Here is a 138,966-nt window from a genome sequence, read left to right as displayed (position 1 = left end):
CTGTTCTGTCAAAACCCCCAACCATCAGCTAAACAATATCTAGCTCTTCAGGTGACATGGGATAACAAGATGTAGAGCTGGATGCACACAGCAGGCCAAGATGCATCAGAGGAGCAGGAAGGCTGATGTTTCGGGCCTAGACCCTTCTTCAGAAAAGGGGCATTATGATACTCTGCCCCTTCAGTGTAACCTAACAATTGCCTTAGACATGGCATTCACATTAACATTACTCCTTCATAGTAAGTAAAGTATGTTAATATTTAGAATTAATTATTATTCTTTTTCTGAAGAAGTGTCTAGGCCCGAAACGTCAGCTTTCCTGCTCCCCTGATGCTGCCTGGCCTGCTGTGTTCATCCAGCTCTACACCTTGTTATCTCAGATTCTCCAGCATCTGCAGTTCCTGCTATCCCTTCAGGTGACATCCTGTGTCACTACATTTCCTCCAAAATAGCTTGACAGCAATCTTCTTTCAAAGGCTAGTCTGCTGTCACAGCACTTGACAGAGCGACACAGGATATTTAAATACATCTAATATTTAGAGGCACCCTCAGAAGGAAACAATCGCTGAGTATCTTTGTTTCATGGAACAGGTGGCCCTTCAACTTCCAGGCCACTGGATAAGGAACAACCAGACTATATTGTGCCAAAATAATCCAGCTCTGACGGATATGTGACTCCTGTCCAACAGCAAGTTAGTGAACAATCGAAATTGATGGAAAAGCTCAGCAGGTCTGCCAGCATCTGTGGAGAGAGTTAACGTTTCGGGTCCAGTGACCCTTCCTTAGAAAGCTACTGAACATATTTTTACATCGAGCGTGTTACGACACATACCTGGTGAAAATAGGATTTGCAGTTGCTTAAAAGGTTAAGTTTCCGTTCCGCCACGAAAACTCTCCACAACATGCTGGGTTCTTCGTTGTTCAATTACAGACGTTTGAGAAAATACAGTCCAGGTGTGTAACAGTCCAGCCAGTGATACCCATCCTCACACCCCTGTCACATTTGCAACATACCTCAGTGCTGCATGGTTCCAAAAATGAACAGCATCCATTTGCCAGATACATCTCACCAAACCGTCATGCGTGGAAACTGGGGAACACGTAGGGCAACGTTGGGCAACGCTGCTTTATTACAAGTTTTAAAAATCCACCAACTATGAAGTATAAAATTGAGCAACAATTACGATGTTTGATTAGGCGGTAAGGAGTCGTGTAACTTTTTTTGTGTTTGGAGCTTATTTAAATTGTCAAGAAAGCTGTGAAAATTTCAAACAGAAATATATTCCCGTTTGAACGCTAATTTTGCTCGCGAGCCGCGGTTTCCTCGGGTTCGGAGCGAAACTCCTGCAATTCTGGTGTCTCAGGTTCGATCCCTGGAAGTTTGACTGTATACTATGACATGGGGAGCGCAGGCAGTATGCCCCGGTGCCCCGGCTCGCCTGTAAAGACAGGTAAAGCTTATCCACACTGCCCTCCAACCCCACCACACCCGGCACCTTCCCCTGCAACCGCAGGAAATGCTACACTTGCCCCCACACCTCCTCCCTCACCCCTATCCCAGGCCCCAAGATGACTTTCCATGTTAAGCAGAGGTTCACCTGCACATCTGCCAATGTGGTATACTGTATCCATTGTACCCGGCGTGGCTTCCTCTACATTGGGGAAACCAAGCGGAGGCTTGGGGACCGCTTTGCAGAACACCTCTGCTCGGTTCGCAATAAACTGCACCTCCCAGTCGCGAACCAGCCCAGCTCTTCCCCTCCCCCCACTGCATCCCAAAACCAGTCCACCCTGTCTCTGCCTCCCTAACCTGTTCTTCCTCTCACCCATCCCTTCCTCCCACCCCAAGCCGCAGCTCCCTATCTCCTACCTACTAACCTCATCCCACCTCCTTGACCTGTCCATCTTCCCTGGACTGACCTATCCCATCCCTACCTCCCCACCTACACACTCCTCTCCACCTATCTTCTTTTCTCTCCATCTTCGGTCCGCCTCCCCCTCTCTCCCTATTTATTCCAGAACCCTCACCCCATCCCCCTCTCTGATGAAGGGTCTAGGCCTGAAACGTCAGCTTTTGTGCTCCTGAGATGCTGCTGGGCCTGCTGTGTTCATCCAGCCTCACATTTTATTAACTTGGATTCTCCAGCATCTGCAGTTCCCATTATCACTAAAGCTTATCTTCCGCGATTACTCATTGACGTGAGTTTTGTCTGGAGTATTCAAACTGTGACCGTCAGCAAAGGTGCTGTTAGCAAAGATGTTAGTTGGAGTTCGGAATGGGACTCGAGAGTGGGACATTTGGATGTCTCCAGCTTGAAGCAAGTGAAATATCAAATTGGCCAGGAAGCAGGAGGAAATATTGTGGATGGAAAGGACGCTGTTGCTCTTCATGAAATGGAGCAGCTCCGCTCCCCAGTATCAACCAAATTACGGGATCTGAGTTGTATTTATCGAGACAAGAGGGACTCTGTACAGAGGCTGAGCACTAATCTCTCCCCTCCTGACTCACCGGATTTCGCACACAAGTCGAATATTCTCATTTAGTGAGACATTTTCTGAGCACCCGTGACTCCTAATACAATCTATTTGGCTAAAATAACAAAGTGTGGGGCTGGATGAACACAGCAGGCCAAGCAGCGTCTTAGGAGCACAAAAGCTGACGTTTCGGGCAGGGAGAGAGGGGGAGGCGATCAAAGAGAAGATAGGTGGAGAGGAGACAGACCAGTTACAGGGGCGGGGATGGAGCAGGCAGAGGAGAGTATAGTTGGGGAGGTAGGGAGGGGATAGGTCAGTCCGGGGAGGACGGACAGGTCAAGGGGGCGGGATGAGGTTAGTAGGTAGGAAATGGAGGTCCGGCTTGAGGTGGGAGGAAGGGATGGGTGAGAGGAAGAACAGGTTAGGGAGGCGGGGACGAGCTGGGCTGGTTTTGTGATGCGGTTGGGGGAGGGGAAGAACTGGGCTGGTTTTGGGGTGCATGGGGGGAAGGGGAGATTTTGAAGCTGGTGAAATCCACATTGATATCATTGGGCTGCAGGGTTCCCAAACGGAATATGAGTTGCTGTTCCTGCAACCTTCGGGTGGCATCGTTGTGGCAATGCAGGAGGCCCAGGATGGACACGTCGTCTAAGGAATGCGAGGGGGAGTTGAAATGGTTCATGAGTGGGAGGTGCAGTTGTTTTTTGCGAGCCGAACGGAGGTGTTCTGCAAAGTGGTCCACAAGCTTCCGCTTGGTTTCTCCAACGTAGGGGAAGCCACAACGGGTACAGCGGATGCAGTGTACCACATTGGCAGATGTGCAGGTGAACATCTGCTTGATGTGGAAAGTCATCTTGGGACCTGGGATGGGGGTGAAGGAGGAGGTGTGGGGGCAAGTGTAGCACTTCCTGCGGTTGCAGGGGAAAGTGCCGGGTGCTTTGGGGTTGGAGCGGAGTGGGGGGCAGACAAAGGAGTCCCAGAGAGTGTGGTCTCTCTGGAAGGCAGACAAGGGTGTAGAAGGAAAAATGTCTTTGGTGGTGGGGTCGGATTGTAGATGGCGGAAGTGTCGGAGGATGATGTGTTGCATCCGGACGTTGGTGGGGTGGTATGTGAGGAAGACGGGGATTCCCTTTTGGCGGTTATTGCAGGGACCGGGTGTGAGGGATGACTTGCGGGAAATGAGGGAGACATGGTTGAGGGCATTCTCGACCACTGCAGGGGGCAAGTTGCGGCCCTTGAAAAATAAGGACATCTGAGATGTATGGGAGTGGAATGCCTCACCCTGGGAGTAGATGCGGCAGAGGGGAAGGAATTGGGAATTGGGATGGAATTTTTGCAGGAAGGTGGGTGGGAGGAGGTGTATTCTCCCAGGCCCCAAGATGACTTTCCACATCAAGCAGATGTTCACCTGCACATCTGCTAATGTGGTATGCCGCATCCGCTGTACCCATTGTGGCTTCCTCTACATTGGAGAAACCAAGCAGAGGCGTGGGGATCACTTTGCAGAACACCTACGCTCGGTTCACAATAAACAACTGCACCTCCCAGTTGCGAACCATTTCAACTCCCCCTCGCATTTCTCAGATGACATGTCCATCCTGGGCCTCCTGCAGTGCCACAACGTTGCCACCCGAAGGTTGCAGGAACAGCAACTCATATTCAGCTTGGAAACCCTGCAGCCCAATGGTATCAATGTGGATTTCACAAGCTTCAAAATCTCCCCTCCCCACACTGCATCCCAAAACCAGCCCAGCTCGTCCCCGCCTCCCTAACCTGTTCTTCTTCTCACCTATCCTCTCTTCCCACCTCAAGCTGCATCTCCATTTCCTACCTACAAATCTCATCCCGCCCCCTTGACCTTGTCCTCCCTGGACTGACCTATCCCCTCCCTACCTCCCCACCCCTTTAACTTGTCTGTCTCCTCTCCACCTATCTTCTCCTCTATCCATCTTTGATCTGCCTCCCCCTTTCTCCCTATTTCTTTCAGAACCCTCTCCCCATCCCCCTTTTCTGATGAAGGGTCTCAGCCCAATACGTCAGCTTTTATGCTCCTAAGATGCTGCTTGGCCTTCAGTGTTCATTCAGCTCCACATTTTGTTATCTCGGATTCTCCATCATCTGCAGTTCCCATTATCTCTGATACAATATATTTGGCTGTCGGAGTTTGACTCCTGAATCATATTTATGGTATTGGTGATATCCAGTGAATAATAACCTTGAAAGTTAGGCATTGCCTGTCGACAGCTGACTTAAATGGTGGTGAAGATCAATAAGCATTGGGTGAGAGGAGTTAGATTTCAGATCATAAATTAACTTGGAGAATGTTAACATGTGCACACTAGAGGAAATGTTGGTAGTAAGGCAGGAGGTGGGAGACATGTTTAAAATGAACCCCACTCAATCACCGAATTGTTAAGGTGTAAAAGGAAGCCATTCAGACCGCACCGGCTCTCTTTGAATTGACTTTATGACTTAATGCCATTCTCCTGCCCTTGCCATATAACCTTGAATAATGCTTCCATTCAAGTAATAATTGAATGCCAGATTGAGTACCTAATTTGAACCTGCCCCTACCACACTTTTAGGCAGTGTGTTCTCAACCCTATATATCCTCTGTGTGGAATAAAAACTTATCTCACAGTTGCTTCTTTTGCAAATTACCTTTTATCTATGCCGATCCTTTTATAAGTATGATGTGGAAGTGCTGGTGTTGGACTGGGGTGGACAAGGTCAGAAATCACATGACACCAGGTTATACAATAAACCTCAGAGATAATGGGAACTGCAGATGCTGGAGATTCCAAGATAATAAAATGTGAGGCTGGATGAACACAGCAGGCCAAGCAGCATCTCAGGAGCACAAAAGCTGACGTTTCGGGCCTAGACCCTTCATCTCTGATGAAGGGTCTAGGCCCGAAACGTCAGCTTTTGTGCTCCTGAGATGCTGCTTGGCCTGCTGTGTTCATCCAGCCTCACATTCTATACAATAAACCTGTTGGTCTATAACCTGGTGTCGTGATTTCTGACCTTTGAAAAGCAGGAAGTTTCTCCCTATTTACTCTCTCCCGTCTCCAAGTGATTTTGAAAATTTCTGTCAAATATCTTCTAGTCTACGGACGCTGTAAATTAGGATCAAAAACAAAAAAATTGCTGGCAAAGCTCAGCAGGCCTGGCAGGCATGAGTAAAGAAAAATCAGAGTTAACGTTTCGGGTCCAGTGAAATCTGATTTTTCTTCACAGATGCTGTTAGATCTGCTGAACTTTTCCAGCAACATTTTTTTTTGTGTTTGTATCTTCATAGTCTTCCCTTTTCCAAGAAAACATTTTCAACTGAGATTCATGGAGTTTTAGAACACGGTATATCATCATCAGTCATCTAGCACCTATCTACTTAAGCCCTATTTTCCAGCACTTGATCTGTAGCCTTGTCTGCTATGATGCTTCTAATGATCATCTGAACACTTCTTAAATGTTGTGATGGGTTCCCATCTCTACACCCTTCCAGGCGTTGAGTTCCAGAAACCAACCACCTCTGGCTGAAAAGAATTCTTCCTTGAATCCCCTTTAAAGCTTCTGCCCTTTACCTTAAGTCTGTGCTCCTGGTTAATGAGCCCTCTACTAAGAAGAAGATATTTCTTTCGATTGATGTCCCTCATAAAATCTTATGCCTCAATTAGGAGTCCCCTCAGCTTAAAGCAAAACAACTCCAGCGTATCTAATATCTCTTTGTAGCTAAAATACTCAAGCTTAGACAAAATCCAGCCAAATCTATTCTTTACCCTGTCAATACAATCACATCTTTCCAATAGCATGGCGACCAGAACAGCACAAAGTACTCCAGCTGTAGATTAACATCTTATACAGCTCCATCATTACATTCCTCAGCAACTCAACTAATCAAGACAATTATCCCATATGCCTTCGTAATCACCTTACACACCTGTTCTGCTGTCTTCAAGGATCTGTGCACGTACATACCAAGATCCCTCAGGTCCTCTGCACTTCCTGTGGTTCATCATGTACTTCTTGCCTTGTTAGTCCTCCCAAAACGTATTCCCTCAAACTTTTCAGGATAAAATTACATTTGTGTTATTCTGCCGATCTGACTGGCTGACATTTATTATCCTATGCTCCGAGCTTTCCGCTTCACTCTTTAATAAATCACCAGTTTTTATGTCATCTATAAACTCAATAATCAAACCTCTTTCATTCATGTCAAGATCATTAGTATACATTACAAACAGCAAGGGACCCAATACCAAACAGTATAGTATGTCATTGGACACAGCTTCCCATCATAAAAACAACCTGCAAGTGTCACCCTTTGTCTCCTACTATTAAGCCAACTTTGGATCCAATTTACAAAATTGTCCTAGCACCCATGAGCTCTTACCTCGTCAACCAGTCTCCCATGTGAGACATTGTCAAAAGCACTGCTGAAGTATAGGTACAACATATCTATTTTACTACTCTCATTTGTACATCTGGTCACCTCCTCGAAAAACTTAAATCAGACCTACAGGCATGATCTCTCCTGACAAAAGTATGCTAATTATCCTTGACTCTCCAAGTGGAGACTAATCCTGTCCCTTAACATTATTTTCCCTCAATAATTTCATCTTGTGCAATGGAACCTGTACATGAGTCACTGAAAGTAAGTTGTAGAAGCAGGGATAGCTTGCTGCGATTCTTGAGACTACATATGGAGTATTGTGTGCAGTTTTGGTCTCCTTATCATCAAATCCCTGCAGTGTGGAAACAGACCCTTCAGCCCAACCAATCCTAGAAGGGTCGAGGCCTGAAACGTCAGCTTTTGTGCTCCTGAGATGTTGCTTGGCCTGCTGTGTTCATCCAGCTTCACACTTTGTTATCTTGGATTCTCCAGCATCTGCAGCTCCCACTATCACCAATCATCAGGGCATCCCACCCAGACCCACCCACCTCAAACTCACCTAATCTAGGAATCCCTGAACACTAGGGCAATTGAGCGTGGCCAATCCACCTGACCTACACATCTTTGGACTGTGGAAGGAAACCGGAGCACCCAGGCCTATGGAGAATGTGCAAACTCCACACAGACAGTCGCCCGAGGGTGGAATTGAGCCCGGGTCTCTGATGTTGTGAGGCAGCAGTGCTAACCACTGAGCCACCATGATGCCCTAATCTGAGGAAGGATGTTCTGGCTATGAAGGGAGTGCAAAAAAGGTTTACCAGGCTGATTCCCGAAACAGTAGAACTGATGTACGAAGAGAGACTGGATCAGTCAGGATTGTATTCAGTTGGATTTAAAAGAATGAAGGGGAAATCTCAGAAACCTATGAAACTCTAATAGGATTAAACAGGGTAAGTGTAGGAAGTAAGTTTACGATGATTGGGGAGTCCAAAGCAAAGGTCACAATCTAAGGATATATGGGTAAGCCACTCAGGAGATAAGGAAAAGTTCCTTCACCCAGAGAGGTCAGCCTGTGGAATTCTCTGCCACAGAAAGCAGTTGAGGCCAATTCATTATAACAAGGTGTGGAGCTGCATGAACAGAGCAGGCTAAGCAGCATCTTAGGAGTAGGAAAGCTGACGTTTCGGGCCTAGATTTCTGATGAAGGGTCGAGGCCTGAAACGTCAGCCTTCCTGCTCCTGAGATGCTGCTTGGCCTGCTGTGTTCATTCAGCTCCACACCTTGTTATCTTGGATTCTCCAGCATCTGCAGTTCCTATTATCTCTGAAACCAATTCATTGAATATTTTCAAGAAAGAGTTAGATATAGTTCTTAGGGCTAAAGGGATCAAAGGAAATGGGGAGAAAACAGAAGCAGTGTACTGAGTTGGATGATCAACAATGATCATATTGAATAATGGGGTAGACTGAATGGTGTATTCCCACTCCTCTTTTCTATGTTTCCCTACTACTGATGTTAGACTCACTGGTCTATTGTCCCCTGATCTTACTCTACCATCTTTCTTGAATACTGATAGCAAATTAGCTGTTCCCAGTCTCCTATGTCCAGACAAGATTTGAAAAATAATGTCAGAGCCTCAGAAATCTCCTCCCTTATCTCCTCCAGCAGCCATCTAAATTTACCTTTATAACTGAAGTTTGTCATCCATGGAACAACTTTCATAAATCTCTCAATGTGTTCACATCCATCCTGAAATCCGACACACAGAACTGGCACAATATTCGAGCTGAGGTCTAATTCACGTCTTGCACAAATTTAGCATAACCTCCTTTCTCTTATACTCTGTATACCTATTTTAAAGCCAAAGATGCTGTATGATTTATTCTCTGCTAACTTTTCATATTCATCCAAGTCTCTTTGATACTGCACACTTTTCATTGTAGCATCCTGTATTTTATGTTGTATCTCCAGGATTTTTCTCCCAAAACCAGAACTGGCAAAGAAAAGACCACTAGACCTGAAACATTAACTCTGCTTTATCTCCATAGATACTGCCAGACCTGCTGATTTTTACAGCAATTTTTATTTTTGTTTCTGACTTCCAGCATCTGCAGATCTTTGGATTTTTTTTTTGCATGGATTATTAATATTTTAAGAAAAGCAAGAATCCCAGGCTAACCCATAGGCAACTCCACGACAACGTTTCCTCAATCACAAAAATATTAATTAATCATTGCTCTTTCTTTTGCCTATCTCTCAGTGTATTTTGTATCCATGTTGCTGCTGGCCCATGTATTCCATGAGCTGTAACGTTTTTTCACAAGTCTGCTGTGTGGCACCATATCTCCATTTGAAGATATTTTTCAACAACTGCAGTACGTTGCTGTGGCATTTCACTGGATGATTTGTCTCATTTCTCTGAAGAGGAAAGAGGAAAGAGAGACTGAAGTTTATATAGTGCTTCTCACCACCACCAGGCATCTCTAAGTGTCTACAGTTGAATTATTTATGACATTTTTGAAGCTGTTGTAAAGTAGGAAATCCTGGGGAAGCTAATATTCCTCATGGTAAATGCAATTTTACAACTTGTGTAAAATTTTACCGTTCACCTACAGGATTCAGGGCAGCTGATGTACTAATTTGAACAACGAGAACTTCAAATCTTTTTCTAGTTGGGGCATTTGGTTGCTACATTGCAAGAGCACACAATACAATGTAAGTACTATCGATTGTTTCCTGCTTCTCCACTAATGCACTCAAAAACAGGAATTCCCAGTAAAGAAATCTAGATTGCTGTCTGGTAATGCATGGTACAAGGTGGTGTGGGGTGCTTGTGGGAATCTAAAATGTGCCAGTGAAGGAGTTTCCAAAGCAAAAATTAGAAAATCTGAATCATGTCAGCAAAACTGAAAAACAGACAAAATGTTCCACACTGCAAGAAACTTTAAATGCATAATTCCCACTAAATGGTTAACCCCTCAAGAAAGCTACTGAAATAACTCCACAAAAGCCAGCATCCAATCACCAAGTCATCCTTTACTGACACATGCATAGTACTTGACATTGGTCTGGCTTCCTCAGAGCCAGCTCTGAGCGAACGGGACCTCTGATAGTCCTGTTTATATCTATTATCCAGGTCTCCCTGATTGGACCAGGCTCACTACCCAGGTTTACCTGTCTGACATCATTCCGAACACTACATCTCCATGGCCCCCTCCAACTTCAGAGGCATAGGCCTCTTCTTTTCTTTGCAGCCTCTCCTGGGTATTTTCACACTGGGTCCGGTTCCTCCAACTCAGCCTCGGAAACAGGTGGCATGTATTGGATTGTAGCCCACCTCTTGCACCCGGAGCACCTTGGAAAAAATCCATCCTGTTCTTTAGGCTGTAAAAGCATTAAGCTGCAACATCTGCTGTGTCCATCCCAGATTCTGGGGCTTCGTTGATGCTTGATAGAGGGGGAGAACTCACAGGTTCCAACAGTCTTCTGACTATTCTGAGTGACTGGGTATGTTTTGTTCCTGCCTTGTTTGCAAGTTTGCAGCTTTCATGTGGTCCACACACTTGTTCAGGACTGCCTATCCTACTTGAACTTTGTACATCATGGGACCTGACCTCACGTCAACCCTGCCTCTTCCCCATGCACAGCCATTTCCACAGTTTTGGCACCAAACTTTGTTCCCTGAAGTAAACCGCCTCTCTCACTCACTTAGAGGAGTCTTGTGTCAGGCATTGGTATTCCTGATGCCATTTCACCTTCCCCCCAAGGTGCAGGAAGATCAGATTTAACCTGGTGCAGATTCTTCTCCCCAGTGCCAACTCTGCTGGAGCTATCCCTGTGGTGGCCTGAGGGGTGGTCCAAAAATCAAATGGTAACTGGGGCAGTTTGGTTTCAAGTGAAGCTGTAGGCTGTTTCTTTGCTTTCCAAAGTTTGGACTGCCCTTTCCACCACACCATTGGATGATGGATGGTGTGGAGCTGTCCTTGTATGCCAAATGCCATTTAACTTCGGGAAATACTCAAATTCCCTGCTGGAAAATAATGACCCATTGTCTGTGACTGACACTTCTGGGAGCCCATATTTTGCAAACAATGCTTGTAGCTACTCTATTGTCGTCCCTGTGTTTGAAAGTTAAATTCTAAGCATGTCCAACCACTTTGAGTGGACATCCACAATGACTAAGAACATTAAGCCTATGCTGGAACCTGCACAATCAATATCTGGCTGTGTTCAGGTCAGTCCCATGAATGTGGTGGAGATGCCGGTAGTTATTTTTGTCTTTGTTGGCATCCTGGACACTGCCCCAACAACGTGAGTATCTCTGTCCACAGTCTGATATTATCAGCGGTGACCAGAGGGTGTCCAGAAAGTTTAAAACCAGAACAGACTCTTCCAGTGGTGGTGATAAATCTGCCAACAAGAGGCGGCTCAAGGTATCCACATTTGCTACTTGGTCTCCTGGACAGTGTTCCAATTTGTAATTGTATGCACTTAGAATGACAGCCGCTGCTGAATTAGACCTGAAGCTATGAATGGCACACCCTTGTTCTCCAAGTAGCCCTAGCAGGGATTTGTGATCTATTACTGTTACAAATTTCCATCAAAATAATTCACCAATCCAAGGAAAGACCTAAGCTCTGGTACAGAGGTGGGTGCCAGGGCACCTTTAATTGCATTCACTTTATCTTCCAACAGTGCAACCCAGTCTTGCTGACTCTGTTTGCCCAAGTAGGTTGCTTGGAGTACCTGGTACATCCCGTCTAAAGCATAGACCACCTTGGAGACATGTCTAAGAACTCTGTCCAAGTTCTCAAAGTGCTCTTTATTGGTCTTCCCTATTATTAGCATGTCATCCAGTTAAATGGCAACCTGGGGCAGACTTCATAAAATGTTCTCCAATGTGCGCTGAAAAATGATACAGGCTGATGATACCTCAAATGGCAGTCTCAGATATCAGTACAACCGTTATTGGTATTAATTGTAGAATACTTCAGGGAACACTCAATATCATTGCAGGTACGCACAGCTCATGTCCAGTTTCATGAAGGACAGCACCCATTTCATCTACCCCTAGCTTTCTGTGTAAATCCGCTATGTGAGGGACTGGGTATTTATCCAGCTGCAAAAAGTGCATTTGTTTAAAATCCCACCAAGGCAAACCTACCCATGAGGCTTCTCAATCAGTATGACCAGTGCTGCTCATTCTGCAAACTAGACTGCTTTGGTGATTCCTTTGCTTTCCAGCCTCTGATTTATGTCTCTACTTTTGCACATTAGTCAAATGGCACTGGTTGAACCTTGCAGAATCATGGAATTACTTCCTGATCAGCAGATAAGGTGGCATTGGCTCCTTTGACAGTCCGTAGCTCTTACTGAAAATCATCCAGGTATTTAATTATGACTTCGTTCAGGGCAGCCATTTTCTCATCAATAAATGTTGAGCTGATCAAGGTGAATCTTTTTCAACCAATTTCACCCCATCAGACTTGGGCCCAAGCCTTTCACGACAATCTGAAGCAGTTGCTTCGCGTAAGAGACCGCAGACGAGGCTGTACCCTCAATCTGTAAAAGTTCCCCAGTTTAAGTTGTCAGTCTAACCAAAGTCTTACACAAACTTAAGGATTGGAATCCCGAGTGAATTTTGCGGAAGACTGGTTCTGCAATCATTGATACAACTGCACTGGTATCAACCACCATTACAGCCTGGTGACCATTTAACCAGACATTTATTTTAATTGAGAGATAGTAGGAACTGCAGATGCTGGAGAGTCTGAGATAACAAGGTGTAGAGCTGGATGAACACAGCAGGCCAACCAGCATCAGAGGAGCAGGAAAGCTGACGTTTCGGAGCCGGACCCTTCTTCAGAAAATTTTGTTTGGATCTGATTTGGATGTTGCTATGCAATTTAACTGTTCCAAGTCAAATGCTGGTGGCCCTTCCAGGGTTTGCACTGCTTTAGAATAAGATCCTGAGGAAAATGTTAACTATTTGGCCAAGGCTTGACTCTGTTTTGAGATTTTGCTGTGGGATCACCTAGACTCCCCCTGTTTGGGATATGTCCTGAGTGAGGCTATGTAATTGCCTTTGTTCAAGTGGTGTCCCTCACATTCAGTCGGCCTGGCGTGGGTATCCACTTCCATTGGCATACCCTGTAATTCATATGCTCCACTTGCCACATTTTCTATTGAAAGCCAATTTTAGTGCCTGTTTGAAGTCCAGTTGGGCTTCAAGCTGGTAGGAGCTTTTGCATGGTTACATCATTAACCCCACATACAAAAAGGTCTCTCAGCATTGTGTGAAGGGTCAAACCAAAGTCACATGCCTCTGCCAGTCATCTTAACCTCATCAAAAATCCCAACATGGTTTTCCTGGTTCTCAAACTGTCAAGTAAAACCGAAACTGTTTCAGAATTAGAGTAGGTTGGGGTCCTAATATTCCTTGGCTGAATGCATGAACTCTTGAAAGGTTTTAGCATCTAGTGATATAGGGAATGATAGGCTCCTCATAACTGAAAAAGCTGCAGGCTCACAAACTGGCAGGAAAATTCCTCATTGCTTTTCATCTGCCCCAATGTACTTTCTCTACAAAAGGTAACACATTCTTTCCACATACTGGGCCTCGTCTTCGATGGCAGAATTGAACCAGTCAAGCTTCCCAAGTAACTGCATAATGCTGGAAATGCTTATCCCAACTTGAAAACAACAGTTGCATGCTTCAGAAGCATATTTTTTCCCCTTGTCGCCACTGAAATAACTCCACAGCGGCCGGTATCCCATCGCCAAGTCACCTTTTGTTTACATGTGCATCGTACTTGACACTGATCCGGCATCGTTAGAACCAGCTGTCAGAGTGGACAGAACCTCTGATGCTCCTGTTTATATCTGTCAGCCAGGTCTTTCTGATTGGACTTGGTTAACTGCCCCACTCAGAGAACTCATATTCTATGAGGTCTACCTGGTTGACCTCATTACAATCACCACAGTTATGACTTATTTATGTAATTTATATTGATGGAAGTTATGACTAATGGCAGTGAGAAATTCTGAAGCTTTAAATGATGCACTGCGACAACAGCTAACAAGTATTACAGCCATAACGTAGATAAATGGTCACGTTATCAGACAAAATGATTCCCGTTTAAAGGAACACTGACAAAACACTTGGTTAAGAAAGTGGATTGTAAAAGCAGGAGCACTGGAGGGGTTTAGAAAGCAAAGTCTGAGCAGTGTACTGGAAGGCAAAAGGCACAACGAACAATAGGGAAAAACAATGGGCACTAGAGGAATAGAGATTTCAAGCAGTGAGGGAAAGGTGAAAGACTGGAGGATTTTGCAGAAATTTGGTGGGAGAAATCCCTAAAAGATTTGATATAAGATACAGATAATTTAAAATAAAACAAAAGGTTCTGAAATAGTCCTCAGATCTGGTAGCATCTGTAGAAGACAGACACATGGTTAACATTCCAAGTCAAATCTTGGTTTAAATTATCTGCAATTTCCCCTATCCCTCCATACCTACTTTAACTACTCTCTCTTATCGATCCAAATAAGCCCCTGCTGTTTGCTTTTATATTTCTTGTCAGTTTACATTCATAATCAATTTTCTCCTTCTTTATCAGATTTTTAGTCACCCACTGCTGGCTCCTAAAATAAAAATCCCATCCATCCTCTGGCCTACCAATACTTTTCACCACTTTGAATGACTTAGTTTTTGATCGGATATTGGATATTCTCCTTGACAACATTTGTTGGCCACGGGTGGTTCACTGTTTTCATTGAGTCCTTCTTTTTGACCAGAATAAACTTTTGTTGATCATTTTGAAATATCAGCTTAAATCATAGAATCCTTACAGGATGGAAACAGGCCAATTGGCCCAACATGTCCCTACCGACTCTCTGAAGAGCATCCCACCCAGACTCACCTCACACCACACACCCAACCTATCCCTGTAACCCTGCATTTCCTATGGCTGATCTACCTAACCTATACACGCCTGAAAAAGATGGGCAATTTTGCATGGCCGATCCACCTAACCCACACATCTTTGGACTGTGGGAGGAAACCGGAGCACCTGGAGGGATACCTTTGCAGACAAGGGGAGAATGAGCAAACTCCACACAGACAGTTGCCCGAGCCTTGAATTGAACCTAAGTCTCTGACACTGAGGTAGCAATGCTAACCATTGAGTCACCCTGCTGCCCTGCCATGGATACTGCCATTGTTCATCCACTGACTTGATCTATTTTCCCAACTCACTTTAGCGAACACTTACTTCATATCTCAGTCATTGCCTTTATTTAAGTTGAAGTCACTGGCTTGAGTTTGGAGTTGCTTGCCCTCAAACTGAATTTGAAATTCAACTACATTGTGATTGTTACCACCTCGAGGATATTTTATGAGATATTTTATTAATCTTACTTTATCACACATTACTAGACCTAAACAGTCTGTTCTTGGATAGGCTCTGTAACGTATTGTTCTATGATGCAATGCCTATGGATGATGCCCATCTATGACATCTTTCTCTTACCTACATCACTACTCACCAGTGCACTGATACTTCCCTTTATTAACAAAGATACCACACATCCTTTTCCTTCTCATCTAATATTCTGAATGCCAACACATTTGAATATTGAGTTTCCAGTCTTGGTCCATTATAATCATGCCTCTGTAATAGCTATCAAGTCAGATTCATTTATTCATATTTGTGCCATCAACTGATCTATCGTGCATTATGTGCATTCAGTTAAGTAGCCTTAAGCTTTGATGTTTTACCATTATTACTCTCTCTGGTTCCACTTTCTGCTGTAGTCTTTTGTGTGTCTTTTCTTTTCCTTCTATCAGACTTTAATTATTGTTTTTCACTTCACTATCCTGCGTCTCTGCTCTCGTGTTCCTTTTTGAATTTTTAAAGTCTCCTTCAGTTGATATCCTCCCACCATCCACAGCCCCTACTAATTAGTTTGAAATCGTATCTACAACCTTAGTTGTACAATTTGCCAGGATTCTGGTCTCAGCATGGTTCAAATGAAACCTGTCCCAACGGAACATCTTGCTCTTTCCTCAGTACTGGTGCCAGCGCCGAATGAATCAGAATCCATTTCAGCCACACCAATCTATGAGCCACACATTTACCTCTCTAGTCCTAGTTATCATGGTGAGTTTGCATGTGGCGCTAAGGTCGTAATTGGAGATTATTACCTTTGTAATTCTGCCTTTGAACTTAGCTTTCCTTGAACTATCAATGTCACTGGTACCTACATGGACCATGACAACTGGATCCTTCCCCTCCCATTCAAACTTACCCTCCAGTCAGAAGATATACTGAATTTCAGGACTCATTGTCTTTACTATACGACCAATATCTATTCCCCTAACTATCCTGTCCCTCTGATGACTACCTTTCTCTTTACACCCCCACTTGAATGGTGTTCTGAACTATGGTGCTCTGGTCAGTTCATTCATTCTCCTTGCAGTCTGTGCCCTCAGTCCACACTGGAAACAAGAATGTCATACCTATTGGACAAGGACACTGGCTGATATGCTTCCAAATCTAAATTCTGGATCCCCACACTGCTTCACTCACAGTCACACTCTCCTGACTTTGACATTGACCACATGCTGAGTTAATATAAGGGATGTGACTGCCTCCTGAAACAAAGTGTCTAGGTACCTCTCCTCTTCCCCGATGTGTCACAGAGTCCACAGTGCAGACTCCAGATCATCAAGTCCGAAACTAAAAGGCCTTAAACAGCCAATGCTTGCTGCAGATCATTGTGGATTGGACCAGCATCTACCAGTGTCCACATACTACAGCTGTAAAATATCAGCTTACTAACCATCATTAATCTACTCAATTAATTAACGTGGATGTTAAATAATTCAAACATGAATTTCTCAAGTGTACTCTTCAATTGTAATAATAGGATTGACTGTTACAGCTGGTACTGAAGGCAACAGCCATTGGAGATCATTTTGGAGGCAGAGACCAAGGCAGATTGGAAATTTTTATCAAGTTGAGATTATTAGGCCCCATGTGAGAGAGTTCTTGGGCTGGGTTTGAAAGTTTGTGGGAAAGGTAAATGGGGACGCATGATCTCATGGGGGAGGGCTGCCTTAAATGGGCACAGGAAACTCTCGACCCTTGTTCAACACTAGCCATACAGCCCAGGACTCCTGCCGTCATGTGTGAAATAGCACCAGGGATAGAATGAAGTTTTTAGTGGCTATTTAAGGACCTCAATAGACCCAGGGCAGACCAAATGCCTTACACCTTCATTTTCCTCTGTAAAATTTGAGAGACATGGGTGAATAGTGATGGGCCATAGGGTCATATTTACAAACCTTTGTTTGCAGTTTTAAGCCTGCCATGAGGAGTGTAAAATATAGCTCCATGTGTGTGTGCTAGAAGGAGGAAATTTAATGGCTCCCAGATGGAATCACAGCGGGGCATTTGGTAAAATTAAGGGCATTATGGTGGAATCAGCTCCCTTATGTATTTTCACAATGCGGGCATTTTACCAATGTTAACTCTGGTTTCTGACAAGCTCCTTGCCTTAAGGAGGCAGGAAGCAGATGTAAACATTAATGGACACTTTAACAGGTTATCACCTGGATTCATAACTTGCTGTGAAGGGAAAGAAATCAACATGAATGCAGGGAATCTCAACAGTGACAGTTTATGGGGAGGAAAGAAACAATAAAAATTGTAAAAACTTGAAGTGTTCTAGACTCTTATCACTTAATTTGGAGTTCCAGTTCAGATCAATAGCATCATTTTAAAATTTGAAGGGTTTCTACTCATTTTTCCACTAGGGGATGGGGTGGTAGAGGGAAACTATTTCTTCACTCAAAGAGGGTACTGCAGAAAGAGAACATAAGCACCCTGTATCCCCATTGGTTTGGCCAAAGGTGTTTCCATCCACTGATATCTTGTTCACATTTTAAAAATGCCAGCCTACCTTGTGTAGGGTCCAGGGCCTTGGTTACTGTTCCAAATGGCACCGTTGAGCTGCTGGTCCCCTGGAAAAACAGTTTTAGGGGGTGGGCAGTCATCCTGTATAGAACAGCAAACACGATGAGGGGTTCATTCAAGCACTGCCACCAGGAAAATTGAGAAAAATTCAAAGCTGCTGCACATGCTTGAGACCCCGTTTTACAACTGACATGAGATCCCTGACTTGAAACATAAAATTCAGCCACATATTTATAATGGAATGCACTCATCGGTGCTTTCATTTACTGAATCATCACACTGCCTTTTAATATTTTTGATGTTCATTTTTGATTGCACATATATTAAATGCTCATGATAGTTACACTAAAAACTTTCCATAACCACAATTATAGTCATCATTTTGTGTTCATTAAACAACATTTATTGCAGTGAGAAACTTTACTATAACACCATCACATATACTGTAATGATTGTTTCAGTTTTGACTGAGATTAATACATAACTGCAGCCTTTCATGCAGATGAAATGAAATCAATATCTCAATTTACTTTAATATCCAGCTACGTCTTTCATCAAAATATTAACTCACAACAAAGTAAGAGTTGCTGCTTTTATAATGGAAAAAACAGTTTCCTTTATTCAGTTAACAGCCAATTTCCAGTTTAAGTCAAAATAAGTTGCTTGCTCTATTGTGTTGAGATCCCATATGTTCAAGGACAATAGAAGCTACTACTTCATTGTAGATCTGGTTCTGGTCCCACAAAGGAAAATTTTAACATAACCTCAAAGCTTTCTTCTGTTTTTAGACCAGTTGCAAAACTACGATTGCTTTGTGTCAAGTAATCAAAAAATGTTTGGACCACGTCCAGTTTCCATCAAGTAGATCTATCCCGGGTTTCCACACCAGTTGAGAATAAATCAGAGGTGTATGTATAGAGGAGATATAGATCTGCACATATAAAAGAAGAAAGAGAAACTGTGGATGACATATTGCCGATAAATTTTTGTTAGAATGAGGCATTTTGTGGAGAATAGCATGAATTGCATTTTCAATTACCCTTCAGTCCAATCAATTTTGGGCTGCAAATTGCTGGAAGTACAAATTGATAATGGTGCAGTGAGATCAAGGCAGCAATAGAAATACTGGTCAATTTATCTCCTTAACTAATAAACTGTAAGGGTTTGCATGATTTTCAAAGTTCTGTTTTATCAATTTAAGTAGCTGGATTACTGAAACAGGGTTAATTAGAATATAGTGAACTCACCAATAATCAAATTCTATTAACACAAAACTGTGGTTGTGGCAAAGTTGTCAGATGTTCCCACTGCCAGAATAGGAAGTCCAGGAGAAGGATGCCCTGGAGGAGCCAAAGTTCCAGAGTGGTAACTGTAGATTAGCTGATCCAGTGAATGCTTGTGCAGGTCAACCAACTGCCGTTCAATTAGACCACACTACAGCACAAATTTGCAAGACGCAAAATCTGCATCTCCTTGTGCAAGACAATGTATGCCACAAATACAGCCACTAGGTGGCGTGCAGATTGCATACACACGAAGAAGCACTTCTTCTGAAAGCAGCAGCTTTTGGGCCACCCTCAAAGAAATTCTGAGGAAGTAGTTTCAGCTGGAGTGTTATCTTGGCCTTGTGAGGACACAGATAATCACTCCATTGTTCCTACCCCATTACATTGGATGTTAAAATCCCTGTTGTTCTCTGAACAGTTTGAATCCTGAAACTTTACACAGAACATAGAACATTACAAGTGCAGTGCAGGCCCTTCGGCCCTCGATGTTGCACCGATCTGTGAAACCAATCTAAAGCCCATCTAACCTGCACTCTTCCATTATCACCCTTAAGTTTATCCAATGACCATTTAAATGCCCTTAAAGTTGGCGAGTCTACCACTGTTGCACGCAAGGCATTCCACGCCCTTACTACTCTCCGAGTAAAGAACCTACCTCTGACATCTGTACGGTATCTATCACCCCTCAATTTAAAGCTATGTCCCCTCGTGCTAGCCATCGCCATCGGTGGAAAAAGATTCTCACTGTCCACCCTATCTAATCTGTTGATCATCTTGTATGTCTCGATTAAGTCACCTCTTAACCTTCTTCTCTCGAGAAAACAGCCTCAAGTCCCTCAGCCTTTCCTCTTCAGACCTTCCCTCCATACCAGGCAACATCCTGGTAAATCTCCTCTGCATCCTTTCCAAAGCTTCCACATCTTCCCTATAATGCAGCGATCAGAACTGTACACAATACTCCAAGTGTGGCCGCACCAGAGTTTTGTACAGCTGCAACATGACCTCATGGCTCTGAAACTCAATCCCTCTCCCTATAAAATCTAACACACCATACGCCTTCTTAACAACCCTATAAACCCGGGTGGCAACTTTCAGGGATCTATGCACATGGACACCGAGATCTCTCTGCTCGTCCACACTACCAAGAATCTTATCATTAGCCCAGTACTCTGTATTCCTGTTACTCCTTCCAAAGTGAATCACCTGGTCACTTTTCAATTACAATTTTAATTTATAGTGTTGCTAGAACATACAATGCAACAAAATAGCCTCCTGTACCAACAGAAAAAATGCCTTATTTTCATGTTTTATATGGAATGTGTTATGCAGACATTTAAGTGCTTCAAAGGAAACACAATTTGCAGTGATCATTTGTGGAGATAGAGGCTGGAGCTGAGATGTGGAATTTCAATTAATCAGCAGAATCTCTTCACTTTTGCTGTTTTGAGTGTTGACTCCTCCTTGCCATCCAGGAGAGCTGTGTTCCTGAGCTGGGGGCTGTGCTCGGCGGCAGGGAGACTGCTGCTGCACCTGATTCAACCCCACCTCCCAGAACCAGCTGTCACCCCTCACCACCATCATGTCCAAGTTTAAGGCAGGCAGCAGTTGCCCTGGTCCTTGGGCACGGCTTCCTGGCTCTATGAAAGGACTCTCCCTGTGTAGTGAAGCACGATAGCGGTATGCATCAACTTCACTAGGTCCGTGTACACATGCACTGGCGCTGATGCCAGAATGTACAGCACATGGTCAGATATATCCTATTAAGGAAAGACCATTTGGTCTACATGCAGAAGATTGCTGCGGCTTTGTGCTGCCAGCTGACATCACACACTGTGTCTGCGAATGTGTGGGATCATTCTGACTGTTAGTGCATGCCTAGGTGCCATTTTGACATTATGGATAATCACTCCAAAATGAAGTTGAATGCAATGGGAGGTAGTATGTTCCTCCACCAAGGGACACAATGATCAACCTTTGCTCAGCCATGAGGAGGCTCTGTGCCTTCTGACTGGCATGTCAAATCACTGGCTATAGCTCGCAAAAGCTGCTGCTGCACAAAGAACTTAGAAGTCTGTGCAGCAGAAAATCTAACTGCGGTGAATGCTGTCAATGGCTTAACCCCACCCTCACAAGCCTGTTTCCGTCGTTGAACTCAAAAAGGTTGTAGACACGTTTCAATACCTCACACTACAGCACAAAAATATGAAAAACATGTTTGACTGTATTGACGACAAGACAGAACTCTTAGGTTTGGGAGTAGATCTGTAGCTCGGGTTGTGGGTACTGAGTTGGTTGGCTCACCGGGCTGGTTTGGTGTTCCGCAGACGTTTCATTACCCTGCTGGGTAACATCATCAGTGCAGCCTCCAATGAAGTGTCGGTGTGTTTTCCCGTCTGGTTTTTAAACTCTGGGGTCCGTTGAACTGGATTGCCTCAGTTCCGGTTTTCAGAGTGGGACACAAGCTCACATCAACCCTATGACAACTGCTCCCCAGGACTAAAGACCCACTCCCCGCAATGGATTGGACCAGTGTCACCTATAAGATCCCCTGCAGAGACTGTGAGAAACACGTCATCGGACAAATAGGAAGGAAACTAACAACAAGAGTATATAAACACCAATTGGCTACAAAAATCCACGACCAACACTCACTCATCTCAAGCCACATGGATAAGGAGAACCACCAACTTGACTGGGACAGCACCAAAATCCTCGGACAAGCTAAGCAGAGACAGGAACGCGAATTCCTAGAACCCTGGTACTCCATGAAGAAAGCCATCAATAAACACATAGAACTCAACCCCATATACACTCCACTACGAAGGAAAACCAGAAGGGAGGCAATCCAGGTCAACGGGCTCCAGAGTTTAAAAACCAGGCAGAAAAACACACCGACACCTCTTCGGAGGCTGCACTGATGAGGTTACCCAGCAGGGTAATGAAACGTCTGCGGAACAACGAACCAGCTCGGTGAACCAACCAACCTCAACCGAACTCTAAAGTAGGAAAAGATTATTGAGTAGTTTCAGTGTTAATTTCGAGTGCTTAGCAATGCCTTTTCAGATACCAAGTCTGCCCATTGTAAGGTGTGAAGTTGAAAAAGAGAAAGTTTTCACACATTTCCTGAATCATTGTGTTTGCAGACAAATCAGGTTGCATAAAAATTGCCATAGGAACATGACACATAGGAGCAGAAGTAGGCCATTCTGTCCATTGAGTCTACTTTGCCTTTCAATGAAATCATGATTAATATGATAATCCTCAATTGCACTTTTCTGCCTTTTTCCCATAATAGAACATAGAACATAGAACATAGAACAGTACAGCACAGAACAGGCCCTTCAGCCCACAATGTTGTGCCGACCATTGATCCTCATGGATGCACCCTCAAATTTCTGTGACCATATGCATGTCCAGCAGTCTCTTAAATGACCCCAATGACCTTGCTTCCACAACTGCTGCTGGCAACGCATTCCATGCTCTCACAACTCTCTGCGTAAAGAACCTGCCTCTGACATCCCCTCTATACTTTCCACCAACCAGCTTAAAACTATGACCCCTCGTGCTAGCCATTTCTGCCCTGGGAAATAGTCTCTGGCTATCGACTCTATCTATGCCTCTCATTATCTTGTATACCTCAATTAGGTCCCCTCTCCTCCTCCTTTTCTCCAATGAAAAGAGACCGAGCTCAGTCAACCTCTCTTCATAAGATAAGCCCTCCAGTCCAGGCAGCATCCTGGTAAACCTCCTCTGAACCCTCTCCAAAGCATCCACATCTTTCCTATAATAGGGCGCCCAGAACTGGACGCAGTATTCCAAGTGCGGTCTAACCAAAGTTTTATAGAGCTGCAACAAGATCTCACGACTCTTAAACTCAATCCCCCTGTTAATGAAAGCCAAAACACCATATGCTTTCTTAACAACCCTGTCCACTTGGGTGGCCATTTTAAGGGATCTATGTATCTGCACACCAAGATCCCTCTGTTCCTCCACGCTGCCAAGAATCCTATCCTTAATCCTGTACTCAGCTTTCAAATTCGACCTTCCAAAATGCATCACCCTTAATAATCCTTGATTCCTTCCTTTACGCAAAATCTGTCAATCTCAGACGTGAATATACTTAATGACCCAGCTTTGACAGGCCTCTGAAAGAATTCCACTGATTCACAATCGCAGAAAAGAAATTCATCCTCATCTCTGTCTTAAATAATCTTAAAAATTTCATCTTCTGGTCCTAGATTCCCTGACAAGGGGAAAAAAGGCCCTTTTGCACCTACCCAATCAAGTCCCTTCAGAATCTTGTGTGTTTCAGTAAGGCCATCTCTCATTCTTCGAAATTCCAATGAGTCCAGGCCCAGCTATGCAACCTCTTAAGACAGTCCCACCATACCCAGTATCAGCTGAGTGAATATTCTCTGAATCTCTGATGCTTTCCTTAGATAAAAGGCCCAAAACTGTTCACAGTATTCCATTTGTGAACTGACTGGTGCCTCATATGTTTTCAGCAAAATCTCTCTATTTAGAGTCATTGAGTTGTACAGCATGGAAACAGACCCTTCAACTCGTCCATGCCAACCAGCTATCCTAAAATAATTTAGTCTCATTTGCCAGTATTTGGTCTATATCCCTCTAAAACCCTTCCTATTCAGGTACCCATCCAGATGCCTTTTAAAAGGTGTCATTGTCCCAGCCTCCACTACTTCCTCTGGCAGCTCATTCCATACATGTTCCACACGCCGTGTGCAAAAGTTGCTTCTTAGGTCCCTTTTATATCTTTTTCTCCTCGCCTTAAACCTATGCCCTCTAGTTTTGGAATCCTCCACCCTGGGGAAAAGACCTTGTCTATTCACCCTATCCATGCCCCTCGCCCCTCATGATTTTATTAACCTCTATAAGGTCACCCCTCAGCCTCCGATGCTCCAGATTCAGCCCCTCCCTATAGCTCAAACCCTCCAACCCTGGCAACAGCCTCAAAAATCTTTTCTGAATCCTTTCAGGTTTGACAGCATCCTTCCCATAGCAGGGAGACCAGAATTGAACACACTATTCCAAAAATGGCCTAACCAATGTCCTATACAGCTGCAACATGACCTCTGAACTCCTATACTCAAAGCACTGACCAATAAAGGCAAGCATGCCAAATGCCTTCTTCACTACCTGTGGCTCCACTTTCAAGGCACTATGAACCTGCACTCCAAGATCTCTTTGTTCAGCAACACTCCCCAGGACTTTACCATTAAGTGTATAAGTGCTGCTCTAATGTGCCTTTCCAAAAAGCAACATCTCGGATTTTATCTAAATTAAACTCCATTTGCCACTCCTCAGCCCACTTGCCCATCTGATTAAAATCCCATTGTACCCTGAGGTACTTTTCCTTGCGGTCCACTACACCACCAATTTTGGTGCATCTGCAAACTTACTAACCAAACCTCCTATGTTTGCATCCAAATAATTTCTATAAAAGATGAAAAGCAGTGGATGCAGCACTGATTCTTGTGGCACACCACAGGTCTCCAGTCTGAAAAATGACTCTCCAACACCACCTTCTGTCTTCAACTGTCAAGCCAGGTCTGTATCCAAATAGCTCGTTCTCTTTGCATTCCATGTGATCTAACCTTACTAACCGGTCTACCATGAGGACCATTGTCGAATGCCTGACTGAAGTCTATATAGATCACATCCACCACTCTGCCCACATCAATCTGCTTCATTACTTCTTCAAAAAACCCAATCAGGTTAGTGAGACATGATTCCCCATGTACAAAGCCATGTTGACTATTCCTAACCAGTCATTGTATTTGGATATCCAAATACATGTAAATCCTGTCCCTCCAGATTCCCTCCAACAACTGGCCCACCACTGATATCAGGGTCATTGGTCTGTGGTGCCCTGGCTTTTCCTTACCACTTTTCTTAAATAGAGGCAGCACATGAGCAAACCTCCAGTCTCTTGGCACCTCACCTGTGGCTACTGATGATAAAAATATCTCAGAAAGGGGCCCAGCAATCACTTCCCTAGCTTCCCACAGAGTTCTAGGGTACACATGATCAAATCCTGGGGATTTACCCATCTTGATGCATTTTAAGACATCCAGCACCTCCTTCTCTGTAATATGGACATTTTTTCAAGATGTTGCAATTTATCACCCCGTTTATTATTATCTTTCATATGCTTCTCCACAGTAAATGCAGATGCAAAATACTCATTTAGTATTTCCTCCTTCTCCTGCGGTTCCCCACATTGCCGGCCTTGCTGATCTTTAAGGGACCTTATTCCTTTTGTCCTTATTGTATTTGTGTATCTCAAGTCCCCTTTCTGCCCTCCTGATTTCATCCTTAAGTATACTCCGACTGCCTTAATTCTCTTCTAGGAATTTGCTCAATGCCTGCTGTCTATACCTGACATATGTTTCCTTCTTATTCTTGTCCAAAACTTCAATTTCTCTAGTTGTTCAGCATTCCGTATACCTACCTACCAGTCTTGCCCTTCATTCTAACAGGAACATATCGTCTCTAGATGCTCATAATTTCACTTCGACGGCTTCCCATTTTCCAGCTGTCCATTTATCCAGCAAACATCCCGCTCCAATCAACAGTTGTAAGTTCTTGCCTAATATTGTCAAAATTGGCCTTCCTCCAATTTAGAACTTTAACTTTCAGATGCAGTCTATCCTTTTCCATCACTATTTAAGAACTATTAGTATTATGGTCACTGGCCTTAAAGTGGTCTCCCACTGACAACGCAGTCATCTGCTCTGCCTTATTTCCCAAGAAGAGATTCAGTTTTTCCCCTTCTCTAGTACGTACATTCACATACTGAATCAGAAAATTTTCTTGTACACAGTTAACAAATCTGTCTCCACCCAAGCCCTTAACACGATGACAGTCCCTGTTGATGTTTGGAAAGTTAGTCCCCTACCATAACTGCCCCATTATTCTTATAGATAACGGAGATCTCCTTGCAAATTTGTTTCTCAATTTCCCCTTCCAATTCTGGTGCAATCTGTCCTTTTTATACAGGTCACTGCTACCCGAGAAGAGATTCCAATGATCCAAAAAAGTGAAACCTTCTTCATTCATTAGCTCCTCACCCACACATTCATCTGCTCTATCCTCCTATTCCTAACTAGCCTGTGGCATTGGGAATTAATCGACATATTACTATCTCTATGAACCTTGCCCATTGAAGAAAAAGTCAAGATACTATTTGCCTTCCCTATCACCTGCTGAACTTAGATGCTAGCTTTTTGTGATTCATTGTCAAGGTCTCCCAAATCCCTCTGTTCTGTAGCTTTCTGAAGTGTTTCTTCAATTAAATAATTTTCAGTTCCACTCTTTTTCTGCCAAAGTGCATAACCTCACAATTTTTCACATAATATTCCATTTGCCAAGTTTTGGCCCACTCAACTAACCTGTCTAAATCCTTCTGCAGTCTCTTGATCATCTTCACCACTTGCCATTTCACCTACTTCAGTGTCATTCACTAACTTGGCTGTAGTACACACTTTTCTCATCTAAGTAATTCATATACATTGTAAATAATCATGGCCCCAGCACTAATCTCTGTGGCACTCCACTATCTACAAGTTACCATCCTGAAAATGCTCCCCTTATGCCAACTCTGTCTTTTGAAAGTTAGTCAATCCCCAATCCATAGGCTCTTATGTAGTGAAGTAGCCTAACGTATCTTATCAATGCTTTCTCAAAATCTAAATATATTACATCTTGTGCTTCTCATTATCTGTATTGCTATCTACCTCCTTCATGAATTCTAGCACATTTGTCAGGCATGATTTCCCCTTCATGAAGCCATACTGACTCTACTTAATCATATTAAAACAATAAGGTTACTATGGTCTATAAACCTGCCAACTAGTAGAAAGGATAAGGAGGATGTATATATCTGCAGGGAAGTCACAGAGAAATGCCATTATAGAATAGTAATAATGGGAGACTTCAATTACCCAAATATAGACATGGATACTGTAATGCAGGGAGTAGCAAGGGGCAAGTGTTCCTAAATTGCGTTCAGGAGAGTTTCCTACAGCAGTATGTGACCAGTTCAGAAAAAAATGCATTGTTGGACCTGGTTCTTGGAAATGAGGTAGGCCAAGTGGATCATGTGTCAGTGGGAGAACATTTAGGAGACACCTTCTCCTCTACCACTATTTAGTTTAAAGCCGTACCAACATACCTTGTTCTGTGATTTACCAGGACTCTGGCCCAGCATCATTCAAGTGGACCCTATTCCAAATGAAACTCTCCTTCTTACCCAGTATTGGTGCCAATGTTACAAAAATTCAAAAATGAAACCAGAAAGTGCTGGAAAAACTCAGCATGTCAGGCAGCATCTGTGGAGAAATAGCAGTGTTAACTTTTTGAGTGCAGTGACCTTTCTTCAGAATTCTGCTTTCTCTCCATCAATGCTGCCTGACCTGCTGAGGTTTTCCAGTAAGTTCTGATTTTGTGTCTGATTTCCAACACCTGCAGTTATTTTTAAAAAAAATTTGTGTAGTGTTTTACAAGAATTCAAACCTGTTTCTTCCCACACCAATCTCTGAGTCATTCATTCGTCTAATTGATCCTACATCAATTAATTCATGGCTCAGGTAGTAATCCAGAGATGATTACCTTTGTGATTCTGCCTTTTAAATCAACAGCTAGTTGCTCATATTCCTGCAGCAGAACCTCCTTCTTCATTCTACCTACATTGTTGAGACATGACAACTGAACCTGTTCCCTCGCACACCATGTTCATCTGCAGTCCAGGTGAGATATCCTTAACCTTGTCACTAGGTTCACAACACAGCATTTCGGGACTCCTGATCTTGGTTATACAGAACAGTGTCTATTCCCCTAAGTATACTGTCCCTAGTTATAGCTATATTTCTCCTTTCTTCCTGACTCGATTGGCTCCCTGTAGCATAGGGCTATGGACATTTTGCTCATCCTCCCTACTGTCCTCACTCTTATGCATACAAGGAATAAGAATCTTGAATCTGTTGGATAAGGACAGGGGCTGAGGCTCTTGCACTACTAGCTCCTGCATCTCTAACTGCCTTACTCGTAGTTAAACCCTCTAGTCCTTCACTATTGACCAAAGCAGAGATAATTAATTTCAGGGACATGACTGGTACAGTGCCATTCAGAAGTGTACACAATATTCCAAACGTGGCCTTACTAAAGTTCTGTACAGCTACAACATGACTTGTCAATTTCTATACTCTACGCCTCACCCGATGAAGCCAAGCATGCAATACTCCTTCTTGACCACCTTGTCCATTTGTGTTATCACTTTCAGAGAACTGTGGACCTGTATGCCTAAGTTCCTCTCAGTGTCAATGCTTCCAAGGGATCCGTCATTTACAGTGTACTTCTCTCCTGCATTAGGCCTTCCAAAATGCATCACCTTACCTTTGTTAGGATTAATTCCATCTGCTATTTCTCTGACTAAGTCTCCACCTTTTCCATATCCTGCTGTATCCTCTGACAATCCTCCTCACTATCTGTAGCTCCACTGAACTTTGTGCTATCTTCAAACGTACTTGTCAGACCACCTACGTTCTCTTCCAATTCATTTAGGTATGTTACAAAGAATGGGGTCCCAGTGCTGATCCCTGCAGTACACGACTGGCCATAGATCTCCAGTCAGAAAAACATCCTTCTACTACAACTCTGTCTTCTCTGACCAAACTAGGTCTGCATCCATCTTACCAGCTCACCATGGATCCCATATGATTTTATCTTTCATATCAGCTTTCTATGAGGGACCTTGTCAAAGCCTTGCTAAAGTCCACATAGACATCATCCACTGCTGAGCCCTCATCAAACATCTTTTCACTTTATCAGAAAACTCGAAATGTTTGAGAGACAGAACCTCACCTGCATGAAGCCAATAATGCCTGTCCCTCCCAATGTGAATAAATCCTATCCCTAAGAATCTTCTCCAATAATTTTCCCACCACTGACATAAGGCTTGCTGGCCTGTAATTTCCCAGATTACCCCTGTTGCTCTTCTTAAACAAAAGGAACAATATTGACTATTCTCCACTCTTCTGAGACCTTGCCTGTGACTGAAGAACATACAAAAATATTGCACAAGACCCCAGCAATTTCCACCCTCACCTCCCTCAGTATTCTGGGATAGATCCCATCATGTCCTGGGTACTTATCCATCTTAATACTTTTCAAAATACCCAACACCACCTTCTTTGTTCATTACAACATGCTCCAGGCTCACCACGTCCTTCTCCTTTATAAATACTGATGCAAAGTATTCATTAAGGACCCCACACATCCTCTGGCTTCATTGCATTCCCTTCTTTGTCCTTATATACATATAAGAGCCTTGGGATTTTCCTTAATCCTGTTTGCCAAGGCCATTTCATGTCTCCTTTTATCTCTCCTGACACTTTGTTTAAATTCTTAGTCATTAGCTTTCCTCAATTTAGTACTTGTACCCAAGGATTATGCTTATCCTTATCCAGGAGTAAATTTAAACTTATGGAATTATAGTCACTGTTTCTGAAATGCTCCCTACTGAAACTTCGATCACCTGGCTGGGCTCTTTCTCCAATTTCACATTTAACATAGTCCCCTCCCTAATTGGACAGTTTATATATTGCTTCAAAATCCCTCCTGAATGCACTTAACAAATTCACCTCCATCCAAGCTCCTGGTGCTAAGGGAGTCCCAGTCAATATATTGGGAAGTAAAAATCTCCCATCACAACAACCTGCCGATTTCACATTTTTCCATGATCTGTCCACATAGCTATCTATCTCCCACTAGTTTTTTAGAGGCCTGTTGAACCCCATCAAAATGATTACACCCTTCCTATTCCTAAGTTGTACCCATATGGCCTCACTGCATGAGGCTTCCAAGGTACAGGTGTGATATTTGCCCGAGTCAGTAGCACAACTCTCCCACCTCTTTTATATCCCTCTCTATCTCACCTGAAACATCTAAATCCTGGAAAATTAAGCTGCCAGGCTTGTTCTACTCAAAACCAAGTCTCTATAATAGCTACAATATCATTGTATCTAGGTAGCTCTCCCCCTCCCTGATGTGTCATGGTATCCAAAGTTAGGGCTCCGGCTCATTGACTCTGAGCCCATGTTCCTTGAGCAATTAGGATTAGTCCCAGTGCTGTCAAAATGAACCACAATAGAGTCCACCAGCTCCCACATACTGCAGCAACAGCACATTGCCTAGATTTGCATCTCAATTTTATTTAATTAGATTTTCAATTGAAAAGAAAATTCACAATAGATTGTTAGTTTCCAAATCAGTAAATGTTACTCCTAATTAGATTTTCACCTGAAAACAAGTCATAACAGGTAAAACAGAGAAATACTCAAATGCCAATTACTTACCTGTGATGTCACACTGTCTGAACTCCCAGTTCTCAGGCTGTAGTTTGTTCTTGCACCCACCAATCTGTGGAAGTAGTTAAGAAAATAACACACAGCAATACCTCCTTCCCCACTTCACAGAACTCCCAACTTTACCAAACCCTAAAGTTTTTAGAGCTTGAACTCCATGCTGATTACACTCAAAGCCTTGTTTTTATGAGGTTCATGGTGCAGCAGTTAATGGTGATTCCCAATTCACAGAAAAATAGAAACACAGAAAATAGTAGAAGGAGAAATCTTTTCCTCATGTCAGTCCTAAATGGCCTGTATCCAACTATTGTGATCTCTGGTTTTGGACTTTCCAGTCATTGGAAACTTCCATTTACCCTGTCGAGTTCTGTCAGACTTTCATACGATTCTACGAGATTCCCTCCCCATCATTGTTCCAAATGCCAGTGAATATTGTCCTAACCAATCCAAACTCTTTGCATATCAGCCTTGCCATTCCAGGAATCAGTCTGTGAGCCTTTGTTGATATAATATTCTTTCTCAGGTAAGAATAAAACTTTACACAATACGACAGTTGTGGTCTCACCAAGGTGCTGAATCCCAAGACACACCTGCTCCTGTACTTGAATCCTTTTGCTATGAAGATCAACATACCACTTGCCTTCTTCACTGCTGCATCTCTGCACTGACTTCCAGTGACAGATGCACAAGGACATCCAGCTCAGTTGCATCTACCATTTTCCAATTTGTTGTCATTTAGATAAAAATGTGGCCTTTCTGTTTTTGCTATCAAAGTGGATAACCTTGGATTTAGCCATATTATACTTCATCTGCCATGCATTTGCCCACTCACTCAACTTGTCCAAATCACATTGAAGCATCTCTGCATTCTGTTTACAGTTCAACCTCTCACCCTGCTTTGTGCTTTCTGCAAATTTGGAAATATCACATTTAGCTCCCTCATCTAAATCATTAACAATGCTGGAGTTCAAGCACTGATTCCTGTGGTATCCTGATAGTTATTCTTTGTGACATGGAAAAAGACCGGTTTATTCTTACGTTTTGGGTCGAGACCCTCCTTTAGAAAATTTCTGAAGAAGGGTCTCGACCCAAAATGTCAACTTTCCTGCTCCTCTGATGATGCTTGGCCTGCTGTGTTCATCCAGTTTCACACCGTGTTATCTCAGATTCTCCAGCATCGGCATTTCCTACCATCTCTGTTTATTCTTACTTTTTGCTTCCTGTCTGCCAACCAGTTCTCTATCCATGTCTGTTAATAGCCCCAACAGCCTTCTGAAGGTCTAAATTAAACCACATACATTGGCTGCCCCTTATCAACTATACTTGTTACATCCTCAAAAAAATCAAGTATATTTGTCAAGCATGATTTCCCTTTCATAAATTCATACTGAATTCATCTAATCCTCATTATTTTCCAAGTGCTCTGTGATTCAATCTTTTACAATAGATTCTTGCATTTTCCCTACTTCTGAATTCGAGCTAACTGGTTTACAACTTGCTGTTTTATCTCTGCCTTCCTTCTTAAGTAGTAGGACTACATTATCAATCTCCAATTCATAGGAATTTTTCTAGAATCACGAAAGATGGCCACCAACACATCCCATATTTCTGGTGCCACTTCTTAAGTACTCTACAGATGATCAGGTCCCAGGGATTTATTGGCCTTTAATCCCATCAATTACCCATAACACTGATTCCCTTCGGTTCCTCCCTAATTTCCCTTGTGAGCCATTGTCAGGCCACTGGCCTGTTTTGTTTTGATGGTCAACTGGAATGAACAATTTGTGGCAGTTCCTCTGTGTATTCTTTAAATATTTGTCACCATCATCCATTTAAATAATGTTCCCCCATGTATCATACAATAATTCAAGCCATATCTCTTTTCTGCCACAAATTGTGGTTTTCTTCTCCATTAATAAATATCTGTACAGTGAACTCAGTTACATTTGCAACAGCTTCTGTATATCATGTTAAAAAAAAAGGCACAGAGAAGACAACCTATTTGGAATGTACAGAAAATTGGAAACCAATAGATAGTGAGAGAAAGAACCTACATTTATTCAATGTCTTTCTTGCAGTATTTAGATCCAAGACCCAGTATCAGAGTTAACTATAATGAATTTTTTTTTGTATTATGGCACCTTTTCCTAAAGGGCCTCATGTAGCCAGATTGCCAATTATTGCTTTCTGATTATACGGTACCCTGTATAGCATAGGTTTCTATGAGATCAGAAAACAAGCTATCAAATTCTTACACTACTAGACAGGACAAAGTGCAGGAAGAAGTTCCTGATGACCAGGGAGTCCAGAACCAGTGCACACAGTTTAAAGATACGGGCATGCCTTTTAGAACTGAGATGAGGAGAAACGTTTTCACCCAGAGACTTGTGAGCCAGTGAAATTTTCTGCCACAGAAAGCAGTTGAGGCCAAAACATTGAATATTTTCATGAAGGTATTAAATATATTTCTAAGGGCTAAAGGGATCAAAGGACATAGGGAAAATGTAGGAATGCAAGGAACTGAGATGGATGATCAGCCGTGATCATATTGAATGTGGACCAGGTTAAAACAGCCAAATTGCCTACTCCTATTTTCTACTTTTCTACATCTCTACATTGCTTGGACATTTCAAAGCATTTCACAGCAAATAAATTTTATTTTGATTTGCAGTTACAATGAAGCCTAGCAGTTAATTTGCAAAGAACAGTTACCCATTGACCAAACTTAGAAAAATAGTAATTTATTCTGTTATTGGTGACATTGGTTGAACGGTAATTTGGATATCAGGGCAACAATGAATTGAAAAAATTCCGACAAACTCTGAGTACTTCATTCACCTGTCAGCCAGACTATACCATCTAATGGAATAAAATGTTATTACTCAACTTTGATTAAGAATTGTACATTCTCCTACTAGGCCATGTTTGCACTTTAGGAGGAGATAATTAAATACTTTCAAAAGAGGAAAGAGAAAGATCATTGGTGAAAGAAGCTGAAACATAGGATCAGCTTATCTCAGGGTGCCTGCGCCTCAAGTTGGCAGTTAGTCTGGCTTCTTTTCCTGTCACAGCCAACTCAAATGTTGCTCTGGCCACAAAACAGTTTCCTTTTAAACAGGAGGAGCTTGCAACTGCCGGATATTAAAATCTAGTGGTGCTGCAGTATGACACTCCCTAAATCATAATTAGAAAGAGGAGCCATTACTAAAATAGGAAGATGCTTTCTGGAAAAATAATTGAAGCTTGCAGTTGCTATTTCAGGACATACTAATACTTCCCTCAGGCCTTACTCGGATCTTTGCTTTGTTTGATAAGATTGTCAAAAATACAGATAGTTCGAATCCCTGCAGGCGAAAGGGTGATTCTGCAATGCAATAAGAAGAATATCAAGAACTTAAGAACTAGGAGCAGGAGTAGGCTGTTTGGCCCTTCGAGCCTGCTCTGCCATTCAATAAGATCATGGCTGATCCTTTCATGGTCTCAGATCCACTTACCCATGTTCTCACTATATCCCTTAATTCCTTTATTGTTCAAACAAAACCTACCTTAGCTTTAAAAACGTTTACTGAAGTAGTGTCAACTATTTCACTGGGCAAGGAATTCCATAGATTAACAACCCTCTGAGTGAAGAAGTTACTTCTCAATTCAGTCCCAAATCTGCTCCCTCTAATCTTGAGGCTATGCCCTCTTGTCCTAGCTTCACCTGCCAGTGGGAACATCCTCTCTACCTCTATCTTTTCTATTGCCTTCATAATTTTATATGTTTCTATAAGATCACCTCTCAATCTTCTGAATTCCAATGAATATAATCCCAATCTACTCAGTCTCTCCTCATAAGCCAGACCCCTCAACTCCGGAATCAACTGAGTGAACCTCCTCTGCACTCTCTCCCATGCCATTACATCCTTCCTCAAGTAAGGAGATCAAAACTGCACACAGTACTCCAGGTGTGGCCTCATCAGCACCTTGTACAGCTGCAACATAACCTCTCTGCTTTTAAACTCAATCCCTTTAGCAATGAAGGACAAAATTCCATTTGCCTTCCTAATTACTTGTACCTGCAGACCAACCGTCTGTGATTCATGGACAAGGACACCCAGGTCCCTCTGCATTGTAGCATGCTGCAACTTTTTACCATTTAAGTAATAATCCCTTTTACTACTATTCCTACCAAAATGTATGACTTCACATTTATTTACATTGTATTCCATCTGCCTGACCTTTGCCCACTCACTCAATGTATCTATGTTCCTCTGCAAAGTTTCACAGTCCTCAGCACACTTTGCTCTGCCACTCACCTTAGTGTCATCTGTAAACTTTGACACCTTACACGTGATCCCCAACTCCAAATCATCTATATAAATTATAAATAATTGCAGTCCCAACACCGATCCCTGAGACACACTACTAGCCGCTGATTGCCAACCAAAATAGCACTCATTTATCCCGACTCCTTGTTTCCTGTTAGTCAACCAATCCTCTATCCATGCTAATACTTTACCCCGAACGCCATGCATCCTTATCTTATGCAGCAGCCTCTTGTGCGGCACCTTGTCAAAGGCCTTTTGGAAATCTAGGTACACCATATCCACTGGGTCCCCATTGTCCACCCTTCTCATAATGTCTTCATAGAATTCCAAAAGATTTGTCAAGCATGACCTGTCCTTCATGAACCCATGCTACGTCTGCCCATTGGGACAATTTCTATCGAGTTGCCTTGCTATTTCTTCCTTGATAATAGACTCAAGCATCTTCCTCACTACAGAGGTTAAGCTAAACAGTCTTTAATTCCCTACCTTTTGTCTACCTCCCTTTTTAAACAGTGGCATCACATTTGCTGCTTTTCAATCTGCTGGGACTGCCCCAGAGTCCAGTGAATTTTGGAAAATTACTGCCAGTTCTTTTTCTTCCACCATCTCTTTTAGTATCCTGGGATGCATTCCATCAGGGCCAGGAGACTTATCAATCCTTAGCTCCATTAGCTTGCCCAAACTATCTCTTACTTAATAATGATTGTTTCCACGTCCTCACCTACCTTCATCTCTTTGTCAGTTACCGGCATGTTATTAATGTCCTCCACTGTGAAGACCGATACAAAATGTCTGTTCAACGCCTCGGCCATTTCATCATATCCCATAACTAAATTCCCCTTCTCATCCTCTAAAGGGCCAATGTTTACTTTAGCCACTCTTTTTCATTTTATATATTTACAGAAACCTTTGCTATCTGTCTTTATATTCTGAGCTAGTTTTTTCTCATGTTCTATCTTGCTTTTCTCTATAGCTCTTTTTGTGGCTTTCTGTTGACCTTTAGAGTTTTCGCAATCTTCTAGTTTCATGCTGTTTTTGGCCACTCCTTCCAAGAGGATCCCTAACTGTGAGGTCATTAATTATTCCTGTCTCATTACACAGGACCGGATCTAGGATAGCTTGCTCCCTTGTTGGTTCCATTTCTTACTGTTCCAGAAAACTATCACGGATACACTCAACAAACTCCTCCTCTAGGCTACCCTGACCGAGCTGGTTCGAACAATCTACATGTAGATTAAAGTTGCCCATTATAATTGCCATACCATTTTTACAGGCATTAGTTATTCCTTTGTTAATTGCCTGCCCCAATGTGATGTTATTATTTGGTGGCCTATAGACTACGCCTATCAGTGATTTTTTTCCTCTTAGAATTTCTAATTTCCACCCAAATGGATTCAACCTCATTCTCCATAGAACCTATATCATCTCTCAGCACCGCCCCGATGTTGTCCTTGAATATCAGAGCTACACCACCTCCCTTATTTTCCTGTCTGCCCTTCTGAATAGCCTGGTACCCCTGGATATTTAACTCACAGTTGTGAACATCCTGTAACCATGTCTCCATAATAGCTTCCAAATCATATTCATTTGCGATGACTTGTGCCGTTAACTCACCAGCCTTGTTATGAATGCTACGAGTTAAAGTGCCTTTATGCTAGCTTTCTTACCTTCATGATTTCTGACATCTCTAATAATATCACCTGAGTTATCCTCCCTTTTTGCTTCATTCATAGTCTGCCTTAATGCTTTGATATAAAGCACTTAATATCTTTTCCACTATGATACTACCCAAATTCAGGTGGTACAGCTAAGGAAAGTTATCCTGTAGGGATGACAACTGTAATATGTAAGGAATACAAACAGAACAAAATAGCATTGCAGAAGACAATTCAATTGGCAAACAAAAGAAATGAGAAATGGGAATGTCAGCTATATGTGAGAAACATTTCTTCCAACTTTTCAACTGTTTTACAAGATATTAAAGTTACATAGCATAATGCTAACACTATGAAACATATATTACCACACACTGTCAAAGAAAACAATCAATTGGTTACAAATGTCTTAAATACAAAATTATAAAAGGACAAATGAAAGATGGGAAGCCAAGGCAAGTAGAAATAAATGATTTTATTATTTTAATTTTTTAAAAAATGTTTACTTATGGAGACAAGGATTAATAACACTGTAATAAAGTTAATCCTGGGATTTCAACAGCCATTGTTTTTGTGTTGCACAGTGTATACTGAAAACTTAAAAACAACGCTGAGTCGGAAAGACTGGAGCAAGGAGCTGCCTGCAGGTTAAGGGCTAAATGTAAAGTGGGCTACAGACACCTGGGGTGAAGTTTCCCCTTTAAGAGTGAATTGGTTTTTCTCCATAGTTAACAATCAGAACTAAAATTGTGGGAATACAAAATTGTTTGGAAACACGTGATTTCTGAGAATGTGAGTTCGATAAAGGAAAGACTTGCATTTTTGGAGCATCTTTCTTACCATAGGACATCCCGAAGTGCTTTAAACCTAATGAAGTATGATTGAAAAGTAGTTGATGCTGTAATAAAGGAATCAAGGATTTCACACATTAAGATTCCACAAATAGCAGTGCTGAAGATAATTTGATCTGCTTCAGTGATTTTAGTTTAGACATGAATATTGGTTAGGACATCAGAGCGAACTATCCTGTTTCTCTTCACAATAGTAGCATGGTATCTCCTATTTCCATTTGAAAAGGCAGATATGATTTCAATTTAAAATCTCATCTGAAAGACAGCAGCAGTGATAGTGCATGCTTTCTGGATACCACACAGGAGTTATCAGTTCAGATTTTGTACTCAAGTCTCTGGACACCTTAATATAACTGACACCCCTGACTCAAAGGCAAGAATGGTATCACTGGTGCCATGGCTAATTGATAACAGGTCATTAATTAAGGAGAAAAAGCAGTCTACTCTTTTTTGTTAAAAGAGGAATTTCACCCTCCAGCTAAATCTCTGTATTGGGCACTAGCATCATCAATAATGTGCACGTACAATATCTCAGTTTGGCCATGTTTTGACAAAATAGAAACATTAGTAAGCATTTTATTTTTTTACATCTGAGAGAAACCTGAAAGTAATAAATTATTTTATATTTTGTCTTCACTGTTATTGATAAAGGCTAAGAGTAATACGAGTCTCTACAATCACTCCCTCAATACGACTTAGCTTCAGTGATTCATATTTTGTGACCTACCACTTCTATACTTAGTCCTTGGATTCATTTTCAGGCTCAGAAAGTCGATAAATGACTGCACCACTTTTACTATGTCTTGGGAAGACAAGTTTTTGCTCTTTCACAAAAGAATTTTCACTGGAGTCATCCTCTACAGTGTGAACAGGATCAAAATCAGTTGGCCTCTTTGGAATGAAAACAAAAGTATTGCAGTTGTCTTGTAAAGAAATATTATTTAAAGCACAATATGTTGATTCTTCAGCACATGAACAAGAGCTGTCTGACGACTGACTACTTGTATCATATTCATATTTGAACATTTCACACTGTGGTATGTCTTGGGAAGATGTTTCAGAGCAGCATTCATTTATGAAGTCACTCCGAGTTTGTATGTCACCTGTATTGACATTTTCTCCATGGGCTGTGGATTTAAGTTTGTCAATGCTCACTAAATAATAGTGCTTTTTGTCTAGTAAGTCTTCATTTGCCATAGGGCGCGGTGTCTCCCATCCTTTGGCAGATAAATTGCATTCAGTGGCATTTTCAAAATCATCTCCTTTTAAACTTGGAAGTTTTGTTGCATCAGACTGGGAATATGGTGGTAAATTTTTATTTAGAATGCTATTGCTTTCAGTTGATGGCATACTGTCATCAAAAGGTTTACATTGACAAACACAGCGAACATCAGCTTGATTGTTCTCCAAGTTACAGCTTTCAGATACAGATGGAATCGTGTCTTTACTTGGTTCTTGACTTGTACAACCACATCTGTTGGCCTCGGAGGGTTTAGTTTCATCAGCTAAACCAAAAAAAAATTCAATTTAGTCTGAAGAAAACAAGGGGTTGCATTGTTTTACTGGAATCAAATGCTTGCACTTTTTTTTGGACAGGAAGAGTCCTATTTTAACTGAGTAATTAATGATTTTGAGTAGGGTCAAATTGTGTCCTTAGACCTGGACTTCCACGCCTTTCAGGAGGGTTGTGGCAGGCATCCCTCTTGAAAATGTGTGTGTGTGTGTGTGTGTGTGTGTGTGTGTGTCCGTGTCCAGCCCGACATACGAATTGGTGGCTGTCCAATGCAATAGTAGCCTGTTTTAAAGGGCTGCCTCAGTTCTCTGGCACTTCATCCCAGGGATTTCATTAAACAGTATTGCCAAATTTGTGCTACTTCATGAACTCATACCCATTCCAGTGAACTCATATGCCAATAATCTCAATTTAGTACAAAATTTCTCAACTCAAGAACCCCCACCACCATACATCCCTATGTCACCTCACCCAATATTCACCACAGGGCAATCTCAGGAGCCATACTGATATGAAACAAAGTTCTAATCATCTATCAGAGACTTAACCTTAAAAGCATATTCAATATATTTAAAGATAATAAAATGTGAGGCTGGATGAACACAGCAGGCCAAGCAGCATCTCAGGAGCTCCTGAGATGCTGCTTGGCCTGCTGTGTTCATCCAGCCTCACATTTTATTATCTTGGAATCTCCAGCATCTGCAGTTCCCATTATCTCTCATCTTCAATATATTTAAATCTCCTTAACCACATATTTGCTTACAAAAATAAACAGTGTATTCATGATCCCAAAGCAACCTCCTTATGTTTTTAATCAATCTGCAAACATATGATTCCCCATAAACCCAGTGATACATTCATAAAGTTCTATGATCCACTATATGTAAAAAAACAGCTATTGAAAATGCTCGAACAGATTCTTTCCAACTCTCAACCACAGTATGGCAGATCTTCTCAATTTTTAAATGGCCAGGGTTAAAATAATTTGATAGTCTGGCATATCTTATCCATCTTCCAAGAGCACTTACATCTATTCTAAAAATCCACAACTCACACACTCGTGCTTGTTTCAAGCAATCCTGCTAAATTCTAGTTTCCCTCATTTGTGAATTATGTCCCATTCCTGTATCACCCCTCCTAACCAGCAAAAATTATATCTACCAGATATGGGGATGACACTTCCAGAGTTAGGATCTATGTGATAACTCAATGACTCATTGAAAATCCAGACCTGGCATCAGCATGAAGTAGGTACACTGAGAAAGCGGGTGCAATACTGCAGAGGTGTATGCAGTAAAGTTGCTTAGTTACAGTCATGTTCATTCTTCCAGAGTTGAGATAAAATCTCAGGACCAGAAACCTACCAGAGGCCATGGGGAGTGATTACTTTACAATGTAGCATCCAATTCTCATCTCTTGGTTCAATCACCCCTTATAGCCCTATATCCTTTCATGCTTCAGAGTTTAAATTTAGCTTAAATTTAGCAATGGTATTTGCCTGTGGCCAAGTGTTCTGGTAATCCACTGCATAAAGGATTTCTTATCACCATTTTTCTCACTCCTAGTGATACATATAATTGATGATTCCCTCATTTCTCACTCTAACTAAAGGAAATGTTCTTTATCTGGTAATTCTACTCAAACCCTTCATAATTTCAGAAATTGCAATTAAATCTCTTAACCTTCCTTCCTTCTAAGATATCAGTACCTGTATATCAAGTCTAACTCTGAGTTAAAAATTCTCAATTTAAGTGCAATCAAATTTCCAGGCCAATATATTAGAATCAGTGACTCCCTTTATCCAACATTCAGCATCATTCCACTGTGAACACACTTCTACTCATTTCTTTCCAAATGACATTGCCTCACATATATCCACAAATAGATTCTTCTGATTGCTTTCCCACTCTGCTCACATGCTTAGATTTCACTAAGGCTGGTACCTTACAGAGTTGACTTTACCGAAGTCAGAGAGATTGAAGCAGTGGCATTTAGTTTATACATTTTACTCCATGCTGAATAAGTACTACACTACTTTGAGCACATTTCTGAACTTAGCCAGCCCCACTCAACTGCAGATCCATGTGGGGTCACGGGCATGACAGATGATCCCAAGTGTTAGCATTAGAGGCTCTGGAATAAATCTTAGAGTGGGATTATGTCACGTCATTGACATATGCACATTTCAAATGGCAGAGTGATGCAACAAAATTGTTTGTCAATTTGTTTCTCAACTGAGCCTGAGGATACTAATACCAGTGGTGATGTGCTCTATCGGCACCATGTCAACTTACACAGAGAGATAAAATCTAATCAATAATCTTTTTGACATGTATGAAAAAGGGTGCTACACGTTTTTTATCCTACACATCTTTTTAGAAATATTAATTCTTTCCCCTTGCTTGATGGCCCTCACAATGCAATTTGCCCACTCAAAATGCAAATACATGAGACGTTACATGGCATCCCAATGGCAGTTTGAAACTCATCCACAAAACATCAAAAAATGAGTTTTAGTGACTGTCACTGTGATTTATTTTCCTTTCCACTGGGAAAACATCTGGATTGTATAGGCCTTCTGGAATAGTAGGGCTGATATCTGCTGCGTGGAGGTTCATGGGTGTGAAACTGTGACCCAGATTTTTATCAAGATGGAGAACAGGTTTTTGGGTAAGGATATTTTACAGAAGCAGCTGGCCATTGAAATTACCAGCTACCTCTACTGAACACTATTTTTGGCAAACCTGTAGTATGGGACCTGGAGTGTGCCCAATAGATCTCCCAAGAGGAGGTCTAAACTTTGTGGATTAGTTTCAAAAGCGAGGATATGGCAAGATAAGGAAATAAGGTACCACTTTGGATATGGCCCAAGGACACTTGGGGAGGTAATGTGGGAGGTAATGTTCCTTTGACAGTGGTAGAGAGGAGTTGTAAGGTATACATTGGAACTGTTGAAAGTACTGAGAAAGTACACAAACCCATTAGAATTATCAAAGAACTGTCAATATTGGCAAGTGATTTAGCTCTCCTGTGCTCTAAATTGACAAAGAAAGTCTGTGGATTTAAAAAAGAATCAGCTATTGCTATTTCCTCTGTTTGTTGACATGGGCCATTAAAGGATTTGTGCTGAACAACTGATTTTACTACCTAACATTACCTTAGTGGGGTGCCTATTAAGGGAATAGGTTGATTGACAATTTCAGTTAGTTACAGAATACAAATATCTCTTTTCATGAGTTTAAGCAGACATGAAATATTTGTTTTTATACCAGATTAGTTGAAGAAATTTCAATGTATTAAAATATTTTAAAATTAATGACATATTTATTTTTAAAGAGTGACATCATCAAAAGACACAAAGTTATTTCAACATGGCTCCTGATGTTTAATTGTTGTAAATACTAGCCAGGGGTATAGGAGGGAAAAGGAGGTTAGTGGGGACTATAAGTTGGCATATTGGCACAAAGGGTTATAAAAAGGGCTGTTGGAATGAGGGAGAGCATGAGTTATCAAGGACAGTACTGGAGATTATTGGGGTCAGTACATTGCCATAGATTGGCAAGGAGGGTGCAGGAAGCCATGGTTGGTGTGCACAAGGCATTAGGTGGTTAAGCATTGGCATTGAAGGGGCACAGGGGCAGTATGAGGCTTCCAGTGGGGTGAGGAGTAAGGGCTGGAGGGATGTTTCCTGTGATAACCTTTATTTTTACACTTTGGACACAGTCCTGGAACTTCAAGGCAGCTGTGTACCCATCCCACCACCACATTAGGCATTCATCCTTCAGTCTGCCCACCCTGACCTCCAATCCAGCTGCTGCACTGAAAATGAAATGTCCAAGCAGTCATTTTTTCAAAGATTGGTCAACAGAGCTCGGGGTTCTACCTGTCTTTGCACACTCAACCAGCAATGAAAACTGGGGCCTGTGTCTTGGCTAGCTATCAGAAATAGATTACTATACTATAATAAATATTTTGCTGCATCAACAATCTCGGTGATGGATTGCTGTACCACCTTCAAATACATCTTGTTTTACATATAAAACATACCATTCCAACCTAAGCATTTTTATTTTCATTTGTTACCAGTTATTAAGGTTGAAGACGTAAGGTTATGATTTTGCTTACTCAAAGGGTACTTTTCTAATGGCCCAATTCCTCCGGCAGATGGGTCTCTGCCCTGTTGGGAATCCAGATTCTCAATGTCATATTGCATTGGTTCAACTTGAAATCTAACGTTTTTTTCTATTGTTGTCTTCTCAGCAGCAGTGTCTTCCTGATCATCCTGCCAAGAAAATTCGATAACTTAAAACATTTATAAGTGCTAACACATACATGAGTACTTATCAACTGTAACTTTCATTCCAGAGAGGACTGTCTTCTCTGCTGCTCAGTTACATTTGATTCTTTAAGCTACCAGTGCATTGATTTTGAGAAATTCAATTATTTTCCAGCTAGCTAGAAAAATCAAGAACAATTTAGTGAATTGTGGTCCCACAAGAACAATTTAGTGAATCATGTGGGATCAAAAGCCTGAACCAATTTTCCAAAATCTTCCATCACTTTATCCATACTGAGCTGATTTGTAGATCCTCATTAGTATTGCTGAACCTTAGAGAACTTGTAAGAGAGCACAACTATGTCAGAATGAACAAAGTGTAGAATTTGATTCTGTCGTTCGTGGCATGAATGACGACAGGGTAGCATTCAATCAGACAGGAAGGTGGTGTGTGGAGACTCTTTTGGAGGACAGATACATCATAGGATGTTTAATAGACATTTTCTAACATTATCAGGAACTTTGATAAATTGAATTGGGAAAAACAGTTTCCTTAGCGAGAGAATCAAGGGCTCAATTTTAATTCTGTGCAAATGGAAACGCTTTGAAGTGGTTAAAATTAAGCTGTTAGTTAAAAGAGCTCAACAACTAAGATCTATTATGACAGATTTGATTTGATTTAATTTATTGTAGGTACAGTAAAAAAAATGTTTTGTGTGAATTTCAGGTAGATCACACTATACAAAGTGCATTAGGGTAATAAAACAGAGCTAAGAATATTTTGTGACGGCTGCAGAGAAGGTGCACAAAGAGCGAGATCAGCATTAAATTAAAACTTTTAGAGATCCAGTCAGAAGTCTAATAACAGCAGGGAACAAGCTGTTCTTGAATCTGTTGGTATGTGCGTTTACGGTTTTGTATCTTCTTCTCAACAGAAAAGGTTGGAAGAAAACATAACTAGGCCAGGAGGGGTCTTTGATTATGTTCAAAAACAGAAGTTGCTGGAAAAGCTCAGCAAGTCTGGCAGCATCTGTGAAGAAAAATCAGAGTTAATATTTTGGTTCCGGTCATGTTAACTCTGATTTCTCTTCACAGATGCTGCTAGTTCTGCTGAGCTTTTTCAGCAACTTCTGTTTTTCTTTCAGATTTACAGTTCTTTACATTTTTCTTTGATTATGTTGGCTGCCTTCCTAAGGCAGCGAGAAGTAGGATGGAATCAATGGATGGAATCAATGGATGGAAAGTTGGCTTGTGTGATGGACTGGGCTGTGTTCATGACTGTGTAGTTTCCTACAGTCCTGGCCAGAGTAACTGCCATACCAAGTCATGATGCATCTGGATAGAATGCTTTCAATGTTGCATCTGCAAAAATTCGTAAGAATCTTTATGGTCAAGCCAAATTTCCTGAACATTCGAGGAAGAAGAGGTGTTGTTTTGTTTGCCCGACTGCTGCATCAACGTGGGTGGACCAGGGCAGATTGTTTGTGATCATCACTCCTAGGAACTTGACCATCTCCATCTCCGCACCATTGATGTAGATAGTGGCATGCCGTCCAGCTTGTTCCCTGAAGTCAATGACCAGCTCTTTCAATTTGTTGATGTTGAGGGAGAGTTTGTTATCTTTACACTGTGCCACAAAGCACAAAAACACTTTCCTGTATTTTGTCTCATCATTATTTGAGATCTGGCCTACAACGGAGCAGCTGTAGTTAGAAGAGGATGAAATTTGGTCACACTGTCATGGGTGTCTAGGGAGTATAGTAAGGGGCTGAGCATGCAGAGAGAAATTAGGAACATTTTAGTTAGTCACAACATCGTTGAGGAATGAAATGTCTTGCTGCAATAACTGTTCATGGCAGACGTTATTGCTTATTACTGAACAAATATTTGTGGTGGCACTGAACTATGGGAGACACAGGCAGTGGGATTAGTTTGGGTGGCTTCTATCTGTGTTATATAAACAGTCCCAAATAGCCACTATGAGACTAGGATTTTAGGTGTGTGAATGATGGTGGGGGTTACCATGGAGCTGGTGACTTACCCTGAAATCTGTAGCCCTTAAAGTAATTGATCTTCCTCTCACAGAACACCAATCGAAAGAATTTTCTCCGGATTAATTCCAGGGATTTTATCCCCCATTGCACCTACAGCACTGTTGGGTTTTCTCTAACATCCAGGTCACTGCATTGTAGGGAGGTAATAGCTAAGGAACTTCTAATGAGCCAAATCATACTGTCAAGGCAATCTTTTCTAACATCTCTTGCTCGTGTTTGTGTCCCATTACATAATTAGATCCAGAGTAGAGTCAATAAATTTGAGGTGATGCTCAATTTTTCTCCTGCAATGCCAATCTTGCCACTGGGAAATATGGGATTGGACTATCACTTGATTCTAAAGCTTGGGTCCTGAAGTTGATGGTAAAATTTAACCTTTGATCTAAATAAACATATAGTAAAAGCCAAACTTGATTTCACATTCTGGGAGGAACACTGCTTTTTGGAAGTAAGAAATTATGATATTATGTCATGAACATCTATCTCATTTTACCCTTATAAATGGAGGTGCGCAAATGTTTCTAAAGTAGTTGGAAATAAGTCTTAGTCTCAAGTTAACAATGCAAATAGAAAAGAAAGCAGAATTTAAGAGTTGCAATAGCACTTGCAGTTCTATTTAATTTCAGCTGTGGTTCACAAAAATTATAACAATTACCGTGCATTGCAAACATCAAGATAATGATTGCTGTGTAATGTTGTGTATTTATGTCTTAATGCGCTTTGCTTGGAACTAAATCTGTTGCGTAAAGTTAAAACCTGAATTTTTGAAATGGTTAGATGTGCAGGCTCAAGTACATTGGAGTGGAAGTCCATGATGCAAGTACACCGGTCAGGGTTAGGCCACCTTATTTAAATTCCAAAAGCAGTCACCAATGTCACTTAGTGGGTGCCAGAGAAGGAGGGCAGCACATTGCTGACTCGCTGCTTCTTTAACTGGTACTTAATAGATGAAAACTTTGCTGCTATCAACATATTTGATGCAATCACAACCTGTGCACACGTCATTGAAGGCGGCAGGACATGTGGAGAGAGCTTAAAATAAGTGTACTGTACACGGTATTTACAGGGACATAGAGTACAAGAGCAAGGAGGTAAATGTTGAACTTGTAAACGACATTTGTTAGACCTCAGTTGGAGTATTGTGTACATTGTGGATACATTATAGAAACATAGAAATGTAGAAGATAGGAGCAGGAGGAGGCCATTTAGCCCTTTGAGTCTGCTTTGCCATTCATCATGATTGTGGCTGATCATCTAATTTAATAGCCTAACCCTGCTTTTTCCCCCATAATCTTTGATTCCATTTGCCCCAAGTGCTACATCAAGCCACCTTTTGAATACATTCAATGTTTTGGCAGATGTGAACACATTGGAGAGAGTGCAGAAATGATCTACAAGAAGTGGTTCCAGGAATGAGAAACTTCAAAAATGACTGTTCTCCTTTGAGTTCAATAAACAGATAACTGACAGAGGTTTTTAAAATCAAGACTGGCCGGATGGAGTAGATCAGGAGAAGCTCTTATTGCTCATGAAAGGGACAAGAATGAGAAGCCATTGATTGAAAGTGATGTGCAAAAGAAGAAAGGATGGTATAGCATATTTTTTCACTCAGTGAGTAGTTAGGGTATGGAATGCAGTGACCAGAAATGTAGTGGAGGCTGGTTAAATTGAGGCAATTAACAGGACCTTGGATGATTATTTGGATAGAAAAAATGTGCAAGGGTATGAGGCAAAAGCAGGAGATTACCACGAGGTAGTAATACGTTTTCAAAGAGATAGTGCAGGCATGATGGTCCGAATGGCCTCCAACTGCATCTTGATAACAAAGTGTGGAGCTGAATGAACACAGCAGGCCATGCAGCATCTTAGGAGCACAAAAGCTGATGTTTCGGGCCTAGACCCATCTTCAGAAATGTCCGAAACATCAGCCTTCCTGCACCTGAGATGCTGCTTGGCCTGCTGTGTTCATTCAGCTTCACACCTTGTTATCTCAGATTCTCCAGCATCTGCAGTTCCCACTATCTTCAAATGCACCTTAACAATTTTGTGGTTCTGTGATAGCTCTGGCCTTTGAGATGGGCTCAACCTTCATTTTCAGGCGTGAGTTCACCACAATATCCAGATTGCTTTGTGTTAGCGAGGTCACAAGCTAGTTTTATCATTTCTGAAATGACAGTTCAAATTTAGGGTAGTTTCAAGCAAATATGGGGTTATTGACTGACTTTCCACCACTGCAGCTGCACCTCTGGTTGAAGTATTGCAATGAGGTGCTGCATCCATACATGTTCAGGAATATAACTATTTTGCAGCTACACATAGTTTGAAAAGGATGAGCAGCAGAATCTTACAGGGGCTTGAATGATGTGAGCAATAGTGAAATTTGTGGCAGAACTGTGCAAGACATCCAGTGAGGCCTTTTTCTACTTTGGTATCAACCTGTGGCATCTTATACATATCTAACGGGTGGTGTGGTAAGTTTCTTGCTAAGCAGTGCCAATTAAGGGCATTATTACTTGTTAAACATCTTATCAATGGCACAACTCACCAAATTAATATCCAGTGTCCTATCTTACCAAACAAAGTAGACATTGAGAATCTTGACATGGAAGTCAGAATGCCTACCTGGCAACTTCAACTCACTTCTTACTCCAAAGGACATCTGGTTTAACACAGGGCACCAACATCTCCGTTAACACTCCATGATACTGGCCAACCCACATCCATGTACATTACGTGAGTGTTGGCCTCCAGCAATACACATGGCACATAACCAATCCACTCACAGGATGTTTCTGCACTTCAATGCTGCACTGTGGGACGCACCAGCTGCCACAAGGCCTGTGCATGATCAGGGACATGCCTACAGCTCATGAACTGGCCCAGCTGCACTTTTGGCCTGTTTGCTTGCTGTGATGACACTCACTCATCCTGGGCTTACCTGGATACTCACAACATCTCTGCCTTGTATTGGCTTGTCTTTTTGTGCCAGAGATTCCAGGCTTGCCATATTACTGCAGTACAGACACAAAGCTAGGAATTTTGTCATGGTTGTCAGTATTCATCAGTCAAGTCAGGGAAGATAGCCTTTCCACAAAGTGTCCAGACATTGTTCTTCAAGGGCAACTTCCAATACCAGCCCAGGGGCTTGGGCGTGGTCAGCCATTTGAGGCAGTGAGAGTCAGGATGCTTTCCATAAAATTTATGAGGAGCTGAAGTTGAGCAGCCCACCACCTGCCTTGACTTTAACTGTCCTAACGTGGCTGTTTTTATCCGAGAATGAAAGGAAGAGGCGGGTACTAATATATGAGAGGTCCGTTCATAAGTTTGATCACAGCAGGGATGAAGTGGTTCTTGAATCAGTTGGTAATTGCTATTGGTTTCTTCAATCTGCTGGTCTTTCGGAAAGAGGAGGACCCACTTGTGCATCTTACTGTCCACCAGACCATCCAGGGTGCTAAATTTCCCTTGTCTGCCATGTGCAGGACAGAAGCCTTGCAGGACTGCTTGGGATCCACAGTGCTTGTTTGAGTGCACAACAGCCTTCATAAAGGATGGCACCAGCAATATCAGTCAACTCCGAGATATCCTGGCAATGGCATGTTGTTCCCGGAGTGGCACATATTAAGAATAATGTGAGGGGATACTTCTGGGTGGGATAGATGATTAATCAGGCAAGTTTGACATGAAGCAGCAAGAAAACTAGCTAGGCCTCATGGTGAAAACCCCTTCAAGGCTCTTAATGAAACAGACATTAGCCAAAAAACTATAATATTCAACCTGAAGTCTGAAACAGAGTAAAATGTAACAACACTTCTACAGAATGAAATGTACTTTGTTTTCACCAGAATTAAGAGCCTTTAAATATACTTGTCAAAATGGAACACACTAGTTTCAATTACAGAAACATTTCTTTCACACTGATACCAGTCAGAGAGCACTTTGGATCCAGTATCGTAACTCCCTTAGCTTTAATATTGTTATGGATAAAGATAGGATGAGTCCACAGGTTAAGGTGCTGAACTGGAGCAGGGCCAATTCTGGCCCTGTTAGGCAGGACTTAGCAGAAGTCAATTGGGTGAGTCTGTTTGAAGGAAAAGGAACGACTGGCAAATGAGAGGCTTTTAAAAGCGTGATATCAAGAGTCCAGGGACAGTACGTTAGGGTGAAGCAAAAAGCTGGCAGGTTTAGGGATCCCTGGCTGACAAAGGATATTGAGGCTTTGGTCAGGAAAAAGAAGGCAGCATACATTGTGTTTAAGCCGTCAGGCTCAAGTGAATCCCTCAATGACTATAAAAAAATGTAGGAGCACACTTACGAGGGACATCAAAAGAACAAAAAAGTATGAGATGGATCTGGCAGATAAAGTTAAAGATAATCCCAAGAGATTTTACAGATATATTAAGAGTAAAAAGGGGCGAGGGAGAGAACAGGTCCCCTTAAAGATCAACATGGCCATCAGTGTCTGGAGCCACAGGAGATGGGGGAGATTTTTAATGAATGTTTGTTGAGGAGAGAGTCACGGATGTTAAGGAAATAAAGGAAACAGTTGAGCATGTTTTGGACTGTGTACATATTACCAGAGAGGGTGTATTTGCAGCCTTAAAGTGCACCAAGGTGGATAAATCCTCTGGCCTGATCAAGTCCATCCTCAGATGTTTTGGGCGGCCATGGAAGATATTGCAGACCCCTTGCAAAGATTTTTGCTTTATCTTTAACGACTGGTGAAGTTCTGGAATATTGAAGGGTGGTTAATGTTGTTCCATTGTTTAAGAAAGGTCGCAAAGACAAGCCAGGGAACTACAGGCTAGTGAGCCTGACATTCATGGCAGGCAAGTTATTGGAGAGGATACTGAGGGACAGGATCAACTAACATTTGGACAGTCAAGGTCTGATTAGTGATAGTCAGTATGGATTTGTGTATGGGAAGTCATGTCTGACAAATCTTTAGAGCTTTTCGAAGAGGTAACCAAGAGGACAGATGAGGATAGGGCAGTGGATGTTGCCGATATGGGCTTTAGAAAGGCCTTTGGATAGGTCCCGCATGGCAGACTAGTCATTAAGGTTAGGTCATTTGGAATCCAGGGACTGCTGGCTAATTGGATTCAAAATTGGCTCGATGGTAGGAAACAGACAGTGATGGTTGAAGATTGCTTCTCAGACTGGAGGACTGTGACCAATGGTGTGTGACAGGGGTGAGTACTGGGACCTCTGTCATTTGATATTTACATAAATGATCTGGATGTGAACGTTAAGGCATGACTAGCAGACTTCTGGATGATACAAAATTAGGCGGTATCATTGAAAGTGATGAAGATTATCAAAAATTACAGAGGGATCTGGATCAGATAGGGAAATAGGCTGAGGATTGGCAAATGCAATTCAATACAGTTAAGTTTGAGGTGTTGCATTTTGGAAATTCAAAACCAAGGTAGGGCTTTACATAGTAAATGATAAGGACCTGATGAGTGCTACAGAACAGCGGGACCTGAGGAGTGCAAGCACGTAGTTCACTGAAAGTGGCAACACAGGTAGACAGGGTGGTGAAGAAGGCATTTAGCATGATGCCTTTCATCGATTGAGGCATTGAGTATAGGATTTGGGAGCTTATGTTACAGTTGTAGAAGTCATTGATGAGGCTGCACTTAAAATAGTGTGTATAGTTTTGATCACCCTGTTAGTTAAATTGAAAAGTGTGCAAAGAAGATTTACGAGGATGTTGCCAGGACTCGTAAGTCTGAGGTATAGGGGGAAGAGGCTGGACAGGACATTCCTTGGAATGTAGGAGGATGAGAGGTGACCTTATTGAGGTGTATAAAATCATGAGGGGCATAAATATGATGAATGCATATAGTCTTTTTCCCTGGGATAGGGAATTGAAAACTAGAGGGCATAGGTTCAAGGTGAGAGGGGAAAGATTTTAAGAAGGATCTGAGGGGCAACTTCTTCACACAGGTGTGTATATGGAATGGCTGTCAGAGAAGTGGCTGAGGCAGGTACAATAGCAACACGTCAAAAACATTTGGGATAGGTACACAGATGGAAGGGGTTCAGAGGGATATGAACCAAATGCAGGCAATTGGAACTAGCTGAGTGGGTATCATGGACCAAAGGGCCTGTTTCCATGTTGTATTATTTTATGACTCTATATTCAAAGCTTGGTGCTGTAAGTAGGATTTCAAGACTGTCTCGAATCATGAGGGTATTTAATTCATAATAAATTGAGGTATAAATTAAAATATTGCTTAAACAAACTGTGTTCATACAGTATTTTACCAGCAATATTTTGGAAAATATGGCTTCGGTGTTGGTACTGTCAGTGCAGTTCACACACAAGCTAGGATTTTTCATACGAGTTACACCAATGTTTTAGTGAAGTATGAACAGTAAGGACAAAAAATAGAATGTACATTCTTTGCAGTTTTCCAACACTTCCAGAGTTTTCCATTGGAAAGGACAAAATATCAAAATAATAAGAATAGGTCATACAAAGTTGTCCTGTTTTTTGCATCAGAGAGTGCCAAGACTTTTAGTGTAAAAGTTGCTACTGGAAGAAACAGAGGTTTAAAATTTAAAGGTGCATATTATTTGGTGTAATCCCCTGTATGGTAATTGGGAGTTTGGGTCAAGGTGAAATATTTTAAAATTGTTTCTTGCTAGTCCCAACAAAAGCCACTGTCCAAAATAGGCTTCAGTGAATTTCTAAGATATGAAAAACCTCCTCAACTGGTCAGCTCTTTGATACAGATATTAATTAGGTTGCAAGTTTGAAAGAATATTTCAAATATACCTGGAACTGTTTGGGCAAGGATTGCAGAATTGGATACATACAAAGCTCATCCTGTGAAGTTCATTCTGGGATCACTCAAGTTCATAAAATCCTGACTGTGATATAACTTGGGAAGAGACTTCCTGATTTAGAATCTTAAATTTATGGCTACTCCTTGAACTTTGCTGCAGATTTCATTTAAGTCCTCAAAACAGATAACGAACAAAAGAGAACAGCCTTTTGGTAATGCATGTGGTACTAATTTAATGCCAAGGTTAACTTCCTGACGGCATGGTCATGAAGCACCCATGGAACATTTAAGAATGGATTCCATGAAGTGGAACATGGAAATTTGGGATCATTTTTGGGTCCCAATCTTACTTCCATGGTCTACAAAAATGGGAGGAGTTCAGCAAAGCAAGCAAAGTGACAGAAAGTTGAAGCAGATGCTGACCATTAAAATTATTCTGTTATGCTGTGTGGAATAGACAGAATGATACTTGCAACTAAAGTGAGTGGATTGGTGATAGAACATAGAACGTAGAACAGTACAGCACAGAACAGGCCCTTCAGCCCACAATGTTGTGCCGACCATTGATCCATGTATGCACCCTCAAATTTCTGTGACCATATGCATGTCCAGCAGTCTCTTAAATGACCCCAATGACCTTGCTTCCACAACTGCTGCTGGCAACGCATTCCATGCTCTCACAACTCTCTGTGTAAAGAACCCGCCTCTGACATCCCCTCTATACTTTCCTCCAACCAGCTTAAAACTATGACCCCTCGTGCTAGCCATTTCTACCCCGGGAAATAGTCTCTGGCTATCAACTCTATCTATGCCTCTCATTATCTTGTATACCTCAATTAGGTCCCCTCTCCTCCTCCTTTTCTCCAATGAAAAGAGGCCGGGCTCAGTCAACCTCTCTTCATAAGATAAACCCTCCAGTCCAGGCAGCATCCTGGTATAAACCTCCTCTGAACCCTCTCCAAAGCATCCACATCTTTCCTATAATACGGCGACCAGAATTCCAAGTGCGGTCTAACCAAAGTTTTATAGAGCTGCAACAAGATCTCACAACTCTTAAACTCAATACCCCTGTTAATGAAAGCCAAAACACCATACGCTTTCTTAACAACCCTGTCCACTTGGGTGGCCATTTTAAGGGATCTATGTATCTGCACACCAAGGTCCCTCTGTTCCTCCACACTGCCAAGAATCCTATCCTTAATCCTGTACTCAGCTTTCAAATTCGACCTTCCAAAATGCATCACCTGGCATTTATCCAGGTTGAACTCCATCTGCCACCTCTCAGCCCATCTCTGCATCCTGTCAATGTCCCGCTGCAGCCTACAACAGCCCTCTATACTGTCAACGACACCTCTGACCTTCAGGTCGTCTGCAAACTTGCTGACCCATCCTTCAATCCCCTCATCCAAGTCATTAATAAAAATTACAAACAGTGGAGGCCCAAGGACAGAGCCCTGTGGAACCCCACTCACCACTGACTTCCAGGCAGAATATTTTCCTTCTACTACCACTTGCTGCCTTCTGTTGGCCAGCCAATTCTGTATCCAAGCAGCTAAGTTCCCCTGTATCCCATTCCTCCTGACCTTCTGAATGAGCCTACCATGGGGAACCTTATCAAATGCCTTACGGAAGTCCATATACACCACATCCACAGCTCGACCCTCATCAACTTTTCTAGTCACATCCTCAAAAAACTCGATAAGGTTTGTGAGGCATGACCTACCCCTCACAAAGCCGTGTTGACTGATCAAGCCATGCTCTTTCAGATGGTCATAAATCCTATCCCTCAGAATCCTTTCTAACACCTTGCAGACGAATAGTGCAGGGAATTCCATGAAGCGTGAAGAAACAATCAATGTAGGGAGGTGATGGCCTAGTAATATTATTAGCATTATTCCAAAGACCAAGTGATGCTCTGGGTTCAAATCACATCATGGCAGTTGCTGGAATTTGAATTCAATTAAAAAATCTGGAATCAAGATCCAATGATAGTCATGAAACCAATGTTGGGGAAAAACCATTTTGTTCACTAATGTACCTTCGGGAAGGAAACTGCTGTCCTTACCTGGTCTTGCCGACATGTGGCACTAGGCCCACAACAATGTGATTTTGGCCTAGCAAGCTACTCAGGTGCAATTAAGGGCAACTAGGGATGGGCAATAAATGCTGGCCCAGCAAACAAAGCCCACATCCCATGAGTAAGAAAAAGTCCTGGACCAAATGTGGCTCAAGGATTCTTTATTGGACCGAGAGGTTGTCCTCTGTACCATCTTGCCAATACAAAAATAAACAAGTAAAATAAGTCATTTGTTCTGCCTCTAGTCTTTACTCTAATGTTTCTATCAGTTATAGATAAATGTTAGTAAATAAAGTAGCATTAGCAATGTGTCGAGACTGTGACATTTGGTGCTTTGCCAATAACATGAATGTTCCAGATTAGTACATCTTCACTGAACATTTTGAGACACTTTCAGAGTGCTTCATCTGCTGGAATGCTGATTTTGAGCACTTTGACACACAAAAGAAATTAAGCTGAGGTAATAAAATGTGAGGCTGGATGAACACAGCAGGCCCAGCAGCATCTCTGGAGCACAAAAGCTGACGTTTCGGGCCTTGACCCTTCATCAGAGAGGGGGATGGGGTGAGGGTTCTGGAATAAATAAGGAGACGCGGGGAGGCAGACCGAAGATGGAGAGAAAAGAAGATAGGTGGAGAGGAGAGTATAGGTGGGGAGGTAGGGAGGGGATAGGTCAGTCCAGGGAAGACGGACAGGTCAAGGAGGTGGGATGAGGTTAGTAGGTAGGAGATGGAGGTGCGGCTTGGGGTGGGAGGAAGGGATGGGTGAGAGGAAGAACAGGTTAGGGAGGCAGAGACAGGTTGGACTGGTTTTGGGATGCAGTGGGTGGAGGGGAAGAGCTGGGCTGGTTGTGTGGTGCAGTGGCGGGAGGGGACGAACTGGGCTGGCTTTGGGGTGCGGTGGGGGAAGGGGAGATTTTGAAGCTGGTGAAGTCCACATTGATACCGTATGGCTGCAGGGTTCCCAAGCAGAATATGAGTTGCTGTTCCTGCAACCTTCGGGTGGCATCATTGTGGCACTGCAGGAGGCTCATGATGGACATGTCATCTAAAGAATGGGAGGGGGAGTGGAAATAGTTTGCGACTGGGAGGTGTAGTTGTTTATTGCGAACCGAGCGGAGGTGTTCTGCAAAGCGGTCCCCAAGCCTCCGCTTGGTTTCCCAAATGTAGAGGAAGCCACACCGGGTACAATGGTTGCAGTATACCACATTGACAGACGTGCAGGTGAACCTCTGCTTAATATGGAAAGTCATCTTGGGGCCTGGGATAGGGGTGAGGGAGGAGGTGTGGGGGCAAGTGTAGCATTTCCTGTGGTTGCAGGTGAAGGTGCCGGGTGTGGTGGGGTTGGAGGGCAGTGTGGAGTGAACAAGGGAATCACGGAGAGAGTGGTCTCTCCGGTAAGCAGACAAGGGTGGGGATGGAAAAACGTCTTGGGTGGTGGGGTCGGATTGTAGATGGCGGAAGTGTCGGAGGATGATGCGTTGTATCCGGAGGTTGGTGGGGTGGTATGTGAGAACGAGGGGGATCCTCTTTGGGAGGTTGTGGCGGGGGCGGGGTGTGAGGGATGTGTTGCGGGAAATGCGGGACATGCGATCAAGGGCGTTCTCGACCACTGTGGGGGTAAAGTTGCGGTCCTTGAAGTACTTGGACATCTGGGATGTGTGGGAGTGGAATGCCGCATCCTGGGAGCTGATGCGGCGGAGGCGGAGGAATAAAGTTAGGTTTCACCACAGTGTTGTCATACTTTGGAGGGAAGGTCAGGTGTAGGAAATGTGACTTGCATCAAAGAAAGGCAAACAAAGGGGCGATATAGAAAAAGGTGCTACACGTAATGGTCCTGTAAACAGATACAGTCCACTTGCTGTTTGTGAGGATAAACATGCATGGTATGGGATAATTAGTTGGAATGCTAAGCATGGCACTGTAGGCAAGAAAATGGCTAAGAGACTTGGGGGTGGGTGGTTGGGTGGTGCAACAGTATCAAGATCAGAATAGAAAGGTTGTCAAAGAGGATTTGATAATTCAGGAAGTCAACAGCATTATTTGCAGTTATGGATTACTGTTATCAGTATACTGGAGTACTGAAGAGGAAGAGCAAGCACTTAGTATATGGGGAAGTTGTCTGGGAAGAAAGGTTGGCAGCCATCCAGAGAGATTTGGGAATGGCTGTTTGCGAGAAGAATTCTCCTGGTAGCTTTAAGAAAGGTCATGCAGGATAGAGTGAGGAAACTGGATGATAAAAAACAGGTTAATCACTACAAGCTGATAGAGCATATCAGAGGTGATTGTGCTCAAATCAATGGGATGCTGGGTTAATCAAAAGTAACCAAAGACACAGCAAGAGGAAGAAAGGGAAGGCTGAGGATTACAGTTGGTGGATGGTGACAGAACAAGGCGAAGAGGGCTGGGGTGGGGGCGGTCTTGTGGATAGCATGCTGATGATGACAGGGGCTGCCCAGGATGACAACCAGTGATCTAGGGTGTTATCAAGGGTGATGCTGGGTCAGATAGTGGGTGGATCGAGAGTTACAAGTAGAATGGTAGAGTGAAGATCACAGGTGACTCATGTCAGAACAGGAGTGTCCAGGGACATAGCTGCAACAGATTGATGAGGCACCTGGAGAGATAGTAACTGGGCAGGTGCAGTTGGGGTGGTAGCCAGGGTATAGTCAACATACAGCATTCAGCCATACTTGTGCAGACTGTTCACCAATGCCATATTCAGAAGAGATGTTGATTTTGAGTGATCCACCACATACAGCTAGGCAGCCAAAACTGTTGCGTTCACTCCACAGTTGGATTTTCCTAACTGCAAGGGCAACTGACTACTTACGTAGGGGATGAAAATGTCCTGGGAAGAACCAGCAGCTTTAGTAAATTAAAAGGGATTTAATTCTAGTGACCTACAGCTGTTTTTTGAGCAGCAAAATGCAATCTAAAAAATGTGTGCACGCTTCACATACAGCTCTTCAAGAGGCAGTGCACCACCATCTTTTCAAAGGCTACTAACAAAGGGGAATAAATGCCAGCCTAGCAGTGCCTATATCCCACGGGCGAATAAAACAAAAATCACTCTCGTGTGCCACAGCAGTTTACTCCTTTTGCACAACTCTAGAGTTGGCTCCTGGGTGACACATAGATCCTCAGTTCATGATACCTGTGTGGAATCCACATCCAGTACAAGTGTTAGCAGGACAACACAACACAACACATCACCAGCTGCTGAAGACGCGTTTCTGCTGCCTGCACCTCTCTAGCAGAGTGCTGTATAATGTGTCCCACAGAGTTTCTCAGATCACTGGGGTCTGTTGTGCCCTATATAGTTTACCGCAGCAAAATGTTAAGGAGTTTCTTGTTGGGAAGACCATAACGTGATGCCCAGTGCTGATACAGCTGAAGATGCCAGGGTGATGATGCGATTGACCAGACAAAAGTCTCATCACATCCTGATTTCAGCCTATGTGAGACCCCTGCAGGATTGGTCGATCATCACCTTAAGTAATGTCAATGTGGAAGTGCTACCACATCCAGCACATTCCTTCTACAGCAAAGTTCTCTAACCTATGGCTCATGGACCACACACAGCCGACTGGAACATTTCATACGACCTGCCAAATCAGGGATGGCTGGACTTGGAGTTCTGCCCCCTGAAGCAGCTCGGGGCCGGAAATGGTATCATGCTGAGAGATGGGGCTGTGCCATTCCCCCCTGAACTGATGGAAGGATCACCTCCAGTGCTGTTGTGTTGCGACAGAAAGTAATTGGAGGTCATTACAAATGTTATAGCTGTTGGTTGAACTTTGAGCTGACTGTGTCAGTGCTCGCTGATATGATGCTTTCCTGTGAATATTGGCCCAAATTGAAAAGGCCCTCAATAAACACACTGCTTTAGATATTTTCCTAATCAATCTGTTTAGAGGTGTTATTTCATCCCTCTGAAGCAGGTGTGGCATCTTCAGCTGTATCAGCACTGGGCACCACCTCACAGTCTTCCCAACATGAAACTCCTCAACATTTTGATGTCGTAAACTATGTAGGGCACAGCCTTCTCTTGGTCCAGAAGCAGGGACACTACCACTGCACTACAGTGCTTTAAAAAGTGCTTTCAAATCAACCTGTTCAAACATATTATGACACATGTCCATGGCAGGTGAGACGTGAACCTGGACTGTCTAGTCCAGACACTGGGACACTACCATTATATTGTTACATCCACTCCTCAGACAACATCAGATGTTTCTCTAACTCAGGAAGTGCAATACTATTAATCAGTGAGAATTTTTCTCCTGATGTAAAAATACATTGTGAGACACTAGAAGCCCTGAAACAATCAAATTATTTTAAAGAGATGATCATGGTCATAGGGAAAATGGAAATTTAATAATATGTTAAACATAAACGAAACAGACTTCAAAACTGAATAACATTAAAAACTAATAAATATCTTTCCACCTTTTACAACTATATGAAAATTTCCAAATGATCATTGTGGGTCTTGAATCAACCTGTTCAAACATGTCATTGCACCACCAGGGTAAGAGGGATTTGAACTGCCTGGCCCAAAGGCCAAACACCATTACTGTGCCAGAAAGTCTTGTTGTGAACCTTAATGTTTTGTTTTGGTTGATGTAGCCCATCAGTGATCTCCAAATGAGTGGTACAACATATAGCCATTCTCTTCTCTTTTCTCTATAACTATGTATTTTTTTTACTATTCCAATAATAACCTAACATTCTCCTGAACACTTCAAAGGAACTTGCATCTACTACAATTCCAGGCAGTGCATTCCAGACTCCAGAAAAAGTTTCTTCTCATGTTTCATTTGCTTCTTTATCAAATAATTTTAAAACTATGCCTTATCATTCTCAATGCTTTTATGATGGGGAAGAGTTTCTCTCTATCTGCCCTATTCAGAACCCTCATGGCCCTCTTCACCTTCTCCACTCCAAGGAAAACAATTCCCACCACCAATTTATCTTCATAACTGAAATTTCTCATCCCTAGAACCAATCTCATAAGTAGCGTTTGTACTCTTCCCAAAGAGTTCACATCCTCTTGAAGTGTGGCACTTCATACTCCAGCTGAGGTCCAACTGCAAGTTCAGCATAACTTCCTATCTTTTTTATTCCCTGTCCCTATTAAGAAAGCTCAGGATACTGTATACTTTATTACTGTTCTCTCCACTTGTCCTGCCAGTTTAAGTGACTAATCAACAGATACATCTAAGTCTTTGTTTCTGAACACTTTTTAGAGTCATCTACTGTTTCTCCACATTTATTCTTCCAAATGTAATACCTCACACTTCTCCACATTGAACTTCACTTGCCACCTATCTGCCCATTTCCATCAACCTGTCAATTTCCTTTGAAGTACTACACTGTCTTCCGTAGAGTTTACACTGCTTCTAAGTTTTGCATTGTCTACAGACATTGAAACTGTCCCCCTACACCAAGATCTAGATCATTAATACATATCAGAAAAAGCAAGGGTTCCATATCAATTCCTGGATACAAACCTTCCTCAAGCCCAGAAAAAATCCATTTCCCATTACAATCCGTGTTAAGCCCTTAACAGTCTCCATCTTGCTTTAGAAGTCTCATCTACAAAGCCATACAACTCACATGAATAAAGTGCTCATAACCATATATCTACATGTAAACTTACAATGTCATAGATTGTACACCCCTGCCACATTTATGTCATTAGAAGGCTTTATGCATTTATCTTGGGTGTTTAGGTGGGGGCTGCCTCTGCACGCTCAGTCACATTGCCCGAAATGACCTTGGTAAATGCTCTCTGAGCCCTCAGACCATTAACATCTGTGATCTCTGAGAGCTTCTACACGGGGACAGACGTATCCTTCCTGGCCTCACCTACTGGAGCCGCTGGGGCCGGTGCAGTGAGAAGGGCCTTGGAGTTTCCAGAGATGACACCTTCAAGCCAGTTTGCTGACAGTCCCTCCCACCAATGGTCCCTAACTTCAGGAGGAGGTGAATCTGGAGTGAGGTTGAGGTGCCTTTTCCCCATCTCACCTGGCCGAATGCTGGAGCAATAGAATGCAAATCTGAGTGCAAATTGGGCTGGCACAGTTGAGACTTGTCACCCTATGATGGTTGTCAGCTTCTCCATAGAACCGCACTCATATACTGGAACTATGACAAAATCCAAGACTTGATCGGGCTCAATCACAATTTACTAAAGGCTGTGTATAGCCCCAGTTGCTCCAGTAGGCGAGACCAGGAAGGGTACATCAGAGCGTGTAGAGGCAGCCTCCATCTCAGCACCCAAGACAAATGCATAAAGCCTTCTCATGACATAAATGTGCATTGCCTCTGACAGCCCCATCAGACTTTCTCCTGCCTGCATTTCTTGTGGGTATTCTGAGGCTTGTCATCAGCGTGAGGCTCGAAATGGGGCTCGTGTCCAGCAGTCCTCCGATTGTCAGGGACCTCAGGCTGTAACATCCTTCATCAGTTCCATGAACATATTTGTAATCACCAAATTATGGTCCCGAGCTTAATCATGAATAAATGCCAATAAAATCAGTTGTGCTGGTAGATGGGGCAGGGTAATGGTGCTTCCTCATTTGAAGCAGACTATAGAAGACATGTTTCCTGACTGCAAGGTCCTGGAACAGAGAACACAGGGAATTAGCTTGATGTAATGCACAATCCCAAATCCTAATGCAGTTTTTAAACTTTGTTCATATGATATAGATGTCGTTGCTGACTTAGCTAACATTATTCTATCCTTATGTTCCATCTGGGTGCTGAGGCCCAGAATCTAAACTCCTGCCTGGCAGACCTCAGCACTCATACACTTATACTTTTTTATTCCACCATGAGTGCCACTTTGCTGTGAGTACATCGTGCCACTTGTGTTTGTGGTGTGCAGGAGGTCAATGGCCCTTTTGAGCCATATAACCTAATTTCACTGGACTGAACAACTGCTCACCTCTGCTTCAATCTAGGTAAAGTGGGACTGTCTTCTGCCACCATTGCTGGGAAACAGGGCATCCTTGATGGCCTGGAGGAGAATCTGCAGAGAGGTATCACTAAACTGTAGGATCATTTGTTCTATGTACTGAGATATTTCTCAAAAAAAAAGCAAATGGTTTCAGACAATCACAGGGGTCAGATCAACAACTTGCAGCAACAGTTACATTTTCAAAATGTTCACTGATACAACTGGACTGAGGATGCAAGATTGATTGTTGGGGCATAGCGTGATTGACCAGGCCCATGGACTTTGAATATACAATTGATGTGACCAGGCAGTCACCTCTGAATGGAAGTCCCACACACTGTCAAATCTGCCACTGGGAGCCTTAACACAGCTACAAGATTCTGTCCAATTAAAGGCAAAACTGAAACAAAAAGGAGAAAAAGGTACATTAGTTCATAGGGAGAGGGTGACAAAAGATTTTGTTCTTTGCCCTAACCTTGGTCTGACATACAGTATTATGACTTCAACCATGGGTGGGCCATGGAGGCAGGTCTTCAATCTACTCCAGCTGGATTGGGAATCAAATACTGTGCAATAATCTGATTATCACTGGCTGTCCAGTCAACTGACACAAGACAATGGAATTAATACTAAAAGAATAAATCAAGAAAAATGAAGAAATATACAAGACAGAAAAAAAGATCATTACTACACTTATCAAATTTAAAATAAAATGCTTGGTCCAAAGAAATTTCAATTACATTAAATAAGAGGAAGTGGAAGAGTAGGAGTACACTATATACTAAAAAAATTGAAAAAAAGACTTAATGGCAGATGACTTGTGAACAATCTCAATTGGATTTGTATAGAGATGTAGGAAATTATAGATCAATTAGCTTATTGTCAGTGGGAGGAACAATAACGGAATTGCAAATAAACCATTTTTATTTTTATTTTGGATATGGATCAAGAACCAAGAACTGTGCAAAGAGATGCTGCATTTTAAAAAATATTACTGAAACTCTTTGTGAGTTGTACTGACACTATTGTTTTGTACAGGTGTTTGAGACTCAGCAGCACTGTGGGCATGCATTCAGGGTAAGTTTTGCTGACAGGCTGACTACTGATTGGTCCTAACTGAAAAAAAGCAGTTGTGTGAGACTGAAGTCATCTGCATCACAACTGCTCTGATTGGGTCCTGGGTAGGTGGACAGCCTATGTACAAACAATAAAAGGAACAGGAAGTCTCCACACTGCAGAAGAGACAGGATTTCTCTTTCTCTCTGCAGTGATGTAACCAAGAACTGAAAGATAGCTATGTATTCTCTCCTAGCACTTGTTTTAAGCTGTTCTCTCTAATCATTGAATATTTAGTGTTCCAACTATCCTGTGTCCTGAGCAAAGAACTGAACTGACCTGGGAATACGTAGATCAGAGATCAGGAGGACATGAAGAGGGAACAGGGATATCTCACTGAATCCTGTGGACTGCAGCTCTTAAACTGTTTCCCTAATAATTGTTTCCTCCATCCATAAGATTCATTTTTGGTTGTTTGTTTTTTCTGAGACCATGGTGTTAAGAAGGGGTTAGAATTTCACTTAGGAGAATGGTATGTTGATAGTGCATACTTTTACTTGCCTCTGATTAGAATGGATTTATTTGTAATGAAGAATAGAAGTTTGTTTTTATGTACAGAAACCTGGCATGTTTTCTGTTAAAATAAAAACTGAGAACTGTGGATGCTGTAAATCAGGAACAAAAACAAAGTTGCTGGAAAAGCTCAGCAGGTCTGGCAGCATCTGTGAAGAAAAAAATCAGAGTTAATATTTTGGGTTGTAACCGTTTTTGTTCCATGTTCCCTGTTAACCTGAGTTCATCAGGCAGGAAAACTGGTTCTCTGAACAACTTGATTAAATTTTTAACTTTTGTGATGAGACCAGGATGGTAGTAGGCTCTAGTGTCAGTGCACTTACAAAAGTAGATTTTGACAGAATTTTTACTCAAATAAAGGAATATAAAAATATCTAGAAGTTAAAAATTTAATAACAAAGTCAGCACGATATTCCAAAACAAAACTCAAACTTGACCAAACTTATTGAATGCTTTGAAGAACATAAATTATAGATTGGGGTAATGTGGTAGACAGCATACATTTATATTTCTGAAAGACCTTTGATCAAATACATAGAAGACTCACTACTCAGGTCAGAACTTGTGCAGTCAGGCAACTAGAGTCTCAGTTGCTTGCAAGCTGGCTACAAATCAACAAGTGGACAGGAGAGGTTAAATGTAATTGCTCAGGTAGGCAATGGTAGGAAGTTTAAAGAGTGATTAGATATTATTTGTTATCACAAAGAATGGATGACACTAGTGCAGGTGCTTTTAAGCAAAACTAAATTGATGAGAGGGAAAAAAGATCAAAGGATATGCTGGTTGGGTAAGATAAAGGGTCAAAGGAGGCTTGGGTGAAGACAAATTGAAAGTTTTTACAGCAAAGGAACAAAACAATGTGATAATGTGTTCTGAAGTTAATCAGCAAATTCCAACAGTAGCCCTTGCTTTTTTGTTGTTTATGAGGATATTGCTGGTTGAGCCTATAAGTATTGTTCATGCCTAACCATGTGGTGAGTTGTTTTCTTTAACCAACGCTGTGCATAGAAACATGACAGCACAGAAAGAGGCCATTCATACCATTATGTCTGTACCACCTGAATAAACTAACTATACATTCTAATCCCACTTATTAGCATCTAGTCTGTTGTCTTGCAGGTTACAGCACTTTAGATACAGAACTAGATTCCTTTTAAATGAACTAAGGGATTCCACCTCAACCATCAAACTGGGTACTGGATTTCAGCCATCTGCCACCCTTTGGGTGAAAAAGGTTTTCCTCATGCCCCCTCTAATCCTTCTACCAATCACTTTAGATCTGAGTCCCTTGATAACTGACCTTTCTGTTTCGGGAAACAATCTTAGCTGGCAACTCCATTCAAGCCGCTCATTATTATTTTGTATACCCTGATCAAGTCACCCCTCAACCTCCTTTTTTCAAAGGAAAAGAATCCTGGTTTATTCAATATTTCCTCATAGCTGTAATTTAAGGTCTGGCAACAATCTTGTGAATTCCTCTGCAATCTCTCCAGAACAATTCCTACAAAATACTGAATAGAATTGTACACAAAACTCCGGATGAGGTCTGACCAGTGTCTTATGCAGTTCCAGCGCTGTATCCCCGATCTTGCATACAATACCTCACCCAATGAAATAAAACATCCCATTTACTTCCTTTACCACCTAGACTCTCTCTCCTGTCAAGTTGAGGGAGCTGTGAGCATGCATCCCAAAGTGTCTCTTATGTCTGCTACCCTTCTCAATACCCTCCTGTTCATTATATCATTCCTTGCTTGATTTGTCCCCCCAAATGCATAAATGTGCACTTGTCTGGATCGAATTCTATTTGCTACTTTTCTGTCTACCCAATCAAAACCAACTGATATATTCTGGCAGCTGATTACCATCTTCTTCACAATCAACTACCCAGCCAATTTTGGTTGTCTGCACATTTTCCAATCTTGTATTTCATGTTTGTTCAAATTATTAACATATACCATAAAGCAGAAGACCCAAAATAAGTCCTGTGGAACACGACTGGCAAGTGCTTTCCACTCACAAAAACATCCATTGCCCATTACCCTTTATTTCTTAACAGTGATCCAATTTTGAATCCAACTCAACACATTCCTTTCTATCCCACTGGTTTTAATTTTTCTTAATAGTTAGTCATGTGGGACCTTGTTAAATGTGTTACTAAAAATTACATTGATATCATCTACTGTGCTACCCACATCAATCTTCCTTGTTACTGCTACAAAAGAAAATACATTATGTTAGCAAGAGAAGACCTTCCCTTCATAAAACCATGCTATCCGTGATTAATCTGTGTCTCTACAAGTAACAGTGAAACCTTTCCCTCAATATTTGAGATGGTCATAGGTTTTATTTTTCTGCTATATCTTACCCTGCATGCATTTGCAAAATCAGGGGACTCAACATCTGGCAGTACAATCCTTCACAGTAAGGGTATGTCTATATCTTGCCTGTAGAATTATGCTTTTGAATGCCTCCCATTGATTTGCCACTGACTTTTGCTAAGTAACTGTGTCCAGTCCACTTTTGCCAGATCAGCTTTGAAAAGTTTGACCCTTCCCCACTCTAGAACTTTTACTCCTGTTCCTAAAACTATTATAATCACTATCTCCAAAATGGTCAGTCCATGCTTCTTCATCCACCTGCCTATTTCATTTCTTAAGCTTACATCTAGAACTGTGCTCTCTATTGTTGGGCTGGTTGCATTGTGGCTAAAAATATTCTCTTTAAGATAGTTAAGATTTTGTGTCCTCTGTGCCGTTCACACTATTTGCATCCCAGTTGATATTTGGGCTGCTGCAGTTTCCCAACTATTATTGCTGTATTGTTTTTGGCACTCAGAAATTTGTCGCATTTTGGTTCCTCTTACTCTTTCACTATTTCATACCCACCCAGCACAGTAGGGTGCCCCTGTTTTGTTTCAGAATTCAACAAATGGACCTCATTTGGCACTTGATCAAGGTTATCATCCCGGTGCACATCTGTGATTGATGTTTTAACCAATAATGCTCTAGCTCATCTTCTTTTCATCTCATTCTCTATCTGACCTAAGAACTTTCTATCTAGGGATAATGAGCTGCCATCCTGGTCCCTCTTTAAGTCAAGTTTCTATTAAAACTATTATATTTTGCAGCCACGAGTCTATCTATAACCTCAACTCATCTTTATTCCTTGATCCATGGGGTATAGGTACATTCATATTGCTACAGAAGAAAGTTACTGCCAGAGTTAAGAATGGCAATGTAGTTCCAAGTCAGATTAGTACGTGGCTTGGAGGAGAGCATGTATCTGGCAGATGGTTAGACTCCCTGTTGTTGGAAGTAGTCATTGTCTGGCACTGGTGAGACACAAATTTTGCTTTCCAATTGCTAGTCCAAGCCTGGATGTTGTCAGTTAGAGCTGCTCTTTGCTGAAGAAACATAAAATGGCTGAAAGTGCCATTAAATCTCTGAGGAAGAGTTTTAGCTGAAACAGCAGCTTCCATAGACTGATGTTTGGCATTAAATTATAAGCAAGAGTAAATGTAACCTTCATAAAAAGACTACATCCAAGCAAACAAGATTAAAACAACACCCTAAGGGTCTTATGAAATACATACACAACAGCCTACTTGAATAAAGCGAAAAATGTAGCTGCTGCTTGTACATGGACAGTTTGATCAGGAACATTCTTGAGAAATGCTAATAGAAACTGTTGTACTGGGCTGGTCCAAAGTCCAGTATCAATCATGGGATAGAAGGGGAGGGTCCAATTCATATCGGTCAAGACCCTCAGGCAACCATAACTACACACACACACATTGCTGTTATGGTAGGGCGTACTGAATAACTGGCACAGGAGCTAAAGCCTGGAACTTGGATGAATAAGATTGATCATGAAACTGCAAGGTTAAGTCATAAGGAGGTCTGGTATCGTCACAAGATCATGGATGACCTCAAGCTGGCATTGATAAATCACATTGTGCTTAATTAACCTGATTGGATGCATTTGGAATCAACTAAAAACACAATTGCTTTGTAATGGCTAAAGGAAAGCTGAAAGTAAATGCATACAAAGTGTTTGTTTTCATTTGTTCAGTGGACAAGTCCTTGGACTGCCCAGAAGCTTTCGCCCCACTGGTGTAAAACAAACTCTTTGCTGGAAGTGGACTTGAATGTTGAGTGACTGATTCAGCCATTCCAGTCCAAGTGTTGTTGCACATGAACGTGGAGTGTTTCAGTACAAAGGTTTGCAAGTGGTTCTGAATATTGCCCAACCATCACTGAATATCTGCACTTCTGACCGCATGATGAAAGGAAGGTCATTGTTGAAACAGTTGATGATGGTTGGGCCTTGGACTAACCTGCAAAACTCCTGTAGTCATGTCCTAGGGCTGAGGCGATTAGCTCCAAAAAGAAATGACAGTACTTTTACTTTGTGACTTCATTGGAGCTCTTTTCCCCCATTCCCAATTACTTCCGGTTTACTTCACTCTGTCAATTGCTGTCTCAACATCAAAGTCAGCCAACCTCACTTCACATCTGGAGTTCAGCTCTATTGTGTTGGGTCAGGTGTTCCTATTGGCTGCAATTTTAAATTTTAATTTGCAGTCAGACTGAAGTTGAAAAGAAGTGGCATGTCTTCCTCAAAAATGCAATTGCTCTGGTTATAGTAAATAGCACCACTTTTGTTGCTGCTTCCCTTCTGAAGCAATTTTGTCAGGTATTGGCAGACGGGCTGATATGTCCAAACAACTGACAACAATTGAGTGCTGATAGTTACAAACAAATCTTATCCTTCCCAAAAAATACAACTGGAGTGCAACATTCCTGCTTTGCTTTTCTTTATTGTATCATTGAAAAACCTTGCAAAAGTCTCAGAAGGGGAGTATCAAAGCAAAACACAGAAATTTTCAGGGCCATTTCACCAAACTTCCTTTAAAATTCAAGCAATATTTACTCCACAAACTCCGAATACTTCACCTAAGAGTTATGCCACGTTATTTGAGACATTATAGTCGTCACCGGGGAAAAGAAATGCTGGTATGGAGATGTTGCTTGGGACCCCACTGGTTTTGATGAGTAAAATAGGTAAGAGGAAGACATGAGATTTGGCAGAACAGCTTTAATTGATGCAGTAGAGGGGGCCAGGAGGGCAAGGTGGTTACCATCACTATCCAACCATCCCTTTGACCTTCCCCTCGCTATGTAGTGTGGTCCTTTACCTTTGAATTTCCTCCACCTGGCTCTGCAGTAACAGGCCCTAGAACCTGAGCCATCCTGTAACATGTGCTAGCCACAGTGGGTGGAGAGAACCAATACAGTTGACACTCCAAAATAGCATCTAGTGTTCAACTATAACTGATTTAGCATCTCCAGGTAAATTGAAATAATGGCAATAAAGGAATTAGAATCAGAGTGTGTGACGAAACCCAGATTATCAAAATAGGTGTTTCCCATTTAACACCTAACATCATCCTTTGTTCAAAATAGCACCTTACAAATCTCACCTTGCTGCTGGTGAATGTCCTATTTAGTCTGTAAATTAAAGTTACTTGCATCCCAAATCCTATTGATAGGGCCATTCATGACTCCACAGTAAGTAATAGAGGGTCATCTTTATCTCAATAAAACCGTTTTGAAAACTAGCAGTCTATGACATGCAGGTTTCTTCCATAGACAAGGTGATGTACTTGCAAGAGTGCAATTGTACAACAGATATAGACAATCCCAGTTACAGCATCTAGTTTGTGTCTGCCCTAGGTTTTTCAGTTGTTATGCGTAGGGCCACAGGTCACCTATGCTATTTCATGATACAAGCCACATTCCAACATATTTTTCAGGGTGTTTTAGGAATGTTCTAGGTATTCCAATAAGATATTGCAGTTAAAAGTTGGAATAAAGCAAGCTTCAGCAAGTTCACAGAGATAAGTAGTAATTTTCAAAATCCTACTTACATTTTGACGATATTCATTGTTATCTTTTTGCCAATGTAGGTTTCTAAGACATTAAACCATTGTTTCTTACTTTGGATTGGATACTTAGTTGTTCTGAGTAGTTTTAATTTTTCCATTTACTGCCAGATACTTCTACTTGAGATATTTTTCCCTTTGGATGTGAGCTAATTTCTGCCTTACATCAACAAAAAAGGAGATAAAAAGCCTATTTGCAAATATTATTGTCAACAGGGAGTACAGGTGTCAATTTAAGAAGTAGCACCAGCAAAAGTACGCTGTTCTCCATGAACTCTAAGCTGTATCCTCCAAACGCATTATGTAAATTATGCTTGGGACATACAAATTGCATTTAAGTGAAATGCAAGATGAAACCCAGTAAAATATCCCAAGGATCATCAGTGTAAAATGTGTCAGGCAAATTGAATTTGCATTGTCCATACGTACAAATTAAAATTACAACCCACTAAGACATGTTTTGGTATCATCATGAGCGTCATATCAAGCAGATGAAGCAGCACTTCTGAATGCCGGCAAAGTAGCTCTCTTCGATGGATACCCAGCTCTCAGCTATAGTTCTAAGCAGACTTTAGAAACTCGGAGCATTAGTAGGCCATTTGGCACTCCAATTCTGCTCTGCCATTCAACAAGCTGATCTTTTATCTCAATGTCGTGTTCCCCCTTTCTCCAAATTCCATTGATGCTTTTAAAAAATAGAAATTTTCTGCCTCTTTCTTGACTATAAATCAGTGAGGTGACCTCCAGAGCCTTCTGTGGTAGTGTGTTCCACTGGGTCACCACCCTCTGAGTGAAGTAAACTATTTCCTCATCTTCGTTCTAAATCGTCTATTCTGTTGCTATGGACTGTATCCTGTGCTTCTAAACACTCCAAACAAGGAACATATCCTTCCTGCATCTAGTCTGTCCAGCCTGGCAAAGTTTTATACGTTTCAGTCAGATCCCCTTTGCATATTCTAATCTCTCGTAAATGTCGGCCTAGTCAAACAAGTCTCTCCTCATCGCTCATCCTGCCATCCCAGTATCCGCCGAATGAACCTCAGCTGACTCCCTCTATGACAGGTAGGGAGCCAAAACTGAATGCAATACTCTGGGTGCGGTCTCACCAAGGCCCTGTATAACTGCAGCAAGATATCCCTATTTCTGAACTCAAATTCTTTTGCATTGAACATCAATAAACCATTTGCCTTCCTAACGTCTTGCCAAATTTGTCTGTCTATTTTCATTAACTATAGTACAAAAGGCATCCAGATGCTTTTGTACATTTACACTTTCCAACATATTGCCATTTAAATAACAGTTCCTTTCCGTCTTCCACAACTAAGTGTATAACTTCACATTTAGCCATATTGTACTGCATGTACCACGTGTATGCCCACTGATGCAAACTGTTTAAGTGATGTTGAAGGCTTTCTTGCCCCCTCCTGAGCAAACCTGGTCACTTTTGCGTGGTGGTAGATGCTCTGAGAAGCAACATTTGCTTGCAGGTTAACCTAGGTGAGGGTAACCTATGACTGTGAATGCAGGTGACAGAGATACTCATTTGAGGGGTACAGCTCAACACTTGTGGTGCTTTAGGCAGATATGTTTTTATGGTTATGGAGAAATAATCACAACGCTTTTTTGATAAGGTCAAGTGTTTGGTGTGGATACATCAGAAATTTTAACCTCCCATCTCCAGATATCTCAACTGACCTGACACCAGTCAGAGATATAAAATAGGAGGAGAGGGCATTCAGTTGTTTGAGCTTGCTCCATTCCTCAATGTGATCATGGCTGATCATCCAACTCAATACTCTCCCCATAATCTTTGATCTTTTTAGCCATAAGAGCTATAATTAACTCCTTCTTGAAAACAATCAATGTTTTGATCTCAAATATTTTTGATCTCAAATATTTTCCGTGGCAAAGAATTCCACAGGCTCACCACTCTGGGTGGAGATTCTCTGCACCTCCTTCCAAAATGGCCTACCCTTCGACTATAATCCCTAGTTTTGATCTCCCCAGTCAGTCATCAGGAATATATGCTTCCCATGTTTACCCTGTTTAGTCCTGGTAGAATTTCAAATGTTTCTGTGAGATTCACCCCTCATGCTTCTAAACTCCAGTGAGCATAATGCTCATCAATTCAGTCTCTCTTCGTAAGTCAGTCCTGCCATCCCTGGGAATCAGTCTGGTGAACCTTTGCATTCTTTATATAGCCATAATATCTTTCCTCTGTTAAGGAAACCAACACTCCATTCAAATAATCTGCCTTCCTGATTTTTCTACCCAAGTCAATAACCTCACATGAATCCACATTACACTTCATCTGCAATGCACTTGCTCACTCAGTCAACTTGTCCAAATCATGCTGAAGCATCTCGACATCCTGTTCAGTTCACCCTGTCACTCAGATTTCTGCTGTCTGCAAACCTGGAGATATTCCATTATTTCTCTCATCTAAATCATTCATATATATTGTGAAACGCTGGGGTCCAAGCACTGAGCCCTGCAGTACCCACTCGTCACTTGCTGCCACTCTCTAAATGACTTGCTCATTCTAGCTGTTTCTTGCTAACTACGTCACTATCTGTGTCAAAGCACTATCCCTAATTCCATGTGTTTTAACTCCAAAAAGTAGAGTTTATAAGCTAGTATATTATTGGGTTTACACAAACCCTAATCCTACGCTCATCTATTTCATCACTAGCTGTTCAACTACAGTAACCTTTCTAGAGATCAAAAACAGCAAAACTCACCTTGCAGTAGTTAGCCAACTCTGGAAACTAAAATTCACTTTGCCTTTTTCTGGAAAAGCCACTATTTGCCTGCTATCAAATTCAATGTCCTTGTGTCAGTATTTATTTATCTGTATAAATTAACATGAGGTTTCCAAAGTGCCAGCACTAGAACAAGTATTCGAACATAATTCTCCTAAAATGTGCACTTGAGCATGATGCAGGACTTTTTTTGGGGAAGTTTTGTACGAAGGATTTTCTGAGGTTTTGCAGGTCACAAAACCTTTCACTTGGTGACTTCATAATTAAATCCTCAGTTGTATATGTTCTCTTTACAAGTGACAAATTCTTGCAAAGAAAATGGCAACTCTACTGGTATTTGTAGACCTCATTTTTGCTGCATAATGATAAAACTTAGGTTCCTTATCCCAATTCTGAACTATAGGAAATGAGTCACCTAAGCAGTGCTACTTGCCTGTTTTAAGACAGGCTGACTTGGAATTAAGACATCTGGCTTGTTCAAAGACATATTTTTGCCTAGAAATTTCTCCAGGCTTTTTTTTTTGGTGCATGTAATTGCATTATGCAAAGTAATAAGAATAGGTATTCCTCGCGCATTTCCAAACCTTCTGGATACTTCAGATGAAAGATTAATGATATACCACTAGATACAGGCACAAATTGAACTTTACAGTATAAGCCTATCCAAAATGTGCTTAAACATGGTATAGTACAGATCATATCTGTTCCAAGAGCTGTGCAAATCATATCTCGGATAGAGATGGCATTTCCTGCAGAAATGATGTGCGATGCAGCATGAAGCCTGCGTGTTATTAGTTCATTCTGAAACATCCCAGATTATGTGCCATACACAGTTTTTTTCCACAATATATATTACATTAATTACTGTGCGATACTGGGGTTGCTTTCAGTCCATTGACTATTGGCTCTCCTAATAGTGTCCTCAATTATCTAGCATTCTGACTTCTGCTAATGATTTTGCTCACTGAATTTGATCAGTTATTTATAAATAGAATTGTCAGCATATGCCTGATTTCCAAATGGAAACCTCAATGCATTGTCTGAATACAAGTCTTAAATTAATAAATAGCTAATTAGAGAATATAATCCTTAATTTTCTATGAAATAGGTCTTAGAAAATCACATTTTCTGTGAATTTCAATACTTCATAAAATATTTGAGTTTTTTCAAATGGTTTCCAAACATTACTGATTGAAATATAAAACATTCTTTTTGTTTTTCTCCTGCCAATATTAGTTTGAGAGAAAATATCTGCATGTGAATAGAGTAAGACTTTATCCGAAAGGGAGTCAATGTTCACTTATCTCCGAATTAAGTGTGTCTAATTGCTTAACAAGTACAAATAAAAATATGTGTGTCTATAGAATAGTAGCTAAGCTTAAGAAAGTTTATTCAGAATGAGATGCATCTGACATTTACCGTAGCTACAATTCCTTAAATACTGGAATATTTTGCAGCTTTCATAGTGCATTACCTTTCTTGGTCCACATGCAGAGCTGCTTCTTTCCTGGAAATATTTAAAAGTTATAGTTATTGCAATATTCAGCAATTTGAGACATAAAAACATGTTCTCAAATCCCAATACTTACTTAAAACGAATTCTCCAGGTTTCTCCTAATTGTGCTTGCCTGACCAATGATTTTACTTTGTCCACCCTTGACACCTCTCTGCACCCACTGAAGTTCACACCGTTGGCTCTCAGAGCAGTGCCTCATTTTCTTTATTTCTAAATTAGAATGTTTCCTGGTTCCATAAAAATGGAAAATTTCTGAGTGAAGGCATTTTACTCGTCCTTACAGCTAGAAGAAAACATTCACAGCATACCTACAGTGTGGAAACAGGCCATTCAGCCTTACCAATACATCCACACTAACTCTCTAAAGCATCCCACCCCGACTCATCCCTTACCCTAGCCCTGTAACCTTGCATTTCCCATGATTAGTCCACCTAACGTAAACATCCCTCACGCACCTTAAAGCACTCTACCAGTATCGTACTTCTGGTACGTTAGTAAAACGAGAGTCTGACAGAAGGTGAATATTGAAAGAGTGATGCGAATAAAGTAGTACCGATAAATGTAGTCAGGTATTTTGTTAACATTGATGTTTACATTTATGGCTCATTGAATAGACCACTATGGCCAAATTTATTGATAAAGTTTGTGCTGAGCACTTCGCTCTATTTTTCTTACTCACCAATACACTCAAAAGAAACTTAATGCAAAGGGCTTGGCATTCCACATAATATTCAACTGAAGAAAGTTCTTGCAAGATTAAGGAAAAACACCAAGTGCCCTTAAATTTTGTTAATTTTACAAATATACTTAATAGATAGTTAATATAATTGTTTCTGTACATTTTCTGTAGGAAATTCAGTATCATCATAACTGGAATCTGAAGGCTGTGAAGATTTGGGCTTAGGACCTTTGGCTGATGACTTTGAACGCGGCTTTCGACTCCTTGTTGGTTTTTCTGTGGTATTATGCTTCCTAAAATGAAGAAAAAGATATTTTCACGGTTCATGCTTCCTGAGAAATGGTTTTAAAAGAATGAAGTTAAGTTGTAAAGAAACTTTTTTTTTACCTTCCCCTGAAAAAATGCAAGTAGATAAGGAAACCTATAACAATTAGGAGAAACAGTACTACAAGGCATCCAGAAGTTAGAAATGAAGATGTAGGAGCATTTGTGTCTACAGAAAGAAACAAAAATGTTAATTTAGGAATGATTTTCCTTTACCAAAATGCAAAGAAGAATAAGTAATATCAAGAACTCAGTAGGAACACAGTATTGTTTGCATCTGAAAAGAAATTACATTGACAACTTCTAATGAAATTCTTACCAGTGGAATATTGACAGTTCTCTCCAGAATATCCTGACAAGCAAATGCATATGTATCTTCGTGTACTCTCTGGTTCTACAATACATTTTCCATTGTTCATGCATGGATGAGTATCACAGCCATTTTGGTCATTGAAAGCTGAAAAATAAAGTTCAAACAAGAATGGAATTCAATTTTATGACAGATTGATTTTAATTTTTTTCCTTGTTTACTATACACACAAAATAGGACGAGTACATGAAACTCGAAATTCCAGATTTTAAGTGGCAAAAACAGTGCGGCTTGAGCAGAGAAACAAAGATTATGAACGGACCTATTTCAATTAGATTTCTATCCCTTTCATGTCTCATTGATAAAATTCAGATAAATGTACACTTGATCTGTACAGTCCCTGTACAAATGCAAAAAGACCTAGATGACATCCAGGCTCGAGTTGACAAGTATGGGATGATGTTTACTTGCCACAAGTACCACGCAATTACCATCTTCAACAAGAGGAAATTTAACCATTGTCTCTTGATATTCAATGGCATTACCATTACTGAATTGCCCACTATCAACATCCTAGGTGTTACCATTGATAAGAAACTCTAATCAACTAGCCATATTAATACTACGCTACAATGTGCTGGGAATCCTGCAGCAGTAACTCTTTAACCCATTGTGACACTGGTTCAAGATATCAAGTCAAGAATTCCTGGAAAGCTTACGTAACAGCCATGCATCCTGTGCAATACGTATGTTCTAAAACGGAAAAAAGCAGCAGTCTGTGTTGCGCATTTTTAATTGCCCTCATATATTTAAGAGAGGAAGGAGGGAGAATAAAAAGCTTAGCCTCTAGTTACTTCATCTTCTTTGAATCAAACTTTAAGTGATATGTGCTTAAAATCTGTTTGGTGGCATATCTGCAGTAATTCTAAACTCCAAATAGGAGGTAAGAGTCATAGCTCTTGACATCAGGACTGCATTTGACCGAGGAATCAAGGAATCCTAGTAGGATAAGATCAATGGGAATCAGGGGAAGAAAGCTATGCTGGTTGGAGTCATATCTAGCAAAAAAGGAAGCTTGTTCTGGCTGCTGAAGATCATTCATCTCTACAACATCTCTGCAGTAGTTTCTCAGGGCAGCGTCCTAGGTACAACCATCATCAGCTGTCTAAATTACCTTTCCATCATCAAAAGGCCAGAAGTTTGGATGTTTGCTGATGAACGTTCAGCACAATTCCAACTCCTCAGACTGAAGCAGTCCCTGTACAAATGCAAAAAGACCTAGATGACATCCAGGCTCGGGTTGACAAGTATGGGATGATGTTTACTTGCCACAAGTACCACGCAGTTACCATCTTCGACAAGAGGAAATTTAACCATTGTCCCTTGATATTCAATGGCATTACCATTACTGAATTGCCCACTATCAACATCCTAGGTGTTACCATTGATAAGAAACTCCAATCAACTAGCCATATTACTACGACGGCTACAATGTGCTGGGAATCCTGCAGCAGTAACTATAACCCTTGACTCCAAGGCCTGTCCAGCACCTCCAAGGCACAAGTCAGAATTCTGTTGGAATATTCTCCACTTGCCTTCATACAACTCCAACAACGGCCAAAACCCATGACCATATAGAATGGTATTAAAATCTTCTGCAAGTTCTTCTCCAAGTCACATATCTATACAGGGAATTGGCCCCCACATTTGTGAGAATGGCTGGATAAACACTGGACTCTGTTAGATATAGACCATGCCAGTCCTTTCATGGGTGTAATGTTCTTGGTCATTATGGATGCCCATTCAAAGTGGTCAGACATGCATGGAGTTCATTTGACAAACTCATGGATGACAAAGGGGAAGTTGTGAGTATGACTTGTGATAGCAGGGGTCCTGGAAGTATTAATCGTGGGTTGTCATTTCCCAGCAGGAAACTAGAGTATTTCCAAACATCGACTGGCATTCAGCATGTTTCGATAGCTCCATACCATCCAAAGCTCTGATGGAAAGTGGCCCAAATGTTAGTGGTAGTCTTAAAGAAATAGTCTACAGCTTCACTTGATATCAAACTATCCTGGTTCCTGTTTGATTGTAGGACCACCCCTCTCCTACATGGATAGTCCTAGCAGAGTTGCTGATCGGAGGGTAAAGACACTGCAGCAGGATTCTTATTTGGCAGTGGTGATTTGCAAATTAACAGGGATTAATACTTGTTAAATACTTTCTCAACCACGCATTTCACCTTTATTAATATTTAGGTTCCTATCTTACCAGACTCACCAGTCAAGCTAGATTTGATTTATTATTGCTACTGTATCAAGATATTGAAAAATATGTTTTGCATGTTATCAAGGCAAATCATACCTTAGTACATCTAAGATGCTGGGAAAACTTGATGACAAATCCAAAACATCTATCTATTAAATTCTGCTCATCACTTGCTTTTCACAAACTTCATGTTTAAAACTGAGCACCAGCGTCTCAGAGAATCTCTGTTGGCACTGGCTACGTGCACTTCATGTCCACAGATTTTGGTATCCAACATGTACCAACCTCTAAGAATTCTCATGGCACATCTCTGATCCTCTTAAGTAAAGCTTCTGCACTTCAATGGTGCACCTCAGTCTGCACTATCCTTGTTATGCTACAGCAAGAACATTACACATAGGGAATTGCATCAGACCATCCTGTGTCTCTGCTTGCTCTCATAGCGCTCACTAGTTTGAGCTGCCTGAATGTTCAGAGCCTTGCCTTTTTGCAACTTGGCCCCTCAGTCAGATACCAGGATGATATTAGTGTTGTTCTGCAGTATTGTTCAGTGCAGCCGCAAAGCTAAAAGCTGGTAATAGTTGTTGACAAGTTGTAGTCAAAGGGGATAACCTTTGGTGTAGGGATCCCCAGAATAGCAAGTCAACAGCAGCCTCTGATTCCACTTCGGGTTCTGCTCCATGCAGTGAAACAACTCTAAGTATTTAGAACCCTTCGCTGGTAGAACTGAAGGAAATGAACCAGCACTGCAGAAAAACCTTTTTGTGTAGAATCTTTAGAGAGATCTGAGTGATGTGGGCTCTGGTCAGATGTCTTTCTGACCTATTGTGGGCTGTTTCCTCAGCGTGAGAAAGACAGACCCGCTACGGATGAAAGTGGGTTGTTCAGCTTTTACTGGTGGTATAGCTCAGGGGGTGTGACAGCACAGACACGCAGGGTTAAGTATTGGAGTTTGGTGTTGGTGAGGCTAAATGGAGAATGTGTTGCAGGTCCTACAGAGTGGTAAAACATGAGCCTTAGTAATGAGTGGGCACAGTGACAAATAGTGAGTATGAGTTATTGAGGACATGGATTTTAGTACTTGGAGTAGCAAAGGTCATTGACCTTCTTCCTGACATGTTGGGTATTCCTCCAGATGGCTGAGACTGGAAGAAGACCTGCAGAAAATGGTCTGAAAAGAATTCTTAAATCAAGAAATAAAGTCTAGGCCCAACTGACCAGCTACCAAATTGAGCATTGCCAAGGTTGAAAACAATGTAATGTTATTGTCAAAATCTTAAAGTTCAGAGGGACTTTTTCATTCTACCTTTTGTAGTTTGTATTCTCAATCAACAGAAATTGTTCCTTTTACCTGCCTTTCCATCCATGATACTTCTGAAAACTGTTTTATCTGTCTTCATACAAATGAAAGTGTGTTGGAATTTAAAGGGAGTATGGTTTACATTTGCAGATTAATAATCTATTTTACTACTTGTCAGGGCTAAGCTGTTCATCATTTTTTTCATCTTGAAAATTGATGAAACCTGGTGAATTTCTTTCATCTCAAATCTGATTTTTTTCTACCATGTGGAAAGAGGCCATTCAGTCCATTGAGTCTACACTGGCCTCAAGAGCATCATATCCAGATCGAGTTCCCTACCTTAGCCATGGTTACAGGGATTACCTGTAGGTTACCTGTCCTGCACATCCCTGGATACTATGGAGAAAATTAGTATGGCCAATCCACCTAACCTGCACATTTTTGGACCGTGGGAGGAATTCTAAGCAGCCAGCACAAAACCACACACCTCGGAAAGAAAGTGTAAACTCCACACTGACAGTCACCCAAGGCTGAAACCAAACCCAGGTCCCTAAGGTAGCAGTGCTAACATGGGGCTTGATTTTTCAGTGATCAGTGTTTTTTTCACACTGTAAAATAAGATGCCATTGGAATCAACTAAACCTATCCTGCAAATGAAGGAGGCATCCTGAACCACTGTGCTAAAGCTATTGAATTGGCAAAGCAGCTCACGGCAGAATGCCCTGCAAAAGCTAGGATGGCAAAGATAATTACAATAAGCTCTACATTTGGAATTTGTGGAAATACAAGAAACAGCAAGTATTCCAAATGGTGAGTCAAGGAGGTAGTAATGCTTGTTTTATAGTTAAAGAAGCTTGAACATAATGTGGCAGCTTGAGAAAAGGAGAAGAAAGTTAAATTTGAAAAGCATGGAAATGGAAGTGAGAAGACTTGAATGAGGACACGGCAGAATGCCCTGCAAAAGCTAGGATGGCAAAGATAATTACAATAAGCTCTACATTTGGAATTTGTGGAAATACAAGAAACAGCAAGTATTCCAAATGGTGAGTCAAGGAGGTAGTAATGCTTGTTTTATAGTTAAAGAAGCTTGAACATAATGTGGCAGCTTGAGAAAAGGAGAAGAAAATTAAATTTGAAAAGCATGGAAATGGAAGTGAGAAGACTTGAATGAGGAAAAATCTATGTTGGTCCTGCTTTGCACACATCCTGTGCAGCCATTGCCTTATACGCCTCATTCGAAGTGCCCCATGAACTGTATATCCCTGTTTAATATGATCTGCCTATACTGCTTGCAAAACAAAACTTTTTAGGGTACTTAGATACATGACTACAATATTTCAAGTCAAAGGAGAAACAGAAAGGGGAGGGTGAACCCAGAGATTCAAAAGAGAAAATGACAAAGGGGAAGGAATTGAACAGAACACTGGCACAAAAGGCAGCATGTAAAAAGGCTTCAGATGCAAAGTAAGGCACTGGTGAGGAAAACCCGCACTATAACCTTAAGTCCAGGATGAAATGCAGGGCCCATCAAAAATTGAGGAAAAAGGACATGGAATTACTACTTACCATTTGAAAAGGTAGAAAAACAAATGAGATGGACAAAAGGAAAACTGGGCACGACCCATGCAGAATAAGTTAACAAAGCACAGAAGATTTAAGCATCGCTGTCAGGAGAGGTTCCTGTGGATTGAACTGCTGCAAATAATTATATTCTGGGTGAGTGAGTCAGTTGCCAAAGTACACAGGTAAGTTTTGAAATTCCAGGAAACAACCTGGATAAACTTACTTTGAATTTGAAGGAGTAAAGCAATTCTGCTTGGTGCTTCCAGAGTAAATCGCACACATGAGACTCGCAGACAGATATTCCTAAGAACTGAAATATTCAAGACCTTTTAGTAAATGGAACCCATGTTCTCAATTGGAGGGTTACAACTGAGACAGGTCGCATAAATGGCTCACGATTGAGCTGATCCATACAACTAAACCTTTCCCCCCCTCAGCCTTCTAAAGCAAAGATAGGTGGGAGAGTGAAAGGAGGGGTCAAGCTTGAGGAACAATACTTCATCTTCTGCTTAGGCATTTTTACAACTGCTAGGATTTGATATTGAAGTCCACAACTTCAGAGCCTAATCTTGTAACATCTATTCTCCAAATTTCTTAGTTTCCACAACCCCTATCCTTGCTTCTTCTTTACTTTGCTCTCAGCTGAGAAGATCCATTTTCTCTCTTCCAAACCTTAATTTACACACACGTTACATTCTTTTCTCTTTTAGCACAATTACTTTGTCTTTTGCATGTAACCTCAACAATGTCTGTTCTTGTTTCTCCATCTGTCAAGTTCAAAACCCACCATTGTTTTTGACCCCAAGCAATTCTGAAGCATCATGTCAGACTGGAAACATTCACTCCACTTTTCTCTCTCCACAGATGCTGCCAGATTCGGGGTCGGAGTTGGGGGGGAGTGGGTGGGTAGAGGTGCTTAAACTCAGATTTCCAGCATCTGCAGTATTTTGCTTTTCCTTTAATGCTTTGTTTAGCACTGGCATTACAATCGCTAAATCAACATCCTATGGGTTGCTGCTGACCAGAAACTGAACTAGATTAGCTACATGGATATAATAGCTCCAAGCTGTAGGATCTCTAGTCTCTGAACTGCTCAAGTAACTCACCTCATGACTCCCCAAAACCTAGCCACCATCTACAAGGCATTAGAGAGGCATGTGATGAATATTTTCAATTATCTGGATGACTGCAACTGCAACAATATTCTAAGATTGACACCAACCAGGACAAAGCAGCCTGCTTGACTAGCACCACATCCACTCCCTGCACCACTGTTCAATCACAGCAGTATATACAATCTACAAAATGCATTGCAGAAATTCACCAAGTCCTTGCAGCACCATCCAAACCAGCAACCGCTTCCAGAAATGAAATTTGAGCAGATACATGGGAATATTACCACTCACAAGTTCTCCTCCAGCCACTAACCATCCTGACTTGGAAATGGTGATACTGAAGGAGGAGGAATGATTCATAATTCTGGAATTCCTACCTGAATGACAATGTAGACATATCTATGGCAGGTGGGCACCAGCTCACCACCATCTTCAAGGGCAACTAGGGATGGGCAATAAATGCTGGCCCTGTGCTGACTCACACATCCTAAAAGTGACTTAAAGTGTGGCGCCTCAGAGGCTAGGAATGGGCTTTCCCCTGGAATGAATTACTCCCAGGTTGCACCTGCCCTGGAAGCTGTTGCTGGTACAACCTCTGATGAAGGGTCTAGGCCCGAAACGTCAGCTTTTGTGCTCCTGAGATGCTGCTGGGCCTGCTGAGTTCATCCAGCCTCACATTTTATTGGCTGATACAACACCCACTTGAAATCTCAGGTCAAGGAGGGACACAAGCACAGATTTGTAATGGTAGGAAGGGTGCAGTAGGTTGTCGGAAGCTCAGGGAAAGGGGCAGTGGGTATCAGGAGCTAGGCATGGGGATGATTTTTCAGAACCCACCAATAAATACTCTGCCTTGAGTTCAGAGACCCTAAGTATTGCTCGATGACTGATTGAACCCGCAGCTAAAGGAGGCGTTAGACAGACTGAACAAAGAATAAGAGACAGAACAGTGTCATCCCTGCCATCGACGGAAAAGATGTCAGGAAGAATTTCATATTTAATCAGTGGTGCGTGTTCAGAATATGGGACTTCACTGAATTTGGAATTGAGAATTGGATGTGAACATTGCTCACATCTTGCCTTATAGAAACATAGCCTTAAACGTGAACTGCTTCTATTTTGTTTCTTTCTTTGTATAAAGACTCACAGTGTAGATGGTTAGCTCACTTGTTAGTGAAAGGCAAGGAACAAGGGTTCAGGTCATAAGGTAAATATTTTCTCAAATTTTCAGATTGTTTGTTTGGTAAAATACTATTAAATTATTTTTCCAAAAGTAAATATTACAGTCAGTTCATGTGTCCATTTGATGTTGGGGATTTCACTTACTAGAAGTACTGATTTTTATGTGCAATCACTTGAAGAATTTTCAGAAGCATGTTTTCCAGAAGGGGCAGTTGACAGATGCTAGGTAGACTAGATACAAGAACTAGTATTTGACCTCAATGGGTAAATAACTATGTCCTTAAAATTTGACCTGTGAAATTTCATCTCAATCAAGATAAAGCAAACGAAATATCCACTTTTTAACATGTTGCTTTGTAATCCTTGTATGACAACACTGGCTCATGGGGATGAATTGTAATGAGTATGTGCATACTGCTTTGAGGCTAAGTGGCTGGCTAAAACTAGCAGCACATCAGGAAACCAGCTCCACAATGCTGTTTTCCACATCTCACTGTTATGTGTGAGTTGGTAAGTAAGCAACCATTTAAAAAGGTAGATCGAGGTATTATGGCATAATTAGCAATTAGAAGACAGATTTTCAATTTGAACTTCAGATCCATGGGTTTCTTGTGCTTCCTCAGAATTGCCAGTGAAACCAGGTGAGGATGCAACAATTGAGGATACTGAAACCACAAGCAGAAAATAAAATCAAATATTCAACATGGTCAACCCATTTCTTGTGGGTAAAGTGTTCAGAACTACTTGAATTAAGAAGCTAAATTTTACAGGTTCTTTGGCCATTCTGAAGGTGTCATCTACACCTCAGTAATTTGGAGGTCTGAATATCAGGTTAACATGTGTAATTATGAAATAATTTAAGATAAGTGTCATTGGAAGGCCTCTAGTTGTTGCCCATCCCTTATCACTCTTTACAAGGTGATGTTGCATAGACTTGACTAAAAGATGAGAATCGGTGACTGCAAGCAGCATCAGGTATGAACATTAATAGCCTGTTATTCATAGGCCTGTCTCCCCACAGAAAGATCAGAAGAAAGATACAAGGCACAGACAGCCACCTGGCACACGGTTGACAGAGGCAGCAGAAAAAGTTCCTCCTACGTTGAAACATTCATTTCTTAGCAGGCTCAATGTTGTTTCAAGTGGTAGGATGCTTTTTGCAACTTGCTGAAGCAAGTCCGAGTGTCAGCTTTCAATCTGCAGTAGCTTACCTTCTGAAACATTTTAATGTCTGAAACCAATTTTATTGGAAAATCTTGGAGACCAGGGATAGCCTTTGGTTGACGATAACTACTCAAATCTAAGCCAGGAGTGACAGGACATTCATTACACGACCAAAGATTTCTCTAACATGTCATTGACATATCAGATGTGCTGGCAGGTGCCTGGACAGGTCTAGAGGAGCCCATCAGAATGCACTAGAGTTTCCAGAAACGGTCATGGTGCTCTACATCTGTCTAACACAGTAACAAGATCTGGAGGCCTGCAGGAGAACCAAGCTGCAGAATGTACAGCTTCAGGTGATGAAAGGTGGATGAGGTAGAAGATGACAAGGTGATGGTGGAAGAAACTGGGGAGGGAATCCAGGTAGTACCCCACCAACAATACACATGGTTTTCCAGGATGGCCAAATTATTGCAAAGTTCACTGCTGTTCCAATACCGCACCTACCTAAGAACCAAATACAAAAGCTACTTTACCTTCCAAACAACCTAGCATGCCTTTCATATGTTCCCATTTTCTCAATCCATTGGTACCTCTTCATTCATCAACAATCAACCAAAACATATTTTTCCATCCGAAGTAAAATCCACTTCTTCGGCAAAATGTAAGTCATCAAGTATGATGCAGTGATCCTCACGGTGAGGCCATAGGAGTTTTCTTGCAATGCCTTGCCAAACTTGTCACGTTAACTTGCATTCCTGCCACTAGCACCATATTTAAAAAGCCATAGTGCATGTGGACAAGCACTGTCAGTCTGGAGCTGCCCTGCACGTTTCCTGATATTTGCTTTGGATATGGCAGACGGGGGGAGAAAAAAACAAACAAAAAAAAAACGGCATCCTGCTTTGCAAGCATAGTGCAGGAGCCTCTGCTAGATGGGCTGGTGCATGTGCTAGAATTTCCTCTTCCCCAGCGCAAGTGGTGGAGACCATGACACCAAACCTTGCTACTCATACTGAAGCAATCTTTGCTGTCTGGAAGAGTGCCCACCTCTGCAGGAAGATGGTAGGTGGCTTTTTCTACTTACGAGTGTAAATGCCAGCATTCCCCTCATCTATCTATCTCTGTGCTATCATACACATTTCCCAACAAGTTATGGACAAGTATGGCACAAAGTCTACTTCATGCCTCTAAAATGTAACATCACAATGGATGAGTGAAGGGGAAGAAACTCAGCAAAAAAAGATTCAGACCAAAATATTTTCCCTTACCCAAATCAGACATTTTCTACAATAAAATTGGCATTGCAATTCTAGATTCATGTGTTTATGACAGACATAAATGATGGTTTTGAAATAGTTGCTTGCACTTTTAGGTGTTATTATCACACCTTGCAAACTCTGTGTCCTACCTGCAGGATCAAATCCTCGATACTCAAGAGGTTCAATATTAACAGTCTTAATAAATTTTCTTGAGCCATCAAGTTTTTGTAGAATGACTTCAATATAATTATAAGGAGCTCCAGGCACATTGCACCATAGTTTATCCCTATGAATCAGGAAAAATAATGCTAATTATAGTTACATTCTTTCCTCCATGTTCCAAATTTGTTACACTCGCCTTGAGTGCTTAACATTTACCCCCTTTATCTCTATGCAGTATAAAATAAATTAGAACAGTAAAAACTAGTTAGTCCGTGAAGTCCCATATAGCTATCAATTATGTAAAAGATATATACAATTTTTCAACAGATTTTCAAACATGAGGAAATTTGTTCTGTCTTGGTTACCAGATATGAAATCAAATAGAGCACAGATTGTTTACCCAATTGTGTGATATTTATATTTCATGAGTTTTCTTCTATTCCATCAACCTTACTTCAGCCTTGCAGCATCACTTTTCTCTTGGGTACTCATCTAATTTCTCTCCTGAAAGCATTTAAATGACTTAGCTCAACAACTTCTCAAGAGCAACCAATTCTACATTCTAGCCACACTCTCTGGTAAAGAAGTTTCTCCTTAATTTTGTATGAGGTTTATTTGTAACTTCAGATTACTTAACATCCTGTAATTTTGGTTTCACCCATACGTGGAGGCATTTGCACATGTATTATGCCCAACACATTCAGAATAGTAAGGATCTCCAACAAACCTCCACTAATTCTCTTTTCTAAGAGAATCAGTCCAAACTTGCTCAATTTTTCCCAATAGCTGTAATTTCTCAGTTTTTGTACCATTCTTAAAAATAGCTTTTGCACTTCATCTTTGATTATTATTTTAAAAGTATGAGATAGAACTGCATAAGGTACTCAAGCACAACATGAATAGTGCTTTACATAAATCTAAACTTCACTAATCTTGAATTAACCCTGATGTTCTGTAAACATTATTGTTGCTTTCTAGGCGTATGATACTGCTTTAAATGATCTGTTTTCCCAGAACCGTATGCGATTTAGTTTCCAAATTTCTGCAGTTTCCAGCCTTTCTTATGCAAGTACATCACCTCACATTTATTGAGGTGAAAGTTAATTTTGCCACTTCATTGCTCTGATCTCCAAGTTTTCTAATTTTTTTGGGAGAATATGGAATCCTCCCTTGGAGTTAGCAATACCTCAGTATTCTTTGCCATTTTTGATATTTTAATCACTCATTCCACTGTCCAAATCATGTAATTTAAAATTACAAATACTAGTCATCCCAACATTGATCTGCTTAGAACATTGGATGAAAGTAGAAAGCAATCTACCATTTGTCCCAGTCTCGACCTTCTTTAGTGGCTGCATTTGGCTTATACCCAAGAACATGCACGAGCAGTGATATCTCTCAAATATAGCTTAACAGAGTGACAAATAATGATAAATAAAATTTTAATGAAAATAGTACATTGGTTATGAAATAAAGTGTTAAACAAAGTAGAACTTCTCTTAATTTTTCAAAAAAATGCTTAATATTGCTTGCATCAATAAATTGGTATGAACATGCACAGTCACCAATAGTCAGAGTTCTGGTGTCAGAAAATATATTCTTTATTTTTAAGCTACATGCTATCTATTCAGTTTTTTGTCCCAATTCCATTTGCCCTAACCATTGTCATAAGCCTACCACCTGGTATCTTTATAATGCCTTTTTCAAAAGCCAAGCACATGATGATATCTACTGCATAGGCCTTATCCATTTTTTCTGTTTGTTTTTCAAAGAGTCCTCTGTTTGGTAAAGTATGACTGAACCTTTTAAAGTTTATGTCTTTTATTAAATTATATTTTCTATCTCAAGATACCTTTAACATTTCCTTTAGTGTAGATTCCAGTACCTTTTCAATCAATAAAATTATACTTTTTGATCTACAGTTCCTCGATTTTCTTTCTTTTTGTATTTCTGAACAACATTAGCTGCTTATCCCTCTTCTATACAACTTTTGCACACATAAGCTAATACATTTGCACTTCTGTAATATCCTTGAGCATGCATTCAATTTCGGTTTTACTTGTTTTTCAATAATTTTCTTCCGTTATATCCTAATTCCAGAAACATAATTTCTAAAATTACTTCCTGTTGGAGGGTCTAATTTGTGAGAATAATTGATAAAAGCTAAAGCAAAACAGTTATTCAATACACACGCCATTTCTCTGTCATTGTCTGCAAGTTACTCATTTTTGTCCTTTAGTGGCCATATACCAACTAGTAAAGTTTATTTTTTAAAATTACATATTAATCTGAATTGCTGAACAAAACCATGATGTGACACAGCCTACATGCTGTAGGATTTGTGTAAATGTTAGTTGATTAAATTTCTTGTATATTTTGGGCATCTAGTTATCATGCATGATGGAATGCATTATCTTTTGCAAGCTTGCAAATCAGAATCATTGGTACCCAGTTTGATGACTTTCAACATGACTTGGAAAAGTTTGAACACAATTTGAAGGAAAGCTGTTCATAAGTTGCACTAAGTCAACTTTTAATACAAAAGGATATAAGAAGAATCAATTAAATACTTTCTAAAACGGAAAAATGTGATCCAGCAAGACCAGTCATAATGCCTCCAAAACAGGGAATTTTTCTGCTGGGATCTCTTTGGCTTGCTACACCTCCCTGTACCTGGTATGGCCTTTTTATACTATAGCAATGTAGCTGACTTAACTATTCCCTGAAATGGCCTGCAGCCACTTGTTTGGATCAATACATGACAAAGCGGAAAAGGAATGAAACTGAGCAAGCTATCTAGCATCAAATGCAAATCCTCCTTACTAACATGTGGGGACTTGTAAAAAATTGCAAGAGCTTTCCGACAAATTCGTCACCCAGACTGGGTGCCAGACTGGGTCTGCATCAGCTGCTGAGGGAACCAAGAACAGAAAACATATCTGACTATATCCTTGCCAATCTACATGCTATGGTTGCATTGGCCATAACAGATAGGTTGGAGTGAGCACCACATAGTCCTTGTGGAGACCAAGTCCTAACTTTGTATTGAGGATACTCTCCATCGTGTCGTGTGGCAACAAATAATTCCAATTTCAACCAGATCTAATGAGTCAAACTGGCTATCAATGAGGTTCTGTGAGCCAACAGCAACGGAACGGTACTTACTCATAATAGGCAACGTCTTGGTTTGGTTCATCACCCACTCTATAATTTTCATCAAGTTAGGGGGTCAACAGTAGAACATAGAACAGTACAGCACAGTATAGGCCCTTCAGTCCACGACGTTATAATGACCTATTATCCTACTCTAAGATCAAAACTAATCTGTACACCCTTCATTTTACTGTCATCCATATGCCTATCCAAGAGTTGCTTAAATGTCCCTAATGTATCTGACTCTATTACCACTGCTGGCAGTGCATTCCATGTGCCTACCACTTTCTGTGTAAAGAATCTACCTCTGATATCTCCCCAATACCTTCTTCCAATCACCTTAAAATTATGCCCCCTCATTTTTTTAGACTAGATTCCCTACAGTGTGGAAACAGGCCCTTTGGTCAAACAAGTCCGCACCGCCCCTTGAAGCATCCCACCCAGACCCATTCCCCTATAACTCACACACCCCTGAACACTACGGGCAATTTTGCATGGCCAATCCACCTAACCTGCACATCTTTGGACTGTGGGAGGAAACCGGAGCACGTGGAGAAAACCCACGCAGCAATAAGTATACCGTTTTGGATACTGCTGGGGGGGGATGACCTACCAGAGGAAAGCCATAGTAGTCAGTTCTCTGGCACTGAGCCTGACACTGTGGCAAAGAAGGGAAGGGGGCAGAATAGAAAAGTACTCGTGGTAGGGGACTCGATAGTTAGGGGAATCGACAGGAGATTTTGTGGGCAAGATCGGGATTCCCGGAAGGTATGTTGCCTCCCTGGTGCCAGGGTCCGGGACGTCTCCGATCGGGTGTATAAAGTTCTAAAAGGGGAGGGCGAACAGCCAGAAATCGTGTTACATATTGGCACAAATGATATAGCCAGAAATAGGTTTGAGGATATAAAAAGTGATTTCAGGGAGTTAGGATGGAAGCTGCAGAGCAGGACGAACAGAGTCGTGTTCTCTGGTTTACTACCGGTGCCACGAGATAGCGAGGTGAGGAACAGGGAGCGGGCACAGCTGAACACGTGGCTACGCAGCTGGTGTAGGAGGGAGGGCTTCAGATATGTTGATAATTGGGATGCCTTCTGGGGAAGGTGGGACCTGTACAAGAAGGACGGGTTGCATCTGAACTGGAAGGGGACCAATGTCCTGGGTGGAAGTTTTGCTCGAGTAGTTCGAGAGGGTTTAAACTAGTATGGCAGGGGGGTGGGAACCTGAGCTGTATACCAGAGGTGAGCGTTGATGCAGGTGAGGCAGTAGCAAGAGGTAGACCAGCTAGTGGGAAGGATTTTCCTGGGAAGGAACCAAGGGATCGGTTAAAGTGTGTTTGCTTTAATGCAAGGAGTATCAGGAATAAAAGTGATGAACTTAGAGCATGGATCAGTACCTGGTGCTATGATGTTGTGGCCATAACAGAGACATGGGTTTCTCATGGGCAGGAATGGTTGCTGGATGTTCCAGGGTTTAGAACATTTAAAAAGAATAGGGAGGGGGGAAAAAGAGGAGGGGGTGTAGCACTACTAATCAGAGAGGGTATCACAGCTACAGAAGCTTCCATTGTCGAGGAAGATCTGCCTACTGAGTCAGTATGGGTGGAAATTAGGAACAGCAAGGGAGTAGTCACCTCGTTAGGGGTTTACTACAGGCCCCCCAATAGCAGCAGGGAGATTGAAGAAAGCATAGGTCGACAGATTTTGGAAAAGTGTGCACGCAGTAGGGTTATTGTAATGGGTGACTTTAACTTTCCTAATATTGATTGGAACCTCCTTCGAGCAGAAGATTTGAATGGAGCTGTTTTTGTAAGGTGTGTTCAGGAGGGTTTCCTAACGCAGTACGTTGACAGGCCGACGAGGGGAGAGGCCATTCTAGACTTGGTGCTCGGAAACGAGCCGGGGCAGGTATCAGATCTTGTGGTGGGAGAGCATTTTGGTGATAGTGACCATAACTGCCTCACATTCTACATAGCTATGGAGAAGGAGAGGATTAGGCAGAATGGGAGGATATTTAATTGGGGAAGAGGAAACTATGATGCGATTAGACATGAGTTAGGAAGCATGGACTGGGAGCAGTTGTTCCATGGTAAGGGAACTATAGACATGTGGAGACGGTTTAAGGAACAGTTGTTGGGAGTGATGAGTAAATATGTCCCTCTGAGACAGGCAAGAAGGGGTAAGATTAAGGAACCTTGGATGACGAGAGCGGTGGAGCTTCTAGTGAAAAGGAAGAAGGTAGTTTACATAAGGTGGAGGAAGCTAGGGTCAAGTTCAGCTAGAGAGGATTACATGCAGGCAAGGAAGGAGCTCAAAAATGGTCTGAGGAGAGCCAGGAGGGGCCACGAGAAAGGCTTGGCAGAAGGAATCCGGGAAAACACAAAGGCATTTTACACTTACGTGAGGAATAAGAGAATGGTCAAAGAAAGAGTAGGGCCGATCAGGGATAGCATAGGGAACTTGTGTGTGGAGCCTGAGGAGGTAGGGGAAGACCTAAATGAGTTTTTTGCTTCTGTCTTTACGAAAGAAACCAACTTTGTAGTGAATGAAACCTTTGAAGAACAGGTGTGCATGCTGGAATGGATAGAGATAGACGAAGCCGATGTGCTGAAAATTTTGTCAAACATTAAGATTGACAAGTCGCCAGGCCCGGATCAGATTTGTCCTCGGCTGCTTTGGGAAGCGAGAAATGCAATTGCTTCGCCACTTGCGAAGATCTTTGCATCCTCGCTCTCCACTGGAGTCGTACCTGAGGACTGGAGAGAGGCAAATGTAATTCCTCTCTTCAAGAAAGGAAATAGGGAAATCCCCGGCAATTATAGACCGGTAAGTCTCACGTCTGTCGTCTGCAAGGTGTTAGAAAGGATTCTGAGGGATAAGATTTATGACCATCTGGAAGAGCATGGCTTGATCAAATACAGTCAACACGGCTTTGTGAGGGGTAGGTCATGCCTTACAAACCTTATCGAGTTTTTTGAGGATGTGACTAGAAAGGTTGATGAGGGTCGAGCTGTGGATGTGGTGGAAATGGACTTCAGTAAGGCATTTGATAAGGTTCCCCATGGTAGGCTCATTCAGAAGGTCAGGAGGAATGGGATACAGGGGAACTTAGCTGCTTGGATACAGGAATTGGCTGGCCAACAGAAGACAGCGAGTGGTAGTAGAAGGAAAATATTCTGCCTGGAAGTCAGTGGTGAGTGGAGTTCCACAGGGCTCTGTCCTTGGGCCTCTACTGTTTGTAATTTTTATTAATGACTTGGACGAGGGAATTGAAGGATGGGTCAGCAAGTTTGCAGACGACACAAAGGTCGGAGGTGTCGTTGACAGTGTAGAGGGCTGTTGTAGGCTGCAGCGGGACATTGACAGGATGCAGAGATGGGCTGAGAGGTGGCAGATGGAGTTCAACCTGGATAAATGCCAGGTGATGCATTTTGGAAGGTCGAATTTGAAAGCTGAGTACAGGATTAAGGATAGGATTCTTGGCAGCGTGGAGGAACAGAGGGATCTTGGTGTGCAGATACATAGATCCCTTAAAATGGCCACCCAAGTGGACAGGGTTGTTAAGAAAGCATATGGTGTTTTGGCTTTCATTAACAGGGGGATTGAGTTTAAGAGTAGTGAGATCTTGTTGCAGCTCTATAAAACTTTGGTTAGACCGCACTTGGAATACTGCGTCCAGTTCTGGGCGCCCTATTATAGGAAAGATGTGGATGCTTTGGAGAGGGTTCAGAGGAGGTTTACCAGGATGCTGCCTGGACTGGAGGGCTTATCTTATGAAGAGAGGTTGACTGAGCTCGGTCTCTTTTCATTGAAGAAAAGGAGGAGGAGAGGGGACCTAATTGAGGTATACAAGATAATGAGAGGCATAGATAGAGTTGATAGCCAGAGACTATTTCCCAGGGCAGAAATGGCTCGCACGAGGGGTCATAGTTTTAAGCTGGTTGGTGGAAAGTATAGAGGGGATATCAGAGGCAGGTTCTTTACGCAGAGAGTTGTGAGAGCATGGAATGCGTTGCCAGCAGCAGTTGTGGAAGCAAGGTCATTGGGGTCATTTAAGAGACTGCTGGACATGTATATGGTCACAGAAATTTGAGGGTGCATACATGAGGATCAATGGTCGGCACAACATTGTGGGCTGAAGGGCCTGTTCTGTGCTGTACTGTTCTATGTTCTATGTTCTAATGTGCAAACTCCACACACAGTTGCCCTGGGAAAAAGTCTCTGGCTGTCCACGCTATCTATGCCTCTCATCATCTTGTAAACCTCTACCAAGTCACCTCTTATCCTTCTTCACTCTCAATGAGAAAATCCCTAGCTCCCTCAACATTTCCTTATAAGACCTGCCCTCCAGTCCAAGCAGTATCCTGGTAAATCCTCTGTAAAGCTTCCACATCCTTCCTATAATGATGTGACCAGAACTGAATAGAATATTCCAAATGTGGTTGAAACAGGTTTTTATTGACCTGCAACATAACTGTTCAGCTCTTAAATTCAAAACCCTGCCAATGAAAGCCAACACACAATAGGCCTTCATAACAACCCTATCAACTTGGGTGGCAACTTTGAGGGATCTATTATTTGAATAAAGTGTGGACAAGAGGAAGCCAAGAGCAGCACCGGGCACACTAACCTGGTGAAGTTACCACAAGACTATTTGCATGTCAAACATCAGAAACAGCAGACAGAGCTAAGGGACTCTACAACTAGACAATCAGATCTCATCTCTGCAGTCAATAAATGTGGAGCTGGAAAAGTACAGCTGGTCAGATAGCATCCAAAAAGCAGAAAAGTCAATGTTTATGGAGAAGTGATATTGGTTTTCAGCCCGAAATGTTGACTTTCCTGCTCCTCGGATGCTGTCTGCCCTGTTGTGTTTTTCCAGCTCCACATTTATTGACTCTATGGAGCCCTTTCTGCAGTCCTTTCTGTCTCCTAATCTCTGCAGTCCTGTGTTAACCAGTCTAGGAGACAATCAAATGTTTTAATATATTCTTGATATATAGGAAGAGGCTGTGCAAACATCAAGGGTGCTGCGAAGAGATGATTTGAGTGAGTTCAAAATTACTAAATTTCTTTCTGTTTTCTGACTACTCTGTCAATTCACTTACCCTGAATGACAAGTGCTTTCAAGTCTTATTTCTATCTCTGTGTTTTCCAAGCCATCTCAGACCCTTTTATTTCAGTTATTCCGAAAGTCAATAACACACAGACACTGGGGGCAAGACCACAGTATCGCAAACAAACTGTATCCTCATGTGATATTCAAAAGACTTCAAGGACTGGGTTAGAAGAGGGGTTTGTAGGTGATGACTATTGAGCACAAATGCATAGAAATGAGGGCGGAAGAATAGGATGCTCACGCAGGTATAAGGGTACATACTAGCTTTGTAAGAAAATTTATGAAGGTAATGTTTGATGCATGGGGCAACTTGCCAGTGATACTGTATAATGCTACAAAACAAAACTATTGATCTTCATGCTTGGAGCAAACCCTTGAAACAATTTGGGAAATGTCGTCCTGTGGTTACCTCCGTAAGCACCATGCTTTTAAGGAACTAAGAGACGAGATAGGAGCAATAGTATTCTGATCTGCTAATAATTTTGTCCAACTACAAGACTGGCATCAACCCAATCTGAAAAATTGCTCAGGTATCTCCTGTATACAAATCTAAGTTGGGGAATTACCGCCCAGACGACCTTCAATCATCGGTAAAGTGAAAGAACAGTCATTGACAGTGCTATCACGTAACACTTGGTGAGTGAAAATCTGCTCAATGACATTCAAAGTCAATCAACTCCTGATCCTTTACGCAAACACAGACAAAAGACATGAACTCCAGACATGAGGCAAAAGTGCTCATTCTTGGTAACGAGGCCGCATTTGACAAAATGCATCATCAGGGAGCCTTAGAATCCATAATGTGAGAAAGCAGGCCATTTGGCTCATTGTGTCCACACCGCCCTAAGAGCATCCCATCAGAACTACCTCTACCCTATCTCTGTAATCCCATATTTCCCCATGGATAATCCACCTAATATGCGCATTTTTGGATTGTGGGAGGAAATCAGAGTACCCTGAGGAAACCCACACCGACAGAGAGAATGTGCAAACTTCATGTACCCAAGGGCGCAAACAAATTGGAGTCCCCGTTGCTGTGAGGCAACAGTGCTAACGACTGAGCTACCATGCTGCCCAACAAACCAAAAAATAAATGGGAATTAGCAAGAGCTTCCCCACTGGTTAGACAGTCATACCCAGTACAAAGGAAGATGATGGTGGTTATTGGATCTTAGTCAGCTCAGCTCCAGTACACCACAGAAGTTTTTCAGAGTAACGTCCTCAGGCGAAATGTCTTCAGCGGCTTCATCAGTAATGTTCAAACATAAGATGAAGTACCAGTGTTTGCTGATTAAAATGTAATCTTCAGCACAATTTGTGATTCCTCAGATACTGAAGCAGTTTATGTCCAAATACAGCAAGATCTTGACAATACTCAGGCTTGCATTGACAAATGGCAAGCAACATTCATGTCACACGAGCGCCACCCAATGATCTTTCTAACAAGAAGTAATCTAACAATCTCCCCATGTCAGTCAATGGTATTACCATCACCAAAACCCCCCACAAGAATCAAGGTCCCATGGGTGATGACTAACCAAAAACTAAACTGGTCGAAGTTGCAGAAACCTGCAAGCAGTAACTCACTTCCTGATTCTCCAAAAATTGTCCATCTATAAAGCACAAGCCAGGAGTGTGATGGAATATTCCCCATTTTCCTGGATGGTTGCAACTCTAACAACACAGAAGAAACTTCACACCATCCACAACAAAGCAGCTCACTTGAACAGCATCACATCCGCAAACAATCATTCCCAGCACTGCTGACAGACAGTGGAAGCAGTGCGTCCCATCCCTGGAATGCACTGCAGTAATACACCAAGGCCCTTTAACAACACCTTACAAACTCCCAGTCATCACCATCCATAGACAAGGGCAGTAGCTGCGTGGGAACACCACTGTCTACAAGTTCCCTTCCAAGCCACTCATCATCCTGACTTTGAAACACACTGTTGTTTCTTCACTGCTGGCATGTCAAAGTCTAAGAACTTCCTTTGTCATTGCATTGTGGGTGCTCCTACACCACAGGACTGCACTGATTCAAGAAAGTAGCTCACCACCATCTCCTCAAGGGCAATAAGAGATGGGCAATGCGTGCATTTCCAGAGTGAATAAAAACAGAATGCTGCATCTTAAGTCTCCATTTCTGGAACATTAAAAACCTTCATTATGGAGGGTAAATCCATTCACAGAGTGGCCTGCAGTTAAAACTAGAACCAGATTGTTATATGAATTGTTTCCCCAATAGATAGAGCTTCGACAGATAGTTAGCTGATGCACTTCCAATGCTTGAGATGAAGTTTACACTGCTATAAATGCACTAGATACAAAATTCCCTGAGGGTTTATTTGTTGTGGCCTGCAACTTCAATCAGGCCAACCTCAAGAGGGTGCTACCAAAATACCACCAAAATGACTCCGGCCCTACCAGGGGACCGGACATCCTTGGCCATTGCTACACAACCAAAGATGCCTACCGCTCCTTACCCTGTCTACACTTTGGAAAATCTGTTCACACCATTGTGCTCCTCCTTCCAGCTTACAAGCAGAACTTGAAATGCGAGGACCCAGAACAGAAAGTAGTACAATGCTGACCTGAGGCAGCTTCTCTGGTACTGCTGCGAATCGGTTGACTGGAACATATTCAAGAATTCAGTGGAGAATCTACAGGAATATGCCACCTCATTCATGGGCTACCTTAGCTACTGCATAGAGGACTGTGTGACAAATAAATCAATCCGAATGTTCCCCAACCAGAAACTTGGATGAACCCAGAAATCCATTGCCTACTGAAGGCCAGGCGTGTGGCATTCAAGGCCGATGGCTCAGACCTTTATAAGAAATCCAGATAGTTTGCAAGGCCATTAGAAATGCCAAGAGACAGTACTGGACCAAACTAACCACATAGACATCTGACACCTGTGGCAAGGCCTACAAATCATAACAGGATACAAAATGAAGGAGAACAAAATACAGATAAAGATACATCCCTTCCTGATGTGCTCACTGCCTTTTATGCTTTGTTGAAGCAGAATGCTAGTGGAATGGTGTTAGCTGCCCAACAGCGCCAGATACACCTGTTCCCTCAGTCACCACTACAGATGTCAGATTGGCCTTCTTGAGAGTGAACCCGAGGAAGTGACTGGTCCAGGTGGAGTCCCATGCAGCGCACTCAGATCCTGTGTAGACCAGCTAGCGGGAGTATTTGTTGACATCTTTAACTTCTTCTTGCTACAATCTGAAGTCCCCACCTGCTTCAAGAAGACCACCATCATCCCAATACTAAAAAGAAAACACATACAATGTGCCTCAATGACTACTGCACGGCAGCTCTGACGGCCATAATTATTAAGTGCTTTTAGAGATTAGTCATGGCTCACTGCAACTCTAGCCTCCCAGCCTGCCTTGACCCCTTGCAATATGCCTACCGATGCAACAGGTCTAAGCAGACACATTTCCCGAGCCCTATGCTCATCCCTGGAACACCTGGACAATAAAGATACCTATGTCGAGCTTCTTTCTTATTGAGAACAACTCTCCCTTCAACACCATAATCCCAAAAAATTAATCTCCAAACTCCAAGATTTAAGTCTTGGCTCCACTCTCTGCAACTGGATCCTCAGCTTCCTGACCAGACCGCAGTCAGTGAAGATAGACAACAGCACCTCCTCCACAATAATCCTCAACACTGGAGCCCTGCAAGGATGTGTACTCAGCCCCTTACTGTACTCCCTGTACACTTATGACTGTGTGGCCAAATTTCATCTGAATGCCATCCACAAGTTCACTGATGACATTGCCATTGTCAGCTGCTTATCAAACAATGATAAGTCAGAATACAGGAAGGAGATAGATGCTTGATGTCATGGTGCAAAGATAACAATTTATTCATCAATGTCAGCAAAACTAAAAAACTGATCATCGATTTTAGGGAAGCAAAGAGGAGGACATGCCCCATCTACATCAATGAGGCTGAGGTAGAGAAAGCATCAAGAAAAGCATCAAGGTCCTAGCAATGATGATAACTGACAATGTGTCCTGGTCCTCCCACGTAGATGTGGTGTCCAGAGGACACAACAATGCCTCTTCTTTCTCAGGAGGCCTTGGAAATTCACTGTGTCCATAAGAACGCTCACCAACTTGTATGGATGTACAACTGAAAGCATTCTATTTGGGTTCAAAGCTATTTGGAAGGCAACTGCTCTGTCCAGGGCTGCAAGAAACCACAGAAAGTTGTAAACACTGCCCAGACCATCATGCAAGCCAACCTCCCATCTACAGACTCCATCTACTCTTCTTATTGCCGCAGAAAGGCGGCCAGTATCAAAGACCCCTCGTACCCTGGTTATATTCTCTTCTGACCTCTTCCATCCGGCAGAAGGTAAAGAAGCTGAAACATGTACCAACAGTTTCAAGAACAGCTTCTTCCCCATTGTCATGAGACTGCCGAATGAATCTCTCTAATTTCAACTGAATGTTGATCTTGCTTTTGTACGCCTGCTGTGCAGCCATAACTTGTATGCCTCGCTCTATCTAAATACCCTATGATCTGTATGTCCTTGTATGTTATGATCTGCCTGTACTGCAAGCAAAAACAAAACTTTTCACTGTACTTAGGGTCATGAGACAATGAAGACATTTCAGATGGCATTTAATTACAGGTACTTGCCTTTGTTCCATATTCCTCATTAATTTTGTTTCAAGCATCTATCAATCTCAGATGTAACCATAAAAATTAACCCAGTAGCATAGCTTCTATCATTCTATAATCAGTACAATTTTTTCCTCATTTCACTCTTGTTCGTTCTGGCTCTAGCTTTAGGCATCGTCTCCAGTTAGGCCTCTGCAACAATGTCTCTTTCTAGGCAAAGACATTTGCAGCACAGAAGACAACTTAGTCAATCATGCTTCAGTCAGGCATTTGTTACAGCAATTCAAAACTAATCACAAAGTTCTGCTTTCTTGCCATGGCACTGTACATAGCTCCTGTCTTAGGAAAATACATTGATATCTTTAACTTTGGCTGCAAATGGTGTCGGATCTGTCAGGTGTCATGCATGGGTGGGTTTCTGTGGGCAAATTACTGCTGCTCTTTATAGAATGCTTTAAGACGAATGATTATGGCAATTTCAAAAACTGTAAACGATTATTTGAGAGACATAGTAGTGCTATTTGCAAAATAGATGGTCCTTGAAAAAGTGAATTCCTTGCATGTTGATATAGGTGATGGCATTGATGCAAAGCAAATACGTACATTTTGAAATCAACAAATCATTGTACTTTGATAATCTTGACATTCTGTAAAACTACAGTTCCCTGGAATATTACTGTTAGTTGCTCATGAGGATGTTAATTGCAAACTTGGCCTGGCAAACAAAGCATCTGTTGCTTGTTTGCTCAGCAGGCTAGCAGTTCACTTCTGGGATCCTATGACCATTTCTCCTCCATCGTAAATAATAGAAATAAGTTGGAAATATGCATTGCATTTAAATTGTTGGGGACTAGCCACTAAGTGAATCATACTGTTTTTACATCAATGCGTTCAACTAATGAGTAGCACAAATGATACACAAAGTAATTTTAACTTCCAGTCGACCCAACTTTAGCAGATTAGAAGGCAGCTGCTACGAAGTCAAATCTTGCTGAACACTGCAGCATTGGAGTGGGTCAAAAGTAGATTAAGGAACGGGTATTACTTGGCTTATTCCATGGTTTCCAGGATAACTTTACCATGTGTATTCATCCTTTTTTTTATTTGAGGATGACTACCAGAGGAGTAAATGGTACACAATCAAACAAGGTAGCTAGATACGGCACAGGTGCTATAAATTCACAGACGCCTGCCTCAAGTCTCCTTCAAATGATATTAAGAGTTTCAGACAACATGTCCAAAGCACCAGGAGGGAGGCAGCATTGGAACTGAATGTCAAATATGTTACCCTCAGAGCTATAGATCAATGGCACAAGAATTTCAATGACCTCACTGAGCACACACTGAACTATTCCTTTGCCTCCTTGTTCAGTCTAAAGACCAACACATCCTTGTAACTTAACAAAGACGTTTTGGATAAAGTGAATGAAATGGGCTTCAGACAGGCTGGCATGAGAAAAGACTGCAGCATTACACCTCATTGATAATATTAAGAAAAAGGTACTACTAGAGGTTTGGCAGACAGGTAGAAGACAGAGTGGGGATAAAGGGGTTTTTCAGGATGGCAGCCAGTAACAAGTGAAGTTCCACAGGGGTCCATGTTGGGACAAGTGTTCATGTTATACATTAATAATCTGGACAAAGGAACTGAGGGCATTGTTGCGAAGTTTGCAGATGACACAAAGACAGGTGGAGGGACAGGTAGTGTTCAGCAGGCAGGCTGCAGAAGGACAGGACAGGCTGGGCTAGTAAGCAAGGGACTGGGAGGTGGGATACAATGTGGCAAAGTGAGAGGTTATGCACCTTGACAGGAAAAATACAGGCATAGACTATTTTCCAAATGGGAAAAGGCTTTGGAAATCTAAAGCGCAAAGGCACTTGGGAGCGTTAGTTCAGGATTCTCTTAAGGATAACATGCAGGTTCAGCTGGCAGTTTGGAAGGTAAATGCAATGTCAGCATTCATTTCAAGACAGCTAGAACACAACAGCAGAGATGTACTGATGAGGCTGTCTCAAGATCTGGTCAGCCTGGATCTGGAGTATTGTGAGCAGTTTTGGAACGATGTGCTGGCACTGGAAAGGAGTCTAGAGGAGGCTTAAAAGAATGAAACTGGGAATAAAGAGATTGTCACAAAAAGAGCAGCTGAGGACTCTGGGTTTGTACTCAATAAAGTTTAGAAGCACGATGGGAATCTGACTGAAACTTTGAGGGGCAGGTTGAATTCTGAGGGGCCTGGACAGACTGCACGTGGAGAAGACTTGTAAGAGAAACTAGGACCCAAAAGCACAAGCTTAACGGATACGGACAATCCTTTAGAACTGAGACGGAGGAAGAATCTCTTCAGCAAGGGGATAGTGAATCTGTGGAACTGTTTGCCACAAAGGACCATGGAGGTCAAGTCGTTGAATGTATTAAAGATAGACAGATTGTTTCCTATTGGTAAGGGGATCAAAGACTACAGAGAGAAGGCAGAAGAATGGGCTGAGGAACATATCAGATCTGATTGAACAGCAGAACAAACTCGATGGGCCAAATGGCCTAATTCTGCTGCTTTGTCTTACAGTCTTATCTGAATGCAAATAATTGCAGTACTCTTCTCCATAAAGGACTGGCTCCAAAGTAATAAAGTCCTCCTTGGTAGCAATATATAAACTTTCTTACATGATTAAATTTCAAAAGGACATGACAGACTATAACTATGTTCAAACTATGGTTTGAAATACAATTATGAGCTTTTCCTGATCTATCTAAGCATGGAATCAAACCTTTATTGATCCTAAAGGTCTTCTTGATTGCCAATCTTATGATGACATGTCTCCCATTGTAGTGTTCTTCAGCTGCAGTTGAAGCTCATTCTTAATGGAATAACAATGTATTGATACCTAGAAGCATTTAACTTATGATTTTTGCTCCTGGAAGATCTGGAAGTGTTGTAAGATGAATGCATTGTGAAAGCTTTTAGCATAATATTATGACAGAATCATGCTGCTAAGAAAGTGGTCATTCGCGCATCATTTAAGTCGGTTTTTTTGAAAGAACAATTAGCTTCACTTGCTAACTCTTCTTCTATAACCCAGTAAATACAGCCTTTTGAAAAACTGATCCAATTTCTTTTTGAGGATTACAACTAAATCTGCTTCCAGCTCCTTTCAAATAGTGAATGCCACAACAAAACAATTTTCTGTACACGGGGCTTCTTCTTATGTTCCTTCTGATTTTTTGACAATTACCTGAATTCTGTGTTCTCAGGTTATTGACTCACTTACAAACAGAAACAAGTTTCTCCTTATTCACTCAATCATAGCCCTGACACTTCAAGCAACTCAATTAAATCTTCTCTCAACTTCTCAAAGAAGCTAGAGTCCATTATAAAAGATTAAACAGCACAGCACTTGGAAATCTGTGTCAGAATTAAATGAACTCAGCATGGGTTTTCATAAGGGAAATCATGCTTGACAAATCCACTGGAATTTTTAAGAGGATGTAATGAGTAGAGTTGATAAAGGGGAGCCAGGTAATAACTGAGTAATGAGGGGTTTACTTGGACTTTCAGAAGGTTTTTGATTAGGTCCCACATAAGGGATCACTGGGACAGTAACAAGTCCCACAATGGCACCACCCTGTCCAAGAGGATGACCAGCACCATTTCCATAAAGCAGGGTGCTGACATCCCTGCCTGCTATTTCCAGGCAAACCATCAGCAACTATGCAAGGCAGCCTGCACTGACAGCGCTTGTCTAGGTACGTAATTGGCTTATAAAGATAGCACAGGCATAAGGGCTTCTTATGAATTCAGATGAATATCTGCTGAGTGGCGACTGGCAGAATGGCATATGTCAATTTGGGGTGGAGACTGGATGAGAGATACAGCAAAAGGGCATGGTAGGTAATTAATGAAGCGAGTTTGGTAAGATATGCTGAGCCCTGTGTGGTTAAACCCTCCAAAACAAAACAACCACCTGGAATTAGCCAAAAAATGAAAGCTTGAAGTTCCTATTAAACTTTGTCCTTCGAGAAATAAAAAGAAACTCCTTCTCCATTACTGAATGCGAGTATTTGGTAATTCCAAAAGATTAAGAAAATCTTCATAAACTTCATGTATATCATGATAAATGATGTGAAAATGGACGATCAATATTAAATTTTCATCATTTGACTTTAAATCCTGAGACTTTCATTAGTTGTCAAAAGAATGTTATCGACCTAAAACAATCACCTAAAAAGCCCAGGCAATCTACATGGAATATATGAAACTGGTTTCCTGGGAATTATCATTTTAATCATGAGACCCTGAAATTTAGTGAGGTGTCAAGAAATTTGCATTGCATGCTTTACTCATACTTGCACGATGGTTGAACATATTGAGAGCTGAAAGCTTGCTTACAAACCAAGCAGCTTGGAATGAAATGAGACAGGTATCAGAATTTGAGATGGTACCGCTGAAAAAAGGAATAGGAAAAATTCCTGCACAGTGAGAATTCAAGAACTGCAAACTTTAAAACTCTTTAAAAAATGCATCAATAGCTAAGTACTCTTGCTTCCTGAAGGATTTTTTTTAGATCTATGTTGCTTTTGTTTACTGTTCTAAACACCATTCCCCTACTTCTTTCTAAGCTTTTTACCTATACAATTATATGTATCTGTTTGTTGAGGTGCCATTTTTTCATGGGCAGGAAGTAATAAAACTTCTGTCTCTTTCACTTAAGAAAACCTTGGAATTGGCTCATTCATTTTTGAGCTGGTTAATTAAGTTTAATTGAAGTGCACTGGCTATGTGCTAAAAGAGAATAAAAAGGGGGTTTAAAAAACAGAGATGAGATCTCTCCTTGCCTGGTTGTAACAGTACTTATATTTTGGGTTTGGAAGTAGAATGTTTCCAATCATCCTGACAGATGTCGGACAATTTATTGCAAATTAATAAACACGTCAGGCTTCTTTATTATTAAAAACAAAATCAGAAAAAAACACAACAAGACAGGCAGCCTTTGTGGAGAGAAACAATTAATCTTTCAGGTCAATGACCAGTCACCAGAATTGAAAAGAATTTCATCTAGATTTTAAATGGGAGAGTGGGATGAGGTAGTGGAGTCAATGTCAGCTAGGAGGAGTAAGGAAGACAGTTTGAGACAGGATGGGATGAATGCTAGGGGAGTTTAAAAAACAACTGACGATGCATCAGTCAAATAGAGGGGTAGTAGATATCGTGAAGAGAAAGCGACCTGTTGAGTTCTTGTTCTTATTTCACATTTTCACCATCTGCAGTACTCTGCTTTTGTTTCTTCAGTATACGTTACATATTTACAAATTAGTGTTGTTTCTTAAAGTTGACAGTTCAACATGATTTCCATTCTACAACATGAACATAACTTCGGAGATGAAAATGCAGTGTTCTTACTCAATGTGGCATTCAGTACTGTTACATTATTTAAAATAAACTCTTCGCCTCCTGTGAACTTACTTGCATTGTTCAATATCTTCTATGTGCACCTTTTCCTTATGTTCATGCTGCACAGCCTTCCAGTCAATTTTGTAGTTACTCTTGACTTTGCTCGCAAACGTAACTGCAAGCACAACTCCAGATGGTGTGTCAAAAGACACGACTTTGAACATGGCTGCACCTCCATTTTCAAACAAATCTGGAAAACAACGGCACAATAAAATAAGAATGCATTTTACCATTTAAATTGTAAACATGTGCACTTTTATATTTAGTGTCTGTTGTAGGCAGATTACAGATTTTAAAACAAATCTTTCTCTTGCTATTCTGACCACTTGAACAAAAGTAGATTTTCATTCAATTTTTTCCCTTCTTCTCATAAAAACTTACTGGGGTATATCTCTGTGACTTCCTTAGTTTGTGGACTCTGACGTTATAAGGACAACAATAACACTGTGTTGAAGTTAAACTAAGAATGGCGTTTATTTCACACATTATTCGATGCAGGGGGAGTACTTTGCAACACAGGTTCACTCACAAACGGAAAGGTAGAATTGAAAAGGTTAACAATTACTCAATTACAACTTATGTACATACCCATTTGTATCATCAATAGCAACAGGGGAAGTGCCAGAAACTGGAGATTGGCTAATGTGGTGCTACTATTTAAGGAAAGTGGCAAGGGAAAGCCAGGGAATTACAAACCGGTGGGCCTGCCATTGGTGGCGGGCAAGTCGTTGGAGGGAATCCTGAGGGGCAGGATTTACATGTATTTGGAAAGGCAAGGACTGATTAGGGACAGTCAACATGGCTTTGTGCATGGGAAATTGTCTCACTAACATGATTGAATTTTTTGAAGAAGTAATGAGGATGATGAGGGCAGAGCGGTGGATGAGATCTAGACAGACTTCAGTAAATACATTCGACAAGACTCTGCATGATAGACCAGTTAACAAGGTTAGACCACATGGAATACAGGGAGAACGAGACATTTGGATACAGAACTGGCTTGAAGGTAGAAGACAGACATGACGGTAAAGTGTTGCTTTTCAGGCTGGAGGCATGTGATGTGCAGAATGTCTCAAGGATGGGTGCTGGGTCCAGTGCTTTTCATCATTTATATAAATGCTTTGGATGTGAACATATGAGGTATGGTTAGTAAGTCTGCAGATTACATCAAAATTGGTGTAGTGGACAGTGAAGAAGATTACCTCAGGATGCAACACTAGGATCAGACGGGCCAATGGGCCTTTGAGTGGCAGGTGGAATTTCATTTAGATAAATGTGAGATGCTGCATGTTGGAAAGGCAATTCAGGGTAGGACTATACACTTAATGGTAAGGTCCTGGGCAGTGTTTCTGAACAAAGAGACCTTTATTGGTCAATGCACTGAGTATGGGATTTGGGAAGTCATGTTACAGCTGTATAGGACATTGGTGAGACTGTTTTTGGAATATCATGTTCAGTTCAGGTCTCCTTGCAATTGGAAGGATGTTGCTAAACTTGAAAGAGTTCAGAAAAGATTTATGAGGATGTTGCCACAATTGGAGGACTTGAGCTATAGGGAAAGACCGAGTAGGCTGGGGCTACTTTCCCTGGAGCATCAGAGGCTGAGGGGTGACCTTATAGGGGTTTGTAAAATCATGCACGAAATGCATAGGGTGAATAGCCCAGGTCTTTTCCCTGCGTGCCCGAGTCCAAAACTAGAGGGCATTGGTTTAAGGCAAGAGGGGAAAGAGTTAAAAGGGACTTAAATGGCAACTTTTTCGCAGAGAGGATGATGTCTGGATGAAATAAGCTGCCAGAGGAATGGCTGGAGGCTGATACAACTATAAAATTAAAAGGCATCTGGATGGGTATTTGAATCAGAAGAGCTCAGAGGGATATGTGCCAAATGCTGGCAAAATGGGACCAATTTAATTTGGGATATCTGGTCAGCATAGACAAGTTGGACTGAATGGTCTGTTTCTATGCTGTACAGTTGTATGACTCTATAACGGAGGAATAAAAGAAAGGATATTGATAAACTTAAGATGGAGTCTTAAAGACCAAGTTAGCAGTCTGGAATTTCGTTTGTGGGGATGGTTGATAGACTAGCCCATGGTTGGATAAGTGTAGGCTAGTTCTTCTCTAAAAACAATTTTGAAAGTCTTCTGCGAAAGTTTTGCTGAAATATAACTTCTGCTTTAATGAAAGAATTTTACTTGGAGAGATCACAAATAAGTGAGTGGCTGCTTTTAACAAACAACAGGCTTTTTCTTTTGTAGCACAGAGTTGGGATATTCAGATTGTCAGTAGATATTGCATGGAACAGTGCTGAGCTCTTAACTGACCGTAATTTCAAAATGTAGCTAAAAAAAGTAGTACTGTGGGAGTCAATTACTAAGTCAATAAGATAAAGGCTTGCATTGCTGATAGCCATTGCAGGTGGCCTAGAGGTTAAGTGGAAAGTCATTAATATATCAACATGTCAAATGCAATTCTATTGCACAGGGGTTTTACTTGGAGACAATCATCTGTGGCAGATTACAACACAATAATTAGCATCCCAGACCCATCAGAAGGTACGTGGCGGTGATTGTCCGATATTGATTTAGGAGGTTTCTGGAAGGTTCTAGCTCTGATCTATGCAATAATCAGTCATCAACTAATAATCACTGGGAAATTTGGATTTTTGAAATAGTAGCAGTCAGAATTTGGTTTCAGGTTTATAAAGAAAATATTTTCCTTATAAAACAAGGTCAAAACGTAATTTGTAACAGTGACCTAAATATACCTTTGCTGTTAATCGATGAAATGTTTACGCTGTTGAATTTACAAGAAATAGAGAAAACAAACCAGAAGCCATTAACTAATTTCACTTCGGTTCAGAAGAATCAAGGCTTCATTTTAAGAGAACAGCCATTCTCTAGAAGGGTTTTGGTTTACAAAGTCACCAAGTTGCAAGATCTTATATACAGTTCTTACATTGTCAGGACTGATGAGAGTTTTGGGCCACTAGAACTGAAAGGAAGTTACAAAACTCCCTATCCACTTCAAGGAGAATAACTGCTAAGTGTCAGATAAAAATTAAAGATTTGACATGCAATTGATGTTTCTCTGGGATTGAGTACATGCAATGGACATGGCTGGGAAACAGGTTAAAACTTTGTTTTCCTGATTATGTTAAGATCGCTCGAAACGATCACAGACATAGATGTTTCTGTCTTTGGTACAATAAACTGATCTTGTTGTGCCAAACAACCTTGACAGCCTCATGTGAATATGTTCACCACATGTATATGTGTATCAGAACCATTGTGCCAAGGAATGGGTGATCTCAGCCCATTTGTCCCAATTACCTCACTTCCATTCTGATTAAATTTGCTACTTAAATGTAAGTGGTAGTTGAACTCTGATTCCATCCAAGTTCATAACTGCATGGTCTTCCCAAATGTCTTCTCTATTCAACCAATCTAATCTGGGTCACTCATTGCATCTGTCTAAATAAGGTCAGTGCTGCATGAGCAAGTGAAAGAATTCTGTTAGAAATAAGGTTGCAATAGTATCCAAAAAAATTTCTTGAAAACTGAAATTAAAACAGGAAGAAAATACTGGAGAAAGCAGCAGCCAATATTTGCAGACAGAGGTGCCAGTTTAACAGGTAGAATTTAATGCTGACCCCTCAGGCAGGGCATTTAAATCAGGCTAGGAGTTGCAGGTTGGAGATCCTGAGGCTCCTCGAGCCTGCTCTGCCATTTGATGGGATCATAGTTGATCTGAACCTAGTCATGTCTGCTTTCCTGCATTTTTCCTTTTACCCTTGATTTCCCTTCTGATCAAGAATCTATCCTAGCCTAAAATACACCCAAGGACTCTGTCCCCACAGCTCTCTGTGGCAATGCATTTAAAAAAAAATCATAATCCTTCAAAGAAATTCATCCTCATCTCAGTCTTAAATTGGTATTCCTTTATTTTAAAATTCTACTTTCTGGTCCTAGACTCTCCCATGAGAGGAAGCACCCACTCAGCATTTACCCTGGCAAGCTTCTTAAGAATCCCATATGTTTCAATGAGATCACTTCTCATTCTACCAAACATCAGTGAGTAGAGTCCCAACCCATATAGCCTTTGCTGATAAAACAATCCCACCATACTGGAGATCTTCCCAGTTAGCCTTCTTTGAACCACCTCCATTGAAATGATATCTTATCTCAAATAAGGGAGCCAGAACTGCTCACAGTATTCCAGATGTGGTCTCACCAACACATTGTACAGTTCTAGTAAGACTTCCCATCTCTTCTACTCCAACTCTCTTGAAATAACAGCCAACATTCCATTAGCTTTCCTGATCGCCTGCTGCTAGCTTTCTGTGTGTTGCATACAAGTACCTGAAATCCCTTCATGATGCAGCTTTCTGCAGTTTCTGTCCAATTAAATAACCTTGTTCATTTTGGAAGGCAGAACAAAAGAACAACTTCATATTTTCACACACAATACTCCATTTGCCACTGAGATAAACTATCAAGATCTCTCTGTAAATTGTATCCCTCTCACAACTGCTTTTTCCATCTATTTTTGTTATCCGTTAATTTGGCCATAGTACATTCACTTCCTTCCTTCAAGTCAGTAATCTGTTGTAAACAGTTGCGTTGTGGGCCAGATCAAACCCTCTCAAAATATATCAAGGAGACAGGCTAGACCCTAACTTTTATCTTGTGTAAAGGCAAGTGTAAGGTGTGGCGTTCCAGATGTGATTTGATTGGTCCGCTACTAGGTATGAAGCAAAACACACTTTATTCTTAAAACACAGTTATAATACAAACAAAAATGAAATATTGAAAGGACTCGAATTCTGTTGAAATTCTTAATAAAATAATAAATAATTTATTTACTCATCATCAACTGTTCCAGTATGGCAGTATTCCATAAACACATCCTTGGCAAAGGCAAATTCAGCAAAACACATTTTCCTCATATGTTATTTCCCTTCCAGTCCAGGAGAAAGGAACACATGAAGAATCAACTGAACAGCAGAGAGGGAACTCAAACATTTTCGCGCAGTGGAGAGATAGCTGTAACTATCATCTTCAACAGTCAGCTCCTGACACCAAATGAAAACATCTAAAATACTGGGTCTATGTGAGGCTGACCTCACCCACTCATTCCTCTTTAATCTAATTTAAAAGAAAACACTTAAGGAGCTCAAAGCTATTGGGAATGGGGGCGGGGGAGATCACCAGATGAAATGAGAGGGTGATGCTGTCGAAGTATGGCGTACTGGCCTCTACACTGAAGAAGATAACGAAGTGTGGAGCTGGATGAGCACAGCAGGCCAAGCAGCATCACAGGAGCACAAAAGCTGATGTTTCGGGCCAGGACCCTTCATCACAGAGGGGGATGGGGAGATGGAACTGGAATAAATAGGGAGGGGGAGGCGGACCGAAGATGGAGAGAAAAGATGATAGGTGGAGAGGAGAGTATAGGTGGGGAGGTAGGGTGGGGATAGGACAGTCCAGGGAAGATGGACAGGTCAGGGAGGTGGGATGAGGTTAGTAGGTAGGAAATGGAGGTGCGGCTTGAGATGGGAGGAAGGGATGGGTGAGAGGAAGAACAGGTTAGGGAGGCAGAGACAGGCTGGGCTGGTTTTGGGATGCAGTGGGGGGAGGGAACAAACTGGGCCGGTTGTGGGATGCGGTGGAGGAAGGGGAGATTTTGAAGCTGGTGAAGTCCACATTGATACCATTGGGCTGCAGGGTTCCCACGCGGAATATGAGTTGCTGTTCCTGCAACCTTCGGGTGGCATCCCTGTGGCACTGCAGAAGGCCCATGATGGACATGTCATCTGAAGAATGGGAGGGGGAGTTAAAATGGTTCGCGACTGGGAGGTGCAGTTGTTTATTGCGAACCGAGCGGAGGTGTTCTGCAAAGTGGTCCCCAAGCCTCCGCATTGTCTCCACATTGGGGAAACCAAGCAGAGGCTTGGGGACTGCTTTGCAGAACACCTCCGCTCGGTTCGCAATAAACAACTGCACCTCCCAGTCGCGAACCATTTTAACTCCCCCTCCCATTCTTCAGATGACAAGTCCATCATGGGTCTCCTACAGTGCCACAAGGATGCCACCCTAAGGTTGCAGGAACAGCAACTCATATTCCGCTTGGGAACCCTGCAGCCCAATGGTATCAATGTGGACTTCACCAGCTTCAAAATCTCCCCTTCCCCTACCGCATCCCAAAACCAGCCCAGTTCGTCCCCTCCCCCCACTGCATCACACAACCAGCCCAGCTCATCCCCTCCCCCCACTACATCCCAAAACCAGCCCAGCCTGTCTCTGCCTCCCTAACCTGTTCTTCCCCTCACCCATCCCTTCCTCCCATCTCAAGCTGCACCTCCATTTCCTACCTACTAACCTCATCCCACCTCCTTTGACCTGTCTGTCTTCCCTGGACTGACCTATCCCCTCCCTACCTCCTCACCTATACTCTCCTCTCCACCTATCTTCTTTTCTCTCCATCTTCGGTCCACCTCCCCCTCTCTCCCTATTTATTCCAGAACCCTTTCCCCATCTCCTCTCTGATGAAGGGTCTAGGCCCGAAACGTCAGCTTTTGTGCTCCTGAGATGCTGCTTGGCCTGCTGTGTTCATCCAGCCTCACGTTTTGTTATCTTGGATTCTCCAGCATCTACAGTTCCCATTATCTCTCGACACTGAAGAAGCTGAGTGCCAGCTCTCTGATACCTCCTCTTATCTCCCCTGGACCATGGCCCCACCATGGAGCATCAGACCATTGTGTTAACTAAGCTCACTGACCTCATTTCATTTGATGATGTCCCTCCAACTTCCTCCAAGCTGACAGACCCCAGCCCCACACAGCCCACTTCTACCTCCTTCTGAAAATCCACAAACAGGACTATCCAGGCACCTTCCCCTGAAACCACCAAAATTGTAACACCTTCCCATTTACCTCCTCCCCTGTCACTATATCAGGATCCAAATATACTTTGCAGGTAAAGAAGCATTTTACCTGCACTTCTCAGAATCGAGTTTACGGCCTTCAGTGCTCACAATGTGGTCTCCTCTACACTGGGCAATCAAAGCATAGACTGAATGAATACTTTGCAAAACATCTATGTTCTGCCTACAAGCAAAGACCCTGAGCTTCTAGTTCCCTGCCACTTTAACATACCACCCTGTTCCCTGGCTAACATCTCTGTCTCAGGCTTGCTGGGGTGTTCCAGCAAAGCTCAATGCAAGCTGGAAGAACAACACCTCACTTTCTGCTTGGGGTCCCTGCAGCTGTCCAGACTCAACATCAAGTACAATAATTTTAGGGCCTGAGCCCTCCCATGTCCTAACCCCCAGCCCACACACCAGGGCTTGATATCACATAGTCTGCCATTACATGCTACCACGAACAATCTCCATTAACGACAATTCACTCTCCCAGATGGATCATTATCCACTCCATCTGTCCAAGTGTTCAACTGTTCTCCATCAGTTCTGAGGAAGGGTCACCGGACTGAAACGTTAACTCTGTTTTCTCCTCCACAGATGCTGCCAGACTTGCTGAGCTTTTCTGGCAACTTTGTAATTGTTCTTTCTGTTTGGGTTGTAGCCCCATCCTGTCTTCTGCATACAAACTGATATTTTCCTGGCTACCATCAGTTCTGCGGAAGGATGACTGGACCCGAAACGTTAACTGATTTCTCTTCACAGTTGGTGCCAGACCTGCTGTGCTTTTGCAGCAACTTCTGTTTTGTCCCTTATCCCCACTCACTGTTTTCTGTTCATGAGCCAATTCTTAATCCACGGCAATGCACTACCTGCAACATTGTGAATCCACAACCCACATTTGTGCAAAAACTACATATGCAGCTGACTTAGCTGCAGATCATAGTACTGAAGGTGGTCATCCTGGAACAGCAGGCAGAAGAGCAGAGATTGGTTAATATTGAGATTGCAATTGTAGCTACCATGATAATACAAACTCTGATCTTCGATCCATTCAGTCTGCCTTGACTGAATTCACTGTAATGGGGAATTACTTTTAGACAAGCATCATGCAATGGAGAGGAGGACATACTAGCAGTACCAAGCATACTTAAATATGAGGATCAACTTGGTGATGCCACAGGACGACCTGTGTGCCAAACAATGGAAGCAAAACACACACAGGGCTAAACAATCCCTCAAACAATGGATCTGAACTAAGTTTTATAGTCTTGCCATCCTTATCTAGTTATGAATAGTGGTGGACAATTAAAAAAATTAGGAGGGGCTGGAATCTCCCAAAATCCACATTCTCAGAGAGCAGGTAGCCTAACACATCGGTGCAAAAGATAAGTATGATGAACTTGCATCTATATACAGCTCGAAATGCCGAGCAGATGAGGCTTGCCGATTTATCGATGCCAGCAAACAACCAATTTGATTCACTTGTTGTAATATCGAAGGGATAGCTGAAGATGCCAGACACTGCATTGACTTGCCAACTTTCCTGCAACAGCACTTAAGACTTGTGCTCAAGAACTAGGCATGTCCCTAGCCATTCTGTTCCATTACACCTCCAACATTGACATCTACCTGCGGCAATGTGGAAAATTGCTTAGGTCTGTCCCATGCTCAAAAAGCAGGACAAATCTAACCCAACTAATTATTGCCCTTTCAATCTCAGCTGAATTATCATTTAAAGGTGATGGGTGAAAACACTGGTAATGCCATCAAGCAACACTGGCAAAGAATAATTTGTTGATTGCTGCTCAATATGGCTGTGCCAGGGCAACTCAGCTCCTGACCACATAGCAACCTTGACACAAAGATGGATAGAAAAGCTTGATCCCATGGGTGAGGTGACAGCAACTGCCCTTGACATCAAGGCAGCATTTAAATGTCGCACCAATGAGCCCAAGCAAAACTGGAGTCGATGGGAATTGGGGCTTGGGGGGGCGGTGCTCTCTCCTGATTGGAGGTTAGATGAAGAGAGAAAATGAATGTGGTTGTTGGAGTCCAATCAACCCCAGCCCAAGGACATCACTGCAGGAGTTCCTCAGGATAGTGTTCTAGCCCCAGCCATACTCGGGTAATTCAATAACTTTCCCTCCACTATAAATATTCATTCATGATTGCAAAACATTCAGCAGCCCTCATGATTCCTCAGATACTGAAGCAGTCCATGTGCATAAGCAGAAAGACCTGTACAATATTTTGGTTTGAGCTGACAAGTGGTAACTAACATTTGTATTTTCAACAGTGCCAGGCAATAATCATCTTCAATGAGAGAGAATCTAAGCACTCCCTTTTGACATTCAATGATTTTACCATCTAATCCTTCATTGTCTGCATCCTACGGATTACCATTGACCAGAAACAGAAATGAACCATTATACAAATACAATGCATACAATAGCAGGTCAGAGGCTCAGAATTTTGCAGTCAGCCACTCAGCTTCTGTCTTGCCCAATGCCTGTCCAGCATTTACAAGGGTCAAGTCAGGAGGGTAATAAATGCTCACTTTCCTGAATAATTGCAGCTTCAACAACATGGTGTCCAGGAAAAAAAAACGCCACTTGTCTGGTACCCCATCCACGACCTTCAACATTTATGTCCTTTGCCACTAATGCACAGTGGCAGCACCATGCACCATCTATAAGACATGCTGACATAATTCTTTAAGGCTCCTTTTACCTTCCAAATCCATGATGTTTGCTACTTTGGAAGACAAAGGCAACATATGCTTGTAAACATTACCACCTGCATGTTTCCTCTCAGGCAAACACCACCCTGATACGCAGCTATATCCCCAATTCTGGGTGTGAGTTTGCTCGCTGAGCTGGAAGGTTCGTTTTCAGACATTTCGTCACGATTCTAGGTAACATCATTAGTGAGCCTCTGACGAAGCGCTGGTGTTATGTGCCTCCGATGAAGCGCTGGTGTTATGAGCCTGAGCTACAAATCTTCTCAAAACTCGATATCCCCAACTCTTCAGTGTCACTAGGTCAAAATACTGGAACTGTAACTGAACCTGAAACAGTACTGTTTACATTCCACAACCACAAGGACTGTATTTCATGAAAGCAGCTCATCACCACATTCTGCAGGGCAATTAGGGATGGGTAATAACAGAGATAACAAGGTATAGAGCTGAATGAACACAGCAGGCCAAGCAGCATCATGGGAGTAGGAGTGATGCTGCTTGGCCTGCTGTGTTCATCCAGCTCTACACCTTGTTATCTCGGATTCTCCAGCATCTGCAGCTCCTACTATCTTTGGGTAATAACAGTTGCCCTAGCCAGCAATACCCACATTGGATGAACAAATTAAAAATATGGATTCTCCAACACTACAGGTATACAATGCTAAATTAAACATCTGCACAGCATCACAGAATGGGAAGTTACAGCCTCATTATGATAATATTTACTCCAGGTAATGCCAAACCCAAACTTCATGAACACATCTCTCAACTAATCACACTGTAATCCAGAGACCCAGGTAATGTTCTGGGGACCAAAGTGGAAATCCTGCCATTGCAGATGGTGGAATTTGAATCCAAAAAAATGTCTGGAATGAAAAGTCTGGTGATGCCTATGAAACCACTGGCAATTGTTTTAAAACAAACTATCTAAATAATTAAAGTTCTTTCGGCCTTTAAGTGGTTGAAGGCCCACAGAAGTGTGGCTGATTTTTTATTGTTCTCTGAAATTGGATAGCAAGCCACTCAGTTCTACCGCGACATCGTCCACAGAAAGATTAAACTGGACGGACCGTCTGGTATTGACTAAGGCAGCAAAAATGACAACAGCAAACAGCCCTATCAACTCTGCTTGTTAACTTGCTGTCCTCCTTGTTAGTATCTGGGCTTTCATTCAAAAATTGGGAAAGCTGTCTCAAAGGCTAATCAAGCAGCAGACTGACAGAGTCATACTCATGGAATCACAGCATACAGACAATGTTCTATCACCATCCCTGAACATACCTATCACACTGACAGTTCAGACCCAGAAAAGGTGTTGTCAGCACAATGATATATCACCAGGAGGAGCTTACCCTAGGAGTCATCAGCACTGACTCTGGACCCCGTGAAACTCACGGCACTAGGTCGAATATGGCAAGAAAGCCCGCTGATTCTTACGTACCACCTCTATCTCCACTCCCTGCTTACGAGTCAGTACTCCTCCATATCAAACACAACTTGTTGGGATCACTGACGGTGACTAGAGCACAAAACGTATTCTGGGTGAGTGACTTCAACATCCATTACCAAGAGCAGCTCAGCAGCTCTACTGATCAAACTGGTTGAGTCCTAAAGGACATTGCAGCGTGACTGATTCTGCAGCAGGTGCAGAGGGAACTATGAAGAGAGAGAAAGTCATTCTTAACATTATCCTCACCAATTTGTCTGCTGCAGATGCATATATCTGTGACACTATCATGAAAGGTGGTTATTGCATGGTCTTTGTGAGGATGAAGCCCTTCTTCACACTGACTTCTATAATGACATGTGGCACATTCTCAGTAACTGTGCTAAATGGGTTAGGCTTCGAACAAAGGTAGATATTCAGTTTGTATTCACCAGGGTCACTCAGTTCCTGATCTCATTACAGGGCCTGGGTACAAAGATGAACAAAACAGGTGAATTCCAAAGGTGAGGCGACAGCGACTGGTCATGACTTCAAGACTGTATGTGACCAAGTGTGGCATCAAGAAGCACTTGCAAAACCGGAATCAATGAGATATGAGGGAAAATTCTCTGCAGGTTAAACTCCTCTCCGGCAAAAGGAAGAAATTTGTGGTTATTGAAAGCCAAACATAGGGAGAGGGGGGAGGCAGATCGAAGATGGATAGAGGAGAAGATAGGTGGAAAGGAGACAGACAGGTCAATGAAGCAGGGGTGGTGCCAGTAAAGGTGAGTGTAGGTGGGGAGGTAGGGAGGGGATAGGTCAGTCCAGGGAGGACGGACAGGCCAAGGAGGCGGGATGAGGCTAGTAGGTCGGAGTTGGGGGTGGGTCTTGAGGTTGGAGGAAGGGATAGGTGGGAGGAAGGACAGGTTAGGGAGGCGGGGATGAGCTGGGCTGGTTTTAGGATGCAGTGGGGGGGGGGGGGGGGGAGGAGAGAGATTTTAAAGCTGGTGAAGTTCACATTGATACCATTGGGCTGCAGGTTTCCCAAGTGGAATATGAGGTGCTGTTCCTGCAACCTTCAGGTGGCATCGTTATTGCACTGCATGAGGCCCAGGATAGACATGTCATCTGAGGAATGCGAGGGGGAGTTGAAACAGTTCACGACTGTGAGGTGCAGTCGTTTAGTGCGAACCGAGTGTGGGTGTTCCACAAAGCGGTCCCCAAACCTCTGCTTGGTTTCCTGGATGTGGACGAGGCCACAACGGGAATGGCAGATACAGTATACCACATTAGCAGATGAGCAGGTGAACATCTACTAGATGTGGAAAGTCTTCTTGGGCCCTGGAATGGAGGTGAGGGGGAGGTGTAGGGACAGGTGTAGCACTTCCTGCGGTTGCAGGGAAAAGTGCTGGTTGTGGTGGGGCTGGAGGGGAGTGTGGAGCGGACAAGGGAGTCATGGAGAGACTGGTCCCTCCAGAGAGCAGATAAGGGTGGAGTGGAAAAAATGTCTTAGGTGCTGGGGTCGGATTGCAGATGGCAGAAGTTTCGCAGGATGATGCGTTGGATCCAGAGTTTGGTGGGGCGGTACGTGATGATGAGGGGGATTCTGTTTTGGTTGTTATTGTGGGGAGAGAGTGTGAGGGATGAGTTGCAGGAAATGCGGGAGACCCGGTTGACGGTGTTCTCAACCACTGCGGGGGGAGAAGTTGCGGTCCTTGAAAAATGAGGACATCTGAAATAGTCAGGAGTGGAATGTCTCATCCTGGGAGCAGATGTGGCAGAGGCGAAGGAATTGGGAATAGGGGATGGCATTTTCGCGGGAAGGTGGGTCGGAGGAGGTGTATTCCAGGTGGCTGTGGGAGTTGGTGGGCTTGAAATGGATACCGGTTTCCAGGTGGTTGCCAGAGATGAAAACAGAGAGGTCCAGGAAGGAGAGAGAGGTATCAGAGGTGGTCCAGGTGAACATAGGGTTGGGGTGGAAGGTGTTAGTGAAGTGAATTGACTGTTTGAGCTCCTCGTGGGAGTAGGAGGTGGCGCTGATACAGTCATCGGTATAATGGAGGAAGAGGTGGAGTTTAGGGCCAGTGTAGCTATGGATGAGGGATTGTTCCACGTAACCTACAAAGAGGCAGGCATTGCTCGGGCCCACGCGAATCCCCATGGCCACGCCCTTTGTCTGCAGGAAGTGGGAGGAATTGAAAGAGAAGTTGTTCAGGGAGAGGGCGAGTTTGGCTAAGCAAATGAGGGTGTCAGTGGAGGGGGACTGGTCAGACCTGCTGGACAGGAAGATGTGGAGGGCCTTTAGGCCATCTGTATGGGGAATGCAGGTGTATAAGGACTGGGCGTCCATGGTTAGGACCAGGGAATTGCAAGTTCTGGAGGAGGTGGAGGGCACGGGTGGCATCATGGACGTAGGTAGAGAGTTCCTGGACCAAGGGGGAGAAAATGGAGCCTTACCGTCCACCATTTCTGAAGAAGGGTCTCGGCCCAAAACATCTACTTTCCCGCTTATCTGATGCTGCTTGGCCTGCTGTGTTCATCCAGCTCTACACCTCGACCTTAAAGGATCATCTTTTTGCTAAATTAATTCATAGAACTGGGTGTCGCTGACTCGGCTTGCATTTATTGCCAATCCCTAATTTCTCAGAGGGCAGTGGATCTGGAATGACATGTAGGCTCGACTAGCTAAGGCAGATTTCCCTCTCTGAACAATAATACACAGTCACCACAACCTGGCTCTCCATTCCAGATTTTATTGAATTCAAATTTCACTGTTTGCTGTGATGGGATACAAACACCTATCAACAGAACACTAATCTGGGGTTTACTGTATTGCTGGGCCAGTGACATTACCATGACACCACTGCATCAGAGGTAAAGCTTTAGTTACCATGGATAATGCATACTATCCCAAATGCCAAATCTTCCATTTGTCATATCATCAATGTGATCCTGAGATGGAGAAGGGTATGCAATTTAAAAACTCAGCAAGAAAACCTTTAAACAGCCATTCTGAGAAACTAGCTAACCAGATGGACAGAATCAGGGGATGCATTGTTGTTGGACATGGATCCTGCTGCAACCTGTTCCATATTTTGAAGTTGAGAATCCCCTTAAGTCCAATTAGCCCAACTTGTTGCAATCTTTTTGTACTCATGAGAAAATTAAAATGTGCAGGAAATGACCAGCTAGTCCATTAAGCCTATTCCATAAAATGATATGTTAGGGAATTTGATTCACACAACTCTCATACCACCAACTCTAAGTGATGCAAAAAAAGAAGCTTTCAGGGAAAAAGTGTCCATACAACTCTGTAAAACACCATTAGGTAATCATATCTGATTCAGGAAACCACACTGACCGTATTAACTGATATTCCAGCTAATTTTATATGCTATGATAGCTGCCTGAACCAGGATTTGCCCCAAACTGTCTTTTAAAGGCATGCAGCCAATAAGCATTTTCCCAAATGTACCTTATCCTCCAGGCTCATTATCCTCTCAGAAAATAATCTTATGATTTATAGCCTAATTTCATTCTTTGGCAATTTAGAAGCATGACCTCCAGTCTCTCCTATCTTTCCTCATTGAAATAGCATGGCAATGTTAAATGTAGACATGACTTTTTTTTAAATCATCTGGGTAATTAAGATTTTTCAGATTGGTACAATAATTGTGTCTCTCCACTAAATCTTTCCTAATGCCTCTGAATCACTCAGTGCAGTGACCAAAAATGGACTCAATTTTCTAAGCAAAGCCTAACCGCAGTCAAGTTGTTTGGGTAAAATAGTATGTTTTAATAATACTAAATCATACTGCAAGTGAAATTCAATATCCTGTCTGCTACTGAAAACTCCATACAGCACTGATTGTAAACCTTAAGGGAATTGTGCTATACAACATCAAGGGCTTCCATGCTTCAACAGATTTGAATTCCATACCTTCGAGGGTAGAAGTACAATTAATAGTGGTCCTCCTAAGTGCACAACTGTCAGGTCCTCTGCAGGACACAGCAGACAATATTCAGAAACCTTGGAATGGATTATACTTGTCGTACTTCCCAATTCTCTAATTAATGGAATTACTGAAACAAGGACAGAAATTGCTGGAGAAACTCAGCAAATCTGGTAGCATCTGTGAAGAGAAAGCAGAGCTGATGATGAGAGTTCAGTTTCTCTTCACAGAAAGCGTTAACTTATATCTATTATTGCAGCCTACCTTCACATTTTGTCCATACGTTTCCTGCATCATATATAATCACAAGGACAAAGCTTTTTCTTGAAATTGTGAGAAAATATCACATAATAGTTTAAGGCTTCTTAATGTTATTAATCTACATATGTTTAAAATCACTGCTCTATGAGTTTTGTGGCACTGTGATCTCTGGTTCCATGTGTCCTGGAGGCTGCGTCATAGCACATCTGAACAGGCTGATCAAATATTGTTAAAATGGTACTTGAAATGGTATTTTAATAAATTCTACCATCCCAGATCATGGCTAATCATCTGACTCAATGCCATTTTCATGGGATATCTCCCAAAGAAGGAGACATTAGCAGAAGTGCACAAAAGCTTGCTTCACGAGAGGGTGTTAAAGAACATCTTGAAGCTAACTCAGGTATGGAGGTGGAGGGCATTAGTGTAGAAATTTCAGAAATTAAGGCCTAAACAGCAGAAGATGTATTTACAATGGCATTATTAAAACCCTGCCCTCCCCCACACAAACGAAGAAAAATATCTGTGAAGCGCATGCAATGTCAATTTATATTCCTGAGATAAAATATTCCATCAAGGAGGAAAATAACACAAGTTCATGCCTGCACTTTACCACAGGTGAAGAAAGATTAAGAAACGACAATGAGTAAATCTGATGTGGCGGCCGAATCAGAGTTGACAAAAAAAATCGAGACCGAGTGAACCTAATTTGGTTACTGGGACGCCTAGCAAACAATACAAATACTGAATATTCATTTTACCATTTGCACCGAGGAAGCAAATAAAAAATCGATGTAAACCAATTATTTTAATAATAAATTCCGACCTACATCCTAGTGGTCATAATTTTGTTTTGAACAATGTTCGATGCAAACGATACACTTAATTCTAACAAAAAGCCAAAAAGACAATTATTTTAATACGAAGTAAAATGCTAATCAATAAGACAATGAACATCTTACCAATGCTAGTGTCTGCATCAGGTTTCTTCATTAACGCCGGGTTCCGGATAGTCTCAAAAATAAAGATGTAAAGAAATAATTTTTTTTTGAAATTTGACAACATTTGTCCAAGAGGAACTGAAAAGGCGTTAAAATGTCATTTTGCGGAAGAAGCAGCAGATATCCCTCAACCCCAGGAAAATGAGCCAAGCAAGTTGTCACCCATGGCACGTTCCCACGGCCCTGGAACCTAGACACAGTCAGCCCCGCCCCCGGGGCACCTGCCCCTTTTGTGACATACAGACCAAAGTCTCGCGACGTTTTGCAGGTTGACACCTGGATGGCACGTGGCATTGTGTGTCACAGAAAGAAGAAGAATCCCAGAGGGTTTGGAAACTTTGCATTTTCTGCACTGATGATTTTGGCAATGCAGGCCATTGTGGCATTGTTCTTCATCTCCCATTAAAACAGTTGGGCATTTTAAAATGATCTTAGACGGGGGTGTAAACTCTGGGTCAGCCGTAAGTGTTTATTCGTTCTTCGGTGGGGTGGTCAATGTTACCCCAAATATATCAAGAATGCTGCAAGCAAGTGTACCTTAGCAAGCAGTGGGCTTTTCAGCGAAGATGGAGTCGTACTAATTCATCGTTCTTTGCAGTCTTTTGTGTATTGCTTTTTCGCATTTCCTGTTTCTCCATTTTTACACGTAAAATACCGTAGTGTTTTCAATTTGAGTTTGGTTAGCTGGGTATCTAGTACGGGGAAATCATATACACACCCACGTTTTGGGGGAATCCAAGTAGGTAGAGTTCCAGGTATCTACATTGGAATTACTACCTAAAATCATAATGAGATAACCTGTTTTCCTAAGTTGAGCAGCTAAATCTTAGGAGCTCCATATGCTTTGGATGGTTCTATTTTAATTTTAAAATCAAGCTAAAACAATATTGTTTATCTTTGAAGATCACCGGCATGTTCTGACTATCTTTGTCCACTCTACATGTCCATGGCATACAATGCTCTGTGGAGCCATGTACAGTACTTGCACGGTTCCTTTGCACAGGATTGATCCAGGCATAGAAATGACAAGTTTGTGAGTTGTATTGTCCTAACACCCTGAGTTTGAGGCTGACAAAGAATATCCATGAATAAGTTTCCAGCACCAAGGTAGGTTTGTTCAAGAGCTTAGCCTGGTTGCACTGACAAATTATGCCAGCAGTGGCCAGTTACAAGGATTGGATCTGCTCAAGCTGCCTAGCTAAAGGCACTGCCTAATACTGATTGTAATAGGTTCAGCCTCCAGTAATAATACCCTTGCAATATACTTGCTGATCCACTATTAGCTCTGCTGCAGAATCTCATGAATCTCAATGGCACATGTAACAAGTGCCAATACAACAAATAACATGCCACAAGTACTCAGCAGTTCAGGCAGCATCTGTGGAAACAGAAAATTAATGTTTTAGTTTGATGGCCTTCTATTAGGAATCATTTTCTGACCTTTTCCTCAATCATAAAGACAGAAGTAAGGGTATTCACAGATAAATGCACAGTGCTCAAAACCATTCATAATTCCACTATTAATTAAACAGTTTGTGTCTATATGTATCAAGACCTGGAGAACATTCAGGCTTGAGCTGATGCATGGCAAGTAAAATTTGTGACAGACAACTGTTAAGTAATGGTTATCTCCCGTCAGAAATTGAATTTAAATCTAATTACCTCTCAATGACATTGAATGGGATTATCATAGCTGAATCCACGACCATTAAAATCTTGTAGGTCACTATTAACCTGAAGCTTAATTGGAACGGTCATAAACATTTGCCATTTTTTATTATTCATGGGATGCTGGCCAACATTTATTGATAATCTCATTGACCTTCAGAAGGTGGTGATGGGCTGCCTTTTGCTGTAGATTGACCCAAAATGCCATTTGGCAGTTCCATGATCTTTGTCCAGCGACACTGAAGGAACAATGGTATATTTCCAAGTTAAGATGGTGAGAAACTTTAAGGGGAACTTGCAGATGATTATGTTCTCATGTATGTGCAGTCTTTATCCCTCTACAATGGTATTCATCATGGGTTTAGAAGGTGCTATCTAAGGCCCCTAAGAATATATCAGAGACTACTTATTCTGCAGCAAACATTCCATCTCCTGACTCCTTAAACTATTTCCAATATTTGCAAAGCAGAGTGATGGATATGTCAGTGCAGCTCCAAAATCAATCAAGAAGTTGATAGAGGACAAAACAGTCTGCTTAATTTGCAGAGATAATGGGATGCTGGAGAATCCAAGATAACAAAGTGTGAAGCTGGATGAACACAGCAGGCCAAGCAGCATCTCAGGAGCACAAAAGCTGACATTTCGGGCCTAGACCCTTCATCAGAGGGTCTCTGTCATGAAGGGTCGAGGCCCGAAACGTCAGCTTTTGTGCTCCTGAGATGCTGCTTGGCCTGCTGTGTTCATCCAGCTTCACACTTTGTTATCTTGCTTAATTTGCATCCCATCTACCACCATGCATTCACTTGATCCACCAAAGATGCATCTTACTTATTGTTTGTACAATCAGCAAGATATACAATGGCAATTCATTAAGACTTCTTCAAAAGTGGCAAAATCTGAAAAGAACAAAGACAGCCAGTGCATTGGAATCCCACCTGCTGTAAGTTTTGCTCAGACACCATTCTGATTTGGAACTATATCCCTGTTCTTTCACTACCACTGGGTCAGAGTTCAGCAACTCCCTCACGAATGGCACTGTGAGACTACTCACACCTACATCTCACAGATTGCAGAAAGTTGAGAAGGTGGCTCACTCGAATAATCATAAGGTCAGTTAGAGATAAGTAATAAATGCTGGCTTCAGCAATGCACACTCCACAAATAAAGTTTTAAAAATGATTGACTTAATTTCAATTTCCATCACCTAGACTAAAACATCTCTTGTTTATTGACACTTGAAGATCACAAAGTATTTGTTTCCATAGCTGGTTTTCCATGGAACCCTGTTGCTAGAGGGTGTAACTTGAGGGATACAACTCTGCATTGAGAATAGCTGACTCTCTCATTTTTACCACCTGCCGCAGAGATGTCAGAGTCTAGGTGGAGTGTATAAATCTAACAGCGCGCAGGCAAGAAAGGTCAGAGTGGGAAAAATTGTTTAAAAAATGGAGTTAAAGATTCTTTATCTAAATGCATGCTTCATTTATATGATGCAAATTAGGCATACTAGGATGAACTCTGATGAAGGGTCTAGGCCCGAAACGTCAGCTTTTGTGCTCCTGAGATGCTGCTTGGCATGCTGTGTTCATCCAGCCTCACATTTTATTATCTTGGAATCTCCAGCATCTGCAGTTCCCATTATCTCTGATACTAGGAATCCACTCAGGCCCTTGATCCTGCTCCACTGTTCATTTGATTGATCTGATTTCTTATTCCTATCTACCCTCATTATCTTTCTGCTTCTTCCTCAATAAGAATCTATTTACCTCGATAAAATATCAAAACCTCTGGTTCCACTACATTTTGAGGATTAGAATTCCAAATATGTGAGAAAACTATTCTCATCTCTGTCTTTCATGGGTTTTTAAACAGTGACCCCTAGTTCTAGATTCCCCCACAAGAGGAAACATCCTTTTCATGTCCATCCAGTCCCTCAGGTTCCTGTATGTTTCAGTTGGGTCACTTCTCACTCTTCTACGTTCCAGAGGATATAAACTTACCATGTCCAATCATTCACTGTGAAGTACTCCGCTTATTTTGGATATCAGTCTAGGAAGCCTTGTTTAAACTATTTCCAACACATTCTTCCTTAAATAAGGTGATCTATACAGTGTACAGTACTCCAGATGTAGTCCAACCAATATCCAGTATAACTGAAACATAAACTCTTTATTTTTGTATTCAATTTCTCTTGTAATAAATAACATTAGATTAGCTTTTCAAATTACCTGCTGTGTGCATGTACCAATATTTTATTGGGGAGGTGATAGCCTAGTGGTATTGTCACTGGACTGTAATCCAGAGACCCAGCCAGTTGCAGCTGATGGAATTTGAATTCAATATAAAACTGGAATTAAGAGCCTAATAGCTAAATAGAACCACTGTTGATTGTGGCAAAAACCCATCTGGCTCACTGGTGTCTTCTAGAGAAGGAAACTGTCATCTTTACATGGTCTGGCCTAATATGACTCCAGACTCACAGCAATGAGGCTGATTCTTAACTGCCTTATGGGCAATTAGGGATGGACAATAAATGCTGGCCTAGACAGTGACACCTTCATCCTGTGAATGAATAAACAAAAAAAAAAATTTGTAATTCACGTTTGAGGACACCCAGAGCCCTCTGCATCTCAGACCTCTGAAAACTCTCACCATTTAGTGACATAACTTATAAAAATATTTTTCCTGGCAAAATCGGTCATTGCTCAGTCACTTAATCCATCTATATTCCTTAGCTGTCTCCTTATGTCCTTTCCACAATGTATATTCCTATCTATTCATGTCATTAATACATTTAGAAACAACATCTTTCTTCCTTTGTCTAAGTCATTTAGTTATAAATTGGAAAAGGGGTGAAGCCCATCTACAGATTCCTCTGGCAAACCACTAGTTCCACCTTGCCAATCAGAAAATGGCCTATTTATGCATACTGTACTCTCTGTTTTCAGTTAGTGAATCTTCTATACATGACATATGTTACTCTCTATACCACTTTTATTTTCTGGATTTAATTTTCACGTGGTTCCTCATAAAATACTTTCTGAAAATCAGCCCAGTATATTCACCAGGTGCTCTTTATACACAGCACATTTTCCTTCTTCAAAGGAATTCTGGAAATATAATTTCCCATTTACAAAATGAGGATCGAGCTGTGGATGTGGTGTATATGGACTTCAGTAAGGCATTTGATAAGGTTCCCCATGGTAGGCTCATTCAGAAGGTCAGGAGGAATGGGATACAGGGGAACTTAGCTGCTTGGATACAGAATTGGCTGGCCAGCAGAAGACAGCGAGTGGTTGTAGAAGGAAAATATTCTGCCTGGAAGTCAGTGGTGAGTGGGGTTCCACAGGGCTCTGTCCTTGGGCCTCTACTGTTTGTAATTTTTATTAATGACTTGGATGAGGGGATTGAAGGATGGGTCAGCAAGTTTGCAGACGACACAAAGGTCGGAGGTGTCGTTGACAGTGTAGAGGGCTGTTGTAGGCTGCAGCGGGACATTGACAGGATGCAGAGATGGGCTGAGAGGTGGCAGATGGAATTCAACCTGGATAAGTGCGAGGTGATGCATTTTGGAAGGTCGAATTTGAAAGCTGAGTACAGGATTAAGGATAGGATTCTTGGCAGCGTGGAGGAACAGAGGGATCTTGGTGTGCAGATACATAGATCCCTTAAAATGGCCACCCAAGTGGACAGGGTTGTTAAGAAAGCATATGGTGTTTTGGCTTTCATTAACAGGGGGATTGAGTTTAAGAGTCGTGAGATCTTGTTGCAGCTCTATAAAACTTTGGTTAGACCGCACTTGGAATACTGTGTCCAGTTCTGGGCGCCCTATTATAGGAAAGATGTGGATGCTTTGGAGAGGGTTCAGAGGAGGTTTACCAGAATGCTGCCTGGACTGGAGGGCTTATCTTATGAAGAGAGGTTGACTGAGCTCGGTCTCTTTTCATTGGAGAAAAGGAGGAGGAGAGGGGACCTAATTGAGGTATACAAGATAATGAGAGGCATAGATAGAGTTGATAGCCAGAGACTATTTCCCAGGGCAGAAATGGCTAGCACGAGGGGTCATAGTTTTAAGCTGGTTGGTGGAAAGTATAGACGGGATGTCAGAGGCAGGTTCTTTACGCAGAGAGTTGTGAGAGCATGGACATTGTGGGCTGAAGGGCCTGTTCTGTGCTGTACTGTTCTATGTTCTATGTTCTAAAATGATGTTGACTCTGCTTAATTACCCTGAATTTTTATAAGTGCTCCATTATAACTTACTTAACAATAACCTTTAATTTTCTTCCAAGTCATACAATTTATTTTAAACAGCACAGGTTTTCATTTAAGCTTCCCACTCACTAAAACTTTATCCTTCATCAAAATGCTGAAGGCCTTTTTCTGCACTGTGGACCTCGATAGCCCTATGCCCTATCAGAGGCAGACCTTATCACGAGCAGGATTCTCATTAAAATATAATAATTTTATTCCAATGATTTCCATGGAATTCTTATAGCTTAGTGGTATTTCAGGAAGAAGAGGATACCCTCTAAGTTATTAAAATGATGACACAGTGGGGTCAGGCAGAGCAGAAGTGCTCTTTTGACAACCTTGAAGTAATTCTGCCTTTACTAGTTTGGGTTAATTGCCTTCTCCGCACAAAAAAGCCTTAATGAATCTCTGTTTCTTACCTGGGTGCTGGTGAGCAGTCTGTGGGCCTGGAAATTTAATTTGCCTGAAGTTTTTCCAATTCTTGAAGTGCAGATAAGTTTAAATAAGGGAGGGATGATGACATATTGCCCATGCCACTTGACAAGTAAGGAAGAGGTCCAAGCTAATACTCTGTGTTTTGTTACCACTTTAACAGTGATATCCCTTTAGGAGCTCAACATGCAGATAAACCAAGTACCTGGATACCATCACATGACTAGAAGCCATAGTCTTTTTCCATTGTTACACTCAAGACAAAAGATGTCTAGAGATTACTCCACATTGTCTAAACTAATTTAGTTGTGGGTAAATCCACGAGAAATCATCAAGTCAGTGGAATTCATATACCTCATTTGTGATACACATAGATAATACAAGCAATCACTATATGATAGCAGAAGTGGGATTTCTGTTTAAGAATAAAAGCAGAATAAAGGAAGTGGTGATACAGCTTGAAGACCACAACAAGAAAAATGGGAAAAAATGCAAAGGAATTCCCAAAGTCAGAAATTCTTAAATGCAGAATGTGGAAGAAAATAACAGAACATAACTTTCTTCACAAACTATGACCATCTCTGAGCTGGATGAAGGTGGACACGCAGCCAGCTCGTTTAAAACCATGCCATCTGAAGGGAAACTTAAGAAGGGCCATTAGGAGTCAGCCCTGGCCAGACCCAAAAAAGCATGTCTTAATTCAAACTACGACAGAAATAAGCAACAAAAATAAAGTTTCTGGGAAAACTCAGTGATAATGGGAACTGCAGACGCTGGAGAATCCAAGGTAACAAAGTGTGGAGCTGGATGAACACAGCAGGCCAAGCAGCATCTCAGGAGCACAAAAGCTGACGTTTTGGGCCTAGACCCTTCATCTAGGCCCGAAACGTCAGCTTTTGTGCTCCTGAGATGCTTGACCTGCTGTGTTCATCCAGCTCCACACTTTGTTTTCTGGAAAAGCTCAGCAGGTCTGGCAGCATCTGTGGAGGAGAAAACAGAGTTAACGTTTCGGGTCTGGTGACCCTTCCTCAGAACTCTGAGGAAGGGTCACCAGACCCGAAACGTTAACTCTGTTTTCTCCTCCACAGATGCTGCCAGACCTGCTGAGCTTTTCCAGAAAACAAAGTGTGGAGCTGGATGAACACAGCAGGTCAAGCATCTCAGGAGCACAAAAGCTGACGTTTCGGGCCTAGATGAAGGGTCTAGGCCCAAAACGTCAGCTTTTGTGCTCCTGAGTTGCTGCTTGCTCTGAGGAAGGGTCACCAGACCCAAAATGTTAACTCTATTTTCTCCTCCACTTTCTCCTCCACAGATGCTGACAGACCTGCTGAGCTTTTCCAGCAACTTTGTTTTTGTTCCTGATTTACAGCATCTGCAGTTCTTTTGGTTTTTAACAAAAATAAGCAGCATTACAATTGAGAAAATGCCAAATCAACAGAAAAAGCCAGAAAGCAAGCTATAAGCCAAACATCATAAAGAAACATTAGATATGTTGCTGAAGACACACAAGAATAACACAAAATGAGAAGAAAAAATAAAAAAGCAGAGACTACAATAGAAACACTGCTGAAGGCATATTCAGTCATATAGAATAGAAACAGGTCCTTTGGTCCACCATGTCCATCTTGGCCAACAAACACCAAACTGCACAAATCCCATTTATCTTCAGAGATAATAGGAACTGCAGATGCTGGAGAATCCGAGATAACGAATCAGATGAAGGGTATAGGCCCAAAACCTAAGCCTTCCTGCTCCTATGATGCTGCTTGGTCTGCTATGTTCATCCAGCTCTACACCTTGTTATCCCATCTACCTTCACTTGCTCCAGAGCATGTACTATGTCCCAGCATGTAAGTACTCACAGATGCTTCTTAAATGCTGCGTGCAGACTTGCTTCCACTATCCTCTCAGGCAGCACATTCCATCAACCTATCACCCTCTGGGTGATACTTCTTTTCTTGGATCTCCTCGAAATCATTTGCTTCGTACCTTAACCATAGACCTTATACAGGTCTGCCGTGGGAAGAGATTCCCATGATGTACTCTGCTACACCTCTCATAACTTTATACATCTCAATCAGATACCCCCTCAGTGTCCTCTGCTCCAAGGAAAACAAATTCAGCCTATCCAGTCTGTCCTCACGATTGAGAAGTTCATCCCAGGCAACATCCTGGTAAATCTCCTCACACCATTTCCTGTGTAATCACATCCCTCTGAGAGTTTGGTGACCAGGACTGCACACAGTATTCCATCTGTAACCAATGTTTGACAAAGTTGTAACAAGACATCCTTGCTTCTATATCATACAGCCCAGGGAATGAAGGCAAGCATCTCGTATGCCTTCTTCAAAACGTCATATACTTGTGCTTACTTCTTCAGGAATCTATGGGGCTTGTACACCAATGTTCCGTCGTCCCTCAGTACACTTTAGGTGCCTACCATTCATTGTACATATCCTTCCCTTATCAGACCTGCCAAAATGAACCACCTCACACTTAATGGGATAAAATTCCACCTGCCATTGTTGTGCCAAACTTACCATCTGACCGAAATCAGACCACCCTACTCATTATTTTCATGTCATCTGCAAACTTACTCATTAAACCTTCTACATTCACATCTAAGTTGTTAAGGTATGGACCAAGGGCTCTAGCACTGATGCCTGTGGTTTAACGCTGGTCAGAAGCTCTGATTATAAAAGTAAGCCCCAACGTCACCTTTTGCCTCCTATTTGTAAATCAATTTCGGATCCAGTTTGCCACTTGTCTTGGATCCCATGGGCTCTTACCTTTGGGACCAGTCTTCCATGTGGCACCTTGCCAAAGACCTTACTGAAGTCCATGTAAACCCTCATCAATATATTTAGTCAACTTTTTAAAAATACTCAATTATATTTGTCAGACAGGATCTCCCTCTAACAAATCCATATTAGCTATCCTTGATCAATCCCTACTTTCCCAAATATTGATTAATCCTGACCTTCAGAATTTTTCCAATAATTTCGTTATCACTGACATCAGACTAACAGGTTTGTAATTACCCTAACTATCCCTGCTGCCTTCTTGAATAAGGGAACCACATTAACTGTCTTACAGCCATCTGGCAATTCACCTGTGGCTAGTGAAGTATTAAATATCTCTTCTCATGGCCCCATCAATCACCTCCCTTACCTCTCACAGGAACCTGGGATACAGTTCATCAGGCCCTGGAGATTTACGCACATGTATGCCTGCTAAAACATCTAATACCTAACGTGTTCTACAGCCCCACCATCCAAACTGATATCCCCAACTACAATGGCTTTCTCCTTGGTGAATACAGGTGAGAAGTACTCAATGAAAACCTCACCCACATTCACTGGCTCCATGCATAGGTTTCCCTTTTGATCTCTGATAGGAATCTATGGGGCTTGTACACCAATGTTCCATTGTCCCTCAGTACACTTTAGGTGCCTACCATTCATTGTACATATCCTTCCCTTATCAGACCTTCCAAAATGAACCACCTCACACTTAATGGGATAAAATTCCACCTGCCATGGTTGTGCCAAACTTACCATCTGACCAAAATCAGACCACCCTACTCATTATTTTCATGTCATCTGCAAACTTACTCATTAAACCTTCTACATTCACATCTAAATTGTTAAGGTATGGACCAAGGGCTCTAGCACTGATGCCTGTGGTCTTTCCCTGGTTATCCTCCCACTCTTAACATACTTATAAAAAGTCTTGGGTTTTCTTTTGCCCACTTATGGGATGTGAATATTGCTGACTGGCCAGCATTTATTACCTGGCCTGAGTAGCCCTTGAGGTGGTGGTGAGCTGCCTTGTTGAACCGTTGCAGTCCACATGTTGCAGGGTGACACTCAATGCCCTTGTGGAGGGCATTTTCCTCGATCTCATCTGCCAAAGATATTTCATGGCCCCTCTTTGCCTTCCTAATTTCACTAATAAGAAATCTCCTGTGCTGTCTATACTTATGGAGAATATCCCATCTTAATGCAATTACCCTAACTCACTTTTACAACTTCCTCTGGCAACTTGTCTCATAAATGCACCACCCTATGTGTGAAAAGGTTGTCCCTCAGTTCCCTTTAAATCTCTCCCATATCACCTTAAACCTATGCTCTCTAGTTTTGGAATCCTCTACCCTGGGGTAAAGATCTTGGCTTTTCACCTGATCTATGCCCCTCATGATTTAACAAACTTTTATCAGGTCACTCCCCTCAGTCTCCTACAGTCCAGGGACAAAAATCCCAGTCTATCCAGCCTTCCCTTAAAACTTAAACCTTCCAGTCTCAGTAACATCCTTATCAATCTTTTTTGTATCCTTTCCAGTTTAATAACATCTTCTTATAGCAGGGTAACCAGAATTGTACACAGTAGTCTAAATGTGGCCTTACCAATGTCTGTGCAGCTGTAACATAACGTCCCAAACCCTGTTCTCAATGATCTGACTGATGAAGACCAGTGTGCCAAACACCTTCTTCACCATCTTTTCTACCTGTGATGCCTCTTTCAAGTAACTATGCAGCTACACTCCTGGGTCTCTTTGTTCAGCAATAGTACCCAAGACCCTACCATTAACAGTATAAGTCCTGTTTGTCTTACCAAAATGCAACACCTTGCACTTATCTGAATTAAACTTCATCTACCATTCTTTGGCCCAGTTTATCAAGTTCCCATTGTGCTCCAAGATAACCTTCTTCAAAATCCACTACACTTACCAAATTTGGTGTTATCCACAAACTTACTAAGCATGCCTCCTCCTATATTGTCACCCAAATTATTGAAATAAATGAACAACTGTGCACTGATCCTTGAGGTACACCGCTAGTCACAGGCCTTCCGTCTGAACAACTCCACCACAACTCTCCTTCACCCTCTACCTTCTAACAGCAAACCAATATTATATCCAATATGATATCCAATTGGTTAGCACTCCCTAGATGCTGTGTGATCAAACCTTACTAATCAGTCTACCAATCTGCCTTATATTTTCTTGGTCACTGCTTCAAAGAATTCAATGAAATTTATGAGACACCATTTCCCACTCACAAAGCCAGGCTGATTATCCTTAATTAGTCCTTGCCCTTCCAAATACAGGGAGATCCTGTCTCTCAGAATCCCCTATGACAACCTCCCTACATTAGGCTTACCAGTCTGTCATTCCCCGGTTTTTCCTTGCAGACTTTCTGAAATAATGGCATATTAACCACCCTTCTGTCTTCCAGAACTGCACCTGTGGCTGTCAACAATACAAATATCTCTGTTTGGAGCCTTGCAATTTTTTCCCTAGCTGCCCACAATGTCTGGGATATGCTTGATCAGGTCCCAGGGATTTATCTACCTTTATGTGTTTTACTATCTCCAGTACCTCCTGCTGTGAAATGTAAACTTTTTTCAAGGCATCACTATTTATTTCCGAGCTCCCACGCTTCCATGTCTTTCTTCATGGTAAATACCGACAAGAAATATTCATTTAGTATCTCATCTATCTCCCTTGGCTCCACAAATTGATGACCTTGTTAATCATTAAAGAACCCTATTGTCGCCCTAGTTACTCTTTTGCCCTTAATGTACTTGTAGATTCTCGTTGGATTCTCCTTTACCTAATCTGCCAAAGCTATCTCACGTCTCCTTTTTGTCCTCCTAGCTTCCCTCTCAAGAATATAGAACATAGAACACTACAGCACAGTATAGGACCTTTGGCCATCGATGTTGCACCGACCTGTGAAACCAAGCTGAAACCCATCTAACCTACGCTATTTCATTATTATCCATATGTTTATCCAATGACGATTTAAATGCCCTTAAACCTGACGACTCTACTACTGTTGCAGGAAGAGCATTCCACGTCCTTACCACTCTGAGTAAAGAATCTACCTCTGACATCTGTCCTATATCTATCACCTTTCAAATTAAAGCTATGCACCCTCGTGCTAGCCATCTCCATCCGAGGAAAAAGGTTCTCACCGTTCATCATATCTAATCCTCTGATCATCTTGTATGTCTCTATTAAGTCACTTCTTAACCTTCTTCTAACAAAAACAGCCTCAAGCCCCTCAGCCTTCCCTCATAAGGCCTTCCCTCCATACTAGGCAACATCCTGGTAAATCTCCTCCGCACCCTTTCCAATGCTTCCACATCATTTCCTATAATGCAACGAGCAGAACTGTATGCAATACTCCAAGTACGGCAGCACCAGAGTTTTGTACAGCTCCAACATGACCTCATGGCTCCGAAACTCAATCCCTCTCCCAATAAAACTTGACACACCATACGTCTTCTAAACACCCCTATCAAGCTAGGTGGCAACTTTCAGGGATCTATGTACATGGACACTGAGATCTCTCTGTTCATCCACAGTGCCAAGAATCTTACCATTAGCCTAGTACTCTTGTATTCCTGTTAGTGTACTCCTTTACCTTCTACATTTCTCAAGGGATTCACTTGAACTCAGCTGTCACTACCTGACTTATGCTTCCTTCTGGAGCCTAAAAATCTTGAGTCATCCAGTCCCCATTTCTGTGAGCCTTTCCTTTCATACTAACAGGAACATGTTGGCTTTGAAAGCCTCCCACTTGCCAGAAAACCCTTTACCCGCAATCAGCCACCCTAATCAACTTTTGAATGATTCTAATACTGTTCAAATTCGCCTTGGCCCAATTTAGAACTTTAATTTGTGGATCAGACCTAACTTTTTCCACAACTATTTTAAAACTAATAGAATTATGGTCATTTGTCCCAAAGTGCTCCCCAAAACCTCAGTCACTTGCTCTGCCTTATTTTCCAAGAGGAGGTTGAGTTTTGCCCATTCTGTAATATTAATTGAGAAACTTTTCTTGAACACACTTAACTAGTTCTTCCCCATCCAAGCTCTTCACACTATGGCTGTCTCTGTCTATGTTTGGAAAGGTAAAAACCCCTACTATTACAAGCCTACTATTTTTATAGTTTTCTGCAATCTTCCTACGTATTTGCTGAATTCCCTGCTGACTACTGGTGGCCCCATAGTATCCCATTAAAGTGGTCATCCCCTTCTTATTTCTCAGATCCACCATTTAGCATCATTGGACAATTTCTCAACAATATCGTCTTTAAGTACTGCAGTGATGTTTTCCCTCATCAAAAATGCCAGTCTCCCTCCTCTCTTGCAGCCATTCTATCCTCCCTGTAGCATCTGTACACCAGAACACTGAGCTGCCAGTCCTGTCCCTCCGTCAGCCATGTTTCTGTAATAGCTTTGATATCCCAGTCCCATGCACCCATCCATGTCCTGAGTTCATTTACCTTAGCTGTTAGGCCTCTTGCATTGAAGTAAGTGCAGTTCAATTGATCAGCCTTCCTTTGTTCCCTGTCATGCTCTTGCCTGCCTGGTATATTTAACTTATTCCAGTTAACTTCTGCACAACCCTTCTCTTTTGTCTCATGACTGTTTAGGGTCCCATGCCCCCTTGCCAGAGTAGTTTGAACCTCTCGAGTAGCTCTAACAAATCTCCATGTAGGGATATTGTTCGGTCTCCAATTCAGGTGTAACCTGTCTCTCCTGTACAGGTCACCTCTGCCCCAGGTGAATCTGAATCGCTGCAACACCTCCTCAGCTACTTATTCATCTGTCCTATCCTTCTATTCCTGCTCTTACTAGCAGGTGGCAGTGGCATTAATCCAAAGATTTCTATCGTTGAGATCCTGCTTTTTAACATTCTGTCTAACTCTCTATATTCACTCTGCAGAACCTCATTCTCTTCTACCTGCCTACTGGTACTGAAATTGCCATATCTCAATTTAGATACAACTTTAACAATTTACTCTTTTCCATAATGACTTTGAAATTACAGTGTTACCATCACTATCGCAAAATGCTCGCCCATAGAAACTTCAACCACTTGACTGGCCTTATTCCATAGGATTAGGCCGAGCACTGCCTCATCTCCAGTCAGGCTGTCTACATTCTGGAAGCTGTCCTGAATGAACTTTAAAAATTCCACCCCATCTAATCCTTTCAGATTAGGGTAATCCCAGATAATGTTTGTAAAGTTGAAGTTCCCTCCATTATAACTCTGTTTCTCTTGCACCTTTCCATGATTTTCCTACATATCTGCTGCTCTATCTCCCTCTGACAGTTAAGAGGCCTGTAGTATAACCCAGATGGTAACTGCCCCCTTTTTTAAAATTTCTAGGCTTTGCCCAAATGGCCTCATTTGAAGACTCTTCTTGGACGTCTTTCTTCATTACTGCAGTGTTGGTTTCTTTTATCAATAATTCAATGCCCCCGCCTCTTTTACATACCCTCTATCGTTTCTGAAACTTTTATACCCTGGAATGTTGAGCTGCCAGTTCTGTCCTTCCATCAATCATGTTTCAGTGATTGCAATAATATTATATCCCCATGTGCTGATCAATGCTCTAAGTTCATATGTCTTACCAGACAAGCTCATTGTCTTAAAATAGTTACAATTTTGCTTTGTGGATCTCCCATGAGCATTATCCTGCCCAGATTGACTCTGCCCCTTCCTCTCAACATTAATGATCTGGACGAAGGAATTGAGGGCAATGTTTGCAGATGACATAAAGATTGGAGGGACAGGTAGGATTGAGAAAGCAGGCAAGTTGCAGAAGGACTTGGACAGGTGAGGAGAATTGACAAAGAAGTAGCAGATGGAATACAATGTGGTCAAGTGTAGAGGTTATCCACTTTGGTAGGAAGAATAGAGAAGTAGATTATTTTCTAAACAGGGAACGGCTTTGGAAATCTGAAGCACCAAGGGACTTGGGAGTCCTAGTTCAGGATTCTGTTACATTTAACAAGCAAGTTGGCAAGTTCGGAAGGCAAATGCAATGCTAGCATTCATTTCAAGGAAGTTAAGAAGGGAAATAAAATGTTACCAATAATTTTGAGGGTTAGAATACAAGACCAGAGATGTACAGCTGAGCTGTATAACGTGCTGATCAGGCTGTATTTGAAATAGTGTGAGCAGTTTTGGGCCCTGTTTCGAACGGAGGATGTGATGGCATTGGAGGGGTCCAGAGGAAATTTACAAAAATGATCTCCAAGACAAAGGGCATGTCATACAAGAAGTGGTTGAGGACTCTAGGTCTGTTTTTGAGGAGTTCAGAAGGATGAGGGGTGACATCTCATTGAAACCTTACTCAGAGGCCATCAACTTGACAGCTTCAGCTTTCCTCCGAGAGGCCATCCCCGACAGAAGCATCCGAAATGGTATATTTGTTTGAGAGGAATGGCCACAACAGGGGACTCCTGCACTGCCAGCCCAGCCTGACTGGAGATGAGGCAGACCCAATGCTTTTCTGCCTGTGTAGCCCTCACTTGGTGACCAGTCATTAACATGCTAACCATGACATCCCTCAGCATCATGGGCACTCGATTATGAGTCCATCCGCAGCTCTAGCTGCTCCACGTGGTCAATGAGGAGCTGCAGCTGAACACACCTCTTGCATATGTAGCCCATTGGATACCGAAATATCCATTCACATCAACAGCATCTGAAAATACACATAATACAGAATACACATAATAATTTCTATCGTATCTGAAGAGGATCAGAAAGCTCCTGCAAACAAATGAAAAGTACTACAAAATCACCTTCACGCAATAATCTACATTAGAATTCATTGCTCGGAACAGATGTTCACCAGGCTGCAACCACGTGACAATTTTTTTCGGTGCCACAACAAGGGCAATATTTGCAATATTTCAGACTGAACTGTCAGAACATATATTGGTGTTTGCAATTGCCTACCTATCAAAGCAGACCAAAAAGACTTTCTTGAAAAATAGATAGGTCACAGCACTGATTCATTGATGACAGATAGTAGAAAATATGAAGTCATTACAGCCATACAAGGCCACTGATACAAGCACTAGATGGAGTCATCAGGACTGGCACTGTAACCAGGATACACAAAACAAGTTGTGTGGTAAATCCAGTCTGTTGTGCTTTGTGAATCTGCCCTGCATTCCAAGATTTATGCAAGGTGGGTAGCATGATAGGACACAGGGCCTGCAAATGCAAGAAATCTGTCTCCTAATCCACAGTCAGAGGGTAAAACAAGAAGTGGAACAGTGGTAATGACACTGCACTAATAGTTCTAAACCTGAGGCTAATGTTTCGAGGTCATGAGCTTGAATTCTACCACGACAAATGGTGAAATTTGAATTTAATTATTAAAACAAACAAGCAAAATTTTGGTCTAATTACAACAATGTAATCACTGATGTTTATTGTAAGAACCAATCTAGTTCACTAATGTATGGGGTTGTTTACTTGCTCGCTGAGCTGGCTTGTTTTCGTTCAGACGTTTTGTCACCATGTTAGGTAACATCAGTGAGGCCTCTGATAAAGGAATGTTGTTCTCATCCACTTGGGATTTATTCTGTTTGGTCCATTATGGTAAGTAGCATCATTTCCGGTTTTGATCTGTGTGGGTTTGAATGTGGGATCCAATTCTATGTGTTTGTTCACCATAAAGATCAGCTTCAGAGAATGAATAGCTATTTCAGTGGCACTTCAATACACCACATTGTTCCCGGGCCAACTTCTGTCTCATGCTTTTTGCAGCAAGCAGTGCCAGGGATGTTAGGTCAATTTTTGGCTCTCTGTTTATTGGTTGTAGAATCCGTCTTGATCCAGGCAAAGTCAAACATGTGAGACACATGCCTACCCGACAAGATAAAGACCTACAGAAATATCTTGCATTCTTCAAATATTTGGCACCACAAATTCTCAATTTTTTTGACAAAGCATCATCAATGAAAGATCTCTTAAACAGGTACCATAAATATGGCAGGAGGACTGATAACCATTGTTCCAGTCTCTCAAACAGTCAACAGAAAATTGTACTCTGCATTACAATGACTCAAAGAAGAAGACAATCCTTGAAAATGGCACTTTGCAGGAAGAGTTAGGAGCATGAATCATGCAAAATGACAAACCAATTTACATTTGGATCCAAAGGTCTATTTCAAGTACCATCCAATTTTTCCTTTACAGAGCATGAAACACTTGTTTAGATATGTGGATTACAGGATCCCACATAAACCTAAATAAAAACTGAAAGCCCTGTGGATGTTGGATATCAGAAACAAAAACAGAAATCGCTGGAAAAGCTCAGCAGGTCTGAGAACAGCTGTGGTGAGAAATCAGAGTTAATGCTTCAGTTCCAGTAACCTTTCCTCAAAGTGGATTGTGGCTAGGAAAAAATGTTTTTTGTGCAGAAGATAGGGTGGGGGAGGGGTAAGCAGTAAACAATAGGTGGAGATAGAGCCCAAAGAGACACAAGAACAGTTGGATAAACAATGGAGTAGATAATGATCACCTTAGGAGATTGAACAGATACTAATAGGGACTATTTGTGGCTAGTGGTTGTATGTAGTAGCAGACCATGTGATAACAAGGGATAGTAAGAACTGCTGATGCTGAAGTCAGAAATAACACAGTGTAGAGCTGCAAGAGTGTGGCAGGTCAGGCAGCATCAGAGGAGCAGGGAAGCTGATGTTTCCAGTTGGGACCATTCTTCAGAAAAGGATCCTGACCCGAAATGTCAGCTTTCTTGCTCCTTTGATGCTGCCTAACCTGCTGTGTTCCTCCAGCTCTGCGCTGTGTTATCTCTGAATCTAGCATCGGTAGTTCTCACTATTTCTGACTGAGTTATAAACCCACTGCAAAGCCTCTTCTAGGGATGCCTACCTTGAAGATGTTAGCTTCCTCCCTCTGGGAAGACCTCAGTGGATCTCTTTCCCACTGCAACCCTCTGGTAATCTCTTCGACCCTGAAACTGCTTGACCACATACTGAAGCAAACAAGGTACTACAGCCACATTGCCTTTCTCAGTACTTGCTTACAGAACCAGATCATCTCAAATGGACTGTTATCTACATTCAGGCCATCCCAATTTGGCCCTGACCACGACCATCTCTACATACAGAACATCCAGATCCCCCAAAACTGGTTTTCTCTGGTCCCATTTCTGAAGAAGGGTCCCAACCCGAAATGTCAGCATTCCTGCTCCTCTGGTGCTGCCGGACCTGCTGTGCTCCTCCAGCTCTACACTGTGTTATTATGTGATAACAAGGCCTGGTTATGCGGGGTTTGGGGTAAGGACACGGAAGAAGGTGCCTCAAGCCCTAAAATTGGTGAACTCCATATTGAGTCCAGAAGGCTGTAGAGTTTCTAAATGGAAAATGAGGCATTGTTCTTCCAGCTTGCGCTGTGCTTCACTGGAGCACTGCAGCATGCCCGAGATGGCGATGTTGGCCAAGGAACCAGATGGTGTGTTTAATCATTCAATAATTTACAACTACTCCATTCACTCTAAAATACCAAGTTTGAGAAAGATACCTTATAAAATGCAAGTTTTTAAAACTGCATTTTCACTACACTATGACGAAGTTTTCAATGATAAAAAAATGAAAAAAAAAATCAGAACTTTATTTTTATTGAAGACTTCAGTCGAGATTGGGGTCTTCAACAGTTGAGAGCATGATGAAAAGTAGAAAATGAGGCACCAATTAGTCCCTTAGCTACATTCATGAATTTTGGCACCTCCCTGCAGATATACCTCTTGATAATTCCAAAGATTTTGCAATACCTGCATTTTGAGGTACTGACTGGAGAGCAAATAGCTAGATTGGGACTTGCCTCCTGCATGCATTCTGTGGTGATACCAGCTGACACTAAAAGGTAGAAGCAAATTTCACTCAGCTTTCTCTATTATTTCAAATTGGGGCAGAATGCAGGAAAAAAAATCAAGGACTTAAAGTCAGAGAATGTGTCATACAGTGATTTTGGAGTGTGCACTTTGAGCACAGCATGCAGTTTTGGTCATCAAGTCGCAACAGAAACAATCACGCTCTGGACTGAATACTGCAAAATGTAAAACTATTGGATTTTTATTTGCTTTGTTGGCTGTCAGTAGTTTTATTCCAATAATCACTTCTACCTAAGCCATACAATTAAATTGATTTTACTTCAGTGATTTACATATATTTTAAAGCTACAATAGCAGCACTTAAACCTCATTTTCACTATCAGTAAACACATATCTAACCGTAGTAGTTTTGCTACATGGTTCCTTATCATCTGCACAGTACCAATCACTTGAACCACCTGCCATTGACGGGATTTGTGAATCAAAATGAACAATCTCCTGCGAATCAAGACCAGAACTGCTTGTTTCAGAATTTTCAACTGAAGCGAAGGAAGGTTCCACATCTGTTGAGTCATTTCCACCATGCAGAAAACCACATTTATTTTTGAAACCAATTCTGGAATATTGTTCAGAATCTGATGGAGAATTATTTTGGCAAGCAGGTTCATTTGTGTTTTCTTCTACATTGCTACTGTGACTCAAATCATCAGTCTGGGACTTATCCAGAAGTATTGAAATCTTCACAGACTTTACATCATCACTATTTGCAAAATAACTCTGCATTAAGTTTATAAGTGCCTCACTTGGCATTGAGCTATTTACTGAATATTCAGAATTGTTAACAAAATCATCTGCAATTTCTGAACTCATAGAAATTTGTGAAGATGACTCTGATCTTGGTGTTGAAATGTCAGATGGCAAACTAGACAAATATTCTTGGTAAGAACTCTGAGAAGAAGAAGTGCTGTCTAATAAATCATCACATGTCATAATTTTAGCCGGAGTTTCGCTCTGTATCATTGGAAGATTTGATAAAACTTCTTCAACTTCGTTTGCGCTTGAAGCAATGCA

General features: G+C 41.8%; 1 protein-coding gene across 2 annotated transcripts; it reads right to left on the bottom strand.

Annotated features, from left to right (window-relative positions):
• Window positions 1-18,401: 18,401 nt before the first annotated feature.
• On the bottom strand, window positions 18,402-119,046 carry LOC125456528 (uncharacterized). Of its 2 annotated transcripts, XM_048539725.2 has the most exons (11): window positions 118,831-119,046; window positions 102,577-102,754; window positions 84,187-84,323; window positions 74,193-74,330; window positions 73,937-74,042; window positions 73,710-73,842; window positions 72,829-72,861; window positions 42,972-43,128; window positions 38,762-38,838; window positions 30,509-30,572; window positions 18,402-18,778 (listed from the first exon to the last, which is right to left on the bottom strand). In XM_048539725.2, the coding sequence occupies exons 1-11, from the start codon at window positions 118,931-118,933 to the stop codon at window positions 18,705-18,707; spliced, it is 1,200 nt and encodes a 399-aa protein (XP_048395682.1). In that variant the 5' UTR covers window positions 118,934-119,046; the 3' UTR covers window positions 18,402-18,704. The 2 variants fall into 2 exon arrangements, with proteins under 2 accessions (XP_048395682.1, XP_048395679.1); XM_048539722.1 differs by lacking the exons at window positions 18,402-18,778; window positions 30,509-30,572 and having other exon boundaries at window positions 38,063-38,838.
• Between the last annotated feature and the right edge of the window lie 19,920 nt (window positions 119,047-138,966).

This window comes from Stegostoma tigrinum, chromosome 8 (genome assembly GCF_030684315.1).
Source record: "Stegostoma tigrinum isolate sSteTig4 chromosome 8, sSteTig4.hap1, whole genome shotgun sequence".
Taxonomy (NCBI): Eukaryota; Metazoa; Chordata; class Chondrichthyes; order Orectolobiformes; family Stegostomatidae; genus Stegostoma; species Stegostoma tigrinum.
Note: the sequence above shows the minus strand (reverse complement) of the source record. Positions and strands in the feature narration are given on the sequence as shown.

Bases quoted from the DNA above. Each gene is read 5' to 3' on its own strand.
- LOC125456528 (XM_048539722.1), bottom strand. From the start codon at position 118,933: ATGTTGTCAAATTTCAAAAAAAAATTATTTCTTTACATCTTTATTTTT. The intron at 74,331-84,186 runs GTAGGACACAGA...TTTATTTTTCAG, and splicing joins TCGAGGATTTGATCCTGCAG to CTTTCAATGACCAAAATGGC. The intron at 73,843-73,936 runs GTAAAAAAAAAG...TCTTCATTTTAG, and splicing joins TTGCATTTTTTCAGGGGAAG to GAAGCATAATACCACAGAAA.